Source organism: Gadus chalcogrammus, chromosome 7, assembly GCF_026213295.1.
Source record: "Gadus chalcogrammus isolate NIFS_2021 chromosome 7, NIFS_Gcha_1.0, whole genome shotgun sequence".
NCBI lineage: Eukaryota > Metazoa > Chordata > Actinopteri > Gadiformes > Gadidae > Gadus > Gadus chalcogrammus.
The window spans coordinates 15,330,536-15,473,295 of record NC_079418.1 but is presented as its reverse complement, the minus strand read 5'-3'; the positions used below and the strand labels follow the sequence as shown (position 1 = coordinate 15,473,295).

Here is a 142,760-nt window from a genome sequence, read left to right as displayed (position 1 = left end):
CAGAAGCTAGAATTCAATGCTTTGCATGAAAAGCAATAGCTTAGCCATCTCTTCCATACTTGCATAGTTATAACAAAAAATTAAGATTGTTGCAAGTTAGATTAATAATTATATTTATTTGATTAATCTAACATAAAAAACAATTAAACCGATTTGGGAAAAGTATTGAGTTGAGAATTCCAGCTAATCCAATAAGAACCCATCAAATCATCCTTGACTTGATATAACAGAGGAACGATCCTATACTTTCCCTTCCTTCCAGGGCCCAAGCTACGAAATAAACATAAAACACACAGTGTGCCCTAAAGAATGTTCTCTTCCTCTTTGAATTAACACCCACAGCCTTGGCATGAACTGCATAACCTCCTCACAGTCAGGGCGACACCTTCTCGGCAGGACAAGGTCTCCTCTGGTGCTCTATCCGTGCACATTTCAAACGCTGGGAGCCAAAATCCCCAAAGCTCTATCTATCCCCACTAATCAAACACTTTCATTAAATGCATCCATTCCAATACCGTCTGGCTGCTTACATTAATGTATCAATATAAAAGGGTATACATCTAAAATGATGGTTTGTTTAAAGAAAGCAGATAACTTTAAATACTCACACAAGAAAAAACGCTAGCCTTTCAAGCCTTGAAAACCTTTTTCTTAATAACCTACTTTATGCGTGACCTTTGTTGTTCAATTAAAAATAAACAGCAACACCTAAACATTGCTAATTTAGCATTATTTTTCGGGAAGTCCGACCCGTTTAACAGTAAAGGCTTCATTTTGTTCGTTTACAATAAAATACTGAATTCTAACTTTCAAATCTAAATTTCAAACAGCTGAGAATTCTTTCCATCACATTCCCATTTCAATTTTTTAAATAAGGCCATGTTTTTTTTTTTTACCATGTTTTGTTGTCTGTATTCATGACTATGATTGAAATGATAGCAAATACGAATCACAATTTTGCAAAATATTAAAATGCCTTGTTTGAACAAGACATAAGTATCGAGTAATTTCAGCCTCAGGTGATAATATAAGAAAAGAACACAAGGCGTGTGAAATATGCACTCAACATTCACATAATGAATGAAATCGTTCCTACCAGGAGCCTAACCAGGGCCTCCATTGTAATATTATTCTGAACCATCATTAGTAGTGGACCTAATTAAATATACAAACGCAAACCCCATTCGTGCAAGTATGGCCCACCTTTATTACCTACATATTAATTGAGAATGTAATATCAGCCAGATGCTTATGGTCTGACACACATGGCTGCATTAAAGATGATTACTGTGGTTTCGTTTTTTTAATGCTGCTCTCCACATGCTGCCCTCTATAAAAGCAGCGTTCAGGTTTGTGTTGAAAGCGGCACTAGGAATAGAAAAGACATCTGCAATGGATTTTATTTGCGGATCAAAGGGAAGCAATTTGTGCCGCCGTTCATCACCCTGTGAGGGGCTTCAAGGCGATTTCCAATACTAACGGAAAACATTCAAGACAGCTCCTACTTCGTCCAGTAACAAGCGCTGGCAAGCCTTGGAAACTCAAAAAACATCTACTTATAGGGATCTTTAGACCATTACACTGTTCTCAACAGCAGTTCAAAACACAACTATGACAAAAATAAACATTGCTGATGGCCTATATTTGTTTGGTATTGTCAAACACCTTTCCTATTACTGCATCCCTTGTTATTGCACCATTACTCTACTCTCAAGTACAAGTCATCTTGTCCTCTTATTTCAAGTGGCTTAATTCATGGAAATGCATGTTAACAAATGTGTAAACCAAATTCAAGACTCAACGTTTCTCTGAGACATGATTGGACGTTGCACAAACAAACGTCCAATCATGGACAGTGGAATACCGATAAACACTGGAGAGCGGAATAGCAACCAACGCCATGTGTTGTGTACTTTCAACAACTTCTAGTCAGGGAAAATGATCTAGCCAATGAGGGTTAGTGTGTGTACCAGCATATTCTAGAGGCCACTCTAAAGCCATCTGTTTCGGAGTCAAATCTCGTCAGAAAATGGGTCAAGTGGCCAGACAGAGATGCCGAGCACACCCGCAAAATCTACAACTCAATACGTTTAAAAATGAACCGTGGATTTTTGGATGGAGCCCGTCAAATCCCAGACGCCATTTGAGATAATGTGGTTTGTCTTTCAACAGTGCAGCAAATAAACAAATGCCTTCAAGCTTCTAGAAACTGAAGTGGTGTCTCAAGTAGCAGACCACAGCTCTGCCATGCTTACTTGATGCTTTGGATAAAGTTTCAGCTAAATTACTTCATGTAAATTATGTGAGGTAAACACATTTATTCAGTTATTAAAGGTTGTTCAAAAGCTACCGTTTGCTACCATTACTTTGTTCATACACATATTAAAGACGATTTAGTTGCATCACGTGTCCAGAGCAATAAAAACGTATTTAAACAAAAGTGTACCAATAGTTCCGCCTTCATTCAGAAGAGCATTAGGCTAACACCAACCCAAAGGTATTTAAGGTTTATGCTTCCATTTATTATTTTATTCTTCATATCTGGTTTATTACCATCAGTATTGTCATCAGAGCAAAAAACGAAAAAAAGAAAAGCAAAAAACGGTTTCAATTACATCAGTGAAATATGTACATGGGCCAGAGTGATGTAAATGGACTGTACCTGTCATGCATTGCAATAGGCATCGTCTCCCCTCTTTGTCCAGGGTTCTCCATACCCTCTCCAAGACCACGCCTGAAACAAAACGCACAGAACAAACTTCCACTTCTGACCGACATAGCATTTCACACAAAAACAAATAGAACTGAATACCAAAACCAAAACTTCAGAAAAAAAGAAAGATGAATGAAGGTTGATAAAACAGCAAGTTACCATCAACGGGCCATATCCATACAAATAAACGTCGAACTGCCTTTATTGTCTCACTGTCATTATTGGTTTGTTTATATTCTAAATATATCACAAAGCAATGAGGCTCAGCATCTATTTATCATCTTATGAGATGATACTGCATGTGATTTGTCAACAATCAATATTGCATGAGTGTGAATGAATTTCTAAATAAATGGAACAGGTCGTTTTGGCGAAATAATTCCTTACCTTTGGCTATCTAAAGTAGCTACAGGCAATTTAGATATTTAACATAATAAATTACTACGTTACAGTAACATCAAATCCCTCATCTTTATTAAGTATAGGAATCAAATTAGCTCTACCAAGAGTAACCTGTTGCATTGGACAAAGTACAAATGTTTATTTTCACCACCTGCCTTTGTCCCAACAAGATGTTTTAGTCCCATTATTAAAGGATGAATTCGTCCTACTTTGAAACCCCCCCTAAAGGCAAATCCCTGTAGTCAACTCACATGAATCCACAGTGGCCAACAACAAAAGTTTGAGTCGTTTGCCATTATGCACGCCATTCAATGCATAAGTTATGTCATGAAACAACTAATACACCACCCACATGCCTCCACCCAATCAGCTGCTGCATTCGCCTCCAAATTCAACAACTATGTCGTTTGAACTAATTGTGCACGTAAAAAGTAGAAGGGTAAAAATATCAACATGACTAATAGTCCACTAGCTTATTTGCTAGCTAACTCGGCTAACAACAAACCAATCAGCCGGTGACATGATGCCGCTAGTGAGCGAAACCTTACGAGTGTAATAAGATGTAGCGCTGTTAGGGCATGACATGGTGCATATTTGGCCGTGTTGATCACCCTGTAGGGCCACCGGTGACATCTGGTCCACTGGGTATAGCTAGCGAAGGGCTCTCTTCTGACATTAGCCAACTTAAATTAACTCTGTGAGCACTAGTGGACACTGTCAACAGCCCGTTCCATACGGACACCTCTTCTCATTGGGTTTGTTACCCATTTCCCGAAAGAAATCATCTTTGTGTTTCATTAAAAATAGTATGTTATCGTGAACAAATAGTTAACATGATAGTAACTATTCTGGGTGGTCGGTTTGCTATCAATCTGACCTGAAAGATTCGGACTAGCTGGTAACAGTATGCTAACCAAGTTGAAATGAGTCTGTATGACTGTTTGAAAGCATCGTAAATAAAATGTGGCAACTTTTAAACAATGAAAATCGTACCTTCGACAACAAGATGACCAGCGTCCTTGTTTTCCTCGCAAACCCCAAATCCACTTAGACGTGAGGAAGGACCTGCTCGCAGTGTCCAATAGAATCAGGGTTTATTGGAAATGCTGCAGCATCCGCACTTTTAAATGGCTTAGCAGTATGGCAATCTCCTATCATTGGTTGAAAACTTCCGTTACTAAATAAAGTGTTATAAATAAAAAAGTATCGAGTGCTCTTAAGTAGTACTACACCCATGCCGTGTAAAGCAGGCTACGTTTGAGGAATGCATAATGTTTATGAATACATTTCAGGGTTACTCAAATTAAATCGTAAAAGTAGCACAGAAAGGCTATGCTCTTGCTTCTTTCACCGAAAGCTTTATTCAATTTTTGAATAAAGGATGTTGATACATATTCTGATAATAAATAAGTGACAAGTAATATACATTATATGTATTAAATAGAAATATGTAGAAGTATAATTTGTGAGGAGGCCAGCATGCATCCAATATTAAAAGTATAACGTTATTGTCTATAATGGGTTGCTGGAATCACCTATTGATGGCATAAAGTTCTAGAGGTCTCAAACTCCTAGGGAAGCATTATGTTTTTTCTAGCAGCCAACACAGAACTCATATGACCAAGTCTTCTCTGGATAATTTAACCTATATGAGATTGTTCCACCAAGGGGGATGCTCTTAGAGAGTGGGCCAAAATCATCAAACACATATTAAAGAAGTCTGGCTATCAAGGCTGTCATTGCTCTAACAATTGAACTGCATTTGATGACTGGGAAGTAAAAGCTGTGATTTGCTTCCATCTATAGACTATAAGGTCAGTTAATAATAAATTATTATGTATTCAATAGGATTTATTTTTTACATAATGTGACTTATGCATTCTCAAATTATGAGAGATAATTATTAATTTCTCAGCCTACAGATATGTGAATAAATCCACTTTCAACCTGAATCTATATCTCAATTGTGTGTGATTATCTGAACTGATCTCACATCCTACTGAGAGTAGGATCTGAACCTATCTGAACCCACATTTCCTGTACTCTGACTGTATATAGATACAGACAGGCTTAGTAACGCCCACATCAAGTCAGTTGTAGAAGGCCATTAACCATTAGTTCCTGGACAGTATATGTTTGTCAATTAAAATATTATTGGACTGCATGTTAATTTAGTATGAAGCCCTTTATGCATAGCCATAACCTTCTACTGAACCATTTGACCTGCTTCGGGATCCACCAAATGCTGTATATACATTGTCAGGAGAGTGGTCCCCATGAGGACAGGACACATTAATCAGAAAGTTGAGCAAAAAACTACAGCTGTGGAGAACGATAACGACAGCAGCATGAAAAATCAAAACATATGAATGTGAGCTGTCACTTAAACAAAAAGCTGACGACTTGATAGATAGATTGATAAGCACTTAAGGCACGCAGCTAAAGATAGCTGATGATGCTCAGCTGATCTTCACTGCAGTGCTGTGAAGATCACAGACCCCTTTCCCTTCAGTCAAGCTGGCGGTCAGGTGGTTTCGTAGTTCACAACAGCTTGTTTGTTCCTCATACACTTAGCAAATGATTAGTCTTGCACTAGTCAAGGAACTTAATATCCCTGGATAGTCACCATAGGCCGCTCCGTTTCCTGTTCCAATTGTAATAACAGAGCTAAAAAAATAACTCTTTGCTACCGAATAATGTGGAAATATCTTTTTTATCTGTTTCTAATTTGAGCTGCAACCAGGCATCTCCTTTAAGCCCTAGGATAGCAACATCTAGAGTATCTCTCTAAATTCTAAAATGGTTTACATAATTGACTTGAAAAGGATATTATTAAGCTATTCATTTGCTAAGTGTATTATGAGGAACAAACAAGCTTTTGTGAACTACGAAACCACCTGACCGCCAGCTTGACTGAAGGGAAAGGGGTCTGTGATCTTCACAGCATGTGCAGTGAAGATCAGCTGAGCATCATCAGCTATCTTTAGCTGCGTGCCTTAAGTGTTTATCAATCTATCTATCAAGTCGTCAGCTTTTTGTTTAAGTGACAGCTCACATTCATATGTTTTGATTTTTCATGCTGCTGTCGTTATCGTTCTCCACAGCTGTAGTTTTTTGCTCAACTTTCTGATTAATGTGTCCTGTCCTCATGGGGACCGCTCTCCTGACAATGTATATACAGCATTTGGTGGATCCCGAAGCAGGTCAAATGGTTCAGTAAAGGTTATGGCTATGCATAAAGGGCTTCATACTAAATTAACACATCCACAAATATAGATCATTTTTGTTATTGTTTATGTCTGGGACAGTACTCACTAAATATATCCAAAATCCAATGTTTCCTATTTAGTCTTGTTTAGACACATACAATACTGGGAGTCACTTTCAGCTTCAACACATATTTCCACAACTTGTATTTCACAATTTCAATAAATAGGCTATATCTGACAAGGGAATAATGAAGAAGTAAACTGTACATCTTTAATTCCCATCATTTTCGAAAAATCTAAAACTTCCTAAATGAGCCAGAGGACGGCAGTAATGCAACAAATATTAAACATGTACAGGCCAGAAGAAGAGGTTTACCCCGCCCTTTGGACGCCCATCGTAACGGACACCATTTATGTTATTGGATTGCTTTTAGGTGTATCGTCATTTAGATGGTAGCTAAATTAGCTCGTAGATAGCTATCCCCATGTCTTTATATATATTCCCTGGTTTGGCAGGTCTAATCGATTGAAGAAACCGGGTCGGATTGATGATCGACTCCTAAAGCACTAGGTGTTGGCTAAAGTGACAACATATCCATAGCGTTATGTGTTGACGTTTATGGGTAAGAAGAGGTGGTTCCGTGACGCCTAGCCTCCGTGAATAGGGCTTTTTGGTCGTCCCTATTTCGCATTTGGCGTGCTTCTATCGAAGAACCGATCGCATGAATTTACTTTTTTGCAATAGAAAGTTAGCCAGTTAGCTCACGGCCAAAGCTAATTACACTTAGCATGGCGTCAGACACAAGTGACACAGAGGAGTTCTACGATGCCCCGGAGGACGTCCATTTCTCCCCATCTCCAAAAGTGTAAGCAAACATCTTTTAATGTGTGCCTAGTTTTATTAGGACTGTTTGAGAGGACGATGGACTACCCCAGCTCCTAACCAAACAGTCACGCGTGTGACCAGGGCTGAATATTACCACGAAATACAGGTTGAAAAGACCTGATTAAACAGGTTGTAATGTAATGCCTACACTTGAGTTGTAAGCACTCGTCTGCACTGTCTCTCCTTGTTCCGCTGAGAGCGGGGACGTGTTTACCCGGTAGACAGGGGGAGTCGGGTGGACAGGTCAGATGTTTTTGTGTAGTGAAAGTCCAACCTTACACCTCAGTCACATGTTCTCCCTGTGATCAGGGGACATGTAACACCATGGCAAGAACGGCTACCCTGCACTTTGGTCTGCTTGGATCGAAGGATGGAATCAAGTTTACACCAAATGCAGTGTAAAGATTTAAATACTGTGAATTCAGAGTCCAGTGTGCATTATAAATCAAGTTTAGGCCTTCTGTTCGAGTTATCTCCATTGCAGTGTTTGTCTACTTCGACATGCCCCAGTTGTTTGCTTAAAATCCATTTGCCTTTTGGTCTGGTTCTTGCATAAAAACAAACTAGGCCCCACTTCACAAGCCTATATTGTTTCTTTTATATACATCATTAGATATTTAGATTACACGTTACACATTACACTCTCATACGAAATTGTGTTAACATGTTGCTTGTTTTTTCAGGTCACCTGCCAAGTTTTTCGGGCCTTTGCCTCAGGTATGTTTGACAATAAACACAGTCTAGATTAAATGGTTTCCACTGGCACTGTGTGTGATACGCTAGCATCAGAAATGTTCCCTTTAGCTTGATTGAAACAATTGCTGCATTGACAAGCTTTCTTGACTTTGTGCTGTAAGTTATCAGATAAGATCAGAATAGTTCTTACAACTCTACAGATTTCATGTATAGACGCACAACATTTATTACGTTTCTGGGTGACAGAAACAAGCTAACAATTAAAATAACTTGAATAAGCGATTATTCTACAGGAAATTCGAATGTATCTATTGGGGGGCTACGTTTTCATCTTCAACCCACCGTCATGTTGAATCCAAACGGAACCATTATTTCTAGTATGACGCACTCGTATCGAGGTCAAGGACAACAGTTTGGGTTTGAACCACTCTTGCAGGAGTCTGTGGTCCCCACCCAGGAAGAGACTAGCAGATCATCGCCGTCAGAACCCCAAGATGATTCCCTTCAGGTAGAAGAACTCTCTCAAAATACAAGCTCTCCGTTATGGATGACGTGTTTTACCACAATTGTTGTTGTTAATTAATTAATTCTGTTTTTAACAAAATGTTATCGTCCATGTGCGGAACTGTATGGTTTCGATATTAAAAATAGATTAAAATAAATAAATAGAATTGAGTCTTTGAGATAGGGTTATAGTGTAATATCATGCTTTTAGTCCATTATGGAAGCAATGTTTCACAACTCTTCCATATTTGGTAAATCATATCCACTTACCCAGGGAACTAGCAATATATCATGTTTAGTGTGGAACTAAAGCTTTGGCAATGGGGGTCTCTTGTCAAATGTAATTGTGGTGGTTAAGTGGATATTAAGCCAATTATGTGATGTAGGTGAATTGTGGCTTTAATAGGGCTCATAAAAGAGGCATTCCAGCCTTGTTTTGCTAATGCTGAACACGAATATAGCTGGTTTGGCTTCTGGCTAACGTCCAAAGCTTTAGAAATTTCGAGAAGCAGCTCATGTGTCTTAGAGACGTTGATTGAACAACCAAGCTTTCCTCCAACACTTGCTTCTTTTGTAACATATCTAACATATTTGTATGCCATTTCACTGAGTCAATGTTTTGATCCAAAGTACATCTTTCAAGACGCACAATGTCCCTGATAAGCTGGTAGGGTTGGAACTCGGGACCCTTCGGTTGGGAGTCACACGCCCTAGCCGGTATACTAAAATAAATAAATAAACCGCAGTAAATAGTTGGGGGCAAATCTCTATTGTGTTTAAGGTCTAGGTTAGTCACTGTGTGTCCTCGTGGTTTCAGTCATACATGTATTACAATGCGTGTGTCTCTGCCACCGCCCACCAGATAATCGACAGCATCATAGAGGAGAGCCAGAAAGGGAGTGCCGGGGAGGTGGACCAGCTGTTGGAGCGGCTCCACGTGGATGTGAGGCCCGCGCCGGAGGTCCCAGATGAGGGGGTCTCAACGGTGGAGGTGGACGGGCCGGTGGCGGACCCCGAGCCCAGGGGACTCCCGGACGAGGCGCAGGTGTCTGACGGGGTCGGGCTGGTGTTTGGCTTCCCCTCCCCCCTCCTGGCCTCCGACCTCCCAGACATCCCCCTCCTCCCCCAGGAACACAGCCAGGGCCCGGACGTCACGCGCACCCTGGAGCGCCACGCACCCCTCCCCCCGCTCCCCACCTCTGTGGGAGGGGGCGAGCGGGTGCACCGACCGGCGGACATTTTGGACCAGGTGCCTCTCTCTGACCAGGCGTACTCGGACTCCTCGGTTCCCTCCAAACCGCCGCGGCAGTTGGCCGCGGAGCCAGACATTGTGGCGAGCACCAAGAAGCCCCCTCCCTCGAGACCCCCTCCTCCCGGCTCCTTCCCGCCCCCCAGACCCCCGCCCCCGTCCTGGCAGACCCTGACGCTCGGCAAGCGCAGCCAGGAGGCCCGGCCCAGCGGATTGGAAGGTAAACCACATCTGGAGTGCTCTCAGTACTTGACCCTGACCAAAGTGCTTGATCACGTTCAACCTCAAGTTCTACCGATTGCCCACCGTAAATATGTTTAAAGGGCTTCTGTCAATGCTGGGCTGGTTTTAGGCTGCTTACCAAAGTTAAGGGACCTGATCCATGAAAATATATAATATTATTCTCACCATGTTGACTCACCGTGTGGACGAATATTGTATGTCATATACTCAGTATTGTTTTAAATGTATCTTTCTGATTATTGTTATAATGAAGATTGCCTTATGTTTTGTTGAACCCTACCCTAAGCATTGTTTCTTGGTACTGTTACCCTTGTTAGCCCTGAGCCATGTTCGTTTTATGGTATCTTTACATGTTAATTCCACCTCTGTGTGTTATGATGTCGTTTCCTACACTAACCCTCACCGTGTATTTATATATTGTCATTTAGTACATTATCATTGCCCGATGCCCATGTTAACATAAGCCCTGTGTATTATGGTCTGGTTGCCTATCTTAACCCTGCGTGTTTGGATGTGGTTGCCCATGTTAACCTGAGCCCTGTGTCTTCTGGTCCGCTGTGTGTGTCAGCAGGGCTCCCCCCACCCGTGGACTCTCTGGAGTCGTCTGGCCTGCTGTCTCCCAGCAGCACGGTGCGGGGCATCACCCGGGAGCTGCAGCACTCCCTGGACCTCGCCAGCGCCACCAGCGGGGAGAAGGTGGTGACGGCCCGGGTAAGACTGGAGACACAACCGCCCCCGTTAACCTTTAGCTTCCAGAACCCTGCCAGGGTAAGCCTGGAGGCCGTACCTTTTTAAATTATTAAACTGGAGCTTTCTGAACCCTAGGCTGAGCGCATGCTCCCTAAACGTCTACCCCTGGTGCTATTTCCATTTGGAGTCTCTCACAGTTTTATTGTTGCTGTTGGCGCGCCCGTTTGTTGACCAGGTTACTGTCTCATTTAATAAATTAAACATTAGACATCCGTTTGTTATAGAGGTTTCTGTCAAATGTTTAATTTGACGTTTGTTTGTTGGGGATGTTACTGTCAAATAATAGAAATTACAGTAAACGTTGCAATTTCTGATTCCGACTTGTTGTGTGTCTGTTTTTCTCAAACCAACAAGGTGGTTGTAGGTTTTCTGTATCTACGTGTGTCTTTACAGCAACATGGTGGTTGTGGTTTACCTAGCTAGCCTTGCATGGCAGTCTCTCTGTGATTAATGTAACATGGTAGTTGTGGTTTAAGCAAGATGGCTTATTTTGTCAGTGTCTCAATCTAATGTAACATGTGGTTTTGGATTACACTAGCTAGTGTAGTGTGTCAGAAGTATCTCTGTGATGAATGTTAGAAGGTGGTTGTGGTTTACGTTATCGTAGTTTCACAGTATCTCTGTGATTAATGTAACAAGGTAGTTGTGGTTTGCGTTGGCGTAGTTTGTCAGTATCGTTGCGATTAATCGTCGTGCGTCAGTGCCGCTATGGGTTTTGAATGTAACCTTGTGGTCGTGTCCTTTTCAACAGGAGAACGAGGGGGAGCAGGCCTCAACACCCAGCGGCGAACACACCCCCGGACCCCAGCGGCCACGCTCCAACTCTGGCCGAGAGCTGACCGATGACGTAGGATGAGCTCCTCAACTCTCCCTTTTATTTTCCCCTCTCAACAGATCATTTTAGTTCTCTGTTCAATAGTAAAGTAAAAAGTAAGCTGTGTCTGCCCAGTGTGTTTGCCATCATATGATGGAAGAGGAAAAAAACAAGCGTGTCTGGGAGGGACCCAGATTGTTGATTTTAATTTCATGGATATCTAAAATATACTTCCTCGTCTGCCCTGAGTTGACTCCTATGGTGTTGGACCATGTGACCCTGCTCTGTGGCAGGAGATCCTGGCCAGCGTGATGATCAAGAACCTGGACACGGGGGAGGAGATCCCTCTGATCCAGGCGGAGGAGAAGCTCCCGGCGGCCATCAACCCCCTCACCCTCCACATCATGAGGAGGACCAAGGAGTACATAACGTACGGAGCCGGCCCTGAAGTCTGAAGTCGCTAACCCTTTTACTCAAAGTGTAATCCCGGCGAAAATTGAACCCAGGGCCTTTGTTGTTGGCAAGTATACCCATCAAATAAGCCCTCCAGATACTTTTTTCATTGAAAGTCGAGGATAGAGTTTGCCCGTTTGGCTTCCATGTTATTGGTTAGGGGCAGCGCGAACGCTTCTAATTCTGCACTTTTTAACCGCTAATACAATCATGCTACTGCAGGGGTTTGGTGCTATTTTGAGCAATATTAGTGGTTAAAAAGTGTGGTTTCTAAGTAATTTAGAAGCGTTCGCACCGCGGTGCCCCTAACCAATAACATGGCGGTAAACATTGTGCCGGGCAAACTCTATACTCGATTTTCAATGAAAAAAGGAATCTGGAGGGCTTATTAGATGGGTATACATGCCAAAACAAAGACTCTGGGTTCAATTTTTGCCGGTATTACATTTTAATTAAGGCTCTTAACCCGTAAGCTTTGGCCTAATTAGGGCCTGTTGCTCCTACCAATCCCCCTTTCTTCATCAGGGCCCTAAACTCTTTACCTTTTACCCGTTTCTTCATGTTTCTCATGTGGATTGATGTTTGTTGTGTTTTTTGTTGTCGTTGTCAGTAACGACGCAGCGCAGTCGGATGACGACGACAAGGCTTCGGCCGCCATGTCGGACACAGACGGCGGGAAACTCAAACAGAAGACGTAAGATTCACCTCCTTATTCCTTCGGCTCCCCTGCTTCGTCCCCTTTCAAACCTTGTTAAGTTATCTGTATATATTTTACATTATTTTCTATATGCGTGTAATTTTCTGTGTTTCAAAATGCTTAATTACTCTGGAATTAATGATGCATTCTGGGATTTACTACTTTGATTCAATCGGAATCTGATGGACTAACTGACCTATTCCCTCATCCAGGACGCAGCTGAAGAAGTTCCTGGGCAAGTCTGTGAAGAGAGCCAAGCATCTGGCAGAGGAGTACGGAGAGAAGGCGGTGAACAAAGTGAAGAGCGTCCGCGACGAAGGTAGGCCATTGGGAGAGGAGGGGGAATCTAAAGCAGGCCATCCCCGCTCCAAGGACAAAGCGTGGACCTTGGGCTCAATTTTCTTTCCCTTGGACTCCTAGACTCCCAAGTATGAAGATAAACTTAGAATACGGATTGGCATTGTCCTAAAAAAGATCTGAGGCAATGTTTGCAAACCAATGTTAAAAACGTAGATCAGCCCACATTTAAACAGGATTCTAAAAAGTATTTACTATTTCTCTTGTGTCCTTAATGTGGATATATTATCAAAGAATAAATTGAACTGATGTGGGGAAGTTATTTCATCCTCTAACATTAATTTCACAATCTGTCAGTACGATATGTCTGACGCTCACCCCTAACGCCGCCAAATCCTCCCGCGCTTTTATTGTGACAGTATTCCACACGGACCCTGATGACCCTTCCTCCAGCGACGACGAGGGCATGCCCTACACGCGGCCCGCCAAATTCAAGGCGGCGCACAGTTTCAAGGGACCCTTCGACTTCGATCAGATAAAGGTCGTCCAGGACCTCAGTGGGGAACACACGGTAGGCGTGCCTGTGTGTGTGTGTGTGTGTGTGTGTTTGACCCAATTTGTGCGTTGGAAGAACCTGCGACCCACATGTGTCAGTTATATCCCAGTGGACTGATGCTTAGTGCAACAACACAAGTTAATGGTAGTTCGGCCGTAGGTACTGATCGTTAGGCAGTCGGATATATACACAGAGCCTTTACGAGACCTTTCGAACCCTTTCGGCCTATCGCCATTTTTTGATACAGAAATAAAGAAGTATACACCACACTACAATTCCTTGCACGCTTACTCGACAGTAACACTGATTCTGATGAAATACAAATTGCAGTAAGAAAGCTAATTCCAACCCATTTAGCAGATTGTTGTTGGACTGATGAAGCGTTGTTTTTCTGTTTGGCAGTCCTTGCTAAGCGTAGTGCGTTTTGCTTGCTCTACCTTCTACGCTTGAGGATTTGCGGGGAGTCTGGGTCTTTGACGGTGCGAAAATTAAATAAGCTAGCTATGGCATAGCGGACTGTAGCGGCCCTAACTGGCTGTAGCAGAGTTAGCATTGTTGTAGTGCATTTGTAGCTTTAAAGTTTAGACTGTTGATGGATCAGCCTACCAGCCCACCAAGTGTACTGATGACTGATCTAGCCAACATACATTTTGAGCTGGACTCTCCCGTTTGTGATGTCAATGTAGGGTCGATTTTGAACTAGCTTATCAACCTTGGTGGTACAGTATTTTAAAATAAGCATTTAGTATTTGTTTGTATCCATGGTATCTGACCACCGCGTAGGGCAGGGTATCCCATCTGATATCCCGAATCGATTCGATCCAGTTCACAGTTTCAACCACCAGTTCGGTGTAGAGACCAAGGTTTGATTCCCACCTTTGTTCCTTTGCTACACGTAATTCGCTCTCTCCTTAAACGTCCCTGTCTCGCATCACTGTCCATAAATGTACAAAAAAGCCTCCTATTTTTTTTTAGGATCAGTATTCAATATGTTACATATTTCTTAAAATAAATAAATCTCATTTCATTCAAAAAAATATGGATTTTAACTGAAAGAGCTGTGTATTGATTCTTGCGCTGTGTGTCGTGGCATCAGGGGGCGGTCTGGACCATGAAGTTCTCCCACTGCGGCCGGCTGCTGGCCACCGCGGGCCAGGACAACGTGGTGCGCATCTGGGTTTTGAAAAACGCCTTTGACTACTTCAACAACATGAGGATCAAGTACAACACTGAAGGTGCGTGAGCTCTATAGCGCATTGCAGTAAGACGAAGGAAAGAGGAGGTTACATTTGGGGATTTATCAGCAAGTGACACAAGTGAGCAATCAAAGTATTCCAATAAGAATGTGGGTGGTCTGGCATGACCCAAGTTTAAAAACCACTGGACAGAGTGCAACTGTAGGAAATAGAAAGAATTGGGTGCATATGGATGGATTGTTTGTATGCATGTATTATATATGTGTGTGTATATATTCAGTTATATCATTTTGTCTCCCACAGGCCGCGTGTCGCCGTCCCCTTCTCAGGAAAGCATGTGCTCGTCTAAATCGGACACGGACCCTGGGGTGAGTCGCCGGACACGCCCTTTAAGGAGCTCTTTAAGCAGTGGTCTGGAAAACCTCCTGCGCACACTGGAATCGATGCTGACGCACAGCAGACTACAAGTCTCGTTTTAGCACGTTAATTTAATCAGCAAGGCACTGTTGGTTTCCCGAAAGTCGATCATAAAGGTCGGATCGAGACAACTTGGGTGATATTTAAGGAGACAAGCTGTCTGTCTGTCTGTCTGTCTGTCTGTCTGTCTGTCTGTCTGTCTGTCTGTCTGTCTGTCTGTCTGTCTGTCTGTCTGTCTGTCTGTCTGTCTGTCTGTCTGTCTGTCTGTCTGTCTGTCTGTCTGTCTGTCTGTCTGTCTGTCTGTCTGTCTGTCTGTCTGTCTGTCTGTCTGTCTGTCTGTCTGTCTGTCTGTCTGTCTGTCTGTCTGTCTGTCTGTCTGTCTGTCTGTCTGTCTGTCTGTCTGTCTGTCTGTCTGTCTGTCTGTCTGTCTGTCTGTCTGTCTGTCTGTCTGTCTGTCTGTCTGTCTGTCTGTCTGTCTGTCTGTCTGTCTGTCTGTCTGTCTGTCTGTCTGTCTGTCTGTCTGTCTGTCTGTCTGTCTGTCTGTCTGTCTGTCTGTCTGTCTGTCTGTCTGTCTGTCTGTCTGTCTGTCTGTCTGTCTGTCTGTCTGTCTGTCTGTCTGTCTGTCTGTCTGTCTGTCTGTCTGTCTGTCTGTCTGTCTGTCTGTCTGTCTGTCTGTCTGTCTGTCTGTCTGTCTGTCTGTCTGTCTGTCTGTCTGTCTGTCTGTCTGTCTGTCTGTCTGTCTGTCTGTCTGTCTGTCTGTCTGTCTGTCTGTCTGTCTGTCTGTCTGTCTGTCTGTCTGTCTGTCTGTCTGTCTGTCTGTCTGTCTGTCTGTCTGTCTGTCTGTCTGTCTGTCTGTCTGTCTGTCTGTCTGTCTGTCTGTCTGTCTGTCTGTCTGTCTGTCTGTCTGTCTGTCTGTCTGTCTGTCTGTCTGTCTGTCTGTCTGTCTGTCTGTCTGTCTGTCTGTCTGTCTGTCTGTCTGTCTGTCTGTCTGTCTGTCTGTCTGTCTGTCTGTCTGTCTGTCTGTCTGTCTGTCTGTCTGTCTGTCTGTCTGTCTGTCTGTCTGTCTGTCTGTCTGTCTGTCTGTCTGTCTGTCTGTCTGTCTGTCTGTCTGTCTGTCTGTCTGTCTGTCTGTCTGTCTGTCTGTCTGTCTGTCTGTCTGTCTGTCTGTCTGTCTGTCTGTCTGTCTGTCTGTCTGTCTGTCTGTCTGTCTGTCTGTCTGTCTGTCTGTCTGTCTGTCTGTCTGTCTGTCTGTCTGTCTTTCTCTCCGTCACAATTACATTAAAAGGGCTTCATTGGCATGGGTAAACATTACATTTCCATTCCAAAAAAAGATATTGCATGAAACAAAAAATAACTACAATAAAAAATAACTACAATAGGTAACAACAAATGTCCCTCCCTGCCCCAGGCCAACGGGGGTCCTGAAGACCCCGACTCGGAGGACCGTAACGCCCCATTCCGCCAGATCCCCTTCTGCAAGTACAAGGGCCACACCGCTGACCTGCTGGACCTCTCCTGGTCCAAAGTAAGCCCTCCTACGTTCACTTATCAGCACTCAGAAATATATTGAAATCAACACAAACGTACATTATGGCAAGGCCAAATATAGAACGCATTTTTATGTATTTAAAATAATGTATACAATAACCCATATTGTGGTGATAAATACATATTTTCAGTTCTTGCACACTCAACTATGCAGGTCAGATTTTAGAGCGATCACTCATAAATGTATTAATTTATTTATTTTAAATTCTCATGGGAATCATTGAGGGGAGCCTCACTTAAAATGACGCCCAGATTACACAGTACAACAAAACAGAGACATTGTAACACACGGTTCAAACAATTACAGGCAGATGCATGACGGTCATTAAGTACGTTCCTAAATCGTCCCAAAGGGTAAAGTGTATTGATCGTTAGGTGACACTGCATTCGAGTGAGTCTCCTGCACTAAACACTAAGGTCCTTCCAAGAGCAGTTCTGCACCAGGGCCTGAAGCAGCAGCCATCACAAGCCAGCCATCGGAGCCAGTTTATGTGCACCAAAGGTCCAATGCAACATGGATGTTATATAAGACGGCAGTATTCCGTCATCAGCTTTATAAATAAAAAAAAGCAATTATTAATGCGTCCCTCCAACTGACCTTTTCATGTACGATACACTGATGAGTATTTTAAATAATAATAACTCATAATAAGAGTGATGAGCCTAAGGGCGGAGTGGTTGACAGAATCTCAGGGGCTGAGTGTAAAGGCAGCAGCGCGTCTATAAATGTCATCGTCATAATCCAAAACTGATAGGAAAACTGGTTCCTACGTCTTAAAGGCTGGTTCTCTTTCTGTTAAAACACATAAAAAAAGATTGTCCCAATTTAGTGATAAGGTTGTCAATGTGAACCCCCCCCCCCCCCCCTCGTCTGACTACAGTATCCTGTATTGTTTAAGGTGCCAGTAGGTAGTGGCCTTTTTTTTTTATTATCGCTATCCGTTATAAAAATATATAGATCATTCATCTCGATAGCAGTAGGCGCTACAAGCCAATGATTACTTGCACTGTTGTAAATTAAAATGTACTATATATATATATATATATATATATATATATATACATATATAAAATAAAGGTTAATATATTTATAACATGACAGTTATTGCAACAGTTGAGGTTTTTATACCAGAATTTTATTGGTCCTACACAACGACGGTACGAAAAAAATATCAAAAATTGGTCGTCGCAATGGGGATACCACGCCCCCACCATCCTAAGACACATTTTATTTTAAAGGCGTTCCCTCTAGAGCCGTTTATCCACTCTGGGCTACTGCAGAAAAATAGCACACGCCCAATCCATATAGAGATATTATGGGCTAATTTTAAAGGTACCAAGACACCACATTTCTTAACTTCATGCAATGGTACATTCATTGAAACACACTTGTTATGTTCACTATCTGACCCCTCCGTTCCACTAGATGTCACCAAATTCAAGGACCTTGTGTCACCTTGAACTTTCACAGTAGTATATCTTAGAGTTTTTTTGTCTTCATAGAGTTATTGTGATCTCCATCTTGAGAACAGCATACATTTTGTTTCATTTTAATTAAGTTTCAATTCAAGCGTATTATTACGAGCATCTTTCAGCGCATTAACGGAAAGGCTGTTTGGCTTTTGGAAACAATAAGAATTATAGTAAAAAATATTACCCTCAGCATAAAGATGAATTATGCAAAGTTCATCAAAAACAGGTAAAGTAGCTCTATGAGTATTAATAGCAAGAGGCCCAACACATACCTGCTGATAATTGCATGCATCTAAATGTGACCCTTTGGATAACACCGTCTGCTAAATGACAATAGAAACATCCACCATCATGTCAAACACTGTTTCTCTCCCCTATGTCTGCAGAACTTCTTCCTGCTCTCGTCGTCGATGGACAAGACAGTCCGCCTGTGGCACATCTCCAGGAGAGAGTGTCTGTGCTGCTTCCAGCACATCGACTTCGTCACGGCCATCGCCTTCCACCCCAGAGTAAGTGGTCAGCACCCCCCCCCCCCCCCACACCCCCCCCCCCACTCAACCCAACCGCAATGTTCCCGAGCACGGAGCCCTTTAGAGCGATGAAATATTCATTAGTTCTCTCCGTGACACACTTTGTCCTCTATAGTTTGTGGTCGCTTGGACATAAAACCTTATAGTGCAATTATCCGGCTGGCGCCCCCCGGCCCTGTTGGGAGAAGGCTTTGGCACCTCTTCGGTCTCCTGGCTGGACGCTGTTATTGCAAATCCTAGTTTATTGGTTTGCATGTCGCATCGCAAACACGGGTCCATCTGTAATTCTATGCAAAAAAAAATTATGATACCGATTTTTCTAGCAGCTTGGTGGCTCACCCTGTAGAAAAAAAACGGGAAAAACACCTTGTAGCATCCCTGGAATGATTCCAACATGTCCTCCCCTTCCCTTGCTCTCAAGCCACTCCCTGGTCCATTTTTCTCCTATCCATAAAGACAAAGATTCACTTAAGCTGCATACGTTCCCCATACATGTCTCTTGTGGGCGCCAACCGGCACTTTACTCTTTTCAAGCACTACAGGAAGTGCGAGGGAGACTGACTTCCTGTTTCTCCCCAGGACGACCGGTACTTCCTGAGCGGCTCGCTGGACGGGAAGCTGAGGCTGTGGAACATTCCAGACAAGAAGGTGGCGCTGTGGAACGAGGTGGACGGGCAGACGCGACTCATCACCGCCGCCAACTTCTGCCAGAACGGGAAGTACGCCGTGATCGGGACGTACGACGGACGCTGCATCTTCTACGACACCGAGGTAGCGCTTCTGTCCTAAGACGTACTCAGCCCTTGACTTATCCATCCATTATCAGTGGTGAAGTTACCCTCTAACCCAAAACGTTATAGAGAAGACACTTGGGTACAAGTAATGTTTTATAAAAATCATGTTCATGAAAACTGTAACTTTATGTGTAAAAAATAATGTCAACATTTTTAAAATAGATTTAAAAATTTTAAAATAGAAGATTTGATTAATGAATCCATAAAAGAGCACTAAATCCTATATGTTGTGTATTATATTGTAAGGGACTAGCTCTCATCCGATGTCAGTAATACCGACTCAACTCAACAGAGTTTCATGGAGCACACAGACCTCTGTTGGCCACCGCTGGTCGGTGCTGTGTTAAAACGTGTTGACCCTGAGGGCTGTTGTTTGTTGTACCCGCCAGCGTCTGAAGTACCACACCCAGATCCACGTCCGCTCCACCAGGGGAAGGAACAGGGTGGGCCGCAAGATCACCGGCATCGAGCCCCTGCCCGGAGAGAACAAGGTGAGCCCTGGTTCAAACAGGGAACGCCGACGCTAGGAGTCCCTCCACTGGAAGCCGAGTGTAGTCTGGATGACCTGTGAATGTATACTGAATTGTAATTTTTGAAAAAATATCATGTGTAAAGGACACGCATTATTTGCAGAATTGCATATGGATTTATTGTTTATATTTATTGATCAAATTGATTCCTATTTTTTTCAATTGTTAACAAATATTTCAAATGTGGGCATTATTTGCCATCTTAAATTCTCATTAATGTTAAATGACAAGATGAATGAACACTGTAAATCAATAATTCCACCTCTGCTTTGCTTGCTCTGGAAGGCGTCCCCATAGTTATTGGTGACTGAATGTATGTATTCCATGTGTCTCCGATGTCCGACTGATGACACGAGTCATGTCTGCTCTCTGTCTCTGATTGGTTCATCTAGATCCTGGTGACGTCCAACGACTCGCGCGTCCGCCTGTACGACCTGCGGGACCTATCCTTGTCCATGAAGTACAAGGGCTACGTCAACAGCAGCAGCCAGATCAAGGCCAGCTTCAGGTTAGCCTTCTCACCTTGAGAGATATATAATAGATATATATATATATATAGTAGGGGTGTAACGGTACACGTATTTGTACCGAACCGTCACGGTACAGGCACTTCGGTGCGGTTACAGAGGTGTACCGCGGTTCGTAAATGTGGCGTACATAGCGTTAATATGGAGAATGTAAAGGCTTGTTTTGCAATACGGAATTTAAAACCTGAAGTCGGAGTTCCACCCGGACCGTTTAGCCAAAGTAATGTAGCGACCCTGGGACAGTTAAATAGTTTGTGTGTTATGTGTTGCATTGTATTTCGTTGTCCGTTATGCCAGTTGTTCTATGTGCATGTAATGTTCTTCTTGTCAATCAGCGTGGGGGCGAATCATTAGGTCAGCTGGGGGAGGGCCTTGGAAGAACAGAAGGGTGGGGGCCTGCACGCGAGTGAGACCGTGTTGGGGGTTGCCGGGGTAACCGGGGTTTGTTTTGGGTCGGTTTTCTGCCGTTGGTTATGACGTTACGGGTTTCAGTGACCTGGTTTTGGTTCATTAAAACTACCTTCAACTACTAATGACTCGACATCATTATGTCACCGGCGAGGTCACTACATTGGTGTCAGAAGTTAAACTATTATTATTTATTTTTTCTCGGTCCTGCTGTGCTCGGCGAGTCGGCAACTCAGACTCCGTAATCCATTCAGCAGCTCTCCGTCGGGATCGCCCGATCTATCTTATACAGTATGTATGTTACAAACCATTTTAAGCAGTGTTGTAAATACACTTCCAAAGCTTTTCAAATCTTATTTGGTGTTTTATTGGTCCTGTGCCCTATACCACGAAACTCGCTGAACATACCCAGGCTTTCTTGGGAAAACCTGGCTCGACAGAGCCGCAACTCGCAATCAGAGTTAAATGGTACCACGAAGCTCACTTTAGATTCAATTAGTTGAACCAGGTTTTCCGCTTTAGGTTCAGTGCGCGTTCACGTGAAAGGGGCGTTTTTTGCGTAATTTTTCTCACCTTTACGATAGATCAAGCAGTCTATATGAGTATAAGTGAAAAGATTCTGCATATTGTCTGTAAAATAACTATGCCAAATGCAGAATTGTTCGCCATTAATCCAAATAGAATGATGATGATTTAAAAATGCATAAGCAACGTCCATCCTGCCTTATTCTATCATTTAGGGAATTCACTTTAAATACACCCTATTTAAGAAATGTATCGCATGTTTTCAACCGCTGAGAGGTAGCGGCTGTAGCGTAGTGGATTAGTATAAGACCCAAACGCCAGCGACCGGGGTTCAAATTCGCCGGTCTATCATCATGCATTTTACCCCCATAGATGTGGTGCCAGCACGGCCTTGAAAATATGGGTTGAAGTTCGAAATAAGCACAAAAATATAATTCCATAAGCTTTAGTGAATAAGTATTCCATATGCATGAGAATTAGGACTTTTTAAGCTTCACATAAATTCGCGTCACTTGGGAGTCGAACCCCCCGCGCAGAAATTCAAGACTGACGCGCTACCTCCACTCTAGCACTGAGACACAATGCGCAAAAGTAATCATTGTCTACATAAGGTCCAAAAGGACGATCAAATAACGAACACCCTCTGATGAGAATCTGTATCTCTCATGAAGAACCCCAATTTCGTTGTTTGCACAATGACAATAAAGTCTGAAATCTGAATATCGTCAGACAATGCCAAGGGATCGGTTCTGTCCCGTAAAACCCTTGTCTCCGGAGAAGTGCCCCGGGGTCCACGGGAACACCCACAAATGGTGACGCCATTGTCAGAGGAGGGGCTAGGAAGCTGCGCACGCCGATTTAAGTAGCCGATCTCCGGCTAGACTAAGCCGAAAAACTGCTCCCGACCAGGTTTGGTTGCGAGCATAAGTCACCATGGTGATACAGCGACGCTAAAAGAGATCGACTTTCGTGGTACAACTAACCCAGGCTTGGAGCTCAACATACCTCGCTAACCCTCTAAGCGAGCTTCGTGGTACAGGGCCCTGGTGCAAAGTAAACAATGTACAAAGTAATTAAGGTACAAAGTCAAACCGAAGAAGTGATTCAGGAAATGATTTTGTTAGAGGACCAATCACAGCCCTTGCCGTCTCCGTTGCGTCGACCAATAGGTCAATGGTTTCGACGCATAGTTAAAAATATTGGATGTGCACGTAAGCTACGGAGAGGGTCTCCGACAGGCTGTCCGGCTATGGATAGGGCTCCCTGTGTCTACTTACAGCACTTTAACATGCACACGCATTTGAAAAGGCGCCATCCAGGTGTTACTATCACCGTTGCTGTGAAAAAAAAAAGCGAGCTGTACAAACCCAGCTCACTGGGAATTCAGAAACTGAAATGCCATAACAAAGTTTATTGGTGTTTTCATTGCTGCTTTTTTTTTTTTTTCCTTAACTATTAACCGTACCGTATCGTACCGTACCGTGACTTAAAAACCGAGGTACGTACCGAACCGTGACTTTTGTGTACCGTTACACCCCTAATATATAGTCATATGAAACATCATTTAATGATCAATGACATGTTGTTGTGTTCCAGCCACGACTACTCCTTCATCGTCAGCGGCTCGGAGGACAAGTACGTTTATATCTGGAGCACGTACCACGACCTGAGCAGGTTCACCCCCGTTCGGCGCGACCGCAATGACTTCTGGGAAGGGATTAAAGGTAGGCTGTAGCATTGCAATACGGGCAACCTCCCAATCACAAATCTATTGATGACACGTTGTTGGTGTGAATATAGGATTGCATTGATTGCACAGTTGGTTTACCCCTGTTGGCAATGCCCACCTTACGCGTTGTGCAAATGGGAGTCCTTGAAGTTCTTTGATCTTTAACGTGGAGTTCTTATGATTTAACTCATCTTTATTGGACTTATTTATCAATATTTTACTCAGTCTTCTTATTGTGCTAACCCGGAAACTTGACTCCTTGATAGGTACAGTATCTCCTGTCTCACTTTTCTTGTTGATTCTGGAGCTGGAACTATTCTAAAACCAGAAAGTGAACCTCTCGGTTCACTTTCTATTTCCAACCGCCTCTGGTTCAAAGGAACCATTTCCATAGTTGTGGTTTAACTCCCACTCGTCCCTGAACCGACTGAACCGTGTTCCCACAGCGCACAACGCCGTGGTGACCTCGGCCGTGTTCGCTCCCCACCCCGCCCTCATCGTCCCCCCGGAGACCCCCACGGAGACGCCTGAGGCAGAGAGCCAGGAACTGGACGACACACACTCTGAGACTATTCCCTCAGGTGCACACACACACACACTAAGACTATTCCCTCAGGTGTAGACACACTCTGAGACTATTCCCTCAAGTACACACACACACACACACACACACACACACACACACACACACACACACACACACACACACACACACACACACACACACACACACACACACACACACACACTCTGAGACTATTCCCTCAAGTACACGCACACACACACACTCTGAGACTATTCCCTCAGCTACAGCTACAAACACACGCACGTGCGCGTACACACACTGAGACTATTCCCTCAAGCACACACACACACACTCTTAGACTATTCCCTCAGACAGACAGAGCCACAAACACACACACTGTTCCCTCAGGTGTACACACAGTGAAACTATTCCCTCAAGTACACACACACACACAGACAGAGACCCCCCCCCCCCCCCCCCCTCTAACCGTGTCTCCCTGGGTTCCTTCACCCCAGGGGCTCTGAAGACGGACCACACCGAGGTCCTGGTCTCGGCCGACTTCACGGGCGCCATCAAGGTCTTCGTCAACGTGAAGAAGTACTGAGCTCCGGGGCTTGGCGGTCCTCCTCACCCCCCTCACCCCCCTCCCCCCCCCACCACCACCACCACCACCACCACGGCGGCTCCTGGTGTCCAGTCCCACAGATGAAGAGCAGACCGGCCCTCAGGGGGGCCCACACCTAACGGCCGCCCCCCCGGCCAACGCTCTGACGTGGGCAACTGGCCCAGACCGGCCCCTTGGGAGGAAAAGCCCCCAGACTCCCACCGATGGAGAGGTCTGGCCCAGGTGGAGAGATGTGGACTCTAAAACATAGAAGATACGAGTGATTCCCTCTTTTCACGTTTCTATATATATATATATATATATATATATATATTTTATTTCTTTCCTCTCCTCTGTCTCTCTCTCTCTCTCTGCTCTCTCTGCTCTCTCTTTTCAGTACCAAACAACTGTGAACTATGTTCAGCGTCGAAAGTGTGCACTGTACCCGAGTTGGTGACGAACGGATGTGCATACAGCCATAGGTTTTCAGTGTGTTTCTTCTAGTTGCATTGCTTTAAGCCCGCCGCGATGGCTAACTGGGTGCAGCAGCTTTTCAAAGCAGACCACGGGGCACTCTGACCGGTAGACACCAGGAACCCCCCCCCCCCCACCGCACACACAGCCCCAGGCCGGCACTTAAGTATTTAAAGTACAGATCTTAATGTCTTTGTGGAAGAGATATTGTGTTAAGTTGTCTTATCTGGAACGGTTGGTCACTTTAACTGTATTATTGTTATTATTTACAAGATCGTATTGTGCCTGCAAAACAAATGTTTTAAGATTTTGGTCGGTTGGTTTATTGGGTCCCCGAGCCAGTTTAACTGGCGGGAGAAGAGAAGGTAAACTTGTATTTTGCGGTTACTAATGACTAGGGCTCGGTATCTCAAGTGTTTTGATGCCTTTCTTTGAATTAAAGCACATTTCACTATATGGTAATTTATTTACATTTGCACATACTGTCCGCTTTTTTAAATAGAAAATCAGGACCTGCTCTACTTTCCTCTATCAAAAATTAAATAAAGATTTTATTGTAAAACACTTATTTCTGCGCTTTGATTTCTCATATTCCCCCACAGCGGAGGAATTGTGAAATGGAGATGATGTTGGACTATCAGCCAACCACATGTCCTGGGTTTACCTGAGGAATGTCCTTTTTCTGTCATTTTTTCAAAATTGCTTTGTCAAATTCATCAAGAAGTCCATATTTATTCAAGTCGTTTTTTCCTGGTCCTGTTCTTATTTACCGGGGACTGTTAACTCGGCTCACAGTAACAAATTGTGCTGCGATTGACTGGGATGTCAATTATTGCACACTCTGCCACTAACCTTTCCATCCATGAGCCAGAGGCGCTAACCCCTACCTGCTCCTCGACGAGATCTGAATTCACTAACTCACTGGGTAGAAATGTGAGCTAAATGACTATCAAACATTGTTGGTGGGCCTAAAGGCACGCTGGTTAGAGATTGAACTGATCAGTTTTTGGTTAGGTTCAGGATAATGATCCTGCCGGTAATCGATGTGTCATGGGAAATTAACAGTTAAAGCTTATTAAGCCCTCCGTGCACATTGACATGGATAAACAGCAGTTTTTGCCAATTGCTTCGTCACGTCATTATATATATTGGCTGCCATGTTGGAGTAGCTGCAGTGTTTCTTGTTAAAAGCACTGACAGTCATTTATTAACTGATTCCAATGAGTTATTTATATTCCAGGGTGTATGATATATGTGGATAAAAGGATTTTAACGAATCTAAAAACGACTAAACCATAGTGCTTTCTATCCAGAAACACTGCATCGCCATCAAATGCTTTAATCTGTTAACAGGCCAGTCTTGACCTCTCCAATATGGCGGCAACGTTGGCGTGAGACCCTAATGCCAACGGAGCTTCTAAGTATACATGTCCATGATGCTGAATACCATCCACTTGTAAACCAATCAGGACGCAGCATGCAAACTCATTGCCAATGGTGATTTTTATTTTCTTAAACCTCACAGACGGGCAGAGACATTCCGGAATCCACTTTAAAAAAACGAAAACAAAAACAATATTTATAACTTCATCGCAGTGTTCGATCTCCTCCTTACAAAAGTGTGCTCTTCCGTTGAGAACTTGAAGGGCAGAAGGTGAAAGTGGGGGAAGGGGGGGGGGGGCAGGCAGTCAGCGGGGCACACCGGCCCATAGAGGAAGGACCAGGTCAAAGGTCGAGGAGGAGGGGGGGCGGGGGTAGACATTAGCGTTTGCTCTTCTTGCTCTTTTTGTGAGAGCGGTGGGGCGATCGGGACTTGGATCTCCTCGCCCGCCGGTCTGCGGATGGAGATCTGGACAGCTTGGCCCGCCGCGGAGATCTCCCTCTGGGGACATCAGGCACATTTGAAATGAATAATCAAGGGAACAGTTTAAGAAAACTCCCGCCCTGCTAAATTGAAGCTCCTCTATTGAATGGTTCTCGGACAGAAAGGTAACCACCAATGACGTCGCTGCGTTGTGAGCTGCTGAGCGTGGGGCTTTTCTTTAACGGTGACGTGTACACACTCTGATACGCCACAAGTTTGGATGTCTGAGTCCTCAAAAGTCCAATTGCAACTGCTAATCCACATCAGACAAGGTGGTACAACAGGTGCCCTTTAGGCATGAAATCAGCAGTACCACAGCATAGCAAATAAGACAGAACTCAAGGTAACAGAATGACTATATACATCATTTCAAAGGCTTGCCTGGAAGGAGAGACACTTCTGTGTGTCTGAGCTGCGTCGTCTGAGTCCGAGCTCCTCCCCCTCCCTCCGCGGTGGTCGCTCCTCTTGCTCTTCTCCTTGTCTCTCCTCTCCTCCCGCGGCCGGTTGGACTTGGAAGAGGACGAGGACTCACTCTGCTCCTCCTCGTTGTCAAACTCCTGAAACAAAGGCCTCAGGATTACAACGGGGTTCCTTGTTACAAGGATTTGTTGAATACTTGTTTCTGACTGGTCCAGCACGGCATTCAGTGTTTTTTTCTTATTTGTATGGCGGACCGCCGCTACCCTTGTTTGTTATATTTTGTCTCATTATTGATTTTAGTTAACTGTCATGTTTTATGCAGGCTAGTGTTGCAGTGAGTAGGTCATTATTGTGAAATAAAGCAATTGTTCATAAATTTCAATTATATAAAAAAAACTAACCCTAACACCTTCGATAAAAGCGTCTCCTAAACCACAAAAAAAGTGAAACATGCTAATCAGAACACCAGATCCTGTAAGGTTGACAGGATGTGATGTCAGCGCCTCACCTTCTGCAGCAGCTTCCTCCTGTAGTGTCCCACCTGCTGCTGGAGGCTCATCCCCGACCTCCGGGAGCGCTGGCCCGACTCCAGCTCGTCCTGCACCCTCATGACCTTCACCTGCACCGGAGCACACCGCCGGGGTCAGGGCGATGGACACACGTGACTCTGACCCTCTTAAAGCACTTCGCTACGTTTAGCTTTCCTCCGGTGGGGTGAATTCCTTTTTTGGATGCAGTTCACCTTTCAACTATATCTTTGTGATTCTGATGGTATTCGCAGCATTTGATTAAAAAATATATAAAAATCCTTTTATATTGGTCTTGTCCGTTTTTCAATCAAAAACATGTAATTGTGTAATCGGTATAGCTTTCAAGTGCGTGACCTCCCATGCCCAATATGAATTTCAGACAACCCAAAGTGGGTTCCCGACCCGCAGGTTGGAGAACACTGAGCTACCGGCTTAGCTCAGATTAACGGCTTAACATCTTATCTATTCATTACTCTCTACAAAATGCTAAATTGACTTCTTGCCTCGATTTCCCTCAGCCTTTTCCTCTTCCCCTCAGACATCTGGAAGGTTCTCAGGGAGTTCTCGAAGTCGGCGCTGTCGTATTTAGACGGACTCGAGCCGTCGCTGGACTCGCTCTCCGAGTGGCCGCCTTTCTCCAGGCGGCTGGACCTGCAGCCCGGGAGAAAGAGAGCGCTGTTGGTGGTGGGACTCCCAGGTAGCATGCACTGTTTCCTGTCGCCGTCTCCTCATACAGTATGTGTTAGCATGCTAGCCCATTCGCAAGCTAACCCATGCTAGCACGGACCAGCACGTATGCAAGTGTCAGGGGGTCAGCTGAGCCATCAGTTAGCTCGATTACCTGCTTTAACTATTGATTACTACTATCCGATTTTTTGCATGTTAGCGGGCTAATCTCAGAGACCGCACCCTCTAGATCTAGTTCAAGTCTTGTTCGCGATATAATGGATGTCTCTCAGCAGCCACTGAAGGGGACCGGTTCACCAGAGCCTCACCTCACAGCCAGGTCCTCTTCGTCCCCGGCGGGCCCCACCACTGCATCCCATTTAGACTCTGTCTTGACTAAAAGGAAAAGCACAACATCTCATCTGGTCAAAGACGGCAACACTGGACATGACCAGGGTTCTGTGGGGGTCAGTTGGCGGTTGGCGCTGATGTGTCGGAGGGGGGGTGGTCCACACTACCTTGCTGGAACTCCTCTGAGAGACTCCTCTGCTCCCATTTGGACCTGGCAACCCCAGGGAAAGGACCACTGCCATCGTCCACTATGGAATAAAAAGTCACTTCTTAGAACGGGCTTCGATGCTTTGCTATTGCGTCATTTAGCACTGCAGATTGGTGTTGACTCTGATTCAGCAGACAAACGTATCCAAAAGCAGCATGGAGTGACTTGAGAACATTAAGGTCATTGAGGAACTGGTTGTTATGATGGAATTAGTATCGATTAGCACTGATGAAATCGGTCCGGTTGATTCAACTGTTCATACTCGTCACACAAACGCTCATATTGTGTTGATCCCAGGAAGAGGGTACCTACGCGGCATCCCGTCGATGTCGTCCATGGCGGCGGCGGCGGCGGCGGCAGCGGTAGCGGGGACGACCCCAAGCGGGACCCCGTCGATGTCGTCCACGGGGACCCCGTCCAGGGGGTCCCAGACCAGGGGGGCCCCGTCCAGCTCGTCCAGCACCTCGCCGTCCAACAACGGGCCCTCCAGAGGGGCCCCGTCCAGGTCTGGAGGAGAGCCCTGCGGCCCGGAGACAGGCCATGTGAGTGGGTGAAGGAGAGGGAGACTGATAGACTGGGTAGCCCCGCCCATTCTGCCGGCGGTTTGAGTTCGCCCTGCAGAAGGGTCGGGAGACCCTTCTGCAGGGCGAACTCAAACCGCCGGAAGCAATACATTTCTTTCTGCTTCCGATACGTTTTTGCGGGAGCCAATCACCAAGCTGGCTTTTCCCCCTGGCGCGCTATTAGCTTGTTAAACACAATGACGGCAGGGAAGCGACGGCCAGCAGCCAATTGCGTACTGAGTCAGTTGAACTAGGCCCGTTGATCACGCCTCTTGTGCTGAAGAAAAGGACGGCAGCTTCCCCAGACCAACGTGCAATCTACGATGGAGCTTGGTCTGGTTATAGCCAGGCTAGGTGAGTGATTGAGAATTTTTCACAATATAACATGCAAAAATCTGATTTCAATTTGACAGAAATTATAGGCTACTATAGCCTAATGTACTATAATAATATCCATCAAAGCGTGGCTGGTCTCTGTGGCAACGGAGAGCTCCTACTTGTCTGATTACGCACGGTACTCATATCCTATCAGGACAAAGCCCCCATCGATAAAGAGAATGTAGAAGTGTTTAACGGATTACTAACTTTAAAGACGGATGCAAATCATTGCATTTCAGTGTATAGAACAAATCAGGGAGCATTTAGAACAGCGACAATGTACCACAGCGCACTGACTGAAAATAATGCTCACCAGCCATACCACCAAGTGTTATGCTGAAGACACAGTTTGTGTTCTTAAAAAGAAAAAGAGTTCACACACAATGCTCCCTGCAGAACGAGTCCACTACTAAAGACCTCCAATCTTTCTATGGAAGATCGGAGGTCACCCCTCATATAGATCGTCAGGGCTCACCTCTGCCTTGTCGGCCGTCTCCTCCGCTGCCTTGGTGAAGCCCAGGAAGACGTTCTGGAGGTGGAGGAGGTAGGCCTCAGGGTAGATCGCCCAGTCCTCCCACGCTCGGAAACACCCCATCACCTTTTGCTGAGGGGACAGCGTTTAAGTTTACATTTTGTGGATATTGCTGGCGCTTTTGTCCAAAGCGACTTACAACCATTCACACACATTGGCACACCGCCGGCGGAGCCAACCACACAGGGCGACAGCCAGCTCGTCAGGAGCGGTCAGGGTTAAGGGTCTTGCTCGGGGTCACCTTAACACTCGGATCCCCCTGCTAGGAGGAGCAGGGGATCGAACTAGCGACCTTCCAGGTACCAGTCAACCAGCTCTACCCCCTGAGCTACAGTCGCCCCTCGATAGCGATGCATTAGTGTGTAGAGCCTGCCTGAAAATAAAACTTCTATTGCACTTTTTGATTTTAACTGAAGCAACTTAAAGTTACATTAAAATATAATTGCAATGACTGTTGACTTTGGGATTCAAATCCAGAACCTCTCGGCTATGAGTCAAACACCCGAGACTGCAATGTCCTGCACCATCAATATATGCCATCAGGGGAAAACTCCTCTACAGTCTCACTCAAGTGTCTATATATCTGAGCATGGGTTGGCCCAGTGGGAATCAAACCCCTAACCCTGCCGGTGTCCAGCCCCTTACCTTGAACTGTTCGGCTTGCAGTCGGCCTTGGATGTTCTTGTATGCAGCGTGGAGGTCCCCGAATATCTGGAGCAGCTTTGATTCAAAGCTGCAGAGACACAGACACCCTTAGAGCAATAACGATGACAAAAGGGCCCAGATCGTACCGTAAATATCCTGCTAAGTGGCTGGTGCGCGGGGAAGGCTTTCTTACTATTTACGGAAGTAAGATGCACCGGCCACTTTGGCACACGAGTTGTACAAGATGTCCGACACAAGATATAGCCTCGAGATCTTTGGGGCAGAAAGACAGAATAAAAGATCAGACACACTTTATTCTAATAAGAATGATTTCACTTGGGATCGAACAATCTGTACAATCTGTACATAAATACATTGTTTTAAATTGCCAATAGATTAAGTAAGGGATAATGTATAGAACGCCGGTCATTATCGGGAACATAAGGCGAAAAGGACACCGACGCAAAGCGGACGTGTCTTGCTTCTCCCTGAAGGGGCTTATTTTCGATACTGACCAGTGACGTTCTATACATTATCCCACTTATTACACGGCTACTTGCCAAAACGAAAAGATTACCTCAAACGGTGTGTCTTTTTACAGTTTATTTTGTTACCAGCATTCGTAGTGTTGATCAGCAGAGAAATTGTCAGACAAAGACGTTGCTTAGAATGTCGATGTCGCTTAGAAACCGAGTACGCTGGGGTTCTTGCGGAGTGATACGATAGATGGCAAAAAATCCACTTTCCTTGACAGTGGTCAATTATACTTAGCAACGGTGAATTATCAAACAAATTCACAGCCGGAAGTTGTGACAGGCCCATGCAAGTGAACGGAGCGTTCCATGGCATTGAGAGGAGCTGTGTAATAACTGGTTTTATTTGTCCCTTTAAAGAAATGAGACCTTCCTCAACTCTTTAGTAAACAGCCTGTAGGGTGATTTCTATTATATTTGGAACAGGCCGGTTTTGCCAGGGGAAAAGGAAGGAAGTGACTAAGCCTGGATATATCCAAATGTTTATTTAGAACATTAGTTTATGATTGTCACAGTTGGGCTTCCCATTTTCAAACATGGTTGGCTTAGCTTGCAATTAACCTTTTTGTTGCCATAAACTACTGTGGTCTACAGTGGTTAAGAGCATTGTACTGCATTTGGTCTGATCCAGCCGGATGATAACATAGCTAGCTATCCTAGCATACAGTCCATGCTGTATGTTAATGTTTTTTACCCCTGCCATTATTATTTTAGTCCCCTCAATGCTTCTAAACACAAAAGTAGTTCCCCAAGCGTGCAACCACAACATTAAAACGTGTGTGTGGGTGTGTGTGTGTGTGTTATGTGCTCATGTATGCGTCATTGCGTGCGTGCGTACCTTCTTCTGCAGCGGCGTGTGCAGCATGGACAGCGACTCGCTGATGAGCAGCACCACCTCCTCGGCCGCCTCGGCGCGCTCCACACAGAAGGCCATGGCCTCGGCCACCTCGCCCCGCCGCGGGCCCAGCTCCCGCAGCAGCCCCTCCAGGCGCCGCCGGTGTCTGGGGCAGGGGGACCAGGAGGAAGCCTTGGTTGGTTTGGTGCTATTATCTTTTTGCCAACCTGCCCCACTTTTTGGTGACATTGAAACTTTCTATCAGCGATAATTCAATTTTTTTTTGCATTTGAAGGAATTCCGAAGGAAAAATGCACTGGTTGGAAATGAAACCTTTTCTCTTCTGGGAAACCTTGCATCTTCCAAGGGGTCAAAGTTCACGTGCTTCCACAGGGATTAACCTTAGTCCCTCTCCGTGGAAAACAAAACAAACCGCAAACTCACTCGGCTTTCAGCTGCCCCTTCTTGCCCTCCTCCTCCTCCTCCTCTTGGGGGGTCCCGGGGTCGTAGCCGGCCCGGGCCGTGTCCCGGCTGCTGTATGCGTTCAGGGCCGGCGGACGCCATATCGACCCGCCCTGGAACATCCGGAACTCTCTGGTCCGCCACTCGCTCAGCGACTCGCCCTGCCGCAGCGCGGGGAACAGCGTCGCTGGTTAGTTCACCCACCATAACCGGGGGAATATTAGTTAGTAGCCCAACAAACTAACGGACTCACCAACCTTTTTCCACCAAAAAACGAACCAAGCAACCAACCAACTAACGTGTAACTAGTAACCCGCTACATTGTTGAGTGGTTAGCTATCCATCAAAAACATTACTATTTAGTCGATGCTTATTCATGGCAAAAACCTAGCTTTTACGATTTCATCGAAAATAATAATATTTCACATAATGTTACTGATACTGAACAGTCAGGCACATCTTAAAACATCCACGATTTAGCAAAATGTCAGGATAATCTGGAAATGGATTGTGGATCCAAAAGTTCAATATGTCCCAGATTCCAAAGTGAGTGTGCGTGACAGGAGGGCGCTCAACCTGGAGGATGCAGAAGAGTCTCCAGCGGTAGTACACATGGTCCTGGCTTTTGTTGTCAAACAGGAACCTGTCACCAGCCAGAGGAACAAGGAAGTTATTACAGTAGGAAGGTGCGTTTCCCCTTCACAAAGTCAGTTGAAGTGGAGACGAGGTGACGTCCTCACCTGAAGTCTGGGTTGTTCTTCTCCTTGCTCATGATGATGGCTTCAAACATGGGCCCCTCCCTCACAACAAACTCTACCATCCTGTGGATGAGCACCAGCAGGATCCTGTAGGGGGGAGGTTAGTGGGGTCAGAGGTCAGACCAGGCGTCCCATCAGATTAGGAACACACTTGTTGCTGTGTTGGGAGGGGGGAAGTTAGGGTGGGGAAGTTTGGAGTGCTGATGGAGGACGTGGTGAATAGGGTGGTGGCGATAGTGGCGATAGTAGTGTTGGTGATGGTGCGGATTGTGGTGATTGAGGTAGTAACGGTAGTGACTGTACATCCATACCTTTCGGTGGGGATGACCACCTTGACAACAGCTTCGGACAGAGTCTGTTGGTGGTCAAATCATACGGTAAAGAGAAGCAGAGTGAGAACAGCAGTACACTGCAGGATACACAGAACACAGGGAACAACCAAGACAAGGGTTATCAATACATCACGCCATCCAAATCCTGTCATTTATTTGTTTATTTATTTGCATACAGAGAAAGACACGCAGACGTACAGAGACATAGAGACTGCCTACAAGTGAGCAGAGAGAGGGGAAGCAAGATGGAGAGACAGAGAACAAGATAGCAGGAAAGACAAAGAATGAGAGAGGGACAGAGAACAAGAGCGAGGAACAGAGATTGAGCGATAAACAGACAAAGACGCAGACCTTGTGGAAGAGAGACACGGCGAGATAGAGAGACATAGAGGAAGAGACCTTGTCCAACAGACGGGTAGAAAGATAAACAGATAACAGAGAGACAGACAAGGAGATGGACAGATAAACAGACGTAGACGTAGAGATGAAGACCTTGTCGAACTCAGACTTGGAGCGGCCCAGGGGCTTGGTGAAGTCGTTGCGGAGGCGGTCGCGGGGCTGGGCGTTGAAGGGCAGACCGGAGGGGGGCGGCGGGGCCAACCTCATCCCCGTGGGCGTGTAGAGCGGCTGGGGAGGGATCCGGGCCGGCTTGCCCCAGCCCAGCTTCATCTCAAAGCCCATCACCGTTTTACCTGGGGGGCAGGAGACACCAAATCGTTCACAGGATCGTCGTCTGCTTGTCCAGGCACTGCCCTTTTTAAAGCTCTGTTTAAGAGCTGCGCTGCTTTTACCCTCAAACACTTGAGACACAAATGGAGCTGTTGGGGTGTTGGGAAACAACGGACACCAAGGGTACATGATGAAGTATTAATTAAAATCAGTTAATGCAGCAACAACCATTAAAGGACTATTGGTCCCGTCATCATTTACTAACGGTGTTCTTGTTAACTAGTGGTTATAGCGTTAACTACGGTAATTGTGCTGATATCAAGGTTCTAATTGATACGTTATTTAATAGTATTAGGGTTAGCCCTGACCCCTACGCGAACTCTATATAATAATGCTCATTACTGCATTAACTAATGGTAATTAATGGTTGATTAATGTTAAAATCCTGCATTACGCAGTAAGATGTTAGAAGTTATCTTGCACCATGAGCTAAACGATGGAGTGTGATGGACCCTAACCCTAACCCTAACCCTCCCCTGACCAGCTGGTGAACCAGGCTCTAAACAGAGACGCCCACCGTACCGTCCAGAGAGGCCAGGGCTCTCTCGGCGTCCCGGCGGGTCATGTAGGCCACGAAGGCCCTGTTGGTGGTCCGGCAGCGCTCCTCGTCCGTCCGGGGCCACATGATCTTCACACTGGCCAGGGGCCCGTACTTCCCAAACTCCTTGCAGAGCATCTCCTCATTCATCTGTCAATCAAATCAATCAATACAACTTTATCGATAAGGGTGCGTTTTTCGTGCCCTGGTCCGAAAACGAGGACATGGAGGACAGCGACCCTGAGGGGCTCTGGATAGAGGATATGTCAAAGGCATAGGATGCCACTGCTGTGGAAGTTACCTTTGGACTGATGCAGCTGATGTAGAGGTTGGTGGTGATGGGCAACACAGTGTCGTCATAGAAACCTGTAGGTTTTGGGAAAGCCATACAGGAGTCAAGCAGTGAGGGAAAGGCTGATTTACTCTAAGAATAAACACATGTAATTCATTGATAGAGAGCTAGTCTTTACTTGATGTAGCATTTTCAACCCTTATTAGAATTTGTGCAGCTGTCATACTCATACCTAATGTTGGGCTTAATATTTCCGCTATTGAAGGAATATGTGTTAATGTAACATGAGGATAATTATTACTTGATCGCCTTGACAACGGTGTGTCCAGGTCTCCATAGGCTCCGCCTCCTCCTCCTCCTCCGGGGTCATTTTTCTTCCTCTTGTGCCGCTCCTCCCGCTCTTCCTGTATGCTGTTGACCACCGATGACAGGTCATCAGTTACCAAGGTGACGACAGGTTATCAGTTACTACTGCAACGACAGGTTATCAGTTAGCATGGCGATGACAGGTAATCAATTACCATGGGGATTGCAGGTTTTCAGTTACCATGACGTTATGGCGTTAGTGTCTATGTATGACTATGTAGTATGCGTAAAACCTCGGTCCTCTATAAACGACTAAACTCAAAGACACCAAGTAGAAAAAAACTTCTTTTTTTTTCTTGAAAGTTATATGCCCCAAGACACATACTGAAAGATTAAAAGTGTAAGACAGAAGAATTATTCTTTGCAGACTCACAGTTTGAGCTCTTCTTTAAATAGTTCGAGGTTGCTCCTCTTCTTTCCTTCTACCTTCTTCTTGAATATCTGCCAATCAAATAGGCAGCCATTTAGAGTGAAACGTGATCCCGGGCTGGACTAACCTATTTTTGGCAGGAAGGAGCTAAATCCAACAGGAAGAGGAGATAACTCACAGGCTTTTTGGCATCAGGAGAATGTGCTAGCGATACAGGGGGGGGTGTGGAGTTGAACTTGGCGGCTGGTCGATAGAGCTTGTTTCTGGAAGCGTCTGCTGCTTCCTCTTCTTCAAAGACAACATGAAGTAAAAAATGACTTTAAAACTAACAGTACCAGGCAATGTATTCACAAACAAATGTTTCATATTTGGGATTGATTGGAAAAAAAGTAACCATTTAAATTTGTGGATATAAATATATGTTTTGCTTAAGTGTAACGTGCAGGGATGCAACAATTAATTGAAGGCAACGGTGTTGTGAACAATACCATTGAACAATTTAAATGACCTAGCAAAGAATGCAATACTGATAGCCTTTTCCACCTGTCCAGTCAATGATATAAATATATGTTTTTATGTAAGTGTCTTACAATAATACAGTTGGGTGCAAACATTCCCATTTGAAGCTCAACGCGTACAAGCATCACATTCACGCATTAACACATTCACATGCATCCCCAGCGGGGATCGATGCCCTAACCCCGGCAGTGTTAATCCCAAGGCCCACGTGCTAGCGATGGGATATCCATAATCCATGACATCCCGGGGGTCCTCACCTTTAGTTACATTCACGATGCCTCCTCGCACAAACGTCTTCACCCCGCTCTTGGTGCTGCCTTCGAACGAAGCTAGGAACTCCTCAAACACCTCCGCTGCCTTCTCTTGCTCCTAGAACAGAGCAGCAACATCTGATCAACGTACACATATCCCATTCAGCACACTGTGGATGAGGACTTAACCATTTCGGTCAGCTAGCAGACGCTTTGCATCCAGAGCACATTAAAGGCTGTTCGTATGACAGCAGGGCTCTCACCTTCTTCTTGAGCTCCTCCTGTTCCCTCTTCGACAGGGATTTTATTGCACTGGCAGGTTTTCCCTTTCTTTCCGCCATGTTTACACTGCAATCTAAGAACAGACAAACTGTCAATCGCTGAAAATGTCGGCCAATCACATTGATTCAAATAAATAACATTCTCGTTAGCAGAGATGTTCAGATCTTGAACCTAAAAAAATCGAGTTGGTTGTGATAGCCTAGACATTTTGGAATTATCTCAGTTTCCATGTTATCTAAAACCACCAGATCATATTGAATATCAACCACTCACCTCTTAAGGCTGATGAATAAGCTGGATTTGCTAGTTGTAGCTAGAATCCATCGCAGGCACCACCACAAGCATTAAGGTCTTCAGTTGTAACATCCCTCCACCCAGATATTCACAGCACAATGTGAGAAGTCTGCAAATCAATTTAGTTTATAATGAGGGATATGTTTGTAAAAACACGATGTATTTGTAAAAACACTGCTTTATTCCTGACATCATTATTTTAGCGTTTGGATTTGTTACTTATGACTACTAACAAAGATGTGGACATGCTTCAAAACAGAAAGAAGCTTACCTGGCACTAAAATGGTTAATAAAGATGCATCTACACTAGCTTTTCAGGTGGAGGTTTCCATCATGGCCTATATCTAGTCATGATCAACAGGACAACTTATAACTTATAATAATGCATTGATTCAACTCGTAATTGGCATCACTAGGCCTAAGCCGCACTCGCCTCTGCTGGTACCCCATTGGAGTCCATAAGAGAGCCAAGACACAACTGACACCTGCATGCAAATTCGCGCAGGCATCGGATTATAACTCAGTGGAAGCATGAATAGGGGCTACTTCATTCACACAGAGATAAATCCACTCCCACAGGTGCTCGCTGCAGCATCTTTGTAAACCAACTGTGTGTGTGTGTGTGTGTGTGTGTGTGTGTGTGTGTGTGTGTGTGTGTGTGTGTGTGTGTGTGTGTGTGTGTGTGTGTGTGTGTGTGTATGTGTGTGTGTGTGTGTGTGTGTGTGTGCGTGTTTACATGGACAAAATATGCAGAAACGTTGCCAGGGAGCAACGCGGGAGTAGGCTTCTAGACAGAAAAAGGTTTTTTATAGACCTTGAACATTGCAAAACAGGGCACCTTGTAATACACAAGCACGAACACACTCGTACCCAAATGAGACTGATCCAACAAAGCTATCCGTGATCACAGAACGACGGATAAACCAGTGTTGTCAAGCAGATAGATCATGCATTTAGCTCCGATATGCAAGCCATTGTAACCGATCTATCTTGACAACGATCTCTTCAATCAGAGGGACATTCAAAGACTACCACAGCTAGCGAGACAAACGATGGTTAAAGGCCTGCACCTCATAATAGTTAGCCAACAGTCCTATGTGTCCCGTATTAAAGCAATTGATAGACAGATGTAAAGCTAATGCTAAGTTATAGATGCGATGCTTTAATAAAATGTTAAATAAATAACGTCAAATCCCAACAGGGTTCAAAGGGGGGTGACTCCTACTGTTAGCATCTGCTAACCTGGCTGTCCTGACTGTTGTGCTACTAAACAGCAGACATTTTAACGATATATCATCCTATTTTCCTATTAAAAATCAATCCTGTTATAGTCAACTCGTTGAAGCTGTCCCGACATAAACTCACAGTGTCTGTCATGTTGTTGCATTTCCATTTTCGCCAGTACGCCGAAAATGGATCTCCACCATAACAAGCTAGCCTGCTGAAGCAGAGGGGGCGTGGCCCGGTACTATAATGAGCACCATTCGTCATCCGTTGGCTCATTAATATTCATGTTAAATCATACATATTTAAATTGACGCAAAGGTTGATCAATGTTTACAAAACACGATGCATAATTACCGGTAGGATAGGGTCTTACATAAGTATTAATGTCCCTCTCATCTTCAGGGCAATAGTTTCTACATGGATCTTTCAAAAAGTCCGTTTTGCAACGTGTTTTTTTTCCCCAGCCATTGGATCAGCCATTAGGCCATCATTAGTATACAAAAAAGGTTGAATCTACTATTTACACTCATATTTTACTTCCGTGTAAAATATTACGTTTTATCTGCATCTTTATCCAAAAACAAGACCAAATACGTGTCTGAAATAGGCTACGTCTTATTCTCAAATAGTGAGAGAGAATAGTGAGACAAATTTGTAAGGTGGATGTATTTTGTTACTTTGTCATATGCAAATCTTTTTCCTTTTGCTGTATATTAAATATAAAATAAGTAGTAATTTAAATGTGTCAATAACTTAACAATTATCTCAGCTTTCATTTGTTGTTGAGCTGTCTTGTCATGTAAACTGTGTGTCTGTCCGAGATTATTGTCTGCTGCTCCCAAACCGAGGATCAGAATACCCATAATGTCTTTATCTTATCCTGAGTCTGTCATCATTCATTCTTTATTAAAAATATCTTAAATAACATCCATCCTATTCATTTTTATTAAAGAAGCCATGGCGAGCCAGCCAACGCCATGCCGCCATACAGTCTGACAGTTTGGTATGGATCCTTGAAACGTAGAACTACACAAAAATATTTGACCTCACTGTCTGAGGAGCAGAAAGTCTGGAGCTCTGAAGAAACACGACAACATGCTATTTGCTTGGACAATGTCATGGTGGTAGACGATCGTCCCACATCTTACTGGCCCTGGAGTTCCCCGCCATACCGACATTTAGGCTGATGACTTAGGGTAGAACAAGATGAGACATTGATGAACATCATTCCCTTATGATTCAGGTGCAATACATGAATCAGTAAAATGTGTGTAAGCTGTTTTTGTTAAATTGGTAAATACAATACTTGGATTTCAGTTGATATTGAAGTTGTCAACCCTTTCTTCCTCCACTATGAGATGCCAAACGCACCTCAGTGGACTTGTCTGTGTCAGTGTCTTATAAAGACCTATAGCACATACATAAACTAAGGACCTTAAGGTGCTAACCGGCACCTTAGTTGACACACCATGTAACTAAAGTCTGTGAATTAGACCTAGGCCAATGCCTTTATGTCTCTATAGTCAGTGAACTCAGTCTGTAGTAAGTCAAGGGCATCATGCCTTGCCTAAATGCTGATGTCCTGGCCTATTGGCTTTGCAGCCAGCCCAGGCAGTAGACCAACCAATCAATCAGTTAATAAAACAATTGTCCTCTTGGCATGAGAAATGTTGCAGGTGTTTGAGGATTGATAGTCTAAAATGGCCACCGTAGCCAAATCAGACCTAGCCCATCCCCAGCCACGCTCCCCCAGCCCACACCCCCTAGCGCCGTGGGATCCTGCCCTAAATGCGCATGGGCGGGGATCTCTTATTATTGTAAGCGTACATTTCTCTTGCAAAAAATGGCGTCTAGTCAGGGAGGTGTGAGCGCCGTAACGGCTCCACAAAGCCAACACATCTCTAACGGAGCTCAATGGAACAACATGGGAGTCAGCCAGCACCAGCACCAGCACCACACCGCCCGGAGCCTGGACCGGGCTCTGGACGATGCCGTGTGCTCCGGGATATTGAATCTCAGCGGCAGGAAGCTGAGAGAGTACCCAGGAGTGAGCTATGATCTTACGGATACGACACAAGCAGGTGAGCACGTTATACTACGGCTTCGGGTTGTTCGGAAGGAGCAGTACCGGTTCTGCTGTTAACACTACGAGAACCATCTAAACACGTGTTGTGGTGTGAGGTATTTTGAATACGAATGTACAGCTGGATCGGGCATTCCCAGTCAATGCACGTTTTTAATTGTGCAATTCACGGCATTGTGGGTCTTAATGGCTAACAATCGCCAATACTTTTGGGAAATTTCCTTTTTCAGGACCTGATAACTCAAATGGTCTTGTACCGCCCGTTAACATTCTGCTTGCATTCTTCTGATAGGTATTAATATTCATAGCCTGCGTGTGTATTTAATCGCTGCAGCACTGGTTTGGTGCACATGTTCTGTTGTGTGGTGGTTTTAGTGGACACCCGATAGCTTCTGATTGCCACCTTGAGACTTGTAGCTTTGAGCATGAATGAAGATGGTAGGCGCACCCCAAGACAGGCGCGCTGCAGAGGAGCGGCCGCCCGTCAGCCTGTCATGATTTGGAAGAGGGCAGCTGGAGCAGAATATCAATGCATGAAAGAGTTGAGCCACGAGATACACATCGAGGAGTAGGTTTCATTAAGCATTCGGTGGACGGATTATTTTATCGTTGGCAAAGGGAGAGACAAAAGATGCTGGGGTGTTGGTGCGAGTTTCAGCTCTAGCGTGCGCTTGTCCGCATGGCATGCTCTGGGTATGAGCGCGTGGACGGGAAAGACGAAATTAATAGATTGATAAGGAGGACTTATATCGCGCTTGCATTACGTGTTCCCAGCGGGGTGTTGCACGATTACAGAGTCTGTAATGCTCAACAATGATTCCACTCCTCTGAGGTATTCTGCAGGCCCGTTTCTGCAAGCAGGCACTGATGGGGTAGCCAAAATCAGGGTTTATATCAAGACACATTAATGGGTCCTGCTCTTGGTACTCTAAACGGATCTTCTGAAGTGCCTTTATTGCCCTTGGCTTTCTATTATAACGTTTCTGGTTGAGTTTGTTTAGGATGTTAATACACAGTCAGATATATTGTGGACCATAATATGCCAGTTTTTGCCTCGACAGGAAAACCACATGAAGGTTTAACCTCCACTGAATTGACAGATGTTGTCAATGGACATTGCAATGTATTGCAATGTCAAGTCAGTTTGGTAATGTTCTGCTTTTCCTTAATCAGAGGTATTTGTTTCATTTCAGAAATGTAAAACTGGGTTATATTTCCCTAGCACTAAACCAGGTTAACCTCCTGCAACACATCAACATTATGGATACTAATTCTTATTGAATGTATGGTACAATTGAAATATAATGTTTTATTTCTTGATGCTATATCTTTGTCTTAGGTCCGAAAGGCAGAAATAAAGTTTTTTATGTTTTGGGTATTGGTTATTGTAGTGCTCAGGGAATTCTATCATTCAATTCTTATCTTACGTTGTCCTCTCATCGAGAAGATATCCGACACCGGTTCTTGTCTGGTTCTAAGTGGTCAGATTCCTGTCTAGCTCAACTGGTAGAGCAAGGCATTAACACTGCACGGGTTAGACATCCATTCCCAGTGGGGCGACCCATGCTAAGAATGTGCATTCACAGTATTATATATATATACAAGCATCTGCCAAATGGATATATTTGATAAGTCCCTTTTGTGTACATCCAACCGCAAATGCATCTTTTCATTGAAATTTTAATTGCCCTTTTATTCGAATATCTTAGAACAGTTAATCATATTACAAAACTTTGTTTCATAAACCAAATCTTTAATTCATTACAGACACAAAGGATGTTTCCATTGCAATGCAGTATAATGTACAACAATCTGATGGTATGCAGATAGATGTATCTGAAAGTAATGAACTAACTGTTAGTCTTGTTGATAATTATTGGGTTGTTTGGCATTAGCAACCCTATTGTATTCCCATGGGGCTGGGGACCCTATCAATCTCACAGACACACACACACACACACACACACACACACACACACACACACACACACACACACACACACACACACACACACACACACACACACACACACACACACACACACACACACACACACACACACACACACACACACACACACACACACACAACAAAAAAATGTCAGGCCTGGCCCACTTGCTAACAGTTTACACAACTGAGGTGTTAAAAGCCAGCAGAAACAGGAAGTGTTCTGTTTCTTGCAGCTCTATGGCTTAGCCTTTTTGACCAGCCTGGACTATGTGGCCACAACAAGCCTGTTCCCCTCCGTTTAGGTTTTCCGTTGAATATGTGCTGCGTGCCATACTATATTGGTCTTTCTCAAGACACTTGAGTAGTAGTTGAAAAAATACCTGGTGGAAAGTGTTTTGAAATCAGGCAGACTATAAAAAAATTGTAGTCCCGACTCCTAATAATAAGTCATTATAACTCTGATTACTTTTAAAAGTGATAGCAATTATATTCTTCAGAAATCGTTGAATATTGGTACAAATCATTTTTGATAAGAACTCTAAAATGAAAACAATTCACTAATGCATCAACATATATATCACCTGCATGCTCTAACTTCAGTGAGAATATGAGACCTCAGTTGTTAAATGGTAGTTAAATAGATAACTAGAGGGCATTTACCCTCCACAACCAAAGTCTGAATGTCAAGTATTGTATGATTGATAAAAATGTAATGGATCAGGACTTGCGCACGGATGCGTGAGTGTGTGTGCTTTGTGCATTTAAAAGCACGTGCTTGTATACGGTGAGACTTTGACAGTTCAAAACCAGGGAAACAAGCTTCCCACATCAAGGGCAAGGTGCACGTACATATGCATGTGCACATGTGCATGTTCGCACGTATATATGCACGTGTGCAGTAGGGGTGGGTATTGCCAAAGAAGTCACGATTCGATTCGTATCACGATTCACATGCCACGATGCGATTTTATCACGATGCATCGCGATACTTGAATTATTGCGATGCATTGCGATGCATTGCGAATTTTCACTGAACACTGTTAAAAAAATTAAGCCATTACCAGTGGCTGACTGGCTGTGTATGATCTGGATAGTGTGTTCAATTGATAACTCAAAGCAACTCAATTCATGCATAGCTGTATTTAATGAAACGACTATTACTGGATACACTGACAAGAAGTGCTAAGGATCTATAAAACTTAAAATAACAAAATAAGGATAATCAGTGCCGTTTACATGGCCTCAGTGGTCCTTTAAACCAATGAAATGAAAACATTCAAACATTTCCCCTTTTGGAAGTAGCTGCCATTATAACAACAATATCACTTCATAAACATAAGAGGACAAACTGATGCCACAAAAAGTGAATAGGCTTTATAAAACTATATAAAAAAAAAAAAAAAAAATTTTTTTTTTTTTTTAAATTATTCATTTTTTTTAATTTATAATCGATTCTTGGCGTCAACAATCGATGCAGTAGATCGTGAAAATTAGAATCGCGATGCATCGTCATGACGATTATTTGGCACACCCCTAGTGTGCAGGTACATCTGTACACGTACGTTTGAACGTGTGATGGTGCATATGTGCATGTACATGTGCACGTGTGCAGGAACATGTGTGCACGTACATGTGCACGTGTGAAGGTACAACTGTGCACGTACATGTGCACGTGTGCAGGAACATGTGTGCAGGTGCATGTGCACGTGTGCAGGTACATGTGTGCCCAATATGTGCACGCGTGCACCTACATGTGCACGGTGCCCTGCTCAGTGTTTGTCTTCAATCACTGTGTTCCCGTGGGAACAAGTGTTGTGGCCACGGCCTGACGGCCTGACCTTGGAGAGCCGCTCAATGACCAGAATATCAACCTGGCCTTATGTTCTCTACCATGTCCCAGAATGCATCTGCCGTGACCTCCATTAGAAGAGGGGCTACCAGACTTATCCCCCAGACTTACCCTATAGTGGCGTCGCCATAGAAACCATAGTTTTGCATATATGGGTCCTGTCCCCAATGACCCCCTATCCCTCTCCATCCATCCAAAGCACCCCTGGCTAGTGGCTACCAGATGATCCCCAGGAGGTTATAATTATGTCATTCGTCTTTAGTCAGAGGTTTGTTTTATAGTGGTCTTAATGCGGAAACGGGGGTGAATTGAGTTTAAATATAATGGACAGTCAGGGACTGGAGAGTGTTTGTTAGAAATAGAATGTTGACTCACAGCCTATGTGCATGTATCTAAACTTTAAGTAACTCACTTTGGGTAAAAGTTGTCTGCTGAAGTCAACACCAAAAGAATGTTGTTTTTGGAAGGTTTTCTGTCTTATAAACCAAATACTGTTGCCATAACACACAAGCACACAGACACACAGACACACACACACACACACACACACACACACACACACACACACACACACACACACACACACACACACACACACACACACACACACACACACACACACACACACACACACACACACTGACAATTTTAGAAGAAAAAAGATGCAAATCAACCTCTAACAACAGAATAATCCGCAATATCGGTTTGTGTGGGTGTGAGTCTGTGGTGTGTGTACTTTCCGAGTATAAACAAACAGAATCTCACATTCATACATTATTTTGTTTTTGTTTATGCTATTCCTCCCGGGAAGTGCTCTGCGGGGCTTCAACGCGTCCAGACAGGAAATGATACCTGCTGTCAGCGGAAAAAGTGTGGACGTTAAAAGCTACGCTTTAGAAGGGCAATAAGCAACGTCTGTACATTTAGTCACTGATGCGGATTATAGCTAACCTATTATCACGTAGTATCAACTGAACCATCAGGATGTTTCTTACTGTTGCGTGGATTAAAAAAGTGAAAGCAGTGAAAAGTTTGTCTTTACATTGCACAAATGGAGAATCCCAGTTATTATTACACAATTATTTTTTATTATTAATAATATAATTATTGTTTTTGTATTATCGCTTGAATATAACCCGAATAGAATGAACAGAGCGCTCATTCAAAGGGAAGTTTACAGACTGCGTCTATTTTTGCTAATATTTAATGAGTCCCGTCCTTCAGTCAGATGTCAGAAAACCGACTGTTAGAGCTGCATTTAGCATCCTCGCTAGCCATTAGCCACATTAGTTCACCAAAACTTGTGCCATGGACAGACTAATATGGGTGTGTATCGATCGCATGGATCAATGAAATACTGAGGTTTGAACATAGAAGACGGTAGTCATTTAAAACCCAGTCCGTTTTCCAGTAATATTGTAATTAACGAGGTGACTCCCAACCTTACAGACGGATTACTTCCTCTACGGAATTAATAATAACGAGACCATGTTTTTCACCACATTCAGCAAGCAGCAATAAACCAGTGGTGGTCGTAAACAAGGAGAAGCTCATTCCAAAACTCATATTTGTGAAGCTCTGCTGACATGCCTTATTGGCTTTTCAGTGTTTCTTAATTAGACGGGGGATCTCTTTTAAGTATCATGAATCTGACCGCGGGGACGTTGCCGTGGTGATTAATGAAGGCAGCTGCGTGATTGCTTTGTGATTGGCTGGCAGGTTCCTTCTGGATGAATGTGTCCTATAGGAGTGAGCAGCAGGAAAACACCCACTGGGGGGGGTGTTGGTTTTGGGGGGGTCACAGATGGTGTTTCATATGGGGGGATAGAGAGGGAGACAGAGATGGACCGACTCCATGAAGGGTCCAGCCAAAACCCCTCCCCAGCGGCCCCCAGTCCCGCCCCCCCCAGGACCAGATGATCCCTCCTCAGCCCCAGGAGGGGCCCCGGTGACGGGCCCCATGCTCGGGGTTGGAGTTGAGGTTTGCCAGGGGCCTCCCCGGACCCAGCTGTGGCCCCCATCCGGAGCCAAGCCCAGGGGGGGATCGGCCTGGATCAGCCTCTTAATGGAAAATGTCTTCAACCTGTGACCTTGTGTGTTTACTCTAGTATATTGTGAAAGCCTGTGTGTGTGTGTGTGTGTGTGTTTGTGTTTCTCTTAGAATCTGGTTTACACAGACACACACACACACACACACACACACACACACACACACACACACACACACACACACACACACACACACACACACACACACACACACACACACACACACACACACACACACACACACACACACACACACACACACACACTCTAAGGGAATCACAATGTAGTCCACTTCTCCTTTGTTATTCTGATGGTGATCTTGGTCTGATCCCATCTTAGAGCATGTCTTGTGTGGTCTGCTGCTACTGCTGATCGTTGATCCATGTTTTAGAGGAAAGTTTGGAGATGGGGCGAGTAAAAGCATCGGTACAGCTAGAGTCTCTCTCTGTCTCTCTGTCTCTCTGTCTCTCTGTCTCTCTGTCTCTCTGTCTCGACTGAGTCAACTGCCTCCTATTTCAGGAGGATATTCATGGGATTTTTCTCAAGTGATGCAGGTCTAGTATGAGGAAGTGAATACTTCCTTGTGCTATGAGTGTTCAACTATGCAGAACACGTTGGAAACTAAATGCTCTGTAAACCAAGCTCCGTACACAGACACTCATATCGTTGGTTATTACCATATCAGAAATGTACACACACAACGTTTCTTTTAAAGCCTTTTTATCGTTGCCATTACAGATAAGTAATATTGACTCAGCACCTGGTGGGCGGGCGTGTGATATGTTAAACGGTAGCCAACATAGTAACACATATTAAGGCCTCCTGCCGGGAGACGACACACTGCTCCACAGCGTCACAGCTCTGGGGCCCTGGCCAATCGTAGTAGGCCCGCCGACTACTACCGTTGGCAGTAGCAGTAGTTGAATACAAAAGTGTGTCACTTCAATATGTGAGGGTTTTAGAATGAAGCAATAGGATTTGTCGGTTCTATATATGATAAAATTAATCTAATTTTACGCTATCTATTTTCCCCTTTCGAACTTTTAACACAATGTTATTCATGTGAACAAACAGGGTGTGAGTTTGGCGTTATCATGCGCCCCTATGGGTCGTCTGGTGACTGAAAGAAACCTTCTGTATCTAGGCAGACCCTGCTACAGAGAACCGGTCTGTCCGGCTGCCCTTCCTCGTGGCTATGAGCCCTCCTCTTCCCAGGAGGAGTGCTGCTTCCTGGGCAGAGGAGGGGCCGAGGAGTGGGTTGGAGGGGAGGACGACTATCCTCCTTGTTGGCAGGAGGCGAGAATATGCTGTGTGTGTGTGTGTGTGTGTGTGTGTGTGTGTGTGTGTGTGTGTGTGTGTGTGTGTGTGTGTGTGTGTGTGTGTGTGTGTGTGTGTGTGTGTGTGTGTGTGTGTGTGTGTGTGTGTGTGTGGTACAAAGATTGATTCTGTGTGTGTGGGTGTTCCAGTGTGTGCATGTGTGTGTGGGCCTATTTGTGTTCCTGTATGAGCATATTTGTGTGTGTATGTGTGTGTTTGCACGTCGTGCACGCCACTTTGTGAGTGTGTGTGTGTGTGAGTGCGTGTGTGTGTATGTCTGTGTTTGCACGTGCATGCCTCTGTGTGTGTGTGTGTGTGTGTGTGTGTGTGTGTGTGTGTGTGTGTCCTCCACATAATGGGCTGTAAAGTAGGGGATGACAGCCTCTAATATGATTTCTCTACAAGTGGATTAACTGTCAACGGCGAGGGTTCACTCCTTAAGGGACCTGATTTAGAGAACATAAAAACAGTGTGTGTGTGTGTGTGTGTGTGTGTGTGTGTGTGTGTGTGTGTGTGTGTGTGTGTGTGTGTGTGTGTGTGTGTGTGTGTGTGTGTGTGTGTGTGTGTGTGTGTGTGTGTGTGAGAGAGCGATGAGTTTATACATAGATGGACTTGAGTGCATGGTTTGTCAGATGTCTGTCTGTGTATCCTCCTACTACATGGTTTTCTAATCCCTGGCCCATAAACGACATAGATGACAGATGCTATATGGGTCATGCTCACAGGTTATTCATTTGATGCATTTCCATTTTATATGCATAAGCTATTGTACATATTGTATCATAACACTATATTGGGGCTAACAAGATGAATATCCCCCTGACCCATCCCTTTCCAATGACTGCGGTGGCCTGTATTGTGTACGGTGCCAGTAGGTACTCACTAATGATTTCAAAGTCTACATCAGCCAGTCAGATGATGAGGTCACTTGATCGATTTAGAAATAGTATAAATATGTTGGTTACTCTGTAAATGTATAGGACCAGGTCATAGTTTACAAGTAAAGGTCTTTTACAATGACTGCGATTGTTACAGTAATTGGGATTTTTCTCCCACGTCAGCAAAATAATCTTTATACTTATGGACTTTACACATAGCAGTGATTTCCGTTTTTTGAGAAAGAGACATTAATTTCAATCACATCAAGGTCCATTTGGGATTGCCTCAGCCTGCAAATAAACCAGTTTAACCAATCACATGAATGGGTTGAAGAGAATCTTTGTCCTGCTCACCCTCATCGTTGTAGGACATGGCGGAGGCAACAGCCTGTTATGTTTCTCAACGCATTGTCCTCTTATCCAGAGGGATAAACTACTGTACTCTAATCACCATCTGTTATGTGTACTGATCATTTATCTCGATAGCAGTCGGCGCTTCAAATCAATCTTTACTCACACTTTTTATACCCTATTTCTGTCGGTTTTCTAAATCAATCTTAACTTGTTTATGTTGACCAGCCATTGTTTAATCCACTCATTGATTCCATTGAGTTATTTTATTGACATTTAGTTCAAGGTTTGATAACTTTAAGCACTAAGCTTAATATTGCTTAAATTACACGCATTAATTACATATATTCTGTTTATTAGATTATTTAACACTTTGGGTGCTTTAAATAACAATCACCAATCACATCTACCAATTCTCACATCTTCTATTTTATAATCCCTCTATTTTTTTTTATATCATTAATAATACAACTATTTTTATTTCTCCATTTGAATACGTGTATTTATTTTAAATGAAGTCATATTATCCTGAGAGGTGTAACTTACTATAGGAGAACCTTGCATTTGAATCCCATCAAAGTTCTTTCCATTGTGTTCCTATGTGTCGCTGCGCGTTGTGTTGCGACGGAGTCAACTCGCTCCCTTGGATGCACACAGAACTAGGCCACTTGTGCCTGAGCAATTCTTCTGCACTGTTCCCTCTCTCTCCCAGGATCTCTCCCTCTGTCTCGCACGTCCTTTACCCCTCACTACTGAATCAGCTCTCTTCTGAATATTTCATCGGCCGCAGCAGCAGCAGGCGCTTTGTAAAATAGAAGAGCTTATCTCGGAGCTCTTTGAATCTCTGAATGTAGAATCAGCAAATCTTGAATCAGCTCCCCTGATGTATGACTCCGGTGTGGGCGGGAGGTATCTCAGTCTCACGTCATGGCTTCCTCTCGCACAATAGAGCCATTCTTCCCTGGTGTCTATCTGCTGTTGGTTTACATTACGTGTCCCACCGAGAGACACTGGATGCACGCTCCTCCGTCTAATCCTCGAGGCTAGAGCCGTCATTATTACGCCACGGCTCCTCTGTTGGATCGATAGGCGAGGGAAAGCGCTGAGGTCATGCGTTGGCGAAGGCGTGTGATGTCAGCCCTGGGATGGGGCTGAGCAGCCACAGAGAGGCACGTCACCCCTCAGTCGATGGGCTCCTCAGACGGATCGATGGGACGGGACTTTCTGGGCCCGCTGCAGAACTCCTTGTTTGGACCCTGTCCTGTCAGACCTGCCATGTACTGTTGGATAAATATTGTAATGGGTATACGTGGTAGAGCATTTCAGAGGCACAACTCAGACATGCCACACAGTCTTTCGTGTCTTGCCTGAACGTTTATGACAGTGTCTAGCTTGGTAGACAAATCAAAATCAAAAATTTGTATTGACTTGGAGTTCAGAAATCCAAAAAACAATTATCTTCTTTTGTCCAAAAGGCAAAACTGAAACAAACGAATCAACTAAGCGCTGAGTAGAAAGAGATTAAAAAGAATAGCTAAATATACAATAACTAAACTACGATTCCATTTCTTATGTTTAAAAAAAAAGGGAATCCTAAGAGCTTTGTTGCAATCCAGGATTCAGCAGATCCTTCAGAAGACGGTTAAATATGAATGGAAGCAGTGCTGATGAACGTGGACGATAACGCTGTAAGCTCCTGGGCTATTAGAGGCCATGGGAACGGAGGCACTGGAGCACTTACACCTCATCATCGCCTACGCGTGCCATTAGACTGCGGGATGGAAGTGTGTGTTCTGCTTTCAGATCGTCAAAGTGCCCCCGGTTTATCACATACTTGACTCGTGTGTTTGTGGTTCACGCCGACAATATGTATCCGTGTGTGCTGTTTCTCATCAGCGTTCATACATCATTTCCCTTCATGTCGCGTGTGGGTTCGTCCCTGGGGTCTTGCAGCCTGTCCTTTGTCGCCAAGAGTCTGGTGCCACATGACTTGATTCTCAATGCACACGATGCACTCAGAAATAATTGACATACTACCCAACCCTCCCTCTTCACAACCTAAAGCACCTTGGTGGGGAAGGCAGCGGGAGGGACGTATATTGTGAGGCATTATATAGTATGTACTGATATAAAATAGCTACTAGCCAAGGGCTGAATAGTGTAGCGGTTACTGTTATATAGTGTGTAGCCTTATATAGTATGTACTGATTTAATATTTATTAGTGTAAGTTGGTCATTGTAGTGTAGTGGAAAGGGTGTATGATTCCCAGCTGAGAGGCACTGGGTCCGATCCCCATTGTCCTCTGTCTACCTGCAGTGAGTAAGATGCCCTTACCTTCACTTAATGTCTGAATTCATTCAAGTTGCTTACGATATAAGAGTCTCCTGTTCAAATAATTAAAATAGTAGTCTTGGTAATATAGTACCTATTATAGTAGAATAATATTATTGAGGGGTTTGTGTAATGTGTGCTGTATGCAGGTGCGAAGGGCAACTTTCTACCCGGTGGTCGTCAGGACATTGTAGGGCTGTTCTGTTACTTTCATGTCTATTTATACAACAGTGTCTATGTATTGGCCATACTGTGTGTACCAGTGCACTTGCCCATGAATGTTAATCCTTTTGGTTGCTGGCGGTCCTTCTTGCAGACCTCTCCAAGAACCGCCTGACGGAGGTCCCGGCGGAGGTGTGTCTGTTTGCTCCGCTGGAGTCGCTCCACCTCTACCACAACTGCATCAAGTGTGTCCCCGAAGCCATCATCAACCTGCAGATGCTCACCTACCTGGACATCAGGTGAGCTATCACACACACACACACACACACACACACACACACACACACACACACACACACACACACACACACACACACACACACACACACACACACACACACACACACACACACACACACACACACACACACACACACACACACACACACAAATGCATAAAGACACAGACACACACACACACACAGACACAGACACACACACACACACACACACACACACACACACACAAATGCATAAAGACACACACACACACAAATGCATAAAGACACACACACATACACACAAGGTTATGTAGGCCCAAACACACACTCACTCACTCATTCACTCGCTCACTCACACTCCATGCATGGTTCTATGCGAACACACACGTTCTGGCATTCCTTCAGATCAGAAAACACATATCCCTATTAATCCACTATAATAATTGGGTGTTACAACAGTGCATATATTGACAGAAAGACTGAACAACATTTAATGAGGGTAAAAAATGTGATAGCACCAGTGAATATATAAATATGTTTGCACGAAATAAATCAAATTCAAGAATACATTTCAGCATTGAGAGATGGGCATGTTTTGGCGGTCGCTAGCGTTTCAAGCGTTTTCCCCCTGAGCCGAGCCACCCGCTCCCAGCAGCCGTCGGCCTGCCACTGCTCTCCTCTGGGCTCAGGCTCACCCTCTCGTGTGTTCCCCCCGCCAGTCGGAACCTGCTGTCGGTGCTGCCCCAGTACCTGTTCGGCCTGCCCCTCAAGGTGCTGCTGGTGAGCAACAACAAGCTGGCCTGCCTGCCCGATCACATCGGCAACGCCAAGGGGCTGATGGAGCTGGTGAGAGCCGCTGGTGTGGCCAGGTGTTTGTGTGTGTGTGTGTGTGTTAGTGGGGGGGGGGTCAGAGCTTTGTGTGTTATGTAGGTACATGAAGGTTGATGGAGCGTCGCAGACACCATGCAGTGTTTCCCACAGCACTGTAGGGTTAAGGCCTTAACAACAATAGGGCCCCGCCCCGATCTTTATTTTTTATTATTATCATGCATTAACAAAGTAGGAATGTCTCGTAGGGAAAGAAAACAAACTTCCATCAGGTATAAAAAATAAAGATAAATAAAGCATAAGTAATACTGTTCACAACAATGGTCCTGCCATAAAGCTTTTTGATCGGATTGAAACACCCCCCCCCCCCCCCCCCCCCACTCAATGACCACCTTGAGATTTTTTCTGGGGGAAACACTGGCATGAAATAAAGAACAAACCAACAACTTATTGGTGGCTTTCCGAGATGGTGGGAATGAGTTTGTAGGGTAGTTATTCTTTAAACCATAGGATTATTATAACAGAAACTACACACAATTGAAGATATTATTTTTGTTCATTATTAGTGTTATTTCCAACGCAATATAGCGCTATATATTGCTCATAAATAAAATACATAGCTCTGCATATGTCCCCCCCACCCCGGAAACAATAGATTAGGAAGATTTCCTTATGAGGGTAACACCAGCGATGGTCTGACCAATGAGAACTTAGTGGAACAAGGTCATTTTGACCAACCACTCGACCAACTGAGCAGAACTGCCCTAGAGGTGTGTGTGTGTGTGTGTGTGTGTGTGTGTGTGTGTGTGTGTGTGTGTGTGTGTGTGTGTGTGTGTGTGTGTGTGTGTGTGTGTGTGTGTGTGTGTGTGTGTGTGTGTGTGTGTGTGTGTGTGTGTGTGTGTTTGTGATGAGGGCATCAGGATGTGTGTGTGTGTGTGTGTGTGTGGGGAGGGAGGGAGGGAAAGAGAGGAGCCAGGGGGAGGGGGATGGGGGGGGGGCTAGGGTAGGCTGGTCAGGGATGTGTGTATATGGGTCAGAGGTGTGTATGGGGCTGCATCCTGTGCCGACGCTGCAAATGTCTACATTATTGCTCGTGTTGAGAGCATCATTACGAGCGCTCTCCCTCTCCCCCCCAGGACATCAGCTGTAATGAGATCCAGGTGCTGCCCGCCCAGGTGGGCCAGCTCCACGCGCTGCGGGAGCTCAACATCAGGAAGAACTGTCTACACATGCTGCCAGAGGGTTAGCACACACTTCATCCACACACACACACACACACACACACACACACACACACACACACACACACACACACACACACACACACACACACACACACACACACACACACACACACACACACACACACACACACACACACATGAATTGACTGCCTTTGGTTGCATTATAACATGTTGTGCTTTGTGTCTCTGTATCAGAGTTGTCTGACCTGCCGCTGATCCGACTAGACTTCTCCTGTAACAAGATCACAGAGATCCCGATAGCCTATAGGAAGCTCCGACAGCTACAGCACATCGTCCTCGACAACAACCCCATGCAATCCCCCCCTGCACAGGTGTTTGTCCATGATTTAATGTGTGTGTGTGTGTGTGTGTGTGTGTGTGTGTGTGTGTGTGTGTGTGTGTGTGTGTGTGTGTGTGTGTGTGTGTGTGTGTGTGTGTGTGTGTGTGTGTGTGTGTGTGTGTGTGTGTGTGTGTGCATGACATGAATGTGCTTTTGTATGTGTTAGCATTATAAAAAAAATAGTCTTTCAATATCATCACTGGTCATCATGCCTTTCACAGTTGAAAACTTTGGAGCAGTTGCATCATCTAGTGGACAATGATGGTATTGTTGAATATCGTTGATATAAGAAGTTGACACCTGTTCACTGTGTGTGCTTTTGTGTTTTTCAGATCTGCCTGAAGGGCAAAGTGCACATCTTCAAATACCTGAACATCCAGGCATGTCGGACAGACAAGAAGCCTGATTCCCTTGAACTGCCGTCTCTAGGGAAACGCTGCCTTCCTCAGGCGCTGACAGACAGGTAACATTCACGACTAGCTCAGTGTACGCTCGTCAACTGAAAATATACACTAGGTAACACTGTATTAACTAGCTTACTTTACGCTCAATGCTTCTACATAATACTTGCTGACTGCATATAAATACATTTGCAGAATATACAAGCTTAAACTAGCTAACTTTACATCAACTAGATAAACGGCAGCAAACAGTGACAGAGTGCAAATTGAAGAGGAAAGGATAAAAATGGACTAGCCGTTGTATGTTTAAAATAATCCAGGATAGGCAAGTTTACTGTACATTGCTTATTTTACATTAACTAGCTTCCTTTCCATCCACCATCATGTTCAGCTTTAATGAGCCTAGTTTACCTTTAGTATTCAATTTGGTATTTGTTTAAATTTCCAGCATGGAGGATTTCTACCCCAATAAGAACCACGGGCCCGACTCTGGCATCGGGAGTGACAACGGGGAGAAGAGGCTTTCCACGACAGAGGTGACACACCAACACAGATTCCCTCATACTATATCCATCATGAAACCATGAAGCCTGCTGGCCAACCTTTGAGATCTGCCTTTTTTAAACAAGACGCCCCACCCTGGTCAGCTCCTTGTTGGGTTCAGACTACACGACTCTCAGATATTCCTCCACCATTTAACATGTCACACTGCGATCACAGAGCCAGGAAATCGGGCCTTGTCTCGTCGGAAGACTGGCCACACTACAAGATACGAGGGTGCGATGCTTTAGGATCTTTAGGCCCTGTCCACACTAAACCCGGGTAAATATAAAAACGCACGTTCGCAATGAAAACGATCTCCGTCCTGACTATCGTTTTCATATTGTTTTCGGAATGTTTTGCATCCACTTTCCACACTGAAGCGATTTTGATAAACAGTTGTTCTCATGGTTACGTGACTCCCACCACGCCTCTCTGTTTATATTACAGGCGCTTGATCAGCTGTGAGAGTTGCGCTTGATCAGCTGGCTAATCATTTTCACTCACAAGCTAAAATATGTCTCAAGCCAAAAGTACAAAGGCGAGTTTTCTTTGTATCGTTCACGATACACGCTGCATCAACGCAGCAACAAAGTGTAAATAACAATGGATCCCGAGTTCCTATACAGGTCATAATGATGCCGGTCCTCTGCGTAGTGCAGTAGTTAGTAGCTTTGCAAGGATGAGCTGTAATGTCATCCCCATTTTAAGTTGCGTGTTCCACGTCCCGACAAAAGCCTGTCGGCTCGCTAAAATGTCCAACCACTATGAAATGTCCCCTGCTGTCAGCGAACATAGCCAACATGTTCTTATTATAGCCCGATCATTAACTAAAAGCCACGTAGAAAGAATAAAGCATCCAGCATATGATTTCAACCATGTGTGTTGGCATACGCAGCAGGGATGATCGCACAGTGGAAAACTTATAAGCTAACTATAATAACTTTTAAGCTTATGGAAAACCAGCGGACGAGTGCTGGGCGGTGATTTCAGAGGCAGGGAGATTATAGAAAAATATGTCAGATTTATCAGTTTGCCGTTTGTCTAGTCGATATGTTTACCTACTTATTATATATTTATTTATTTCAACCACGACCCGCCTGGATAGGTCATGTGATTCCCCCAAATTTCCGGCATGCCAAACTTTCGACGTGGCGTTTTCGAACGTCACAGACCAAAAAAATCGCAGATCTAAACCATGCCACATTACAAGACCTCGTGTGCGACTTGCAAACAAACGAATCAGGGCCAAATCGGGCTGAAATTGTGTAGTCTGAACCAGCCAAGAAACATTTGATTTGAAACCATACAGAGTTTTAATCCAGACTGAATTATGAAGCGAATCGACATGGACTTTCAGGACAACTATCAGGGATAACTGAGTTTACTGCCTCTGCTACCACTCATCCTCCCATCGCTCCTCCTCCTCCTCCTCCTCCTCCTCCTCCTCCTCCTCCTCCTCCTCCTCCAGCCCTCGGATGACGACACGATGAGTCTCCATTCTCAGGTCTCGGAGACGGCCCGGGCCGACGCCCTCCTGCTACTCTCCAAGATGGACTCCTGCAAAGGTTACCCGAAAACAAACACAATCACCACTACCATCACCATCACCCCTATAACCCCATCAAGATCATTATCACTACCATCACCATCCCCCCAAAACCCCATCAAGATCATCACCACTACCATCACCATCACCCCTATAACCCCATCAAGATCATTATCACTACCATCACCATCACCCCTATAACCCCATCAAGATCATTATCACTACCATCACCATCACCCCTATAACCCCATCAAGATCACCGTCACTACCATCAACATCACCATGAGTACCAAAACCACCTCTCAAACACTCCCATTCCCACCATCACTCCCACCTCCAACCACACCAGCACCATCACCAGCACCATCACCAGCACCAACACCACATCCTTGATCATTTTGGGCAAATGTCCTAAAAGCCGCGCAATGTCATGTTTGTAGCCACATTTTGGGTCACGTGATTTTTGTCATTTGACAACGCAAACAGTTGAACACCAACAGGTAACACGTTTATGCATGTACCATTTCGAGTCACAAAGCACCCCATCTCGAGACACATGAGTATATTTCACATCAGGCTCATTGACTCGGGAGTAGACGTTCAACAGGAGGTATGAAGCGCTGTTGCCTCTGGGTGTTTCCCCTGTGATGTCCCGGCGTCTTCCTGTGGTGAACATGTCGTTCCTCTGTCAGATCAGGACCTCTATGACTTCGTAGAGCCCAACCAGGAGGAGGAGTCGGCGCTGTCGGAGGGGGAGGGCCAGCACATGTCCTGCATCAAGGTGGGCGCTCCGAGGGGGAAGGTGGGGGGCGGTCCGAGGGGGAAGGTGGGGGGCGGTCCGAGGGGGAGGGGGTCGTGGTTGGTCCCACGTCACACTGGTCGACGGTGACACAAGCTCCTCTGAAGGATGTAACGGCCAACGTGCCTCTATACGGTACCCGCTAGAGACATCAAGAGGGGGAATGTCTAACCAGGTGCGGCCGGGATAGCTATATCAGTGTGGCAGTCGACTTCCACATCCATGTGTGCGAGAAGGGCTCACTCACTGACATGTCAGAGCTCTCCCTTTCAGTGTGCGCACACACACACACACACACACACACACACACACACACACACACACACACACACACACACACACACACACACACACACACACACACACACACACACACACACACACACACACACACACACACACACACACACACACACACACACACACAATGATTTGACCAGTTTGTGCAGTACACTGGTAGGCTGTCTAGCGTACATCTGGGGGGAACACTCCTACCTGTGATGTCACTACAGGGTGGATTCTGAAATGGCTTGTAATGACCTGTCAACATCACACTTGGTGGTAAAATAGGGTCCCTTTAAGAGAGGTATCACGTCGAGGTGGGTGTGAGGCGCATGTCGTATGTCCGCCACACACTTTGTGACACCGGGTTGAAGAAGAAGATCACATGATCACATGCGTCCAATCAGAAGAGTTCTTTCTGGTTGATACAGGAACTGGAGAAGGTCCTCAACATGTCCCAGCAGAGCAAAGACAAGGACAGCTGGAAGGAGGAGTCGGGGTCAGTATCGTCCACCGACCTTTGACCTCCGACCAATAGCATGTAGCTTTATTTCTGAGGCCCTGATAGTGTGCACTTTAGTAGTGGTTCAGTAACGGAGATGTCTGTGACCCTTGACCTTCCTCAGCTCAGATAAGGAGCCGTTGGCGGAGGAAGACGAGGATGAGCTCAAGGAGGTGCTGGACCTGAGGAAGATCGCCGTCCAGCTCCTCCAGCAGGAGCAGCAGAATAGGTGTGTGTGTGTTGGAGCTCGCTCTCGCTGTCTGTTGTGCACACGCAGTCTCTCTCTCTCTCTCTCTCTCTCTCTCTCTCTCTCTCTCTCTCTCTCTCTCTCTCTCTCTCTCTCTCTCTCTCTCTCTCTCTCTCTCTCTCTCTCTCTCTCTCTCTCTCTCTCTCTCTCTCTCTCTCTCTCTCTCTCTCTCTCTCTCTCTCTCTCTCTCTCTCTCTCTCTCTCTCTCTCTCTCTCCCCCCCCCTCCCTCTCTGACTTTTATTTCTTCGTCTTCCGCAATCACCCAATCCCCTCTGAGGAGGAAACAGGAGTAGAGTATTAGTATTTGAAGTGAAGGCAGAAACTCCCTCTTGTATTCCTGTATTGAAAATACAGGAATACATACAATGTCAGTACAACCCTGCACTCCTTTGCCTTTACACTAATCAATGTCTCTGTCGCTCTGCTTCACCTTTTCTTCTCTTGCTCGGTCTCTCCCTGTCTCTGTCTCTAACTCTTGTCTGCTTTTGTCTGTCTGCAATCTCGCTCCCTCCTCCTCTCCCTGTCCGCCATGGTCTCTGATGGGTGGTGCCCCCGCTGCGTGGGCGGGTGGTCCCCGCTAGGCGTCGCTCTCTCATCTGTCGGGCGGAGAGTCTGATCCACCGGCGGAGGGTGACGGGCCGGGCGCACAGGTAGAGCCAGCAGCCGCTGCGTCTCCCACGGTTACAAATGCGTTGCCATAGCAGCGGGGAGGCTGAACGTTTGAGTTGTGTGTGTGTGTGTGCTTGTGTGTGTGTGTGTGTGTCTGTCTTTGTGTGTTTGTGTGTGTGTATGTGTGTGTGTGTCTTTTTGTGTGTGTCTTTGTGTGTGTGTGTGTGTCTTTGTGTGTGTGTGTGCGTGTGTGTGTGGGGGGGACCCCAGGCTATGAATGTTCTTTGCAGTAAACTAAGCCAAACGTTAAAAGACCACACATGCAGCTGGTTATAGGTAACACCTACGCACACCTTTTTATTGTGGCCATCCCACACCCACTTTGGCTGCCTCCCAAATGGGGGTGACGACTCTCTGGCGGACAACAAAGTATGTATCAGCCAGCAGTCTTAGGGTGTGTCCTCGCTGGCTTTCTTTCATCTCAAAGCATCTCCAGCGTTCCACTGGACTAGCTTCTTTGTTATCTCGCAGACGTGCCAGGACAACTACACAAATTAGTCTAGACACATCCATATGTGTTTTTAAATGAGGTCTCTTTTTAAGGTGGACAGCATTGCTCTTATATTTTTACCATACATTCTTAAACATCAATAAGGCAGGATGTAGGTTAGGTTCTTCTATATATGGCGTTGCATGTATATCATCAACATAATCGTGATATTGTTGACGTTGCATGGAAACTTTATCCACAGTGCTGTGTATGATACTATCCGTGACAAAGTGTTGGAGCTATACGTTGTCGATGCTGACGGGTGTTCTGTCTCTTCTGCAGGTTCTTAAGTCACTCTGGGAGCTGCAGCAGTAAGCCAAGACCTCCGCCCCAGGCCACACGCAGGTATGAACAACCCCCACCAGCCAAAGGTTCACCCCCGTTAGACACGATCACAACACGTCACCATGGAGGTCTTGGAGAGTGCTGGATGCATCGCTGAGTTTTAACAGGCTGCCACTCACCATTATTTTTAATGTTACAATAACAAGTTGCCTCATGGGTTTGCTTGGCTTGACAACAAAAAAGAAAGGAGAAAAACTGCTTTATTAATAGAATCTCATTTGATACTCTCTGAAATACCTTCATACAGATGCAAACTTGTTTTTATTCAGGCAACTTATTGAGTTAATGACAGCCATTGCTAATTTTGCTGCTAAATTTTATTAGGTACAATACAAAAAAGACTGTAGAAATCTTAACGGAACATACACAAATTGTATGGAATAAACCAATATATATTTATGTCTGTTATTTATTTATTATTTGGGATCTATTTCTAATTCTCCGCGGCCCCGGGGCCAATAGTCCAGGGCCAGTAGCTCTCTCTCTCTCAGCAGCTCCGTGTCAGCCATGCAGAGCGATGTTGGCTGTGTGGGGTTAACAGGGTTGCCTATTATCTGCCGGCAGAGACATGCTGCTGGCAGATAATTGGTTAAAATCCCTGTGTTGAAAGAGATGGTATACTAACATCCTGATGGGTTGGATTAAAACTGCATTACGATGTAGAGTAAAAGGTCATCTGAGAAACAGAATACGACAGTGCCTGATGACTAACGTATTTGTTACCGGCACGTGATGACTAATGTGTCTGATACCAGCTTGTGCATGTGGACTGAGAGCAGCGTTGTAAACATGTTGTGAGTTGTGTACACGGTGATGACGGCCTCTCCTGTCTCCCCCCACCCCCATCCCCGGCAGTGCTTCCCTGGACGAGGGCACCAGCGGGGTGTCGGAGCCCAGCGGACAGGTACCTAGCTGGGAGGCCATCCTCCCTCCGCCTGCCTCCCTTCCCTCTTTCCCCACATGCATCCTGACCACACCCGGCCATTCAAAGTTCCACCGCTGCATCAAGAAAAACATCCATTGATACATGTCTTTAGAGACGAGTGACAAAGAAAAAAGGTCCTCAAACGTATCTGTGTGTAAAGGCTTAGGATCCTCCTGTTTCCTCCACCTCAGCCCTCCTCCTCCTGCTCCTTCGACGGGGGCTTGAAGTCTGAGCCCTGTGACGCAAAATGGTCAGAGATTCCCCCGCTGCTCAACCAGAACGAGGAGCGAAGGAGGAACAAATATCTGAGGAAGGACTACCTTAAGGTAACCGTGGCAACGAGATGGAGGGATGGATAGATGGGAAAATTGATTAGGATTAAAGGGACTTAAATGCGAACAAAAAAGTATTGTCAGGAACATAATCATCCTACCATCTTAATCTTTCCCAGAATGGAAATATAGGCGTGCCACAGTAGAAGGACAGAGGTTGTGTGTGTTTGTTTCTGTGTGTGCGTGACACAGATTTATCTGTTTCCCCAGTATGTTTGTCAGAGCACACGCAAATCGTCCTCTGGCGGCAGCGACGACTGTGAGGTGAGCGTTGTTCCCTCCCAGACTAACACACAGACACGCTAACGTGGCACGCTAGCGTGGAAGAAATGACTCTCTCTCTCTCTCTCTCTCTCTCTCTCTCTCTCTCTCTCTCTCTCTCTCTGTCTCTCTGTCTCTCTGTCTCTCTGTGTGTGTGTGTCTCCCTTACTCTGTGTGTCTGTCCGTGTTGTTACAGGATGGCTTGAGACACGCAGATTTCAGCACGGCGCTCACGGTGTTTGGGCTGAAGCCTCGTTCAGGTAAAACACTTTGTCCGTGTCTCCAGTCGGTGGCGCAGGCTAGGGCCGCTGTGGGACAGAATGGGGTAGGAAAGGGGTACCAGACATCCCTGTCTTCTTGGGACATTACCCGTCTCCGGGGGTCAGTGCCCATATTCTGGGGACAGTGCCCTGGGGACAGTTCCCGTCTTCTGGGGACAGTTCCCGTCTTCTGGGGACAGTTCCCGTCTTCTGGGGACAGTGTCCGTCTTCTGGGGACAGTTCCCGTCTTCTGGGGACAGTTCCCGTCTTCTGGGGACAGTGTCCGTCTTCGGTGGCCTGACCCCGGCTTGAGAGGGTCTGTAGGAAATGGCATTTTCAAAGATTCATGAATTGCTTTTGTAATGGCAATGGGTCTAGCTTGCGATTGAATATACATTTCTAGACAGTTGGTAATGAGTCTTGTGTCTATTTGAGGCTGTGATGTGTCCTCGCTAAGCATGAATCATAACTTGGACCAATTCCATATTCATCAAGCCTACGGTTGGGCTGACTACATCATCATCATAGTAAACCATTCGGGTTGCGACTTGGTCTGACGTACCCAGACCAAGTCGCAAATAAGCATTAGTCTGGAACCTCAGTTTGTTTTAGATTTCCAAGGGGAGATAATAGGACTACAAGCGATCACAGCAACAAAACCAATCAGCGTCACACATCAGAGGCAGCCATCTTGGTTGTTTATGAAAAAATAAATAAATGTGGTCACACTTAAGTTTTTTCAAACCACGTAGTAGATGAATGTGTCTGTTGTGTGCGTCACAAACCGACACAATCATTCATGTAGCAGTGTTCAGTCACTAGATTGTTCCAATGAATTTCAGAGATTCCACAAGAACATTATATAAGACGCTGCAATACCATATACAACTTTGAGTTATCTTATGCATGTATGTGTAACTCCGCTTACACCCCAGTTACCAACAAGGATCAGATATAACTACAACGTTAAGATCATGTAGGGACTCCATATTCTCCCCCATTTTTTTTGAATTATGAATAAATGAAAAGGAGATTTGTGAGATCCTAGGCACTAGGCACTACTTTCCTTGCCAAGGCCAGCAGTATCCTGGCAACACGAGCACGCTGCAGTCAACATCGGCCTGCACGTGAGTTCAGAGAGGGCACTCAATCCCAACCACACAATAATGTTAATGTTTTTTGTGTTCAAGCCCCTCCTTCTTCCGAATTCTCTGGAATAAGGGTTGGAGAAGGATATAATGGTTCTTCCGTTTGATTCTACTTGCCAAATGACACATGCGTTTCTGTTGAAGTTTCCCTGGAATTGCGCTCTTGCCTAGAGTGTAATGAAAGAGCAACAGCCACTCTCTGCACATGTTGTTGACTTTAAACTCAGGGTTGGTTTAAGTCTGTTTAGGACAATGTTCTAATTTCTAAGAAGGGCTATTTATGGCAGTTTATATAATGAGTTTTTGTATTCATAGCTTGCGTTCACATTCTAAGTACAGTTCACACCTCCTAAAGTATTGGAATGGCAAGGCCAATTTCTTTGTTTTTGTTGTTCAATATAGACATTTGATTTTAAGATCAAAAGATGAGCATGGGACAAGAGTTCTGAATTTCTGCTTTTATTTGCTGGTATTTACATTTAGATGTATTAAACGACAACAAGGATATATCACCGTTTGTATTAGACCACAGCATTTTTAGGTGAGCAAAAGTAAAGGAACATGTGACTGACAGGTGTTTCTTGTTGCCCAGGTGTTGCCTTTGAGGTTGATTCATCAAAGATTAAATAGCTCTGCATGACTAGTCTAAGTTTTCTGCCTTTTTTAAACCTGTAAAGCGTCCATTTCTTGTTAAAGACGGTAAACCAACATGAAGACCAGAGAGCTGTCTATGGAAGAAAAGGAAGCTGTTTTGAAGCTGAGAAAATAAGGAAAATCAATCAGAGCCATTGGACAAGCATTAGGCATTGCAACCAGAACAATTTGGAATGTCCTGAAAAAGAAAGAAACTACTGGTGACCTGAGCAACAGACACTGTATAGGTCGGCCAAGGAAAACAACAGTAGTTGATGACAGAAAAATTGTGAGGGCTGTGAAGAAAACACCAAAAACATCAGCAAGTGACATCACAAACGACCTCCAGAGTGCTGGGGTGAAGGACAATGAGCCAAAGCACACGGCCAACAAGAAGAATGAGACCGTTTGATGATGTCCAAGGGTCGCAGGCTTGAGGCAGTTATTGCAAGCAAGGGTTATCCCACCAAATATTGATGTTATTTACCTTAAGATTTTTTGTTCCTTTACTTTTGCTCACCTAAAAATGCTGTGGTCTAATACAAACAGTGATATATCCTTAGTTGTTTAATACATCTAAATGTAAATACCAGTAAATAAAAGCTGACTGGACTCATGTCTCATACTCATCTTTTGATCTTAAACCCAAATGTCTTTAGTGAACACCAATAACAAAGAAATGTGCCTTGCCGTTCTCGATACTTTTGGAGGGGAATGTACAACTGGACATAAGGGCCGTACAATGTCATGTGAATCGGTAGGACCTTTTGTCGTCTTAAGGTTGAGATGTACCATAAGCTGTGAAGCTCTCCACGCCATTGTTCGCATCTCCGTCTTGGCCGAGATGTTTGGATGGTGACCAACAGCGACCGTTGTTTTCCAGCATTCACACGCAGCTCCCGGCAGGAGGTGACCTCCAACGACCCCAGCTTCACCATGAGGAGGAAGATGGAGCACCTGAGGGAGGAGCTGGAGCAGATTGGCCTCCTCCGTCAGGTCAGTGTGACCACCGCACACACAGACACGCACGCACGCGCAAACAAACACAACTAGTTATGTGTTTGGGTTCTCTTCTTCGTTACTCCTTGTATTTCTCCTTTTTTGTAAAAAGTTTGACCATGCACTTTAGAGAGATCTATCAGGAAAAAATTAAGAATAAAACAAATTAATGGATTTCATAGGATCTCATATAAGAATACTAACCAATGAACCATGGTTCCTACCTTTCGTTGGACCCCGTATTAATTAAATGCCTATAGTGCTTTTCAAGACACTCAAGGTGCTTTCGATAGTGAGTGTGTCTGCATGTGGGAGGGATACGACGTCTCATTCCCTGCGATCTCCATGGAAGACCAGAGCAGGCGGTCACTCTGGTTCAGTCCCAGAGTCCCTCGAGTCCATAGGAACAAGAGGGGTGTGGACATTACCAAGAACCATCCAAAAAGCAGTGGGTGGCTATAGGAGGTGACCACGAGGCTGCGCACGTGTGTTTGCAGAACATCGAGTCCAGACTGAAGGTGTTCCTCCCGGACGACGTGGGCGCGGCTCTCATGGACGGCGTGGTGCTCAGCCACCTGGCCAATCACATCAGCCCACGCTCCGTCCCCAGCATCCACATGCCCTCCCCCGCCGTGGTGAGACGGCAGCACCGCGATGTACCCGCACGCGGGCTCTATCAAGTATTATCTTAGAACGGCTGAATGCCAAGAATGCATGACATATACATGTGCATACACAGTGTAAAGGGGATCACATAAAGACGTTTAAGAATGTTTCTCTAGAATGTGATTTAAGGGGCTCTCTTTGTCCAATGATTATATAAGTAAGAAGCTTGTTCTTTTTGTGATGTAAGAATAAATAATGTGTCAAGAATCGAAGACAAAAGAATGCTAATAGTTTGCTAATATAATTTTTTATCAAACAAAGGTGCAAAATATTGATTTTGAATGTGAATAACAGATCTTTTCCGGTTGCCAACAATGTCGTTGATGTCTCCTATGTGTACTGAGTGCTAACACTGTGCTCTGGTGGTCAGCCCAAGCTTAGCATGGCCAAGTGCCGCCGGAACGTGGAGAACTTCCTGGACGCGTGTAAGAAGCTTGGCGTCACGCAGGTAAGAACAGGAGGCAGATCTCAGCACCTTCCAAACGTCCACCGATGTCCGTCACTGTTATTCACTGTAACATGAACTCTGATATGTACACGCAAAAAAAATCATGCAAATCAGCATACAAGGGAATGAGGAGGTGAGTTGATTACCTGGGAAGAGACGCGTGAGTTCTGTGGAACATTGTGCAGCTCTCTGTAATAAGATAATTGCATTGTTTATTGACCCACAATCAGCTCTCTCGTACACAGACGAGTGCTGTTCTTCCTGAGGGCAAAAATGTCAGTAATTATTCAGACCTGAAAGACTAATAAATGAACCACAGAGGGAAGAGGACTCACGGGACGGCGATGTTTGATGATTATGTTGGCTCTCAACACTCAAAGGATGAAAGAGAGCGTCAGACCCTCTGGCTCAATAGACATTTTTCTTTGAGTTCTTTTCTTTTGTTTTGAACACATCTGTTTCACCCAAACCTGATCCCTCCTTTTGGTAACTTCAGAAGGTTTCCGCCGTGTGTGGTTTAGGAGACTTCCTAACCCTGAGTTCTGAGGGCCCAGGGTTAGAGGGTCAGTGTAGTGTGAGGCTGGGGGCCTCTTTAAGACTCACTGAGGGGTTAGGGGGACAGTGTATTTGAGGCTGGGGGCCTCTTTAAGACTCACTGAGGGGTTAGGGGGTCATTGTGGTGTAAGGCTGGGGGCCTCTTTAAGACTCACTGAGGGGTTAGGGGGACAGTGTAGTGTGAGGCTGGGGGCCTCTTTAAGACTCACTGAGGGGTTAGGGGGTCATTGTGGTGTAAGGCTGGGGGCCTCTTTAAGACTCACTGAGGGGTTAGGGGGACAGTGTAGTGTGAGGCTGGGGGCCTCTTTAAGACTCACTGAGGGGTTAGGGGGACAGTGTATTTGAGGCTGGGGGCCTCTTTAAGACTCACTGAGGGGTTAGGGGGACAGTGTATTTGAGGATGTGGTTGCTCATATTAAGCACTACAAACATCCCAATTTATTTGTGCATATTTTGATTGATTGTAGTTTAAGAGATACTGGCCAACAATGAGTTTCCACTCAACAACTCCCTTCATCTGTATAAATCCAAGAATGCAGGAATGTAAGAAATATATCAATTACACGAGGCACACGGAATAGTTTGATTTTTTAAAAGTAAAATATCTATATTCAAATAAGAGATGTTTGTAATATGCAAGCCATGTTTCCATTTGACAGAACTTTATTATCCTTGCCCAATTCAGCATGTACCCGGAATTGCAAAATGGTAGCTTTCTGTGTAGCGCAGCGGGCATCCGCAGTAGGCAGCATACTATATATAACGGCTCCATCTTGTGTGTGTGTGTGTGTGTGTGTGTGTGTGTGTGTGTGTGTGTGTGTGTGTGTGTGTGTGTGTGTGTGTGTGTGTGTGTGTGTGTGTGTGTGTGTGTGTGTGCGTGTGCATGTGTGTTCCCCAGGACCAGCTGTGCCTGCCCCACCACATCCTGGAGGAGCGTGGCCTGGTGAAGGTGGGCATGACAGTGCAGGCTCTCCTGGACCTCCCCGCCTCAAAGACCCCCCAGCTGGAGGCTGATGATTGACCCACCACACCAGGTGGGGGGGGGGGAGGGGCGTGGTCCGGCTCTAGCCACACACCCAGACCCCCTGCCTCCAGCCCCAGCCCCCATCCCTGGAGGGGAGAGGTGGGGTGACCGTGGAGTGATGCCAGGGGGTCCAGGGAACCTTCCTTTAGGAGGTGAGGACCTGGTTGTCATGGAGAGGACCCCGGGTGGGGGAGGGATTGGGGGGACTTACCAGCTGACTGAGTTGGAGGACAGGAGGGGGAGACTACACCCTCCAGTCTTCTCGTGTGAAGACAGCTGGCAGCAGCCAACTCCTGTTTTTATTTCCCTGTCGTGTGTGTGTGTGTGTGTGTGTGTGTGTGTGTGTGTGTGTGTGTGTGTGTGTGTGTGTGTGTGTGTGTGTGTGTGTGTGTGTGTGTGTGTGTGTGTGTGTGTGTGTGTGTGTGTGTGTGTGTGTGTGTGTGCTAAAGTGGGATAGACACTTGCCTAGGTTGACGCAAAGGCCTAAACTGTGGACAATGAGTCCATAATAACTGCGTGTGCGTGCGCGTTATATCTATTGCTGTCATCTCATACGTCAGCAGTAGGTTGTTGTACAGGTGAGCAATCAGAGCTTTGAATTAGACAAGAAATTGTTGTTATTTTTTATCTTCATTTAATTTATTGCACATTATGAGGCTCAATGTATGTTTCTTTTTCTTCTTATTTTTGTTATTTATTTACCCTGTGTTGCCAAGGGAGACAGAATAAATGGGGTGTGTTTGCTGGAGACACACAAACCTGGAGTAGCTTCAGTTTGTCAACTCTATCTTATTTCTCGGGTAGTCTGTAAATCATGCCTACAATTAGTAATAAATTCAGGGTTAAAGTAAATAAACCACAAAAAATAACTGCTGTTTCACACGATAATACAACTATATATTCTGCTTTTTTGTGTTTCAAAATGTTGTTGAGTTTCTTTTTATTTGATTGTCTTTCAAGCATCTTTTGAGCTTCAGGTAATTTCCCAAACTCTCAACAGTGCAGGGCATATTGCTTTTTAGGGTATTGACATGTTAAGCTCAGGTTATCCCAGAGCACTTATCTGTTACACACCTGTAAGTCAATTTTACTCAGTTTCACATCATGTGTCTTTTTCAAATATGTAAAAAAAAAAAAAAAAAGTTTATGATAAAATCTCCTCATCTGAATAATGTTATTTGAATGTTTTCCTGACAAGCAAAACATGCCCATCTCACAATATCAAAATGAAGAACGCAAACCTCAATAATCTCAGCCCAAACTAGCAAAGAGTTGAACACCTTAGGATCAACAGATAGTCCTTTTCCATTGGCCCTTTTGGCAACAGTGAGTCAAGCAATGGTGCGTTGATTTTCATTTCCATTAGACCTCCCAGTTTAAAACGTGATGAGTCAGGCCCAAGATGAACCATCTCCGGAGTCGGGCCAAAGAGCACATTGTGTTCTTGTGTCTTGAGACGCGTCGTCATGTAAGCTGAGTATGGCTCATGGTTCGGGACTGCTTGATATGTTGTTATTTCTGTTGCTATTACTGTGACAGCCTAATTGATGCACATTATGACGTTCAATTATGTATTTAATAATAATAATAGGTTGGGTGTTTTGTGAGTGTACCCAAAAAAGGAGTAGCTCGAATTTGCCAACCCTTATCTTACTCCATATTATGGACTCGTTGTTTCCCACGACTCTTGCCTTCCACATTCCTTCCAAAATGAATTAGCAACAGGATTGCATATTCAGGGGGGTTAGGGCATTTTGTTCAATGATGCCTATAGATGTAATGTAGCGGCCTAATCTAAGGGGTTCATGATGATAAAGATACTAGCACACAGCAGTGATTTCTGTTTGACCATATCCACCTATCCTTCAAACTAAATTTCTCATCGCCGATTGAATTGTGTGTGATGCTTCGCTCTGAAACAAACCTAATATACATTCTATTAAATTCAATGATAAATGGCCTAAATGCCCATTTAAATGTCAATGTCTCGATAACAAATTGATCACAATTGAAATCAGGTTATGATATAAAACTAAATACAATAAGTTAGTGTTGTGGCATCAACTCAAAACAAGCGCCTCGTCAGTTAAAGCACACCTTCAAGCCCTGTTGTAATGGAGATGCAAACGGGCCACAAGGGTTTCCTTGTGTTTTTTCCCTACCTTGTTTGTTAGTTGTTTTGTTCCCTAGCAGCCCTGTCAGAACAATGCAAACCAGAAATGATTCCCTGAAATCAAATATTATATTGTAGTGACCTAAGCGCAAGAATGGAAAATAGTGAAGGAAGAGGCTGAGGTTGATGTCTGCTTTCCAAAATCAAATCAAGCATGCTGGGGTAACACTGACGTCTCCGACAACAAAGCCACCGTTGTCCTCGGGATTTTCCATAATTTTAAATTTTATTTTGGCCTGTGTATTATGACAGTTTAATTATCAATTTATTATAAGCAAGCAAACAAACAGATGGATAAACAGAGGTTTTTCTTTATTCTACCCAACCTAAAAGCCTTGTCCTCTATGACCACTCCATGAATAAAGTCCTGCTAAAACAGAATAGCATTTGAAAGATGAAGACAGCTTAGAGCACTGTAGGATTTCAAGATGGATGTTAAATCAGCTGGCTTATTATTTGCAAACAATACATCCATTGCAAACGTATACATGAGCTGATCCACAAAGTGTCAGACTCGTCGTTGCTTGCCATGCCTCCTCCACCTGCCATCCCGCTCATGTTTCCAGCCTTGGTATAGGCGGGGGCGGGCAGACAAGGCCCTATCCAATATTTAAATTTAAACTGCAGTACCGCTTTTCAATGCTCACTGTCATCGCTACGAATTGTACCAAAATTCAACCAAAATGTTGCCAAAATTATGCTAATTGTACGATCTTTGCATTGTAGTTGAATGGGTATAACAAAGCCAGCCCCGTAAAACCTGCCAATGTAGCCTACCCGATAGGCTACCCCCCAGTGCAATCCTTGGTTTTTCTATTCTGTGGGTTGATATAAGAGGACACTCGGGAAACAGCTCCCCAGGCCAACTTGTGTGTCAGGACTGCTCGGCTTTACTTGGCATTTTATTATCATTAATTTACATCTATCTTAATTTACGACAGATGTGTGTGTACTAACTTTACTCCGACTGACCTGCTCGATCTTGCACTCTATATGCTTACTCTTAGTGCTTTTTGACCAAAAGTGAAAAAGTACATTTGGATGCGTTTCATCAGCAGGTATACAGGTTACAAAGCCTCTTACCTAAGGATACAATGGATTTGGGGATCGAACCCAGACCCTTTTGACTGGGAGCGGGACACTAAATAGCAATGGCACTATCCTGTTACCACTTTGAAATGCAATCACCTTAAAGCTTGTGTGGTCAATTTATTTTAGAAGCATCTTTTGTTATAATTGTTGACATTTTCTTTGCATCCCAACAGCAATCAATAAATTCGATGCTCTGACAAAAACAGAACATAAGCCAGTATCTGTGGCGGCTGCAGGCCTGGACTGAGCATGTCTAATCATTCAGTTTGGCTAGAATGACATGACTGAATAGCCTACCTGTCTACCTACCTACCTAACCTACCTACCAACATAGCTACCTGCCTACCTGAACACACTCTGCCCGTGCACTCATTACGCAGGACCAGGGTCCACCACAAGGAGGCAGACCTATTGCTAAAGCTTTTGAGCTAGCCGCACACAAATCCAGGTGTGGCTTTCGAGGGTGGCCTGGCCTGTAGGGAGGTGTGGGATTTGACGGTTGGACAAAATCTTCTCTGGCTGTTTGCTCCAAAGTTGCCTGCCCCATCTTTAACTGAAAATCCGGGAAATCGCATTCTGTTCTCTTGACTCAGCAGAAAAACCTCAGTATTTTGCTGATTCAAGAGATTATTATCATACTTCAGCTTTGTGAAACCATTACACCGCATCAAAAACATGTAAAATTGTGACTATGACTGTTAATTTACTGTTATTTTGTTTCACTATCAGCTTAGCATCCATTTATTCAAATAATAGGCTTAGTTATTTAATGGGCCAAAAAAAGATAACATGAATTGATAATTGGTCAAATCTTTGTGAGCGTGAACATTTATCTGTTCCATCAATAATAACCATAATGCAAATAATGTGTTCTAAAAATGCTGCACCAGAGAGACAAAGATAAATGATCAAACCGCAGATTGTAGCCTTTTCAGTTGTAGGAAGCCTAGTGTTATTCAACATTGAGTCGAACACGGGTATTTGTAGCCTAATCTTTCAAATCGAATGTTATTTTAAAAATAAAATGTCATGTTTTATTTGGCAGGCTACAACCTTTTGGCAATCCTTTGGGAACATGTTAATGACCAAACTGTCATTTTTACAATGTAGTCAGAAATTAGTTTGAACTGTTTCTTGCATGGAATGGTAAGACACTTTAGATTGGGTATGGTTCAACAAAACATGGAATTGTACAACAAAACAAAAGATTTGACCACTGGGAGAACAATAGAGAGAGCCCGGTGTCGCTATCTTTACGGTGGACAAACATGGGACCTAATTTTGGAAAAAAATATGTACGTAACGTTAGTCAACGGCAAAAGATTGTCTTTCATGATCCCCTTTGATTTGTGCCACAAACGGCACGTAGAAACGTACACGTAAGGCAATACAAACATATGTAATTAGAAAGACTACACACCCAGATCCTAGCCCCTAGCCACTGGGAGTGACGTGAACGTGATAAGCAAGTGGTTCGTCACAAGAGCGCTAGCTCTTTAGCTTCTCGTCCGATAAAAGGACCTGGAAGCGCTGAATAAAACTTATCCGAAAAGAAACATGTTGGTGTTGTCGTAGGCTATATTGTGTGAGACGAGTAAAGAAGTGCACTGCGAATTCATATGTGGCTGGGGAGCGGATAATGTGGTTGGCAGTGTCCGACAGGGTAAAGCATGTCGGATATTTTAAGCTTTAGTGCCGCCTATATTCTAGAAAGTCTCAGTGACCAGATTTCAAGTATAAACAGGGCGGTCACACACTTAAAATTGTCCGTGCTTTTGCCATACTGCTTCACTGGCTGTGCCTATTTTTGTAAATAAAAAAGACAACAGAACCGAAGAGTGAAGGTGTATGCATTTTTTCATTAAATGACAAATTGAAATGCATGAAAAAATACAAAAACCTGTCAACCTCTGTAAATACTATCTGTATAAATTTGAAAGGTTTCTTAAAAAAAATAAACAAACAAGGTCAACAAAATTAATTTCTTTGCCATCCATATCTATTATTTTAATTTCAGTTCAGTATTCTGCTTCATTCACTTTTATTTTTACGTTCACTGATATTGTTGTTTATTTAATTACCTATTAATTGTATTGTATATCAACCAACAATAATGTTAAAAAGGTAACTCTTTATCGCATTTTAACAGACAGTAGGCTACCAACATCCTTTTTAAAAAAAAAATTTGATAAGATTTGAAAATATGCAAAAGTGGAACCATGGAGAGCGAGAGAGAGAGAGAGAGAGCGAGAGAAAGAGAGCGAGAGAGAGAGAGACCTGAATGGGTGTGTTCTATAGGCTGCTTTTAGAGAAAGGGAGCGACCCGTCTCTCATTACAGAAGTATCTTTCACCCGTCTTATTTGTGCACAATATTTAGAATTGTGTTCAGTTGGTTTGTTTCCACCTCAACGTGATGGAGCGATACACGTGGTCGTCACTGCTACTGCTTTTCTTTCAACTACAGTCCAGCTCCAGTTTGGTATACAACACGCACACATGTAAGTTACCTTTACATTCATCGTTTAATTAGGCCTATGTGAAGGGAATATTGATGTGTGTCTAATTTTTTTAACTTTTAATTATATTTGGTTTTCTATATAAATATGAAATATTGTATAGCCTAGGTAACGTGGGGTGGAATAGGGAAAAGGAAAAAACTAAAAAAAAAAAATATTGGCTATTATATGCCTTTTCGATTTCAATTTGTAGCTTCTTTTTTTACACGTGTGAAACCTCGTTCCACGTTGTTTTCACTTTGCCCATCTTCAGTGGAAGCTCCCCATGACTTGGACATAACGGATCCGGGTTACCTGGGGCTCCTCCTCGTCAAGTGGAGCGCTCCGTACGGAGCCCTCATGGACCCCGCATGCAGAGTCCGCTTCTACCTCACTTACTTCAACACCTACCTCAACCGGTGGTCTGTAAGTGGGCTATTCTCTACGAACCCATCACCCAAATCCACTGTTCATATCATATCGTTATCAGCAATATGGAAAATAAGTTCATTAAAACAACTGAAATGTCTGATTGAATAGCTTTTTAATTTAGGCTAAGTGTGTAAGTATTTTTCAAATGTAATTTCGCGGATTCGGTTTGGAATTAATTAATCGACTTAGTTACATTTTAGAAAGCATGCGTCAGGCCTAAAGGGCATACATTCATTTTGTCTAAACGAAGAAGAATGCAAGTCTCAGTCTGTCATCAATTACTAATGATTACTCATCAATCCGCGTTTTTTGAAAAAGTCCAGATAGACCTACTCACACATTATTGCTTCACCATTATTTTCTGGAAAACTTTAAGTTAAAAGCAATGAAGTAATTTCAAGTCTTAAAATCGTTAATGACTTTTTACTTTTACAAGAATAACGTTTTTTTGGTGGCAATTCTACTACTACTTGAGGACAGCTTTCTTAAAGTAACAGTACATCTGCTTGACAGTACTGTTTCCATTTCAACGATTATCGACATTATTGAACGTGTCTTTGTTGTGTCCCTTGCAAGGTTATCCGAACCCCCAGCACCAGTCATCGCATCCAGGTCGACCTGTCAAAAGAACTTAAAGTCAGAGTGCACTCCTTGTTGAACGGTCCATGCACCAAGTACACGGAAGTCAAGAGCACGCGTTACGCAGAAGTGGTCAGATCACCTGGTAATGTAGACCTTTTCCAGCAAAGAGGGAAGCCTGAAGGGATGGGTTGGCATTTTTCCCCATTAAAGTTGCCTACCCCAGCTTTAAGGAAACTTTATGTTAAAAGGCTGTTCATAGAGTTGAAAGGTAGTATTCAACTAGTATATCTGAATTATGGTTCATATTAGTAGGTCAGCATTTATCCCGGTCCGTTAACAGTATATGCATCAGTTTTCAATTAAATATGGTGTTCCCATAAATAACAATTGATATGATAGTTAATTTCTATTGTTACATTTCTGCCCCATTCTGCACCAATTGACTCTGGAAGGGGGTATCCTCGAACAAGAAAAGCTAGAAGCTTATTTAACATCAAAAGATTGGCTTGTAATACCCTTCACTAGCCTTTTCTTATGGGACTGTTGCTATGTTGTTATTTCGTTTAGCAGATGCTATCATCCAAAGTGTTGGTATTTCAGATACATCATATATGTAAGGGATAATGTAAATGTATGAACCTAAGCCCCGAAAGGGCGAACCGGACACCGACGCAAAGCGGAGGTGTCTTGCTTCGCCCTGAAAGGGCATATTTTCGATAATGACCGGCAACGTTCTATACATTATCCCGCTTATTACACGGCTACTTGCCAAAACCAAAAAATAACTTCACACGGTGTGTCTTTTTACAATTTGTTTCCAGCATTCGTAGTGTTGATCAGCAGAGAAATAGTCAGCCAAAGACGTTGACGTCGCTTAGCAACCGTGTACGCTTGTAGGGCCATATGAAATCCGTTTTATTTTTTTCCAAATTCCATTTTTTCCGTTTTAATTTTCATTAATTCCGTTTTTACACTTAAAATCATCAGAACGAGTGTCAAATAAGTGCGAACGAATACAATTTAATCAGATAGAAGACTACATTTATTAAAACATCACAACATTGCACTGTTTTTAGTGCTTCAAATAAAAACATGACATAAATATTAAAGTGCTTATAAACTCTTTTTTTATAAACTCAAATTGTTGTTTGAAGGGGCGTGCCCTGGCTACGGCGTTCATTGTTTTTCATATGGATTTTGGACTTCAAGTGGTCATCGCACGTATCTTTGCGTTTCCAATCGATAGTATGTTGACATATTCTACAAAACACCTGAGTGATAGAAGTGTTTTGGATATTGTTCGGCTCTGAATTTGGGGTTAGAACCGAATTACGGGCGCTTCAACTTCTTCTTCGGCTTCTTGTTTCCCGGAGCGGGACCTATTGTTTGCACGGTGGACCGGGGATTTTTTTTTAACATTGTTGTGCGAGTGACTGCTAAACATTCTGTGACGTTAATGTCACCTGTGTTGTTTCCCTTTTCCCTCGAAACTGAATTTCACCAAAATAATGGCGAATTCCGCTGCATTCCGCTGCATATTGTAAATGTGACGTCTGATGTGCCTTGTCCCTGTTGCATGTTATATGTGCTGAAGAACAGGAACCTGCTGGAAATCAGTTATTTTACTAAGACAGGCCCGTTTTAAATTTTAACTTTGTTACTTTTAATACTTTCCTGCTTAATAAAAAAAAAAAAAAAAAAAAAAAAAAATTATCAGTTGATTCCGTTTTTAATGTCCAATTCCGTGATTCCGTCCGGGTTTCCGTTATCGCTGATTTCATAGGGCCCTACGCTTGGGTTGATAAGTCGCCGGACTACTTGCGGAGTGATACGAAAGACGCGGTCAATTATACTGAGCAATGGGGAATTATCAAATATAATTGACTGGGCCATATGATGACTGGTGGCATTGAGAAGAGCCGTGTCATAAACGTAATTAATAACTTTTATGCTAGGACTCTAACTCCCTAACCACCACATCATGCTGCCACCTAGGGTTACGTGTAATAATGAGCGGTCATTTATGTGACTGGGCTGCTGTTTGTTCATTGTTTATTTGTCTCCCGCTGCAGGTCGGGGTAGTGCTGTGGTGCAGCGGCTGGGCTGTGTGTTCCACAGGATGGAGTACACTGAGTGTACGTGGGAACAAGCCAACCACACCTCACTGCACCGCCTCTACTACTGGTACGCCCTTATACTCATATCGACGATAGATACTTATCCTACTTATCCTTATTCTCTGTATTCTCCGCTACATAAATACTCTCTATTTTACTCTACTCCACTGCTACAGTACTCTGACACATAACATATACATACTCATGTACTCTCCGACAACATAGCTATACTGTACCATACTCTATACCACTTGTCTAGACTCAGGACCCACATGAGTCATTGGTCATGAAGTCACGACCCGAACGTACAACATTCATTTACCAATATTGTAGTAACCAACAATGTGCTTCATGTACTGTTAAAACGTTGAGCAAACAAAAAGCTACAACAATTGGGGGTTATCTCAATGAAATAGTAAGCCATTAAAAAAGGAAATAACATTGAGACATTATTTAATTCATTGACTATTTTCGAAAAATTAAGATTTGGCATATGCTCTGCGACTCACTCAGAAGTAGGCGGTACAATTTTTCGCCCCCGGTACAATTCTGGTGTGACACCGCCACCAACTTATGAACCGCAACCCACCACGGGAGAATCACTGCTCTATACTCTACTCTACTATACATAACTATACTGTGTACCCTACGATACTCTGCTGTACATTACTATACATAACTATACATAACTGTACTCTACTACACTTTACGTTATATTACCATACTCTACTATACGTACGCTTTTACGACTAACACGATTCAACACTACACCTCACACAACTCTGCAGTACACCTATCTCTTCTCACGGGTTAATTCCACCATTCTATTTATTTCTATATTTGAAAAATAATTTAATGCATAAATAATTTCCTTAACTTCTTGGTAATAGTTAAGGTCATTGTTTATTTGTAATCCCCAAGGTACGTTGACTCTGGGGCCACCCAGGAATGTCCCGAATACATCTTCCATGACGACGTCCGCAGAGGATGCAGGTTCACTAGGGGCCAGCTCCCCGTGTCTTCACTTGTCAGCATCTGCGTCAACAGTTCTTCTCCCACCAGGGCATCCGAACCGGCGTATCTATATCTCAAAATCCATAACCATGGTAGGTTTGGTATACTCCCCTTTCCTTTGGTACTCAATGTACCATATCAAACATTCGTCACACTTCATGATGTTTATGCAGCCAGTACACTTCCTCAACCCTGATATGACTCATGGATGTCTCCTTTCATGTGCAGTGAAGCCTGCGGCCACAGAAGAACTCAGCCTCAAAGTTGTGGTGCGTGTAATCGATGAATCCATCCTGATTCTTGGATCTTCATGATATTTTTCCCTTCTAATTGCTTCTTATATATTTTTATCCTATAGTTACTTAAATTGTTTTTTTGCTATTTTTTTGATCCTATCTTAAACAAACTTCATGTTTAAAAGTTTGCAAAAGAAGTGTCTGTTTCTAAAAAGCTGTTCTATTTAAAAAGGCTGTATTTGTTTCAACTCACCCCCTTCCACCGGCTAACCCTTTAAGGAGCAGGTGGCCTCCCTCAAATCCTGCTTGTTGACTTCTATCATATGTTCAAATATACATGCGTGTGTATGTATGTGTCTGTATGTGTTCATATGTGGCCCTACAGAGCGATGTGGAGCCCCGGTTGCAGCTTGAGTGGACACAACCAGTTGGGAGGGTACCCGGTCACTGTCTGCAATGGGAGGTGGAGCATAGCTCAGATAGATCCAACGGCAGCCAACCGAGGGTAGGCAACCTTCTCCCCTTGAACACAAGCTCTGGTCCACTCCGCTGTTGTCATGGATACCCTTGAGGGAGTGGGTATATGTCATGTAAGAAGCATGTGCGGTGGGTTGGTGCATCTTGCTCTCTGGGATCACCACACAGGTTTGGCTGCAGGCTAACCTCTCTGGGGATCAAACCCAGTAACGGCTGTGAGACAAACACCCTAGAGCCGGTACACTAGCCCAGTAGTAGCTTGTATTTTATTCATAAATAATAATAAATTAATAAAGTATAAACAAGGTATTACTAGGTTACTGTTATGGAAGTTGAGAGCCCAAAAATCTGTTAGATGTGATCGCAGGAGGAGGATGACACTGACTCCATTTGTCCCCGGCAGACAAAGGGGACCGTAACCACGGAAACAAGCCTGAGGATGCCGCTCCCATCTGATGCAGAGAGGTTTTGCTACAGGATTCGCTCGAAACTCGCTGACTGCTGTGCCAAACATGGAATTTGGAGTGACTGGAGTCACTGGGAATGTTACTTTCCTGCCAAACGATGATTAGTTCATGCAGGAATGGCTATCTTATACGTTGTTCATATATAACTTATACTTACTTATAGCTGGACATTTTGAAATGCACACATGCGGAGGAAAATCCTTGTGTGTGCATGTTTTTGTGTGTGTATGTCTGTGTGTGTGCGTGAGCGTTTAATTAACCACCTGCGTTGAAACAACGGCGCTGTGGCGCCATCTAATGGTTAGAGGCCAACAGGCCTCTCTCTCTCTCTATTGAGCGCCGATTGCACACATTTAATCCTGGCAATTTATCCTACGGTAGCCCATTTTATCGTGTACATTCGTACTGATCCTGGGCTTATTAAATAACTGTTTGTTTCCTTGGACAGAAACAGATTTAAATGTTGTTTTAGGAAAGCTTTCTGTCCCAGGGCATTTGAACCTGCAAACAAATATTATTGATCCGAAAAGAGAGCGAGACACTTTGAAATGGAATCAGATGTGCCGCTGACGATAACAATTGAGACAGATTAACAAAAAAAAATGGAAGACTTTTGTACAATTCATTAAAACATTTTTGATCAATAAATAATCACGCCTCTGAATACAAACATTCATAATTTGTGTGTTGTGTAATTTGTATATATGTAGCCTATAGACCTACATTTTCTGTGAGAGGTTCAAGTCACCGTGCATGCAAATCAACCCTTGTTATGATGTTTGCATGCCAACAAATACCCCTTCCGATCAACGATGCAATGAATGTAAATCCACTGAAAATAAATCCACTAGTCCGACAGTATTAACCAGTGACATCCACACCTAATGCAATGCTCAGCACTTTACATATTTGCACTACTATTTTAAGGCATACTATTTTTAGGCATACAATGGCACTAAGTTAACGGTATAGTGTATGACGACATGAATGTAGTGAGTGAACGAAATGTTGAATGTATTTTCTTTATTTATTATGTTACCTTCCTTTTTTTAATGAGACCAGTACGTGAGTGCACTGAATTTCATGTGACCAGACATTAAAATGACCAACGTGGTACAAATAGGCATACAAAGAAAATCTTGACTCTTTTTAGCGTCATCACTGATCTCGTACTACTCTCTGAATTCCCAGAGACGAAGACAAAAAGGGGGCGTGCCTCCGAGAAGTGCCTCAAGAAAGCTGGGAGATTTTCTGCCTACTGACTCGGAAGGGCATCCGAGGGTTCAGGAACACACCATTAACACCCATTCTAACATTTGCATTTATATTATAGATTACAATTATAAACATCACCTGATCAATTCTCGCTCATGTTCAACCATTGCAAGCAGTTGTAATACCCAATTAAACTGATTAAGCAAAGAAGCGCAACCCTCCGAGCTGTTTTGAAGGCGGCATAACCCCCTAGGCGAGAAGGGAGTATCTGCGGGCACACCCACATAATTACATAACACACCCCTTTCACTAAGCGATACACCCCCCAAAATAACCAGTAGGCCTACCTACGGGATGGCGTGTTATTGGCCGTAATTACGGCAAGAATACTTAACCACATCTAAAATACCTAAACCAACCATAATCCAAATCCTATATTGAACAATCTCTAAACAAATACCTAAACGTAACCCTATTTAAAAATACCACAACTAATCCGAACCCAAACATAAACTTAACCATCTCTGACCTACGTACCTTATACCTAAACATAACTCTAACTTAACAACCAAATGTAACTCTCTCTAGAATAACAGCTCCATTTAAGCATTTTACCCGCTAATAATACACAAAACTACAGGACACTCCCACTACATGACACATCCACATGGCAGAGCCCCTATGTCCAATAGTATATTCCTGCCCGGAGGTGGCAGGACAGCGCTCATAGACCTACCTGCACTAGGCTGAGAGAGGAGCCTGTATTGCAGTGTTATACCGGTCTACCGCAACGCAATTTCCGGTGTTTTACTTCCTATAAGTAATGTACGCCTCTTAACATACTCCGGGGCGATAACAGTAAAAGCATGATATAAAATAATAGCAACAATGACAATGAGAATTAATGTGAATTTTGACGAAAATTGGACAAAGCAATAACCGAAACATGTAACGGAAGCGGATATCCCTCTATGGAAAGTCCCGCCCTCTCTCTGCCCTCTCCGCTAAAAAACTGTTTAACTGAACGTCCCGCCCCCTCTCTCTCGGCAATAACGCTGATTTAGAGTATCCCGTCCTAGGCGTTCTGTCGAGAGACGAGGACGCCTGCGAACGAGGTTACTGCCCTACAGAATGTAGCTTCCAGCACACCGCACACGCAACTGATAGGACCCTTGCTCTGTGCTCTCAATCCCCGCGATTACCCGTTTACCGCCGACTGCCTGCTAACCCAGGCATGGCTGATGGTTGTAGGCAATTATGGCTTTGCGACATTATACCCTTGACTTCAAGCTCTCTGCCCCAGGTAAGAAACAACGAGTACCGGATCTGTTGTGCGACATGCCGGTAACGGGCACTGCAGCAGAACACATTATGCTAGCTAGCTAGCCCGCATTAATGGGCTAGGTTGCATGTTAAAAGATTATTGTAATGGAAACACGGGCTTCGGGATGAAACGAGTCCTAAAATGTGGCGTCTTTACTTTGTGACAAACCCGCTTCTGTGGTTCATCGTAAGCGCGATAGTTTATTTCAGAAAACACATCCAGCTCATTTGAAACGGCGCCGATAATGACAGTCAAACCCTGATGTCTTTAGGTTACTTTCAGTCTGTCAATAATGTGCTTAGCATGTAGCATTATTAGCTGTCCGCTAAAATTCACGTTTCTGCCGACACGAGTTCGCGTCTGCATCATCACGCACATTTTTACTTCTCCAAATTATTTTAATGACAGCGGAGGTGTCATAAAGTAGGATTGGCACGCAGTTGTTGGTGTGTGTTTTTTTTTTTTTTTTAATTCTTTTAAAATAAATTGCACAGTATATAAACTTATTTCCCCCTGGTATTTTCAAGGTAATTCGATACGACTCGCAATATAGGGAGAAACTTGATCAGGAATACTCGCAACGTTACTGCTGTTGATTAGTGCTAGACGAACACCTGTCTATTCAACTTAAAGTTAGGGTACAAAAGGGTACATCCTAACAAGGAATGTAATGTAATGTGGTGTCTTTATGGGCAGAGAGAGGGTGATCGATTGGCCGCATGATTGGTTGGCTGATTGATTGGTTACTGGACCATATTGTTACTGGTGACCCAGCATTGCTGGGACGTGTAATAAGCATGTTGGTTGCACTGGGTCGTTATTTTGCATGCAGCATGGCATTTTGCGCACCGCACAGATGGGAAGTAAACCACTAGGTTGTGTTTAAAAATAAAATAAAAAAAAAGAGCCAAATACAGTTCCCAATCTTTTGCAACACACGATAATTGGGGATTTGAATATTAAACGATAATAATTTCGTTTATCAGTGTCCTGGCTTTATGTTCGAGACTTTCACGTTTCACTGCACTTGGCCGATGTCGTTGTAGCCAATCAAATATGCTCTCTCATTCTAGGTCACAGGCCGACCTAGAATATAAACTTGCTCGCAGGCGATCTCTGCTAGAATGACAAGTGTATTATTTTGCATTAAAACAATAACATAGTTGCAGACGTGTTTATTAAGGTATGCTGTTTTATAACCAATCTGCAAAATAAAAAGTTAAATCATTAACCTTTTGTTATATGGTCTAAACACGACTAAAACAACCAAACAAACTTTATATGTTGCTCACATTTTGATGAGATTAAATGAGCAATGTGTTACCATGAAAGAGGGATTTTTTTTTAAATAAATAATATAATAATACAATAATATACATTTGGTGTTTATATTATAAACTATCCCGTAAGACCCCCATGTTTATAAATGTTAATTCAAGTATCTTTATTTGCATGTTTGCACGAGGATTCCAATGGTTGTTTGGAAAATAAGTTCCTGATTCATTGATTTGTGTGAATTTAAACAGTTTTAAAGGGATACTTCACCGGGGGAGATATGAAGGTTATATGAAGTAAATAATTCTATGTATTATAAATGCGTTTTTTTTTTCATCCTAGCCTGAGAAAACGCAGAAAGTGTCTCTCTGGCTCAAAAGTAAGAAACCCTACCACAGTGCATTGCGCCCGCCCGCCTGTTTCCTTTTGGAGGGGGTATGACCCATGGTCCTTGCGCGAGTGGTAGCACGAGCAAACTTTGTGCAAACATATCCCCGTGATACGTTGACTAGTTAAGGTTTCTGCCCTCGTTTAAAAAAACATAAAAACATTTGCTAATTACAGTAGCTCAGCATATCAAGTATTTGTACTCAACCTTTTCTCCCCAGTTGAAATAAGTGTTTATCTTATACAGTAGGCCTACTTTAGTATAACAGCACTTGGGTTAGTAAACAAATCACAACAACCAACATGAATTTGAAGTTTTATTCATGAAAAAATTTGAACTATTTACAAAAATAAAACGTGTAGGGTGCGTTTGCTAGAGTCAAAATAGTCACAGCTCATCTTGAGCATCTACGGCAGGGGTGCCCAACCTTTTTTGACCCAAGATCTACTTTTCAAGTAGCCAAACCTCCCGAGATCTACCAGCCTAATGTCAACATTGCAAACCTACCTTCAAGCGGGGGGGGGGGGGGGGTTTCTGGAATGAGTATTTGAATATTCGCTTGGAAAAACCAACGAGTATCCGAAGCCAGAAAAATGGCATTCGGGCCAGCCCTAATGGTAATTAAACATTAAAACACCTGCGGCTTATAGTCCAGTGCGGCTTATATATGTACACATCATTCAATTTAGCTGCTGCGGCTTATAGGCTACTCCGGTGCGCCTTTATAGTGCGGAGAATACGGTAATGTTTTAAGACTTAGTTTACACGCTTATTTTGTGAAGTGCAGCTCGGTAATCCGTAACTCTGTCATCAGCTAGTCAGCTTGCAAGGAAGTCCCACAAGAGGTTTTTTTTCTCGCTCACCCTCTACTGGTGCATTTCAAACATGGCAGAGAGCGGCAGTGAGATTGTTAATGCACCAGCAAACTTGAAATCCAAAGTGTGGAAGCATTTTGGCTTCGCAAAGAATAATGGTAAAATTGACAAGGGGTGTCACATTATTGCATGTTTATTTCACGGATATAGAATTTTGGTTCAAAGTTACTGAATCGAATCGTGGTTTACAGAATCGAATCGAATCGTTCCAAAAAAAAAAAATTGTCCTTGAATCGAATCGCCAGCTACTGAATCGTTAATCGAATCGAATCGTCTGAGGCCAAAGATTCACACCCCTATATATATATATATATATATATATATATATATATATATATATATATATATATATATATGTGTGTTGATTAAATAAAATGCTTTTTAAATTTAAAAAAATTGTGGGATGTATCGAACCGTGGGTCAAAAATTGTGATACAAACCGAATCGTGAGTTTGTATCGTTACAGCCCTAGTGAATACTGTATGTTGCAGGAAGACTGACTGCTCCTCATTGGATGTGTCAATGTCTGCTGTCCAAGACCTGCATTCCTTCCTGTAGCAGGGGTTGTTGTGGAAACACTTGAACTTTACCAAGGAAAGAGATCTGGGAACCACTGACCAAAGTTTAAAGGCGGCATATTATGGTGTTTTCCCAACAAGTAAACATAGTATTTGAGTTCCAGAAAACATGTTTTTGAAGCCGTTTGCTGGAAATAGCTTTTTACCCTCTGTTTCAGTCCCTTCAGAATGCACTGTTTCTGGTGTCTGTAGCCTTAATGCAAATGAGCTGCTGCCCATTGACCAATGAGCTGTCTGACTGAACCACAGCATGGAGGAGAAGGGATTGTTGCAATTTACGGACTCCGGGAGCTCTATAATATTATATAATATTTTATAATAATAATAATATTATTTATGGGTATTTATATAATATTATATCTATTATCACGGCCAAAAAGCTATGTGCCCCTCAGATGATATTATGAATCATAAAGACTGCGTCTGACGTCTCTGGTACTTCCACAACAAGTAAAGACCCGTAGTGGGGGATATCTCGGCCATGGTTGAGAAGAATTGGGGGAAAGGGACGTTGGCCGTGACTCTCTGAAGTCCATTAACCGCGACATGGATGAGAAAGGTATTGTACTCCGGGAGCTGAGCTTCTGGACTTCCGCCGAGCTCCCCGCCGAGCTAACTGCCACCGAAGTTTCGGTGGCAGTCCGGCAGCTCCGGCGGTGTACTCCGGGAGCTGAACTGCCGCCAAAGCTTTCCGGCAGCATTCTGGCGGGGGTAGCTCGACGGCAGTCCGGCAACTAAGCTCTGGGAGTACAATCCCTTTCTCCATGTTTAAAAAATAAAATGCTTTGGGCCTGTTTTTCAGAGTGTAAAAAGTTTTGACACAGAATGCCTCTTATTAACAAGAGACTGACCGATTTTATATAGCTCCAAGAGAACCACATTACTGTAAATGGTAAATGGACTGCATTTATTTATATATATATATATATATATATATATATATATATATTAGAGCTGTCAAGCGATACAAATATTTAATCGCATTAATGTCATAGTTAACTCAAGATTAATCGCGATTAATCGCAAATAATTTTTCTATGCTAAATATCCCTTGATTTTTTTGTCCCATAATTCTTCTCATTTTAATTATTTTATCAACATGGTGAAGTGCATCGGCTTGCCTTGTGCAAATGCTTTTTTTATTGATAACAACATTGGCATATACTGATCAAAACAGGACGATACAAAAAAGAGCCTATAGTGCAATTAAACGACTGCTTTGAACAAATGTCATTTGAACATAGCAGTCAGGCTACTGCTTCTTTGTTTTGAGCCAAAGAAAAAAAAAGTTATTATTTTTTTTATAAAATAATTGCGTTAATCGCGCGATACATTTTTTAACGCCGTTAAATTTGGTTTGCGTTAACGCCGTTAATAACGCGTTTAACTGACAGCTCTAATATATATATATATATATATATATATATATATATATATATATATATATATATATACTTACTCATTCATTAATTTCGGGACAGCAGTTAGGGTAAGGTGACTTGCTCAGGGACACCTCGACACTCAGCTAGGAGGAGCCGCTCTACTTCCTGAGCTACTGCATGCTAACACGAGGAAGCTTCGGTTTGACTGAACTTTATTGTGTTGAACGACATGCTCAAATATTGGTTTTTGGAGACAAAGTTGAGAATTGTGTCATCTACGAACTTTGAAAGTTCTTTATGGATAATGGTACCAGGAAGGTACAGCATTTGTGGGAATAAATAAATGTCAACATTACTGAAAATTGCTGCTGGGATCGCAGTTTCAAAACACTGGGTTTAGCCAGTTATATAAATGTATACCGCCATTGATTTATTTTTGCAAATTGTAAGCACGGCATTTTAGTATAATAAATGTCTGCTTGTCGTTTTTTTGACCCTGTGCTTTGGTTTCTCTCCAGCTGACTGTACTTCGACAGTCCATGGTCTACAGTCCATATTTCAGGAGCAGGAAATGACAGAGACTGTCCACGACACAGAGGGACACGGCCACCTGGCTACCTTCGTAGGCAAAAAGGGAAGGTCAGTTGAATTTTGACTATCAAAGTCGTTTTGGTGAACTCATGCGCACACACTTCCGCAGTTGCATTCGGACGACGACATCAAAGGGTGGCTGCCAAGTCCTTGGCCGGGGGTTACCTCTGGCCAGTGGAGTCCTCTCCAGGGAGGAGAGGATGGATGGAGGAAGATCCTCCTTAACATTGTTGAGAATAAAAAATGTAGCTTGCCCAGACTACTGTAATGAATTAATGCCCTTAAATATGACTACTTTAATGCATTTGTATATGTAATGTTCGTTTCCCTGGGTAAAGGGACATTTGCACCCCCGCCCTATCGCCTATTGACGACTCCCATTCATTTCCCCGAAAGTGTTGGTGGCCGGTGAATAACATGGGGTTCAATGGGAGAGAGGAGGAAAGTCCTCCTCTGAGTGGGTGTGACTAGCTAAGGGATCTGGATCCCGCCTACGTCTATTCACGAATAGGCTGGAGCCCTGGCTCCGCTATGAACCAATAAGAAGGAGCCCTCGCTGCGCTTTGAACCAATAAGCAGGAGTCCTGGCTGTGGAACAGCCCGGAGGGAAGAGTTATCCCCTCCAGTCTAGACTACGAGAACCAACGAAGAGAACCAACGCTCAGTCATATGCCTTGTTTCCACCGAGCGGTGCGCTACTGTTCGTTGCGGTACAGTGCGGCTCTGTTCGCTTATATTGGCGTTTCCGTAGCGCGTGGCCGGGCTGCTAGCGCGGCCGGGCTGCGGAGCCTGCGGCCGGGCTGCCCACGGCCGAGCTGCAGAGCCCGCGAGGAGAATTGACTTGATCTATAAATGAAGTCCCTCAATCTTAATTGGCCTAACACCATGACGAACATTCTGAAACATCCATTAACATCCACATTTGCCTCAAACAATGTTAGGCTTACAGCCCATGTAAATAGTTGTGAATTAATGTTCTTGTTGTTCTTTTAATTGTTTGTTACTCTGAATGATTCAGAGCATGATGCATTTTAAATGTAGCTGAAAATAAACAAAGCAAAATTACAACCAATAGCTTCAGTCATTGAGGGCAAAAATAGGCCCAATGATAGGCCCAGAGTTTAGCCTTACAAATCAAGATTAGGTTTGATTTCACTAATTGGCTTTGCACCCTTTCCTTCTGCCCTTGTAGTCCAAATCAGGCTGCCAACAAGCTTTCAAAGTATATTGCTGGCACTGGTGGATTTGTATGTTTGTAGTTCACCAAAACACCCTGAAACATCTTGAGTCTCACATACTTATGCCACCATAGGCCACTGACAGTGCAAGCAGGCCAATGTCAACCAAGCGCGCAGTCCTTCCTCCCTCACTTTAAAATCCAGCAGCCCCTACTGCCTAGGGCTGATATTGAGCCAGAGGCTACTGGTTTGCGTTTCAGAGCATAGGCGATCACAATGGATATATGGGAGCAACATCTCTGTACCCTATGTATTATCTGTCAGTGAAATCAGATTTTTTTTTTTTCTTTTCATCAAGTTGAAGTCCGCTGATATTGCTCTGGGTCCAGACTCCAGCCTATCCGTGGGCGTGTGCCGCTGGGATTCCATTGGAAATGAATGTTTGCTAGTCGTTGGGTCACTGTCTGTAGTCAGCGGTGCAAACTGACCTTGATCAAACATGATTCCCTCTCAACACAAAGCTGTTGGATGGTCTGACGGCTGGGCTACATTCCAAGCCTTCTCAGCACTCCTTTGTAATCTGTACGTGTGATGGCTCCTGGCCAAACCTGTAGCCAGGGAGGAGCCGTTTTGAAGGGCATATTGTATTTCAGGTTTTAAGTTACACCCCCCCCCCCCCCCCCCCCCCCCAAACCCCTCTAAAGTAAAACACATAAGAGGGATGCCTCCTTGCAGGGATAGATGGTACAATAATTAATAGACATAACAGTGGCATAAAACCAAGCTGAAATAACGGTTTCATAGTGCCTTTTTTGTTTCTACCATATCATTTCTCTTTTGGACGCCACTGTACGTAAAAAAATAAATAAAAATGAGGCATCTACTTTTCTGTTTGGTTCACAACATTCTACACACCAAACAAAATGGCCTCTCTAAATCGTTTCACTTGTCATTATCTTCTTTCTCACCAGATTTGTCGTTCTGCGTGTGCACACGCACGGGCTGGTCACTGTTGATCTCCAGTGTTACGAAGGCGACGACAGCGCTCAAGTAGACAATGTAGGTGCTCAGATAATTGACAATTTTATGTATTCATCGTAATTTGAATCGACTTGACGTGACGACCTATTGCTTGCCTGTCAAGGCGAAATGTTATTGTGCACAGTGTTGTAAAGTTCAAATGTTAAAGGGGCTCTTTTTTTGTCCCACAGCTTTTAAATGCACTGGAAACAAAGTTAGAGAACCTTCTACGAGGCATTATTACCAGAGTCAAAAGGTGGGTGGTCAAAAGAAAATCTGTAACATGTTGAAGTATTTCGTTTTCAAGTGTTGATTAAAGAGTTTATTATAATAAAGGGTAAAGAGTATCAAATCAGGGAAAAGTCCTTGAGGCACAGCTGGAGATCTCCGCCAAGCCAAGCCATCTCAGCCAAGGTTGTCTCCGCTCCCCTCAAGGGCTATACGCGTTACCAGAGTTAATAACTAAGGGGGCGCAGTGTCTTAGTGACTTGTGAACAAAACGTCGTATGGAAACGCCCAATATACCGGCAGCCGGTGTTCATCCTGAACTCTGATATACTCTGAGAAATGGCCAGGCGCACATTGGCACTGAATGCTTTTCAACCACTGTATTGAAATATGGAAATGCCACGCTCAAAATGTACCTGGCAAATGCAAACATCTCCTTACTCCGTAGAGAGGAAACTGCCTGAAACGATTCCCTCCCTATAATAAAACAAATGTGTGTGTGTGTTATCATTGCGAAGCAGATGGGCAAGGGCGATTCGGTTAGAGGTGGAACATGTAGTTGGGCCTGTAGCTCTGGTTTACGACACGCTCCAACACGATGGTGTCAATACACATACGCACTGTCCGTGCGAGGTTGAAGCAATCCAGAGAATGATATAATTAAAAGATATGACGGAACTGGGCACGGGAAAGCAAGTAGCGTCACACAAAACGGTTGTGCCATCCTAGCACACAGCGCCAGTGCCAGCAATGATATCATAACAATAAAAAAAAGCTAAACTGTTGACTAACCATGGGTGTAAGCAACATGCCTGTGGGAAATGCACCACAAAAACAATCAAAACGGTCTAAGCGTTGCAAATTCAGTCCAATCAAGGGTGTTCTCCTTGGGAATCCGAAAAGATCTAACGACTCTTCTAAAGATCTTTTCCCCTCAGGTTTTGTACTGCTTACTTTCACTCACATTTGACCGGCAGTCCACATTTCTAGCGTTGAATTGAAGACCTTGAATAAAAATGCTTTGGATTAAAGTGTCTGCTGAATGACTGGATAGTACATGAGATGAGAGATGATGAGATTCAACTTTATTGTCATTTAGCAAAGTACAGGTACAGAGCAAATGTAATTGACATCCCACCAGAAATGCACAAGAAGCATTAAATACAACGCAGGTGGAGTACAGTATTCTGGGCGGTTCTGTACACAATAGATGAGTTATGTTCAACATTGTATAGTTATTTAAGGTTTTCCAGATGACATGTCTACAGGGACAGATAATAAGTCTAGAGGGTTCTGTACAGACGGTAATCCTACCTATGTGTGGTCAGACTCCCAGCTATCAGCCGCGGGGCCTCCGTGGACCGCTACTGGCCCACTGCGGACGGGCGGCTGGTGGAGTATGACATCGACCACGTGCTGTACGACAAGGACTCGGCCTATCAGAACATCAAGATACTACACTCGCAGCAGTTTGGGAACATGTTGGTCCTCAATGGGGACGTCAGTAAGTACAGTCAGAGTGGGACCGTTCTGTGTTTTTCTGGTGACTTGGTTTCTTTATGGGATGTTTGTTTGGTGTGAGGTGATGGCGGTTTTTTTTGGTAAAATGTGGTATTATGATGTACTGTTGATGGTTTTTTTTTTTTTTTTTGGGTGTTATGGTAATTGGTTAGAGTTTGTTTGCTGCTACGGTGATGGTTTGGTTTTATGGTGAATATGTTGTCTTTCTGGTGTGAAAGTTGGTGTGATGATGTTGGTTTGGTGTGTGTGTGTGTCGTAGTTTGTTGTTATGGTGATTGTTTGGTGTGAAGGTGTTTTTCTTTCCATTCCTTTCTCAAATACGTTATACTTGTATTTTCATTTAGTTCTCAGCCTTCCCCCTGATCCACTTTTTTATTCTCTCTGGAATTAATATTAACGACCTTGTTTACCAGAAGGATTCTGGCAAACAATGATAATGTAATAATTAGAGTTGTCTTTGGCATGCCAACTGGCATTGTGTAGCTTTATTAATAACGGCGTGAGCGGTGCCAAGGGGAAGGGCATAGCATAGTGCTAGGCTGAATGCCAAGATGCTCAATTCTGTCATGGAGAGTGATCCTCTGTGAGTTCCATTTGAAATGCCCTTCAGGGTACACTGTCCGACGTGTCTAGACCAGGACGGCCTTTTTGCACATATTAATCAATTGCAGCAGACACAATTGTTCAGAATTGACCAGAATCACCATAGCAGAGACTCTGGCGGCAGTTACCCCCTGTGGTCAGACACAATAGTGTCTGCTGTCCTCAGAGCACAGGTGCTAAATTCACAACGCCTTACCTCATGTGTTTTCTTCCGTTCCAGACATGGCAGACAGCGACCTGGCCTACACCCAGGCCATCATGGGCGGCGGGCGGGAGAGCTACGAGGGGAAGGAGGTCCTGATCCTGGGTGGCGGAGATGGAGGGATCCTGGCCGAGACGGTCAAACTGAAGCCAAAGATGATCACCATGTTGGAGATATCCTTCTGTGTTATGTCTTGAGATGAAGTCACACTGGGGACAATTTCAGTTTTTTATTTTTTTACTTGGGAGCTGTGTAATCCATTTTACCATCCCCCCCCCCCCATGGTCAGGCCGTCCGATGGTCTGCTCGGATGGTGCCGTTTGGTTGGCGTTGGGCACGTCCTATGTGGGTACCATTTGTCGAAAGTGAAACATTTTGTAGTGCAAACAAATGATTCCAAGAAAAACAATACGGCTTGAAGGTTTTAAGAATGGCCACAACAGTTTACCTAACCCCGCCCCAAGGTGCCCCACACATCCAGACACACCTCGCCTCCTGTGTCCCTTGGTCGGGACGTCGAGGAGTATATTAAAAGGCTATTTGAGGTCATGGAGAGATAGCCACCTGCTTTCAGGGCAGAGCGAACCGCTCACGAGCCGTTTGGCAGAGACCGCTATCTCAAGAATCCAATAAGTGGTGTTGCCACATTCAAAACAAAACAAGATTTTTGGTTTTGGTTTCAAAGCCCATGGTCGAGCCCTTCAGGCCTTAGTGGTTGAGCAATTCAACCCTTAGTGGTCGTCGTTGACATTCCTCCATGGTCCAGTGAACCTTAACACCACCTTCACATCGACGAGGCGGTTATCGATGGCTGCCGACAGCACATGAGGAAGACGTGCGGAGACATCTTGGACAGCCTCACCGGAGATTGTTATCAGGTGAGCTGGGCTATGACCGTGTAGCGCTGCATGCATTCTGAGTCGTCCTCCCTGGCAATTCAGCTCATTGGTGCTATGTCTGTTACATGTTCGATAGGTAGCCTGTTTGGATTTACAGGTGACATATTATACCACCAGGTGTGAGTGTGATTAGCCATTTGCTTCAGTCCACTTGGTAGGCTGATAGACTCACCTATCCAGCACACATCTAGGTGGACACGCCCATTAGTGATGTCAGAAGATGCAGCTTTTGTAACTGCTTGTAACTGCTAATCACACTCCTGGTGGTATAATATGACTCCTTTTAAGTGTCGTGTGTGTGTGTTTAACCCATGGCTTTGTTCCAGTGTGTATTGTGTTAAAGGTCACTGTGTGTTTGTGTGTGTCGTCCAGGTGCTGGTGGAGGACTGCGTTCCTGTGCTCAAGAAATACGTGGAGGAGGGGCGGACCTTCGACTATGTCATCAATGACCTCACGGCGGTCCCCATATCGACGTTGCCTGAAGAAGGTGTGTTTGGCACGCGTGTCAGTATTTTTCTTAATTGCTTTGTTCCAGCTCAACCAGATCCACAACTCGCTTCAAAGCAAAAGGAAACAAATATATGCCTGCTTGTTGTATGTTGTGAAGCAATGCCAGAGGGCTTTCTCTGGCAAATACGTGAGTCAATGGTTGTTATGCAAATCCCCTAAATTACAGCTGTCTGTTTGTCAGAATAAATGTTAATAAGATTAATAACCGAAACAAACACTAGTTTAAAGTATCATTTCAGGCATTTTATACAGTCTGACCTTGGCAAAGGGAGGCCACATTTGACTTAATTAGTCTGATCCCATTTGAGGTTGTGTTAAGAGCTTCTTTGCGCTACTCTTTATCCTAGATTCAACGTGGGAGTTCCTGCGTCTCATTTTAGACCTGTCCATCAAGGTGTTGCGCCCCAGTGGAAAGTATTTCACACAGGTAGGCTCTCTTTCTGTCTGTGTGTGTGAGTGGTTGGGTGGGCATTGTCATAATGGGTTCTGCATAATCTTATTATAGCCACAATACTTGACTATGGTGATAATCAATAATCATTCTAATCACATTATGGGGATGATAATTGACTATGGGGACATGGTTGCTTTGGTGGTGCTGATGAGGATGTGGCGCTGTGTGGTTGCCAGGGTAACTGTGCGAACCTGACGGAGGCGTTGGATCTGTACGAAGAGCAGCTGCAGAAGCTGTCCTGTCCTGTGGACTTCAGCAAGGAGGTGGTGTGTGTGCCCTCTTACATGGAGCTGTATCCTTCTCTCGCCCTGAACACACACTCAACACTCACTGTATATACAAACACACGCTGTACACGCGGACCAACACACATGCGCTAGACTGTAACTTACTGTCGCCACCGTCAATGTGTCCCACGGTATGGGCCGATAATCAATGAGTAGTTAACAATAAATGCATAGAAATCCAACTCTAAAGCACAAATGGTTGATCGGTGAAATCAGAAATCAGATCAGAAATCTTGGCGGAGGATTAAGGCATCGAGGAGCTGTGAGGTGCTTCTCCGTCGAGCTACTGCTGTTTCCGTCTTCGCAGACGCATCGGGGGGGAAAAAACATGTTCAGCGTGATAATGAACCCCCAGGCGGTGGGGTGTGCAGTTATGTTGAAGCTGTCACTCCTCTCTATGTATTCTTTCCTTAACAAGGCTAACAGCTGGGTTTTCTACTCCGTGTGGAAGAAGTGAGTCACTTCTTCAGTGGGAGCTCCAACAGAATGTGAAGAACCCCCTCCCCCTGTCCCCAAGCTGCTCTAGTTCCTCCCTAGTGAGAGAGATGGCACTGTTTTACCAAGCTCCCCTCAAATGTTAGTCCCACCCCAAGAACAACTACAACAGTGATTGTTTGGTTTTTACCATTTTATGTTAACGGTTCTTCATTTACTCTGTGCTTCCTGCACTTCTACCTTCGTTGATTTGCATGTGTTCCGGCCGTACGAGCATAACTCGACGCGCACCTCGATAAGAGTGGTATCGGTATGACGGTACCAAAAACATGTTCCTCCCAATACTACTACGACCCACTGTACACTGTACCAGTAGCGGACCCACTCTGCCCCAGCCACGGTCCCCTCGGGGTTCCCCCAGTGAGTGCCCGTGAGACTGTGACACCTTCAGCCTCACGCGCCCGGCGGCGGCATCAGCGTATGGGCGGGGGTTCCCCGTTGGGTTAGGTTCCTCGGGGACCTGAGGCTTGAGTCGAGTATTAAGTCCTCAGGATGTCCCTGTCCCGCCGCCGCCGCCGCCGCCACCGCAGCCCAAGAGACAAAAGCGTTTGATTATTTTTGTTAAAGGGAAATGGATGGTTGTTGGAGAATATACTTTTGTGCTTGCGTTGGTTTTTATTGAATGTTCTTTGTTACTTGGCACCTTTTGTTCCTCCTGCTGGATTCCATTTGTTTTCTGCTTAAATCTTTTTATTTTTTTTCTTTGAATTTGACAGAGGTGGATTTAGCTTGCTTTTACCATGGGGTCCATTGTTATATTTATTTATTCAACAACAAATATGGTTTTATACAGTTTGTTGAACAGTGGCCGACTTCACCTGAAGTAGAGAAGGGTGTTGACTGCTTTTGTCCAAAGTAATATGAAAATAAATGCCTGCAGTACCAGTGTGTCTGAAGTGTCATCAGATTCATATACCGCCACACCAGTACTCCATGAATTAAATATTATGTATAGCATTTTTTTTTTAAATATATAGATCTATGTCTTTAGAATCAACACAAATACTAACACAAAGAAATGTCATTGTGCTCTTCGACAATAGAGGGTATCACGAGCCAAGAAGAAATACCAGTAGAGATTGTTCACCTTGATCGTGAATGTATCAACGATGATGGTTATTTGGCGTGCAATCAGAGACATGGGAAATATTTCCCAGGGTAAATTCCCCCCTTATCTAAAATGTATAGGGTATATATTGTCTTTTTCTGCATCCATACGACAGGCTTCAAGCTCCACAACCGTAACCACAAAAACAAGTTGGAGGTGACGTCCTGAAGTCTGTTTGTTATGACGACGGGCTCCGGACTGCAGCCGTGTTCAGAGGTTGTGTTGGTGGTCCGTCCCGTTGAGGATCACGTCTGAATTGAGTGCCTCGTCTGCTGTGATCTCTCGGTCAGTGAGTCGACTTTCTGCAACCAAAAATACAATTTAGGTTCCTCAAAATACAGTGGCCTTTATTCTTCTTTAAATAGAGACGTATGGGCTTGCCTGTCTTTTAAGTGGCCAAATGGCTTAGTTTCACTGTAGTGCTAAATGCCATGTGACCTGGAGCTTCGGTTTAGATCTTCAAATAGCTGAATGTAGCAGTAGGTCTACACAAGAACACCAGTAGGCCACCCCAAGAGACATGTTCCCCCCCACAGCTGAAAAAAAGATTAGACACTTTGCCCAAATGTCATATCTATATATATATATATATATATATATATATATATATATATATATAGAGAAATGTGCACACTTGAGTTGTAAGTGGATTCCATTGACATTGCTGTTAAAATCAAGTACCTTTCCTTAATGGAACTCTTAATCAGCCTCAAAGCGCTTCACAAGCCACATTTTATGGCCCTCTCCTTACCCTAATCTCTGAAGGACAAGGAAAATATCCAGCAGAAAGGTGCTGTGTTTGATCCCCAATGTCCTACACTTGTACCAGTAAAGCATCCTTTAGGAAGATACCCTCACCTTACATTAATGACCTGTCTCTAAATCCACAGTGAGTGGCGTTGGATAAAAGCAGTGCCGCCGCTCCCATAACGCGCACTACGCGCTGCGCGTAGGGCCCCAAGTCCTGAGGGGGCCCCCAAAAAAAAAAAAAAATTAAATTAAATTCTTACTTCTGGTTTTAAGTTTGTATTTACGGATAGGGGGGGGGCCAAGGCAGAGGGGGGGCCCATGTCAACAATGGTTTGCTACCTACCACCCACCCCCCCCCCCCCCCCCCCCCCCCCCCCCCGGTCAATAATTCAGCACAGGGGGCTGGTAGGGGGAATTCGGGGGGGGGGGGGGCATAAAGGAGTTATGCTTGGGGCCCCAAAATAGCTAGCAGCGGCACTGGATAAAAGCATCTCCTAAACGACCAAATACTAAATTGGCCTAGAATAGCAGGGCAGGTACTGCCAAGAGGGTTATAGGTCTCAGGCATAAAGGTACTTGGTTTGACGCCCTTTACCCCCCCGACCAGCTTCTTTATGACATTTTTCTGCATTCACTGCAAGATTTGGATAACGGTTATAACTGGGTGATAATAAGTGACTAAATAGTGGTTTATTAGACCCCGGGGGCAGGAGCCCAGCATGGGGTGACCAGGCCGGGCATGGCTGGTGAAGTGGTGGTGGTGGTGGTGGGCTAGGGCTCACCGATGCCGTTGGGTAGCTCGGGGGAGTCTCTGGCCAGGAAGGAGGAACTGTTGGACTCCGAGGAGCTCAGAGAGGTCACTCCACTCACAGACGATTTCTTCTTCGTCTTCTGCGTGGCCGTTCGACTCCAATCTGAAGAAAGGAAATTAATGAAGTCAACCCACTGCAGTCGAATATACAGGTAGCGCCTATTGAACAGTTGTTTATGGCTATTGGGCCCAAGGTCCAACGGCTGATTTATTAGACCAAATGTGTAATGTCAGTGGTCAATGGTGAGAAGAAAACTTAAAATGTAGCAGCTTATGAAAATTGCCTCACCAGAGTTCTCGGCCAGTCTTAGTTTTCCGCAGCAGAGGGAGGTTCTCCACTGACGGCGCACGTTCTCCTTCACCATACAGTGGAACAGGAAGATGAAGAAGCCTGGGGAGGACGGAGGAAGCAGACATTGATAATCAAGTGAATTTATTTAGTCAACTTAATTCATCTATTAATCCAAACCATGCATACTGTATGTGGGCCTACGTTTTCACTCATCAGTTTTTTGTTCAAGATTATTTGAAAATAACGTCCAAATAAGAGTGGTCTTAAGACCAAGGCTGACGTAAACCCAACAGTGAACAGCCTACGTGTGGCACCAATGGCGTCGCCCACCTTGGAGTGTGTTGAAGATGGTGAAGAGGTACATGAAGGCCAGGTTGACGGGCCCCCAGGAGAAGAAGGCGAAGCCCCAGGTGAGGCCCAGGAGCACGGTGACGCCAGCCACGCGGCGCGCGTCCTGCAGTGCGCTACGGTGCTGCTCGCTGTGCGGGTTCTGCCGCAGGATGCGGGCCAGTTGCACCATGACCACCACGAACATGATGGAGTTGAAGAGGAAGATGACGCAGAAGTAGGCCACCACCGCCACGTAGAACACGATGTTGTTACGCAGCCAGCAGCTGTGGAGGGCGGAGAGAGGGAGCAGACAGTTGGCCTCGGTGTGGACCAGAGCTCTGCAAGCTATTGAACTACTAGTGTTGTTAATAATAGGGATCCAACGATGGATGCGCCACTGATAATCATTGGAGTTGTACTCGTAGACCAAAATGGACGTCATATCAGTCTAATTAGATATTCCCTAATAAAAAGGATGCTATCCCATGCTGATGTGTGTGTGACTACTGAAAATCGCCTTCTGCTAATGATGCCCGTAGCCAGCTATGAGGCCACCAAGTTCCGGACCTCTGTCAAAAATCCAAAAATAAAATCTGAAACTAAATTCTAAAACTGTAAAAAATGATATCTGCGTTGAGAACTTCTACGAGGTGAGTGCACGTCTGATTCAGTTTACACTTGTTACTTTGTGTCCGCCATGTGGGATTTCCCCCACCCACCCCTATCAAAACTGCACCCCTGCAACTAAACCCCAGCCCCAGAACGCACTATTTGTCAAACCCTGGCTACGGCCCTGCTGTTAACGACAGGATGACATCACAGGTGAAACAATCCTCAGTGGTGGTATCCTTGCATCCGTCATCACTACACACGTTGGGCTTCGAGCACTCACAAGTCGTCCGACGTGCCGTCGTGGAACTTGGCGTAAGTCACCAGACCGTAGTTCTCCGAATCCACAGCGATCACGATGACCACCACCACCATGGGCACGCCCCAGCCCACCAGCGAGAACTTGAGCATGCAGTGCGACATGTAGGTGTTGAACACCTTGACCAGCGCCAGGTACATGTGCACCGCCTCCAGGCCCATCCAGGTGAAGGAGGCCAGCAGGAAGTAGTGCAGGAACCAGGCGGTGGAGACGCAGAGGCCGGGGACAGAGGGGTACAGCGACAGCCAGGAGTCCAACAGGAACACCAGGTTGAGCAGGAGCAGCGCCAGGCACAGCTGGATCAGGATCTTGGATGGCATGTCCTTACGCAGCTTCCTGTTGTGTTCCAGAGAAGTCATGCGGTGGGGAAGGAAGTGGTGAGAATGAAGAGAGATGAGATGAGATTTAACAAATATAGGACTTCAGGGACGATTGGCAGGAAACAGGCTTTGTGAAACTAGCTTTTTTTTACCTTTTTAAAAAGGACTCTGGGAAACAACAGGTTATATTACAGACACTAGGGATCAAACATCGTATTTTGCAGGTTTTTGCACAGCCACGCCACAAAAGCTACCGTGCGCCCCCTAACCCTGGTTTGCAAATCCTACTGAGCGTTTCAAAATAAAGATCTTCAGGGGAAAGACGACAATTTCAAATGCCTCATGCTCAAGGGTACCTACCGGTGAGGCTGCAGACATTGGAGGATTGAACGCCCTCGCCACCAACATATACCTTTATATACATACCCCCTGCACTATATATACTCTTGTACCATATCGTCACTTCCTACAGCAATTGGCGCTCATGTACATAGTTCATAACTCTCCCCTGTATATGTCTGAACATATGCATCACCACTGTCCCACTGACAATACTGTTCTCACTGCATATAGCTTATTTATTATATGACCCACTATGCATGTCTACATACTCATGCACTGAACTGCTTTTATGTGCATTTGGTGTGGGTCTGGTGAGTGGTTGAGTTGAGTGACTCACTCGAATGCCAGGTAGGTGAGGAGGGTAAGGGAGAGGAAGATTGCGGACAGGCCACAGCCAATGTATGTGATGAAGGTCAGGATGTTGGCCTGGAGGCGGTCCATGATCGGTTCCCTGTCGAGATCCTACAAACCAACAGAGAATCCCATACACGTCAACACACCGGGTCTACTGCACCAGGGGTTCACCACACATCTCATGCTGGGACCTTATATAACATTTCATCGGCTAAGTCAGGGGTTTTCAAAGTGTGAGAGAGTGAGCCCCCCCTCAGAGAACAAAATTCAGCTGAGCCCCCCCCCCACATCTTTGTGCGTTTTTAAACACATTTATAAACACAAACACAATTAAACAACTTAACTGTTAAACACAATTTAACAACTTTATATACTTTTAAACTTTAAACTTTTAAACATTAAATACATTTGAACATCTTAATCGTAAACTGCCAGTTTAGTCTCCTTTTAAGCTTAGTGGGAGCAATGAGTTTGCGTCTTTGACGCGCACAGGCGGCTGATGCGGGGCTGCACTGTAGAGAGGAATAAACGAAGGTCATCCTCTACCCGCAGCCTTGACCGGTACTTGTTTTTAATCGTGGTTAACGCGGAAAAACCGCACTCACACAGGTATGTGGATGTGAAGGGGAGGAGAACCTGCATCGCTTTTTTGGAGAGGTGTGGGAACTCAGTCTTCACAGACAGCCAAAAGTGTGCAAGTGACACTTCAGTCATCTTTTGTTTCAAGTCCATATTAGAGTTGAGCTCAACAAGGGCTTCTTCCTCTTGCATGGTCAGTCTATCACAGGGTGACACTGGGAAAGAGAATGGATTTCTCACCCACTGATTTGCTAAGATCTCTTCTCCAAAATACTCTCCAAACTGCTCACGCAGCCCCTCCAAATGCGCAATGACCACCTGTTGTACAGTTCCCAGTTGGAGCTCTGCCTTCTCCACGACATCTTCCAAGGTCGGGAACATTTCCACCGAGCCCCGTTTAACACGAGCACACCACAGGTCCAACTTTTTCCTGAATCCAGAGACTCGATCGTGTGCCAAAAATACATTGCATTCTTTGCCCTGCAGAGAGGTGTTCAGTGCGTTTATCCGTTCAAAGATATCAGAAAGATATGCTAACTTTGCAACCCAGTTCATGTCCTCCATATGCTGCAGCAGTGGAGAGCTGATTTCTGAAAGAAATAGGCGCACTTCCTCGCGCAAATCACACAAGCGGGTGAGGACCTTTCCCCGAGACAGCCAACGGACCTCGGAGTGGAACAGCAGCTGTTAGTGAGCGCCCATTTCATTGCAGAGGACGGAGAAAAGACGAGAATTCATGGCGCGTGATTTAATTAGGTTGACAATTTTTACTGCCTCATCCAGGACTGCGCGCAGCTCTTTTGGCATCTTCTTGGTCGCCAAGGCCTGGCGATGGATAATACAGTGCTTCCAAACAGCGGCCGGGGCAACCGCTTGCACTTTCTTCACCAGGCCGCTGTGTCGGCCTGTCATTGCCCTTGCCCCATCCGTAGGGCCTACATATTCCAGAACAACGGCTCCAATCAATACGACTCTCCTGCATGAATTCATTCAAAGCCTTGAATATTTCTTCTGCTGTAGTGCGAGTTGGCAGAGGATGACAAAACAAAAACTCATCCTGGACACTGAGCTCTTCAACATAGCGCACATACACCATTAATTGCGCACAGTTAGCCACGTCGGTAGATTCATCAAGCTGAATCGAGAAGAACGGGCTCTCACGAACACCGTTCAGCACCTGTTCTTTCACGTCAGATGCCATGTCTGAGATGCGGCGCTGGACGGTGTTGTCAGATAGCGGGATGGCATTTAGCTTGGCGGCAGCAGCCTCTCCCAGCATCATGGAACACATATCTTTGGCAGCAGGTAAGATTAATGTTTCTCCGATGTTGTGGGGTTTACCTGCCTTAGCTATGCGTAACGCCACATGATATGACGCTTCAGTTGCCTTGTCATTTACATTGCTAAATGTCTGGATTACTTTCTTCTGTGACCGCAGTTCATTTAGCTTCCTATCAAAAAACTCTCGGGGCTTGGTCACCAGACTTGGGTGCTTGGTCTCAATATGACGCCGGAGTCGACATGGTCTCATACCGTCATTAGCTAGCACCTCTTTGCAAACCACACACACTGTGGCAGTGGAGCATCTTCAGCTCCAGTCCATGAAAATCCCAAGTTTAAATATTCATTGTCATACTTCCTTCTTTTTTTGCTTGCCCCACACTCTGTCTCCTTACTCACTGTAGCTTTAGGTACTAAAAACCGATCAATTTAACTAAAGTTAGCCAGCAATATTATTTTCCGACTCTGAACTTTCTGAGTCGAATCAGATCTGCCTTTTCAGTCCTGAGATTCGACTATTTGGCGGGGTTTGTTTACTGGCGCTGCTATGGTGACAACGATGCCGGTTTGAAACTAAAACTGTGATTCTGAAAAAAGTATAAATGCTATCAAAATTTCGTTTAGATAGAATTGAAGATACAAGTGTGTAGATTTGTTTAATAGTTTGAACGATGGTAAACGGTTGAAAAATGAATGAGTAACGATGTCTAGAAGTAGGTGTATCAGAATGGGCAGACGTCTTCAATGAAAACAGCTGAAAACGAAGCGGTATGAAACTAAAACTGTGATTCTGAAGAAATTTTAAATTATATCGAAATTCTGTTTAGGTATTATTGAAGATACAAGTGTGTAGATTTGTTAAATGGTTTGCACGAAGATAAACGGTTGTAAATTGATTTAGTTATGTTACTTCTACAGTTGAAGTACGACTTTCGGGTTTTTCTTCGTTTTCTTTTCTCACGTCGCGCCCCCCCTGAAGAACTCTGGCGCCCCCCAGGGGGGGCGCGCCCCACAGTTTGAAAACCACTGGGCTAAGTGACACCCTTGCAGAGGTACTTTCGGCGCAGGTCCCACTGCATACTTTGTGCAGTAAAACCAGAAAGGAAAGTGAGATCCTTCCCATTGCTCTGTGAATATTCCTCATAATTAAAGGGGTCATATATCGCCATCAGGTGAGTTTGTTTAGCAATTACAGTCTACCGGCATCCCTAGTGGCAAATGCTGCTTATCACTAAGGCACAGGAAAAGTCTGATTTTCCAACCCCTTGTAATGGCTAATCACATTCACACCGGTTGGCCTAATATCACCCCTTTAAGGCAGAGAAATGCGGGCAGGAACGGAACAGACATTTCTTTCGTTATTTTGTTTCAAAAACCTCTCCTGCTTTCTCTCTCTTAGAAAGAGACTTTGCGGTACTCACCAGCAGTATGGCAAAACTGGTGAGATGGTTGCAGCTGCAGATGGTCTCGCTGTCTGTGCTGTTCTGAAGGAAACATCCATCTGAGTTCCAGCCTCCAGTTCCATCTGGCAGCAGAACATGAGAGCAGACAGGGTCAACCTTTACCTCAATGGGAGTTATCTGAGAGCGTCTGTGTGTAGTTCTGATGGACGGAGGAATGGAAACTCACTGTTCATGGCAATGTCCCAGAAAACACAGATTGCAGAGTAGTTCTCCTAGAGTTAAGAATATCAAACGACAGATTAGGTTGGTATACATAACATTTATCAAGTGTGTGATCCGAGATTCTCCCCACACATTTGAATTACATACAAATATGTGTATTCATGCTTTTTTATAGTTCAGTGCTTTATCCATTGAGTTTTGTGAAATGTCTTTTGTGCCTTTTAATCACACAGCCACAGTATACCCCGCTAGAATCTAACTCAACCTACAGTAGCTATATTGGAGAATGTGACTCACCGGAACAGGCTCTGTGTTCCTGAGGTTCACCGTGACGTTCTCTTCCAGACCGTGGATGGACAGGTTGGCCACGCTGGCCCCCAGGATGCCACTGATCACCCTCCGGGTTCCCAGGTGAGGGTCCTGAAACAGAGAGGGACACTGCTGAAAAAGGAAGGGACACTACTGAAACAGGAAGAGACACTACTGATACAGGGACACTACTGAAACAGGAAGAGACACTACTGAAACAGGGACACTACTGAAACAGGAAGAGACACTACTGAAACAGGGACACTACTGAAACAGGAGGAGACACTACTGAAACAGGGACACTACTGAAACAGGAAGAGACACTACTGAAACAGGGACACTACTGAAACAGGAAGAGACACTACTGAAACAGGGACACTACTGAAACAGGAAGAGACACTACTGATACAGGGACACTACTGAAACAGGAAGAGACACTATTGAAACAGGGACACTACTGAAACAGGAAGAGACACTACTGAAACAGGGACACTACTGAAACAGGAAGAGACACTACTGATACAGGGACACTACTGAAACAGGAAGAGACACTATTGAAACAGGGACACTACTGAAACGGGAAGAGACACTACTGAAACAGGAAGGGACACTACTGAAACAGGGACACTACTGAAACAGGGACACTACTGAAACAGGGAGGGACACGACTGAAACAGGTAGAGACACTACTGAAACAGGGACACTACTGAAACAGGAAGAGACACTACTGAAACAGGAAGAGACACTACTGAAACAGGAAGAGACACTACTGAAACAGGAAGAGACACTACTGAAACAGGGACACTACTGAAACAGGAAGAGACACTACTGAAACAGGGACACTACTGAAACAGGAAGAGACACTTCTAAAACAGGGACACTACTGAAACAGGAAGAGACACTACTGAAACAGGGACACTACTGAAACAGGGGCACTACTGAAACAGGGACACTACTGAAACAGGAAGAGACACTACTGAAACAGGGACACTACTGAAACAGGGGCACTACTGAAACAGGGACAATACTGAAACAGAAAGGGACACTAATGAAACAGAAAGGGACACTTCTGAAACAGAGAGGGACACTACTGGAACAGGAAGGGACATGTCTGAAACAGGAAGGGACACTACGGAAACAGGAAGAGACACTTCTAAAACAGGAAGGAACACTACTGGAACAGGAAGGGACACTACTGAAACAGGAAGGGACACTTATAAAACAGGAAGGAACACGACTGAAACAGGAAGGGACACTACTGAAACAGAGAGGGACACTACTGAAACAGGAAGGGACACTACTGAAACAGGAAGGGACACTACTGAAACAGGAAGAGACATGTCTGAAACAGGAAGCCGGTAAAGAGGTTACTGACCTGAAAGAGGAATAGAACTAGCTGAACCCAGAAGCAGGGAGAGATCCTACCTGAAACACAGTGCCTTTCTGGTAGAAGTTGAACTGGACCCTGGAGGCCTGGCTCTGCTGCTCTGAGGTCAGAGCCTGGGTCAAGCTGGGGGGCAGCCGGATGGACCCCTGGGGGACCGCGGCCCTCACACTCCTTCGGCTCCGCGAGCCGTCTCGCACCTGCAGAGCGAAAAATTTACAATCAGTCGCACAGAACAACACACATACACCGATACTTTAAGAATGCACACTAGGAACATCATACTATACTGAATAAAGTTGTATCTAGTATTTACAGCACACCTGTTCACCTGTTAGATGCCTGTATTACATTATACCTGTACACTGTTAGTTACCTGTAGTAATATTATTGCTGTACACTGTTATTTGTAGTAATATTACATCTGTACACTAGTAGTTAACCTGTATTATATGGTATACCGGTTCACTGTTCAAACCTATCAGGTAACTAACAGTTTGATTCTATCAGTATGAAACCATACCTGTACTCTGTTTGATACCTGAATTAAACCATACCTGTACATGCTTGCTGCCTGTATCAAACCATACCTACATGCTTGATACCTGTATGTATTTCTTACCAGTACGTTTTGTGGGTCTGCGATTGAGAAGGTGGTCTCCCTGAAGTTGGCTCCGTCGACGGCTTTGATGGACAGAGCGAGGGAGTCCGACAGCAGCTCCTCCACATCTGTATCGAACACCAGCTTCAGCCCCACCGCATCCACAATCCTCACGATCCTGAGAGCAACATCGCCTATCATTACCATTCATATCATTGCTCATTTTACTTTACAGTTATCTCTTAAACTGATTTGTACACTTTGTTTTTGTTCTGTTTTCATCCCTTAACATCCATCTTCTGGAACACGTTTGGTTGAGATGTACCACTTAGATCTATAAAACATTTCTCCATCTGCTATATGACTGAATGTAATAATGTAAAGGAATGTATGTACGGTTATTCTAGAATGTTCCCCAGTGGAGTGGTCATTGTACACACATTTGTCAGGGAAATCAATCAACTCCCAGCTAGGATGGTACATGTATAAGTACATGTATATAATGTATAGATTTCACAGGTCTACATTAAGGCGGGTACTTCACTGTAAAGAAAAATGCTTCTATGGTAAAGCATGGAATAAAGCCGTAAGCCAATCATGGCTGTGCTAGCAGGAGAGACGTGACAACTTTGAGTCGGCTCCATGTAGTGCTTATTTGTCAAATGTGAGTTCTTGCTTCCCCATGGCAATTTTTAAAATAAATAATGCAAAATGTGTGAGCGTAGCATCTGACAGTGTAGCAGCGTACTGGTTGGAGGAGGAGGCCAGTGTGCTCTCGGATGCGCCCAGCAGGTTGCTCACGATGTGGACAGAGATGTTCCCCAGAGCCACGCTGATCCGGGGCCCCGCCACCAGGCCCTCCAGCTCAGACACCAGCTGCTCCACCTGGCTGGAGTTTAGGCGGGACACGTCTCCGGTCTGCTGAAGCAGGAGTCCGGCCGCGGCCTCGTTGCTCATGGCTGAGGAGATGGGCTCGGGGATCACTTGAGATTGCTAACTCTGACAGCTCTCATTTACATTTTGCCCTAATTAAATTAAATTTAATTTCATGAATCTATTATTTTTGTAGGCTTGTTGTCTGCAACAGTGCGGAGGAGGAGGGCTTAAGGTTACACTTAACTTTGACAGCATTCATGTGTTTTTTATATTCAAATTTCAGTTAAATTGAATTGAGTTAAGTTAACATTAACATTTTCCCCGAATACAAATTGAATATACATGTGCCTGTAGTTCCTGTAATTAAAGGCCATTATGTTGCCCTGGAAAATAAAGTTTGTGAGGTGGGTGTGTGTTGAGGACAGGGGAAAAGCCCTCAATAGAACAGACAGACACAAGCTGTTTTGGCATAACGGGATAGTAACAATAATTGCCATGATACTCATAGTCGAAAACATGTAGACAAACCTGTTGTGGGAAGCTCTGTCGGGGAACCGGTACCTGCTATGGCGGTGGTTAGTGTCCCATTGGTGGTTGGTGTACTTTTGGTGTACATTGTGGTGGAGGTCAGGGACGCATTCGGCTGTGCTGTCACTGGGATGTTGGGGCCGAGGTTAGAGGTCGTGTTCAGGGGGCCAGAGGTCGTGTTAGATGGGCTAGAGGTCGAGTTCACGGGGCTAGAGGTCGAGGTTGTGTTGATGGGCAGGATGGTCGTGCTAGCTTGGCTAGAGGTCGTCTTCACAGGGTAAGAGGTCGTGCTCACAGGGTTAGAGGTCGTCTTCGCAGGGTAAGAGGTCGTGCTCACAGGGTTAGGGGTCGTCTTCACAGGGTAAGAGGTCGTGCTCACAGGGTTAGAGGTCATGTTCAGGGGGTTAGAGGTCATGTTCATGGGGTTAGAGGTTGTGTTCACTGGGTTAGAGGTCATGTTCAGGGGGTTAGATGTCATGTTCATGGGGTTAGAGGTTGTGTTCACTGGGTTAGAGGTCATGTTCACAGGGTTAGAGGTCATGTTCACAGGGTTAGAGGTCGTGTTCATGGGGTTAGAGGTCATGTTCAGGGGGGTAGAGGTCGTGTTTGCGGGGTTAGAGGTCAAGGTTGTGTTCATGGGAGGGATGGTGGTGGTGGCGTTGGGGCTGGACGTACATGGCTCCCCCAGGAGCATACAGATATTAGATCCTTGTTGACTAGAAAAGGAGCGGGGGAACAAGGTAGCAGATTAATTCAAGGAAACAACTTCAACAGAATCATCCAAATTGCATCCATTTGGATGACGTACTTAAGAGAATACAATTGAAACAAAAATTATACGAACCAGAGGAATTCAGGTATGTAATACTGGCAGAAAATGGTGGAACTCAACTGGGTTAATAATTCAACCCAGGTACAGCTGGAGTTTATTGGATTGTCCTGGTAACTTCTGTTCCCACATAGTCCTGGGTCATACAGCCACACAAACAAACAACAAACAAATATAACCTCAACACAATTCATTTTTGTACAGCATGTTATATTTACATACAGCATTATGTGTAGGTGACAGCAATATGTCAAGAAATGCTTTGATTGCCTTTTTACCTTTTTTATCTTAAATTAAAGAATAAATACAATGAAATAATAACAACTAAATACAGAATAAAAATATGTAATAGATTACAAATAAATAAATGCATTATGTGAAAATGTATGCAAGATGTGCAGCAAAGGCCTATTTTTTTCATGGTTATCTATAGACTAGCGTTCCCCAGACAATAAGTGAAGACAGTTGATGCCGTAATATATTTATATGGTTGTGGATTTGCTGTTCACCTAGTCTGCTCAGCTGTCCATTGTAACTGATGCCCTCCTCGGAACTGAATGCCATCTCCAAGGATGCGGAGATGGCACAAGTAGGAAGCTTTTGGGAGAAACTGATGGTCACATTGCACTGCTCAAGCCTAGGATAAAATATAAGAAAACAGCAAGCTTTCACAAATACATTTTAGTGCATTATGTTATGAAAAAGCATTATCGCCAGTTCAGTCTCTTCATTTGGTGAGAGGGTTTAGGGCCGGAGGGGTTGGGATGTTGGCAGATAATGGACTGTTACTGTGATTAGGGGAATTTTTTGATTTTAAAATACTTTTAAGTTGTATTCTCCCTCCCGCTCCGCCACAACTGTAAAGTTGAAACACTCAATCAGCCAATGAAAAACCTCAAAAGCCCTAAACCCAATGGAAACAGGAAGAACGGTACGAATAAAGGATCCCTTCTTCAACACTATTCTAGAACACAAGGAAGTGTCCGATGTGCAGTGAATGAACAATGACATGACGATGAAACCATTATGGGTAATTTGGTAAACAAAGGTGTTATCATACAATATCTCACCTCGTAGTTGTTTGTCCACAGTCAACTTTATTATCCTGGGGAAAATGTATCACAGAGTCATAAATTTGCTTGAACAATGATGTAAAAGTATGGATTAAAACTGATTAGGTTGATGATGCTGACGGCACCGGGCTGAGCATGGCTAAAATGATTAGATTGGAAAAGGCCCCCTGTAAAACAACCAGGATTTTTTCTCTTTCCCGTTTCTCATTGAGATAAATAAACTATTTTAGACAGACTTATGCTTGAGCATTTAGTTAAATGAATAGCCTTGTTTATATGTGGGAAGTTGAAGGTTTAAACCTGGGAATTCTTTAGAACGCTGCATTTGTTTAGAACTCTGAAACTGCTCAGAACTTTGAATCATTCTAGTACTATGAATCAGCTCAGAAGTCTTCATCCCTTTAGAACTCTGCATAATTGTAGTACTCTTAAACTGCTTAGAACACTGCATCCATTAAGAACTGCATAGCTTTAGAATGCTGCATCCGTCTCTGAAACATTTAAGAACCAGTTGGGAACTCTGCCTTCAACAAGGCATTCTGTAGGAAAACTGATGGTCAATTTCAGCTAACAGCTGCAAACATGAATCATGAATATGAAAGTCCTTTTGGATCGTATTTACCTTGTACGAGGTTCTGATGTCGGGCAGGCATGTTGAGCTGTAAGAGAACATTGGCAGTAATTATGTGTTGTTTTATGAACATATGATCCTGTGGGCATGCCTTGAAGTATTACAGAACCTACCCAGAGTCGTGGGTGCAAAGGGAACGAGTCCCCAGCTGAGAGATCTTGAGAACATGAAGAGATGTGGTGCACATTATAAAAGCATTCATTTACTACATTAGAAACACAACAGAGGATAAGCATGGACATATAATATAGAAATAACACACACACACACACACACACACACACACACACACACAGACACACACACACACACACACACACACACACACACACACACACACACACACACACACACACACACACACACACACACACACACACACACACACATGCACACACACACACACACACACACACACATACACACACACACTCACCAGATTAGAGATGTAGGACACGTTTAGTGTTCTGTCCGTGATTGAAATTCTAAAAGCATAGTATGCATCTATAAACCATGAAAAAGGAAACATATGTTAAAACACATGTTAAAAAAAATCACAAAACACCAGCACTATAACGGGTAATGGTGTTGGTGTTAAATAAAGAATTATTTACCAATTTCTCTTCCAGTGCAGAACCCAGAGCAGATACAGGCTGTTGCTATAACTCCGACAAGGAGAAAGGGAAATGTTGATGGAACCAATGGAACTGTACAGAATATCGGTGAACACTGCTAGTAAGAGGAGTTATTATAACAGGTTTTGGTAACAGTTGGTGTGATGGTAGTTCACCTTGTTCCTCTGTTGGACATGTGGTGTTGAGGTCAGTCAAAGGGCTGAACACAGTAGAGGGGTCTCTACTGTTCAAAAAGAGAGCAAAGAACCAAAACTAGTATTAGATTTACCTTTCAGTTCAATTCAATAGTTATTTTGCTACCTATTCCATCAAAACTTTTATACTTTTATTAATATTCTCAATTGTCTTTCCTATTCTTATACTACCTATTATATTCTACCAATTCTCATTCCATTCTAGATCTACTTAAATGTGCCTTTCTCTATTATTGTAGGCTATACTAACTATTCTACTCTATACCACCTTTGTTGTTCTGTTCTATGTTATATTACCTATTTACTCTATTCTATACCAACTTTATAATAATATTCTATGTTAAAATATTACTATATTATAGGTTAAACTATTCTATGCTTAACTGGTTGGGTCTATGTTAAAGTATTATACTTATTCAATTTATTTGGATATTCTATTGCATCATATTCTACTACATTCTATTCTCCTCTCAGTGTCTGAGAGCAGAGAGTTCTACACACCATGTTGCGTTGTGAGGAGGAGTAGCCATGCAGGATTCTGGGTAAGGCTTGGAGACACTGCTACACTCTGAGCTGCTATTGGCTGGCTTCAGTATCCCTGCACACAGACACACACACACACACACACACACACACACACGCACACACACACACACACACACACACACACACACACACACACACGTATACACACAAACACCTGTTAGAATAGCATCTTGCTTAGCATACCAGTGACTTAGGATGGGTTACAGGACATATGGGGGACTCAAGTCCCTTATATTCATATCGATGTGACAGTGAATTCAGATCCACTCCTTCAAAGGAGCGTCGTAGATCCTTTACGTAGAAGGGAGTCACCTATCCTGTCCACTGTGTGTGCGGCTGCGCTGATGTTGTGGGAGTTGCTCCCTGCCCGGCAGAGAGTCTGGAGGAGGCAGCACGGTTGGACTGCGTGCCAGAATTCCAACCGGACGGCACATGACGTCTTCCTGGGGAACAAACTGGGCATTGTCACCACGATCCCACCCCGTCCCGCCGGCATCCCACACACAACCTGTTGTTTATGATGTGTTACCTCCTTAGTCAGTTATGTGTCTCCACCTGTGTTGATTATACTCATACTGTTTACCTAGGTTCACCCATCTTCCTTATCGTTTGAAAAGAAATACCGTCTGGGTGTTTGAATCAACACAACTGTCTCTCCCGGCTTCATTAAAACGTCGGTTACGAAAACATACGGGCAAGATTCCTTCATTGTGGCGATTTTGCCCAAAGCATTTTCTGTGAAAGCGCCTGCCACCACGAATGTCACACACCTAGACCGCGGAGATGGGTTGAGCTGAACAAAAAACATGACTGATTTTCATCTCGACATAGACCATAGCAAAAATGAACCTGGGGTCAAAAAAAGAGCTTCCGTAATCTCCTTGCATAACTTTTCTCTCAAATTGAAACCAAGCATCTCAAGTTGACCCCCCGCAATTTGAACATTGGGGCTTCCCGACATCAAGAACTTCTGAAAAATGTAAAGTAAAATAAGTGATAGAATCTACCCTATAACATCTTCTATACATTAGATAAAATGATTATTTAAAATGTTGACAATAATACAAAAAGAGGCTGAAATGGAAGCTTTGGGGCCCCCCCCCCATAATGAAAAGAACGACCAGGAGAATATATATGAAATTTGACAGAGAACTAACAAGCAATATCCAAACCATGTCATGGAAATGGATAGCCTTCGAAAGTCCCGCCCTCTCTCTGGCCTCTCGCCACCTAGTCTCGCAAAGCCATACCAAACTACAGCAAGTAGAATGGTCTGGAGCCACGCTACCTCGAGCCGTCTATCCGTGGGGAAACTGGGCGGGCCTGTTTTTATTTCTTTAAACCAATCACAATCGTCTAGGGCGGGGCTAAGCCTGGGAAGCAGCAGCGGTGTCCATGCAAAATAGAACATCTTTCTTCCTCAGCCAATGCTGCAAGCAAATCTTTTGCAGTTCTTTGCAATTTTCGACGGAAAGAGCCAAACATGCCAACTTTACAGCGCCGTCAAAGTCCTCTTCAAAACTCGCCATACTGCCTAGCCCCGAGTTTGAGGGGGAGCAACCGGAAGGGGAGGAGTCGCGGCCAAATCCGACGCTAGGCAAAAGACACTGTCCACTTCCGTTCAGCCAGACTACTCGCCACCTAACCCCTGTTACTGAAAGTCCCGCCCTCTCTCTGGCCTCTCACCACCTAACCCCCTGTTACTGAAAGTCCCGCCCTCTCTCTGGCCTCTCACCACCTAACCCCTGTTACTGAAAGTCCCGCCCTCTCTCTGGCCTCTCGCCACCTAACCCCTGTTACTGAAAGTCCCGCCCTCTCTCTGGCCTCTCGCCACCTAACCCCTGTTACTGAAAGTCCCGCCCTCTCTCTGGCCTCTCGCCACCTAACCCCTGTTACTGAAAGTCCCGCCCTCCCTCTCGCTTGCCAAAAACACTAATTTGGAGCATCTTGTTCCAGGTGTTGTGTTGTGAGATAAGAGCGCCTGGGAACGGGACGAGCTAGGAGGGCGTTGTGGAGGGGTGAAGGTTATTAGGGGTGGGGTTCACTTCACTGACCTTATTCCCGTTTTCTCATCGCAGGAAATGTCCAAACTCTGTTGGAAAAATGCGTGATGTTTATTTTAGTTGATCTGGAGTTTGTAAAAAACACACTCTCACAAACGAATTCAAGACAACTACACATAGACACACAAACACAGACAGACACACAAACCGACACACACACACACGCACACACGCACGCACGCACGCACGCACGCACGCACGCACGCACGCACGCACGCACGCACGCACGCACGCACGCACACACACACACACACACACACACACACACACACACACACACACACACACACACACACACACACACACACACACACACACACACACACACACACACACACACACACACACGCACACACACGTACACAAGTATTAAAGTGTTACCTACCTTGAATATGTTGATTGGGATAGCTTTTGTGAAACTGCAACAAACAAAACACGATCAAATAACGTACAAAAAAAAAAATTAAACATCTAAATGTAGGTTTGTTTTGTCATTCATTTCATTCATATGGGTAGAGCATGGTATCATGTCACATGCTTGGGCGTAACAGACTTTCAACAAAGCACGGCTGTTTGCAAATGGCTTACTAATGGCTTTGCAAATGTGTTTGATCTGTTATGGTTGTCATGGCAACTTTGTGAGTTGTATTATAGTTACGTTTATGGGTTAAACCTGCATTATCTAACTTTCCCACTGCAACAATTGACCCCATAAAAAAATATCGATCTAATCTCTAAGCCGGAACGTGCCTCAAGAATACAATCATTGGTCCACTGATGCACACCACCTTGGTGTACTTAGAGCATGACATGAGCCTTGAAGTCTTTCAGAAGCATAAAAACGGGAACTGTCATCCAAATATTATATAGCTATAACCGTATCTACAACTCAAGCCACTAAAGGCTGTTAATGTGAAAATGTAAATAGTGCTGGTTTAAGTTTGTCATGGCGTCATTGTAAAAGAATGTATTGTAGTTGTGTCATACTTTGTCATCGCTGTTGTCATCGCTGTTGTCAAACAGCCATCTGAGTGATCATCAAAGAGCTCCTGAAGCTGTAAGAGGTCATGTGATGTTCAGTACAACATCAACCACACATATTAGTTATATTATTATCAGTCAACTATCTGTGTTGAGTCAGAGGATTCATTTTCATACCCATAAACGGACGTCATGTTCATTGTTATTTTCTCCAGAAACGCTGACATTGATCTGCATCAGGTAACTAACTGTAGATAGGATTAACAATAACAGAGGATCCAGTTTAGACAAAGGGAGGTACTGGATATGTAATCGATCAGTACAAGGCTGGGAAGAACTGAACCTTTATCAGCCCTGGGTTAACAATACAATGGACTATGAAGTAACATTGGTTTTAAGATCATCATTATTATTGGTTTAAAAATGACATCTCAAAATGGTTAGATTAAATGCAGCATATTAATAGTTCAAATTTGAGCTTAAAAATGTAGGTTATGCAAGCTTATCTATCTTATCTTAGTTTAGCTAGAATTTCTAGTATATCTTCTCTCAGTTTCGGTTAAAACAAACAAATATATTTTATATATATATATATTTTTTTTACCTGTTGGTTTACTGCAGTTGCTTGACAAATTCCAAGCAGGAATGAATAGAGTCAAAGGGTCCGCACTGTGTGGAATGAATATAATGTAACTGGTAAGTTTACTTCATTTATAAAGTACTTTAAAGACCTGTGGCCATTTAAAGTGCTTCCCAATGATTACCTCACATTCACCCATTCATACACACATTCACTCACCGACCGACCATGCAATGCAACGGCAAGGTCGTCGTGAACAGTTATGGTGAGGAGTCTTGCCCAGGGTCACCTTGACACTTGGCCGGGAATCTTACCAGCAACCTTCGGGTTGCAAAAAAAAAACCTCTATCTCCTGAACCACTGCCGTCTCTCAATGCGGTTGTTTCATGTTCTGGTAAGAGGTGTGCTGCTGTTACACCTTCATTCACCGCCAAGTATAAATGAACTGCATACAAAGTAATCTCACATAAACTGAACAATTGAATCTTGTATAATCAAATCTATTCAAATTGTATTTAATCTAATCGAATCCAATGTTATATAATACAATATAATCTCATCTCATCTCATCTCATCTCATCTCATCTCATCTCGTCTAATCCTATTCAACCTAATTTCATCTAAAGTCATTTAAATCTGTTTGGGTGGTCGCCAGCCCTGCCGCTCCTCTGGGGGCTAAGCAGGGCTGATCCTGCTCCGTTCTTTGATGGGAAACCGGTCGGGGCTGGTAGAGGTTTTAGCCCTGCGCAGGCCCTCCGGCCCGTATCATATCTACAACTATATAAATGCAAATGATAATGATAATGCCTTCAATTCACACATATTACTGTCGGTGGCTATCTGCAATTCAGTAATGTAGGTTGTTTCTAAAATCGAATGCCAGAACTCACCAGGTTTTGCTCGGAGGCGAAACAGCATTGCAGCCCTTAACTGCGGGGACGACACTGCAGTCTGAGGTGCTATTGGGTTGTGGCAGTCTCTCTGCAGGTGGGGGTTGGACAGTGAACACAGAGACAGGTCATTAAGGAGCAGGTAGGGTTAGACCGTGAATACAGAGACAGGTCATTAAGGAGCAGGTAGGGTTAGACAGTGAACACAGAGACAGGTCATTAAGGAGCAGGTAGGTTAGACAGTGAACACAGAGACAGGTCATTAAGGAGCAGGTAGGGTTAGACAGTGAACACAGAGACAGGTCATTAAGGAGCAGGTAGGTTAGACAGTGAACACAGAGACAGGTCATTAAGGAGCAGGTAGGGTTGGACAGTGAACACAGAGACAGGTCATTAAGGAGCCAGTAGGGGTTAGACAGTGAGTACAGAGACAGGTCATTAAGGAGCAGGTTGGGGTTAGACAGTGAACACAGAGACAGGCCATTAAGGAGCAGGTTGGGGTTAGACAGTGAACACAGAGACAGGCCATTAAGGAGCAGGTAGGGGTTAGACAGTGAATACAGAGACAGGTCATTAAGGAGCAGGTAGGGGTTAGACAGTGAACACAGAGACAGGCCATTAAGGAGCAGGTAGGGGTTAGACAGTGAACACAGAGACAGGTCATTAAGGAGCAAGTATGGGTTAGACAGTGAACACAGAGACAGGCCATTAAGGAGCAGGTAGGGTTGGACAGTGAACACAGAGACAAGTCATTAAGGAGCCAGTAGGGGTTAGACAGTGAGTACAGAGACAGGTCATTAAGGAGCAGGTTGGGGTTAGACAGTGGGTACAGAGACAGGTCATTAAGGAGCAAGTATGGGTTAGACAGTGAACACAGAGACAGGCCATTAAGGAGCAGGTAGGGTTAGACAGTGAACACAGAGACAGGTCATTAAGGAGCAGGTTGGGGTTAGACAGTGAACACAGAGACAGGTCATTAAGGAGCAGGTAAGGGTTAGACAGTGAATACAGAGACAGGCCATTAAGGAGCAGGTAGGGGTTAGACAGTGAACACAGAGAGGGTAAAGGGCAGGTAGGGGTGAGGCAGCTAGACAGTGTTTCAACTGGTCATGACGCCGAAGGCTAAGCTTGTGACGTCAGGGGTGCGACCCAGTAGCTCTGGACTGGGAGCCGTTCCCCTATCCCGCCCCGCCCTACTCACTCATCCTCTCCACCGTGTGTGCGGTGCCACTGATGCTTTGGGAGGGGTTCCCTGCCTGGCACAGAGTCCGGAGGAGGCAGCAGGGAGGCACCGTGGGGCTCACCCCCACTATGACGAAGCACGTGGCCCTCCTGGGGGGGGGGGGACAAGCTGGAGTCTTTTATTCTAATTGTACCACAGTTACCAGCAATGATTAAAAGCTATTTTCATATTGGATGTTATCGATTCATTTCAACGTATTTAGCTGGAATTAAAATATTCTTCCTCAGAACTTTTGCGTTTTTCCTTTTTTCACCACCTTGGAACACTGCTGACCAATCAGGATCAAGTATATAACAATGTTGTGGCATGATGTTGTTTTTCCCCACCTTATTCCAGTTGTCTTTGGGCATGTCACCTGGAGGCCCTGGGAGAACACAATGTTAGTATTGATGAATCTATTGGCCTGTGCTCTCCCCTTTTGTACTGTTACAGACATTGACAGGTTCACAAGATGCGGCTTACCTGGAGAAGGTGAACACCACTTCGGTCCATTTCACTGCAATAATAAATATTCAATATGAAAATAGTGAAAAAGTCCTGTCTTGGAGTGCATGATATTTAAATTGTTGTGTTTTTAATTCCGATTTTTAGTTTATAAAAATATGAATAGAAAATTGTTGGTTGGTGTAGTATTGAAACTAAATTCATCTCATAATTAGTTATTAATCAATTAATTTATTAATTTATTAATTCATGCATGTTTTTGTAACATTGCATGCTTCATCTATTGGTTTGTTAATCTATTGGTTCATCTGTTTGTCTGTTCATTCACTCATTCAAGCTCTATTGTGTTTTAATGTTACCATTCCCTCATCATATAGCATTGTAGCTGTATTTGTGCTTTGGTTGTTGCTGAAGTTGTGTGCTAACAGTGTACCTGGGCACTTCTGTTCTCGGGGGGTCATTGGAAGGACTGCTGGGCGTGCTGCCAGAGGGCACACAGCTGCCCAAGTGATCTTTAAACAGCTGAAAAAGCTAGGTAAAAAAAGCATGACGCATCAAACATTGGGTTGATGGCAGGGGTCAAAAGAGATTTTTTTAACTCAACAGGCTCTCCTGGGAAAAAAACAAAACAAAACACATTACACTGTCACTCACCCACTGATGATGTCATTCACCCTCTCACACACGCCGATTACACATTACTCTAATAGTAGGACAGTAATGTTGCAGTACATACCCAGGATCTGATCTCTGATACATTTTTTGTCTGTCCAGATATGTCCACGGAGACTTCCATGTAGTAATATATTCCTGTGAGAAGTAACCATCATGATATCAACAATAGTCTGTAGTGGAAGCTAATTTAATTGAATTCCTGTTTTTTTTCTGTTACAATGAACTTTGAATACATCCATTTAGCATTCAGTTTCATCGCTGTTACAAAACAAAAAAAACACGAATAAAAACAGAATATTTTGCATCTACCATACATATGTTTTTACACACACCTGTATCGTTTAAGTTTGAGGTGGGGGTGTTGATGGGTGAGGTGGTGGTTGTGTTGGTGGGTGAGGTGGTGGTGGTGTTGGTGGGTGAGGTGGTGGTTGTGTTGGTGGGTGAGGTGGTGGTTGTGTTGGTGGGTGAGGTGGTGCTGTTGGTGGGTGAGGTGGTGGTTGTGTTGGTGGGTGAGGTGGTGGTGTTGGTGGGTGAGGTGGTGGTTGTGTTGGTGGGTGAGGTGGTGTCGGTGTTGGTGGGTGAGGTGGTGGTTGTGTTGGTGGGTGAGGTGGTGGTGTTGGTGGGTGAGGTGGTGGTTGTGTTGGTGGGTGAGGTGGTGGTGGTTTTGGTGGGTGAGGTGGTGGTGGTGTTGGTGGGTGAGGTGGTGGTGGTGTTGGTGGGTGAGGTGGTGGTGGTGTTGGTGGGTGAGGTGGTGGTGGTGTTGGTGGCTGAGGTGGTGGTGGTGTTGGCGGGTGAGGTGGTGGTGCTGTTGGTGGGTGAGGTGGTGGTGCTGTTGGTGGGTGAGGTGGTGGTTGTGTTGGTGGGTGAGGTGGTGTCGGTGTTGGTGGGTGAGGTGGTGGTGGTGGTGGTGGTGTTGGTGGGTGAGGTGGTGGTGGTGGTGTTGGCAGGTGAGGTGGTGTCGGTGTTGGTGGGTGAGGTGGTGGTGGTGTTGGTGGCTGAGGTGGTGGTGGTGGTGTTGGTGGGTGAGGTGGTGGTGACGTTGGTGGGTGAGCTGGTGGTGATGGTGTTGATGGGTGAGGTGTTGGTGGCGTTGTTGGGTGTTGTTTTGGTGTTGATAGGTGCGGTGGTGGTTGTGCTGGTGGGTGATGTGGTGATGGTGTTGGTGGGTGAGGTGGTGGTGCTGTTGGTGGGTGAGGTGATGGTGCTGTTGGCAGGTGAGGTGTTGGTGGCGTTGTTGGGTGTTGTTGTGGTGTTGGTTGGTGAGATGGTGCTGGTGTTGCTGGGTGATGCTGTGGGGTTTGTGGGTGAGTTGGTGGTGCTGTTGGTGGCTGAGGTGGTGGTGGTGTTTGTGGGTGAGTTGATGGGGCCAACAGAGTGTTGTGAAGTGTTGCTGGGTGGGCTGGTGGTGGTGTTGGTGGGTGAGGTGGTGGTGGTGTTTGTGGCTGAGTGGATGGGGCCGACAGAGTGTTGTGTAGAGTTGCTGAGTGGGGTGGTGGAGGTGATAGATGAGGTGGGGAAAGTGGTGGTGGGTTGAGTGGTTGGGGTGAGAGAGGGTTGGGTGCTGTTGGTGGTGGAGGTCTTTGTATGTGAGGTGGTCTTAGTGGTTGGGGGGATGTTGGTAGTCTTAGTGGTTGGGGGGATGATGCTAGTCTTAGTGGTTGGGGGGATGATGCTAGTCTTAGTGGTTGGGGGGATGATGGTAGTCTCAGTGGTTGGGGGGATGATGCTAGTCTTAGTGGTTGGGGGGATGATGCTAGTCTTAGTGGACGGGGCAGGAATGGTGATTGGGGTATTGGTGGTTGGGGGGATGATGGTAGTCTCAGTGGTTGGGGGGATGATGCTAGTCTTTTTTGGGGGGATGATGGTAGTCTCAGTGGTTGGGGGGATGATGCTACTCTTAGTGGTTGGGGGGATGATGCTACTCTTAGTGGTTGGGGGGATGATGCTAGTCTTAGTGGTTGGGGGGATGATGCTACTCTTAGTGGTTGGGGGGATGATGCTACTCTTAGTGGTTGGGGGGATGATGCTACTCTTAGTGGTTGGGGGGATGATGCTACTCTTAGTGGTTGGGGGGATGATGCTAGTCTTAGTGGTTGGGGGGATGATGCTAGTCTTAGTGGTTGGGGGGATGATGCTAGTCTTAGTGGACGGGGCGGGGGTGGTGATTGGGGTATTGGTGGTTGGGGTGGTGGTGGTGGTGGAGCCCTTGGGGGTTGAGGTTGTTGTCGTGGGTGGGTTGGAGATGGTCGTCTCAGTGGGGGGGGCGGGGTTGTTGGTGGTTGTGGAGTCTATGGGCGGAGACGGAGGTGTTTCAGTTGGAGCGGCAGACATAGAACTTGTAAGACTTCCTGAAGAGAGAAGTAAATATATAAATGATTGATTTAAACAGTAAAGATTCACAGGAAAAAAACTAAATAGTATAACTAAATTCAAATAATAATTTCAGAAGAACTTGTGGTTGGCAGCTTGCTAGGGTGTTACATGTCACTTTTGGGGTGTTTTGGACAGTAGCTAGGATGTTCTGGATGGTTTCTAGGGTATTATTGTCGGTAATGTGTACACATGAATACAGTGGTCTCGTGGGTCTCATTTCTGTTTTTGCATTGTGTACTGACGTTCACTGAACTGAAGTTCATTGTATGTGTGAATATACCAGGCCAACGATATGATTCTTATTTGATTATTACATTAGATTCAACTTTGATGCTAAATTTGTTTCCATGTATTCCATACATTGCATACGTGTAAATTGTTTGGAATTATTATTGTCTAAATAACAAAGTGGAAAAAAGTTGATATGATCATGCTCTCTGGGCTGCCAAGAGTGCTTTAACAAACTTGATATTGGGCACAACCGCTGTTGGTTCTATAGCACTGCTTGAAAAATCATGGCGACTGGCAGTGAACAGCCAGCACTGGTTTATTTTAGTGCTGTCAAGCGATTCAAATATTTAATCGCGATTAATCACATTAATGTCATAGGTCACTATTTTTTTTATATGCAAATTATCCCTTGATTTCTTTGTCCCATTAATTTTTCTAATTTTAATGCTCTTATCAACATGGAGAAGTGCATCGGCTTGCCTTGTGCAAATGTTTTTTTATTGATAATAACATTGGCATTTACTGATCAAAACAGGACGATACAAAAAAAAAGCCTACAGTGCAATTAAATGATGAACATACAAACATACTGCCTTGAACATAGCAGTCAGGTTCTTTGTTTTGAGCCAAAGAAAAAAAAGAAACTTTTTTTTTTTTTTTTTTTTTTTTAAATGCAATTGCGTTAACCGTGCGATTAAAAAATGAACGCCGTTAAAATTGGTTTACGTCAACGCGTTAATAACGCGTTTAACTGACAGCACTAGTTTAATTTAATCCTAAAACTTCGTAAAAAGTGTGGACTTGATTCCTGATTTCATATTTAGATGCAATGCTTAGGTACCTGGTTTGGGAGTGATGGTGTTAGTGGCGTCTACGGATGATTGGAGAATTGGCGAATTTGTTTCCGGGATAGTTGTTTGACTTGATGCATTTCCTGAATAAGGATACAAATTAAAGAATAAAGCGTAAAGCATAGCTGTTCCTATAATTACATATAGGCATGATGTTTTATGTAATTGTTCACATACTTTTAACATATAGCATTAACCATAAACAAATATAGAGTTGCTTTTGTCCTTATTTAGCCTGATAGAGTGATAACGTTCATTACCTGCTCCCAAGAATTAATGGTAAAAAAAGTGAAAATACAAGAAAGAACTGAATTCAGGTTGATAGTTTCAAAATAGGAGTCCGCTTCTAAGGACAAAGTATTATAACAAACCTACAGCTACTGTATTCATAGACCTTGTAAAGCTTTCTATTATTTTCATTATTTTTTTAAAGCTAGCATGACTCAAACGAGTCAAGCAGGTTGGCTATATTTAGGGAGCATTTTGTTCATGGTGCGGGCTACATAAAGCGGACTGTATGTCTGACATGTGCCATTGGCATACATCACAACTCATAGATCTCAAGTTCATGCTATGTGAATCAACATAGAGATTTACATTTAGGGCACGCTTTTATCCAAAGTGACTTACAATAAGTGCATTTGTCAGAAGAAAGAGTAACACTATATCGCTGGAGGTAAAATAGGGATGTTCATAGAACATCCCCTTCCCTTTATACAACAAAGCCAGGGAATGAATCTGTGTGTCGTAGGGTATTTTCAAAGGGTTGACATTATATTATACACAAGCTGATATCACCTTACCTGCCATAAACAGGACCAATAACAGTGTCTGGACCCACAACGGGATCCTGGCACATGGTTCTGCATTGATGATACCCCTCCTGTAATAGGCAAAACACACAAAGCAAACCTTTTGACCACATCGTGACTGCTTGTCATGTATAAGCTTCCTCACCTTAAAGGCCCACTATGCAACTTTTTTAGCCAAAATAACATTAATTATGCTGGTTGAGAGTTATTCTGATGGTTCTGCAACCATTTCTGGGTCGTTTGGTGGGTGTGTCATTGCCCCATGTCACCTCTCCAAGGAAAAAGCGCATATGCAACTTGCTCTGTTCGGACCGACACAATCCCGATGTGACGCAGCGGAAGTATCCAATCGCGCCTCGAAAATGTAGTCAGATTGTAGTTTCGAAAATGCTTTACGGCACAGACACACACCCAAACATGGCACCGGCTAGATATAAACAGCCAGTTGCGAGGCTATTGTTGCATTCATCATGGATCAATCGACTGATAAGGGACCCAAGAGGCGACTGTCGGTGGAACAAAAGAAGAATGGACCAGAAAAGAGATCAGACACGAGTGAAAGGGGAACTATGCAACTTTTTTGGCTTGATTTACCTTAATATAACAGGCTAAGGGTCATTGCGATGGTTCTATCACACATTTTTGTTCGATTGTTCGTTGTTTCGACTCCCCCTTGCGCATCTTGGCGGAGAAAAGGAATGTTTCTGCCGGCGACCCGCCGCCCACTCTCGCGGGAGTCTCGGGTCTCGCGAAGTAACGAATTGCTTTACGGCACAGACCCCCAAACACCGAACCGGCTTGATATAAACACAATTAACTAAGGGATTGTTACTTTCATCATAGATCAGCCGACTAAAAAGAGACAGAGAAACCCAATGTCGGAGGAACAGAAGAAGAGAAAAGGGAGACTGACCGACAGAGAGGCCAGACACGAGTAAACGTTGGGTAAGCTTTTCAGGAATAGCGTGAACTGAAAGAAAAAGAAGACTGCAAATCAGACGCCGACTTGGCCGTGTTGCTTTTGAAATTGAAAGTACCCTTGGGTTAACTTTGTCTTCGTGGTATTCTTGATGTTGATAGTCTCTGTACAAATGTGTTTGCTCAACCATTTTGTTGTGAGCCCTGTAAAAATTGTTTTCTCGACCGTTTTGTTGTGAGCCCTGTATGTTTCTAGCTTGCTTGGTTGCAATCATATAAACACCTTTGTGTCCATGGGTGTTTTGCTGTTCGTCTGTCTCGTCCCCCAGATACAGACTGAATCCCCGAATCCAGGTTCTTGTTTATTTAGATTATTATGTTGGCCAACACTCTTACACTGATTGTTCTAGAAGATAAAACAATTATAATCTAGGATATAAATTCTCCCCGTCAACTATAAAAAAGGATGGATTTATGTTTATTGCAATACAAATACACCATTTAAAAAATGTATAACCTTGCCTACACTTTATGAACATCTACTTCGGACATGGCTCCACGCATTCGCCGGCTTCTTTGAAAACAAATGCACATGGCTCGCGTAGAAGTGCATGGGGAAGGGTCGTCAACGAGTTGTTACGACCGTGTTGTAAAATATCTACGAAGCTGTGGGGGCGCTGTGTAGAGAAATGTGCGTGCCAAAACCAAGATAACAGCGAAGAAATGCCCGAAGTTGCATAGTGGGCCTTTAAAGGGGTAATCATTTTGGGGTTAATAATTGCATAATAATAATAATTGCTCTCTGTGTCATACACTCCTCCTTTCCCAAACCCTCCTCCTGACACCACGGGTCTTATATCCACCTCTTCATCTTCTACTCACTCCTTTACTCTCTCCTAATGAGGTTCTATCCCCGATCCCCTCTCCCCTTCTTCAGTCTATTGCTCCCGACCGCCGACCTTTCCTCACCCATCCAACCCATCTAATACGGCATAAAACAAACTGACTAAAGCGGAGGGAAAAGTCGAAAAAGCATAATATCACCCCTTTAACTGTAATTCAATGTTTTAATGTGACTGTTTAGTGATATTTTACTATTTCTTTGCCTTGTAATATATAGCCATTGGTCTATGAGAGCGGTACATAAAATTAAATATATTATTTATTTATTTTTATTATGAATTTGTTTTTTACAATGTTCAATATCTTATACATACAAATGTAATACAAGCATAAGGGCACCACTCTAATGGCTTGTCGTGCAAAATAAATCATTGTGCAAACATCCTAATGGACCACAATCACGACACACCTTACAGAGAAATTCGAGTTCTCACGGTAATGAGTTAGTCATGAATTCAGTATCTTTATCATACAGCTTTGGAAAAATATAAACAGGATTGTTGTACCGGAGTCTCCCCCCCCCCCCCCCCCCACACACACACACACAACACAAACATAAATTCATGTGAAAAATCTAATCTGTAAATATAGTCTATTTTTCTTTAGTTATTTGTTTCTTTTTGTCTGTCTAACAAATGTAATAACTCAATCTGCCCCTCTGTCAGTCCAGAACTCAGAAGCTTTTAATCTTTTCCACTCATGACCCAAAACATCGTATTAAATGACTTCAGTGTTAATATTAGTAAGCTGGGAGCTGGAAGGACGTATGGGAAGGGAGGGTTACCTGGTGAAGCTGGAAGGACATGTGTTAAGGGATCAGAAGGAAGGGTTACCTGGTGAAGCTGGAAGGACGTATGGGAAGGGAGGGTTACCTGGTGAAGCTGGAAGGACGTATGGGAAGGGATCAGAAGGGAGGGTTACCTGGTGAAGCTGGAAGGACGTATGGGAAGTGAGGGTTACCTGGTGAAGCTGGAAGGACGTGTGTTAAGGGTTGGGAAGGGAGGGTTACCTGGTGAAGCTGGAAGGACGTATGGGAAGGGAGGGTTACCTGGTGAAGCTGGAAGGACGTATGGGAAGGGAGGGTTACCTGGTGAAGCTGGAAGGACGTATGGGAAGGGAGGGTTACCTGGTGAAGCTGGAAGGACGTATGGGAAGGGAGGGTTACCTGGTGAAGCTGGAAGGACGTGTGTTAAGGGATCAGAAGGAAGGGTTACCTGGTGAAGCTGGAAGGACGTGTGTTAAGGGATCAGAAGGAAGGGTTACCTGGTGAAGCTGGAAGGACGTGTGTTAAGGGATCAGAAGGGAGGGTTACCTGGTGAAGCTGGAAGCCTGGGGACGGGATGTTCGGCGGCTGCAGCTCATGTCTGAATCCCTCACATCCTGCTCAGCATCCCCTGGGCCACAGGACATAGGTTTCACACCAGCAACGCACAAATCCAGACTTTGTCTCAAAGGCAGCGTTTGTCCCGAAGCCAACCGACGTGTGAACCGATCCACAAACTATCCACCTGTTTCGTGTGTTAGATATCAAGGTTTGTTTGACACCTGTGCAATTCCAGCAGCCAAGCTTCGAAGCACAAAACTGATTTTGGCAGCGTGGGACAGAAACCTGTATCGTCTTACGTAAGAGAAGTTGACAGACTTCCCTCAGCGTCGGTGGCACGCCCCTACCGCGTCAAACTCATTCTTTCACAGGCCAGTGACAAAACACACACACTCATTCTTTCATGTCAAACAAACATTACTTTGCCATTGTTCACACTGGCGGTGGACAGAAGCGATTCACAGTACATAACTCAAAAGGAGACAAGGTTGATATGGGCCCTGTTTCAAATGATCACAGCATTTTTTGTGTTTCTGGACAGTTGTGAGTCTGGACAGTAGTCTGTCGTTGAAGGGTCAAAGCTGTGGCCACAGGCTATAGTGAAGGAGTGGTAGACAACAAGAACAAAGAACAACATAGCGAAGAATGCAATGCACCTGCCCTAATTATTAGAACATTTAGGTGTCATTCCTAAGGTGCAGCACGCCCCAGCATGTGAAAGGACAGGAGTCACAGAGCGCTACACCTGGGCAGCACGGTTCGACGTGGTCGGCCAATGTACTGCTTTCAAAATAACCAATTACCAGAGTTGCAGCTTCAATATTGGCCATAAAAGTAGTTCTGTTGATGTGAAAAACGGTTTTGATTTATTTTGGATTCATCATACAATGAATGACTATAATGAATGAATAGTATGAAGGTCTGATGGTGCCTTTGGACCATGTTGGTCATGGTTTTTAAGTTTGTGATTCAGTATTCTCACCATGATGATGCATAGAATGACACATTTTTACACATTAATTCAAGGAAATGTATACATTCAAAAATACGTTTTACCATTTTTCCACAGGCAAATGCAATGTTTAACTACAAAACAATATATACTTAAAAAAAAAATCAGTTTTGTCTGATACAAAGAACAGACACACGCACATCCAAAACACACAAAATGATATTGTAGCTCATCGTATATTGCCCACCGCAAAAAAGGAAGAAAAGTACAATAATATTTTTGAGAATGCCAAGAAGGAGTCACTGCCCGATGTCATTCGTGTTTCCACTTTGTGTCCAACATCAGCACTATTTCAAGTACAGTCATACGGTGCATCCATCTCTAAAATCCCCTGTCGTCCAAGCCCTATGTGTACATACTCCAGTAGATGACGTTGAACAGCAGGTAGGACATGGGGAATATGACCCGGGAGTAGGAGTCTATCATATGGCTGTTGCTCATAACATACTGGAGCTTTCGCACGACAGGGTTTTTGCGGCGCAGTCTGGTGCCCTCTCCGGGGGCGGAGTCTGCGACAGAGTCCCGAGAGTGGGCGGTCCTCTCAGTGTTGGTCGTGCTTGCCGCTTCGCCGAACGAGGCCAGGTCGATGTCGTTGTCGTGGTAACAGCCGTCGAAGGCCATGGCCTGCGTAGTGGAATTGAAGGAGGGAGGGACCTGCTGGGGCGCAGAACGAGGAAAACTGGCATTTAAAAAGAGTACTTAGCATTGTGTAGCATCTTATCCTAGCTAGCTTTGTTGTGTATGGGGAATGGGTTAACCTAGCAATTGTAAGTGCTTGACACTTGTTTCTGTGAAAATCCTTACTCTACTGACAGGCAGCCATATATTGTTGTTTCTCTTTCTTCTGACAAATGTACTTATTGGAAGTCGCTTTGGATAAAATCGCCTGCCAAATGCCCTAAATGTAAATTGGTGCATAGTAGAGTATCAACATTGTATAAATATGAAATACCTTTAACAAGATACAAAATGTCTCTCATAGTAACGCAATGAACAGTGTTAGTTTAACATTATGGATGCTTCGATGAGAGCATAGGGTTTGAAGCTTGAACCCTTTGCTGTTCTTCGATCAAGATATATTTTGACGCCGTCCAACTTTATGACCTTAACCCTGAATGTACGTCATAACCTCTTGGTGGATCTTCTTGGGTATAAATCCATCAATCATGTTGTTCTGCATTTTCCATGTAACATATACTGAATGCATATCGAGGGATATCTCAACATCTCTTCACTCTACTGCCCGCCAGGGCCTCTTAGGGAATTCTTCTAGGAAGAAGACATCCTCCTATCGAACATCCTCAAAGATTGCCACAGACATCCTCTCTACTTCATCCAATTCCCTGAATTCTTTCTTTCCCCATCCTCCTGCTGACATCGCCGGTCTTACATCAACCTCCTCATCTTCTACTTAATTAACTCTCTCCGAATGAGGTTCTATCACTGGTCCCTTCCTAGGGCCACCCGTCCTCTAGACCCGATCCCCTCTCCCCTTCTTCAGTCTATTACTCCCCACCGCCTTCCTTTCCTCACCCCTCCAATCTTCACCTCTTTGAGGACTTTGACGAAAGGGGCAAGGGTCAAAATAAACCCACACTTAATGCATCTGATGTCAACAAATACAGACCTGTCTCCCTCACCAGTCTAGAGTCAAGGCAGGCAGCTCACCAGAGACTGTCCTCCTGGCATCCACACAATGAGAACAGCCTGCACACAGCCTGCAAATTTTTCGTCATTTTGCCTGATCTTTCAACAGCCTTTGACACAGAACCACCAGATCCTCCTCTCTACCCTCCAATAATTGGGAGTCTCAGGCTCTGCACTCCCCCTGTTCCTTACTCACGAACCAGACCTACAGGGTAACCTGAAAATAAAGTGTCTTGAGTCTCATTCCTGGGTTCCCTCAGGGTTCTTTTCTGGGTCCCATGCTCTTCTCCCCGTAAAGCTAGGCACTGGGTCCTGTCATTCAGCGGGCGGTTTTCCTTCTACAACAGACGACGCATAACTTATTGTTTCATTTTCACGGCCTTAAACTAATGCAAATCTCTGCGTGTCCAGCCGACGTCCCTCAGTGCTTGGATGTCGGAGCTCACCCTAAATCTGGACAAGAATGATCTCCTCCTTCCAGGAAAGGCATCTCCTATCCACAACCTCTCCATCAATATTGAGAACTCGGCATGGATGGAAAGGGAGCTGGGTGTGAGACTGTAGGGCTGTCCTTCACAGCCAACATCGCTGCAAAAACGCGCTCCTGCAGAATCATGCTCCACAATATCAGGGGGATAAGGTCCTCAGCCAGAAGACCAGGGAGGTTTTGGGCCAGGCACTTGTCACCTCTCAGCTAGACTACTGCAACTCCCTTCTGGTTGTTCTGCCTGCATGTGCCATTCCACCTCTGCACCTCATCCAGGTTGCAGCAGCCTGGCCGGTCATCAACCCATCCACATTCTCCCACGTTATACTACAGCCTGCAGCCTGCACTGGCTACGGCGGCTGCTGCTACGCAACGTACGTCAATGGTACATTCCTACCATGCTGCAAATGGCCCAGGCCCACCCTACATCCAGGACAGGGCCAGACCTTATACCCCAGCCCATCCAAGCTCTGCACTGAATGTAATCCATATCCTCGACAACCGTGACCAGCAGGCAGGTTTGAAGACGTATTACACACCTTGGCCCGCCTGAGCTTCTTCATCTCCTCCATGGTTGTGAAGTAGTTGACGGCTGCGTATTCAATGACGGACAGGAAGACGAAGAGGAAGCTGGACCACAGGTAGATGTCCACAGCCTTGACATAGGACACCTGGGGCATAGACGCCGACACACCTGTGATGATGGTGGACATCGTCAACACTGTAGTGATGCCTGCGTGAGGAAGAAAATAAACAGGAGTCACTACATTGACCAATCCTACAATACGATGAATTGTTTAAAGATTAGAATCAAAATGAGATATTTTTGCTCCTTGTCACATGCACACATCTTGCGTCAAAGATCCAGAGGTATAAAGAAGAAAGACACACATTTTGATCGTATGCTTTGATTGTTGTTACTTGAAAGATCAAAGCTACCGGTACTTACATTTTTTTTACTGATTGTTGAATTAAAAGGTATAATCTGCTACAAATGTTCTGTACTAAATCATGAATTTACCATGATATCGCATTAGGGATTAAGCAAACAAGTTAAGTCGAAATACTGGCTTCTCCGGCAACAATGCTACAGCCAGTATGTTCTTTGAAATGTGCGTTCCGGATCAGAATATATGTTTTTGTTTTGGCCTGTGTGTAACAAAGTGGCACACAAACACAACATGCTGCAGCCATTGAAGCAATCAGACAAACTGGATGAATTTAAATTGCATTAATGATGAATTTAAATTGCAGTAGATTCTATTCAACCTCAAAAGCCTTGTCTCCTTTACAACTTCCTACCGACTAGAGCCGTGCTAAAACATAGGAGGCACATTTGAAAGAAGGAGACATCCAGGCGCCCAGTAAGGAATGAGAGCCACATGAGCTGGTTTATAATTTTGCAAACAACAGACACATTGTAAAGGTATCCTCGCTTGTGCTCATTGTTTCTCAGTGGCCTCAACCTGGCAATCCGCAAGAGGTTCGGGTCTGGGGACGAGGGGTCGGGCAGAGACTACACTCTCAAAAATAGTGAATTTGGAACACCGTTCCCATTTTTTATGCTCAGGTTCAATGTGACATACAGTACCTTTATTGTAAAATGTAAATACTGATTAAAGGGATTATAATATGACGTCCATAATGTCACAGTGGGTGCCGGCAGGACGGGGGTGTTGTGCTGTACTGAACCGAGAGAGACGCGTGCGGGCACGGCGCGGCGGTCGATCCAGAAGGACACCCAGGACAGCATGACCATCAGCATGGTGGGGAAGTACGTCTGCAGCATGAAGAAGAAGATGTGCCTCCTCAGGATGAAGTTAATGTACAGCCGGTTGTACCAGCCTGAGGGAGAGAGAGACACAGAGAAAGAGAGCGAGGGAGGGAGAGAGAGAGGAGAGGGAGAGAGAGAGAGGGAGAGAGAGAGGAGAGAGAGAGGAGAGAGAGAGAGAGAGAGAGAGAGAGAGAGAGAGAGAGAGAGAGAGAGAAGAGATGAGAGGACAGAGAGGATAGGGAGAGAGGATAGGGAGAGAGGGAGGGAGAGAGAGAGATACAGAGAGAGGGAGAGAGGGGGGGAGACAGGGTGGGAAAGAGAGACAAAGAGACAGAGAGAGACAGAGACAGAGAGAGAGGGAGGGAGATAGAGAGACAAAGAGACAGAGAGACAGATAGAGAGGAAATGGGGAGAGAGAGAGAGAGATGAGAGAGAGAGAGAGAGGAGAGAGAGAAGAGAGAGAGAGAGAGAGAGGAGACAAAGAAAGGGCGATACACATTAGCACATGAAGACACGGACACATTAATCTCAACATACAGAAATGCACACATAAACGTACACACACAAAACACACATATATATATATACTGTATATAGTTACTTCCAAACCAAAATGTATAATAACCGAATGCAGCCCGAATACGGGACAACAACTCTTTGGTATATTACAACCAACTAAAAATGTAGTGCTGCAGTTCACACACCAGTGCTGCTGTAGAAGGCCAGACCGTAGGAGGGGTGGAAGGATTCAATGAAGAAATGGGACAGCACAATCTCATCGGTCCTCAGCGAGTCGTTCCCATTCTTCCAGTACAGCATGAGGTCATTCTCATTATAGGCATCTTCAATAGAGGAGAGGGGAGGAGAGGAGGGGAGAGGAGAGGAGAGGAGAGGAGAGGAGAGGAGAGGAGAGGAGAGGAGAGGATAGGAGGGGAGGGGAGAGGAGAGGAGAGGAGGGGAGAGGAGAGAAGAGGAGAGGAGAGGAGAGGGGAGGGGAGGAGAGGGGAGGGGAGGAGAGGAGAGGAGAGGAGAGGAGGGGAGAGGAGGGGAGAGGAGAGGAGATGAAGAACAGCAGAGGAGAAGAGAGGAGAGAGAAGGGGAGAGGAGAGAAAAGCAATGGAGAGGAAGGGAGGGGAGAGGAAAAGCGAGGATCGGAGAGAAAAGGAGATGAGAAGAGAGGAGAGGAGAGAAGAGGAGATGTGAAGAGGAGGGTACACGAGAGCCGACCGATGAGGAGGACAATAAAGAGGAGAGGAAAGGGGAGAGGAGAGGAGGGGAGGGGAGCAGAGGAGAGGTGATGTTTAGAGGAGAGTTTAAGAGGAGGGTGCAGGAGGAGAGAGAGAGATGAGGAGGAGATTAAAGAGGAGAGGAGAGGAGGAGAGAGGAGATGAGTGGAGAAGAGGAGAAAGAAAAAGAAGAGACAAGAGGAGAGAAGATCAGAAGAGATTATAATCGTAATATATTCAATACAAACGGAGCTCTATGAACTAAAGTAAAGGAGAAAGACCACTCATGTAACTCTCCACCTGCCTACCCAATAACCTCCTTCAAAACGTCCCTCTTGGACATCTCACCCCCTCCCTCTCTGTCCTGAACCATCTGTTAGCTCAGGGAGTAGACAAGGAGACCGCAAGATGTTCTGCCAGAGTGGCGCGCCACAATACAAACACGTTCTTCATCCCCCAATTACCTGCTGATCACATTATCCTCATCAGCAAACAAACGCAGCTGTCGATTGCGTGCCTGTGTAATCTTGAAAATCTTTGCAGGGAACAAGTACAAAGTTGTTTCCCTCGATTTAAAATAAAGAATATAACATTTTGTCGCAAAAAGAGGAGATGTATCGGCTTAGGATGACACGTTTGCAGGTCCGACGCTGTGCTTGTGTATGTGTTTGCGTGCTTGCGTGTTTTACAGAGCAACACAGTACAGCCTTAAGTGTGCGTGGGCTGAGAGCGTCTGTTTGTGTCTGTTTGTGTACGTACACACACAGCTTAGATACTGGGTGTACATACACACAGTATATAACAACCAGCTTATGCCTAAGACCTTTATAAATCAGATGCATATGATCCTGTCCCACTTCTTCTGACAAATAAACTAGGCCAAAGCTATTTTATAAGTCTGACTTGCACAGCATAGCTTTACATTATTTTGGTCGGTCGGATAAAAAGTCATTATATAACTTACTGACTGTGGAGCAAAGCAGGGTAACAACGTTTCATTAATCCGCTGTAGAGCCTGAATCTTATATAAAGATGTTTTAATGGTCAGCAATGACCTCAATTGGATTAGTCTTTACATGCCATCTGACCACACAGCACCTGCCATACTCTATGCTTTGCAATTGAGTTAATATGTGTAGAAGCTGTGCATCTGCTGGTGAAATACATTAGAGCACAAATACCGAGATTAAGCTGAGTCAGAGTGAAATGCAATCTGTGGAAAATATCAGCACCATCTTGTAGTGTCGTCGAATGTGCGTGTGGGTTTGTAACCGTCCTGCACCAACCCCCATCACGTCCTGTTTTTTTTCTTTTTGCCCCAGTTTGTCGGTTCCTTGTTTGTTTCTGTCAAAAGCATCCTTCCACACCTACCCTGTGCCTGATCTCTGGGTCTGTGCTCAACTCCCTGAACGAGCAGTGACAGAAGGTACTGACCAGCAGAATAAAGCCACCAAAGTCTTTCCAATAAACACCTTCCTGGCAGCCATCTTTGAGCGCTAGGAACGCCTCATTTGTTTTTATCCTGGAGATGATTGTGACCAGTAACCAGCCTCACTCCAAAGCTACCAAGCCTCACTCCACAGATACTCAGCCTCACAGTTACTCAGCCTCACTCCACAGTTACTCAGCCTCACTCCACAGTTACTCAGCCTCACTCCACAGTTACTCAGCCTCACTCCACAGTTACTCAGCCTCACTCCACAGTTACTCAGCCTCACTCCACAGCTATCTAGCCTCAATCCAAAGTTACCCAGCCATGCTCCCCATCCGGACCTGCCTAGCTATGTTGCTGACCTGCCTAGGCCTGTCCACATGTCTGAGGGGCCTTGATAATGAGAATAAACATCTCAAAGCTATAGGAGGATATACTCTGGTGCACACCCCTTAGTGGGAAGCTACACATTTTAGAACAACTGGTATAGTCCATTCTATACTGCACTGGACTGTGTTATACTACTGTGTGTGTATACTCACAGCTCTCCAGCTCCAGGGTGCAGTTCTGAGTGTCGAGGGGGAAGCTGCTGAAGTCCATGGAGCAGAGAGCTGTCACCGTGATCCTGAAACAACAGTTCAGTTTAAACCAACAGGAAACCAACAGTCTTCATAACAAATGGATTGCATTATTAGGAACGCAAGTTTATTTGTACGGGATTTAATAACATTTAGATTCTCAAAGATGCTTAGCAAGTTTATTTGATAAAGATTTGATGACAAGTACATTTTCAAAGAGGTTTATCAAATACATGAACATATCATTGAACAACTTACCTCCCCTATTAAGATCCATATTGTCCCACTCACTCTTTGTCTAAGACATGTATTTATAACATCCTTTTCCATCTAATTTTGATTATTTTGATTATTTGTGTACTTTGTCTCCTTATTTTCTAAAGTTTATTTGTTAGCCTAATAAATATGATTTGATTGTGATGATTGATAGGGGTGGAACTCTTGCACAAGCCCATTGGGCTTCGTTCCCTCCTAGCACCATTTATGTTAATGTGTGCTAAATAAATTAACTAAACTAAGCTAGACAACAATTTCATTTTTAAAGACGGTCAAAGTGACACAGAAGTCGTCCCAACAGTCTCACACTCCTGTAGACAGCCTCTGCGCAGCCTATCACAAGGCCTCCCAGAGCAAGATGTCCTCCTGAGCCCTGCCTGCTCCTGAGGAGCCTTCACCTGAGCCCTACCTGCTCCTGATGAAGAGCCTTCACCTGAGGCCTACCTGCTCCTGATGAAGAGCCTTCACCTGAGGCCTACCTGCTCCTGATGAAGAGCCTTCACCTGAGCCCTACCTGCTCCTGATGAAGAGCCTTCACCTGAGCCCTACCTGCTCCTGGTGAAGAGCCTTCACCTGAGCCCTACCTGCTCCTGATGAAGAGCCTTCACCTGAGCCCTACCTGCTCCTGATGAAGAGCCTTCACCTGAGCCCTACCTGCTCCTGGTGAAGAGCCTTCACCTGAGCCCTGCCTGCTCCTGATGAAGAGCCTTCACCTGAGCCATACCTGCTCCTGATGAAGAGCCTTCACCTGAGCCCTGCCTGCTTCTGATGAAGAGCCTTCACCTGAGGCCTACCTGCTCCTGATGAAGAGCCTTCACCTGAGGCCTACCTGCTCCTGATGAAGAGCCTTCACCTGAGCCCTACCTGCTCCTGATGAAGAGCCTTCACCTGAGCCCTACCTGCTCCTGATGAAGAGCCTTCACCTGAGCCATACCTGCTCCTGATGAAGAGCCTTCACCTGAGCCCTACCTGCTCCTGATGAAGAGCCTTCACCTGAGCCCTACCTGCTCCTGATGAAGAGCCTTCACCTGAGCCCTACCTGCTCCTGGTGAAGAGCCTTCACCTGAGCCCTGCCTGCTCCTGATGAAGAGCCTTCACCTGAGCCATACCTGCTCCTGATGAAGAGCCTTCACCTGAGCCCTGCCTGCTTCTGATGAAGAGCCTTCACCTGAGCCATACCTGCTCCTGATGAAGAGCCTTCACCTGAGCCCTACCTGCTCCTGATGAGCCTTCACCTGAACCCTACCTGCTCCTGATGAAGAGCCTTCACCTGAGCCATACCTGCTCCTGATGAAGAGCCTTCACCTGAGCCATACCTGCTCCTGGTTAAGGGGCCCTAACCCTTTCAGTTTATCCACCATTCTTCCCATCTGAACCCCCGTCTGCTCTCCCCTTTGCCCCGCACCTGACGCTGAACAGGATGTTCCCGTCGGGGTACACGCGCAGCATGATGTTCTCCATGGTGGTGTCGTGGATGAAGGAGCGCTTGGAGTGGACGAAGAACACGTCGGGGACCCATATCTTCTTCACCAGCCGAGCGTCGAAGGTGCGGCTCTTGTTGCTGCCGGAAGGGAAGGCCAGGCGGACGTCCTGCCAGTAGTGTCTCAGGTACAGGGTCATGGTGAAGTCCTGCAGGGGGACACAAGCACGCACACACACGCACGCACACGCACGCATGCATGCACACACGGTAAGGTATTCATCCCTGAGGCGAGAATGAAGGCGTAACAGCAGCATGCATTAAAAGAACACAATGGCAGTTATTAAGTAACTGACAATATAATAAGAAGCAGCATCCAAAATGCTGATACAAAAGCCAACCTAAAATGTAAACTAAAAGCCAGAGGAGTGCCAAATACATTTAAAAGTGTATAATGTGCAGTTGGATACAAAAGATCAGTCAGTGTGCATGCTATGTGTGCAGAAGCCCGTACCATGTTGACTTCAGAGATGCTGTCGATGCTCTCCACCTGAACATCGATGCCTACGGGGATGGCTGAGCCTGAGGGAGCAGAGGGGTTACAGATACAGCTTAGGCTCGCTCTTCTTTTGCAGTAAATGCATAGGGAGGCCGAAGGTTAAATATGGACGTTTCTCCACTGGATTAAGTACATAGGGCCACCAATCCGATTAATATAATGTAGAGTACATTATATTGATTCTACTGTACATTATATTAACAAGTATTGCTACTAGAATATTGTGTTGGAGATGATTGTCGTGTAACTGTAAGACATGGGGACATGACCTATATTAGCTGCTAGCCCTGGTCATTTCTAAAATTGTGTTTTTAATCATTCAAGCAAACCGGACAAACCAAAATCGTGTTTGGAAATCAAGCATCATGAATTTCGACGACCTTCTAAACCTTATCGCAAGCGACGCAAAGAACACAAACTCTGAAATTGACAGTTACTCATTTACCCTGTTAACATGATGACATGTTTTTTTGGAATATCCTTTAATATTCCTCTCTTCTCTCTGTTTCGGGATTTGAGTTCAGGACCAGATTACCGTCAGAGAACAAGTGGGTAATACAGAGCTAGCCGTTGTTTTCCGGCTCTGCAGACAATCTGGGTCAGAGAGGGTTTGATTTGCTTGGTGGGGCGGTACTGTAACCAATATTAAGCCTCCTGGGGACCGAGACACAAAACCAACGACGCTGGTGTTTATAACAAGGAGAATTATAGTCATAAATAGGAATTATAAGTAAGAAGAAGTTAAAATAAATAAAATAAAATATAAATGATTGATAATGGATAACTATTGATAAAAAATAACTAAAATAATGAATATTGTTTTAATGTACTATATGTACTATTATTTAATATACAATTGTTTTATAAGGTGGTGGTTAGTAGTAGGAAGTCATCTCGGATTAGGAAGATTAAGAAGAACATGTGATCCATGAGAACGCTATAGATCGTCATTAGTCCGTGTCCTAGTCCTCACCTCCGAAGCCGGGGCGCATGGCGAAGTCGTGGTCCTCGATACGAAGTAGCTGCTCCGACTTGATGAGCAGAGACTTGGTGCTGTCCTGCTTCTTCAGACGGAAGTCCACCCGCCTGGAAACACACAGAACCACGTTACAACCACATCAGTATCACACAGACGCACACAAAACATCGTCAGAAACACACAGAACCACGTTACAACCACATCAGTATCACACAGACGCACACAAAACATCGTCAGAAACACACAGAACCAGGTTACAACCACATCAGTATCACACAGACGCACACAAAACATCGTCAGAAACACACAGAACCACGTTACAACCACATCAGTATCACACAGACGCACACAAAACATAGTCAGAAACACACAGAACCACGTTACAACCACATCAGTATCACACAGACACACACAAAACATCGTCAGAAACACACAGAACCAGATCAGAACGACAGCAGAAGCACAGAATAACCACACAGAAACAAACAGAACCAGAAAGACCCAGATCAGAACAACACAGAACCAGATCAGAACCACACAGAACCAGATCTGAACCACACAGAACCAGATCTGAACCTCACAGAACCAGATCTGAACCTCACAGAACCAGATCAGAACCAAATCAGAACTTTAAAAGATGATCACATTGAGACCAGACAGAAAACAAACATCAAATCGATCTCCCTTCCAAGTAAATCCAAGGTTTTTATGGCTTGTAATAAAAAATAAAATAAAAATGCATAACATTTACAAGAGTTGTCAGTGAAATAGTACTCAACGATTGTCAACATTGGAATGATCCCCCCCCCCCTCCTCTCTCTCTCTCTCTCTCTCTCTCTCTCTCTCTCTCTCTCTCTCTCTCTCTCTCTCTCTCTCTCTCTCTCTCTCTCTCTCCCTCTCTCATTCTCTCATTATCTCTCTCTCTCTCTCTCTCTAAACTACATGTAGAGTCAGTGACATCTGGTGTGGTGAATGAGCTGATTGATGTATTAACAGTGAGTCTAAACTCAAAGTTTAACACAAGCAAGGGGCTGTCTTTCTAATCGCCCCGCCATAGTTCTCTTGATCAACCGCTTGGAGAGGAACAAGCTGATGCTGATGTTTGTTCTTGTTGTTGACCGGAATAGAAACATACTGTTTAAACGTTAAGGTTTGTTGCTTTACATGTAATATCCCTGCATTGCTTTTCATTGAATCAATAGTTCCGGTACTCAATACTTGGATGCATTAGCTAACTCAGTAACTGTGTCAGTATGTGGTTACATGTATCTATGTATCTATTTATATGTCTGTCTATCTACCAACGCTGTGTGCTGATTTTTATAGCTCAGTTGTGTATAAGAATCTATGGCGATGCCGAACGCAAACTGTTAAACGGTAAAGCTTAAGCCATGATAACACCATGAATCAGCATCTCACCAATCAAGGCCTTAATAAATGTCGGCCACGTGGCCACATATTTAGCAGACCCTCCCCTGGTTGATCCTCGGTTCTTAATGATTACACAAGCCGCTTTTACCTTGATCAAACACGACCTGATGACGGCACAGGCCAACACACCCAGGCAACCCGGCATCCACATATTAATACAACACTGAAGCAGCACTCATTACAAACAAACATAAATTAAACCTTCAACGTGTACATTTAAATGTTCTAGACAAATGACTGTTTAAGCCCTTCCCCAAGCCAAACTAAACCGGTTCCTACTGAAGCTTCTCATCAGTGTTAGAACTCTCAATTATGCTAATACCACAAGTCATACTGGGATTAGTTAGTAGTGGTTGAGGTGCATGAATCAAAGATTACCCAGTATATATACCCAGGATGATCTACTACAACCTAACCACAAAATAATAACCAACAAAAAACAACAACGAATGTATACAAAATTGAAAGGTGCAGGACAAATCTGGGAGGTAGTTATAGTGAGTGGTAGTGGTAGTGAGTGTCACCGAGTGACACTGTGACAGTAAGTGGACAGTAAGTGGTAGTGATATCGAGTGGTAGTGATATCGAGTGGTAGTGATATCGAGTGGTAGTGATATCGAGTGGTAGTGATATCGAGTGGTAGTGATATCGAGTGGTAGTGATATCGAGTGGTAGTGATAGTGAGTTGAAGTGATAGTGAGTGGTAGTGATATCGAGTGGTAGTGATATCGAGTGGTAGTGATATCGAGTGGTAGTGATAGTGAGTTGAAGTGATAGTGAGTGGTAGTGGGGGTGAGTGGTAGTGGGGGTGAGTGTCAGTGATACTGAGAGGTAGTGGTAGTGGGTGTCAGTGATATTGAGTAGCAGTGATAGTAAGTGGTAGTGATATCAAGTGGTAGTGATAGTGAGTGTCAGTGATACTGAGAGGTAGTGGTAGTGAGTGGTAGTGGTAGTGAGTTCCAGTGATAGTGAGTGGCAGTGGTAGTGAGTGGTGGTGATAGTGAGTGGTGGTGATAGTGAGTGGTAAGGATAGTGAGTGGTAGTGATTGGTGGTGGTAGTGATGGCGGGTGGTAGTGATAGTGAGTGGTAGTTATGGTCGGTGGTAGTGATAGTGAGTGGTAGTTATAGTGGGTGGTAGTGATAGTGAGTGGTAGTTATGGTCGGTGGTAGTGATAGTGAGTGGTAGTTATAGTGGGTGGTAGTGATAGTGAGTGGTAGTTATAGTGCATGGTGGTGTTACTGGGTGGTATTGCTACTGAGTCGTAGTGATAGTGAGTGGTACTGATAGTGATTGGTACTGATAGTGAGTGTCAGTGATAGTGGGTGGTAGTGATAGTGCGTAGTGGTGATAGTGAGTGGTAGTGATATTGAGTCGTAGTGATAGTGAGTGGTAGTGGTAGTGATTGGTGGTGGTAGTTAGTGGTAGTGGTAGTGATTGGTGGTGATAGTTAGTGGTACTGATAGTGAGTGGCACTGATAGTGAGTAGTAGTGATAGTGTGTGTCAGTGATAGTGAGTGGCAGTGATAGTTACTGGTAGGGATAGTGAGTAGTATTGATGGGTAGTGATAGTGAGTGGTAGTGGTAGTGAGTGGTGGTGATAGTTAGTGGTACTGATAGTGAGTGGTACTGATGGTGAGTGGTAGTGAGTGTCAGTTATAGTGATGGTGAGTGTCAGTGATAGTGAGTTATACTGATTGTGAGTGGTACTGATAGTGAGTAGTAGTGCTGGTGAGTGTCAGTGATAGTGAGTTGTACTGATAGTGAGTAGAGGTGATAGTGAGTTATAGTGTCAGTGATAGTGAGTGGCAGTGATAGTTAGTGGTAGTGATAGTGAGTAGAGATGATAGTGAGTAGAGATGATAGTGAGTAGTAGTGCTCGTGAGTGGTACTGATAGTCAGTGGTAGTGATAGGTAGTGATAGTGAGTGGTAGTGGTAGTGAGTGGTGGTGATAGTTAGTGGTACTGTTAGTTAGTGGTACTGATGGTGAGTGTCAGTGATAGTGAGTGGTAGTGAGTGTCAGTGATAGTGAGTGGTAGTGAGTGTCAGTGATAGTGAGTGATACTGATAGTGAGTAGTAGTGATAGGTAGTGATAGTGAGTGGTAGTGGTAGTGAGTGGTGGTGATAGTTAGTGGTACTGTTAGTTGGTGGTACTGATAGTGAGTGTCAGTGATAGTGAGTGGTAGTGATAGTGAGTGGTAGTGATAGTGAGTGGTAGTGAGTGTCAGTGATAGTGAGTGGTAGTGATAGTGAGTGTCAGTGATAGTGATAGCTAGTGGTAGTGAGAGTGCACGGTGGTGATAGCTAGTGGTAGTGATAAGTTGGGTCTGCTGTCTCACCCTCCAGGTTTATTGCGTGTCTCCTCGCCCAGGTACACCTCCTTATGTCTCCTCTTGCTGGGGCTGTGGCCCCCAGTGAGGCGTGCCAGGGGCCACAGCCCGGCCAGACACAGCAGTCTGAGGGCCAACGGGGCTGCTCTCATCGTCGGGTCACCTATTGCGTCTCCTCCTCACCGAGCAGTCCTCCTCCACCAGGGAGCATCAACGGCGATGGAGACCCAGGGATGTCCTTTCTTTCCTGGACCTCATTCCCTCTGCCAGTAGGCACCATCACCATGTTACATCACCTAATAAGTCATTCAGCAGACTCCTTCACCAGCAGTGACCTACAAGTGGGGCTGAAATATTAAATCAAAGCAAGCGCTCAAAAATGAGAGTCATCAGAGAAAAGGGTTACGCTGGAAAAAAAAGTGTCCAGAGGTGCCATACGAATCAAAAACATAAAGTGAGCCCTACATTCCTCTCTTCTGACCGAACATGGAGCTAAGACCGAGGCTTTCAACGTTTACGCTGAGATCCAACGCCAGTGTATTCCCTCCTAGGTTTAGACCACTCATGTCTCTCTCTCTCTCTGCCACCACCAACACCCCGGTCAGTTTGTCCCTCTCTCTCTGTCTCAACTCCCACCCAAGCCCCACCCAAGCCCACTCATTCCCCCCCTCCCTTCCTCCTTCCCTCCCTCCCCATTTAAAACCAAATATCAATTTATTCCTATAATGACAAAGGAATTCTGTTAATTCCTCCCTAATCTTCTTACGTTGTGTGCTCGCTGAAATCTTTCGCTAACCTACAAACGGAGGCGGGCTGGGATAGTGGCGGTAAAGGCGGTTTCATCATCGCTATGACGACGAGCAGCAGATCAGTAATAAAAAGGCTGTAGCCTACATCTGCCGCTTCCACTGGATTTACCCTGCAGTCGCTTACTGATGTTGGAGGCATAATGTGTGTGTGTATGTGTGTCTGTGTGTCTGTGTGTCTGTGTGTTCGTGTGTGTCTGTGTGTGTCTGTGGTGTGTGTCTGTGGTGTGTATGTGTGTGTGGTGTGTGTGGTGTTTGTGTATGTGTCTGTGGTGGAGGAATAGGGGTTATACAATTTAAAACCAAAGCAAAGAAATCATGATATCTCTTGTTTCTATACTACAGCACTTGAAGCATCAAGTGCTGTATCATTCATCATCATAATAAAGCACTGTAGGATAGTTAAAGGAAAAAGAAAATAACAATTATTATACAATTCCTTATCTGTTGCATTTTATCTCCGTGTTGAATCAAAGTAATGTAGGAAAGCACAGAAAATGTGGTGAAAACATTGAGTCAGATGCAAGAGTAAACTGTCAGTAACGCACATGGGGTGAAACCTCGCGGCACCAGTTATAAACCGCAGCAGACGCGTCACGGGTGGCGCTCGGGCGAGGCAGGCTTCTTTAATCTGGGATTAACTTTTGATTGGGGCCAGCGATGGGTGATGCCATCTTTAAGAATCACGCACGTGGAGTTTAGTTTCCACTCACATGTCAATCGCTTCAACCGCGGAGGACAACCATGCGTCATACATTTGCACGATTACATGAACACACCCCGTTTGGTATAAATGTAGGGAGTGTGGTGCAGTGACTTCGTCTGTCCACTAGAGTTCACTATCTGTCAACAATCAATCATCTGGAACGTTTTAAACACATGAGAGGTATTATGGTTATTTTTTTTTTTTCGTTCAATGTCGAGTAAAGAGATTTTCCAAGAAACACACCCGGAACACATAACACCTCACACAAAATCAATACGACTTTACGAATACGTTCAGCTTCCAAAAAGAAAACAAGTTTATGACTGAAATAGTCACTATAACGATATACAATTATGAAATAGATGCTGGGCCTAAAATCTGAAATCTGCTCACAAGGAAGGCCTGTACAGCTAAACAAGGCCTACTGGTAGAGGAATAATAAAGGGCAGGTCTTTAGGTCTACTTATACAACTACTAATTCCTTTTCATTCCACCCCACACGCACTTCCACTCAGTTAAACACTGTTTCTACATATCTTTTTCTTGCTTCCACTCTAGTTAAAGGTTTACTTCCCGAGTTAATTAGTCAGTGTTTCTTGAGGTGTTAGGAAGGTTTTAACATGGAAATGTAACCATCTAGATGTGTAGGTCACAGTTCACTGCACACTGATGAACATTCACGCACACGCACGCCAACCTGTGAAGTCTCACCTCTAGCGCTGCCGGGCTCACACCTTTGCGGACAACTTTAAAAATGGCAGAAACACTTGGACTGCTGCTGGCATTTCTCACCTTGCTGGGGAATCTATCTGTCTTTCACTGTAAAGGTAGGACTATGTGTTGTTTTATCCTATAGGGATTGTTTAAATATGGGATGATTCTTGATAAGCTTGAGAAGAGAAAAAGACACATTTTAAATGAAGAACATTGGGACAAGTTTTGGAATGTAAATATTCCCAGCTCTGGACTCAATATTAATTAGAAAATTAAGATATGATTGCAATAAAAAAATACAAATCTATTTACTATTGGGCAACTCAAATATGCAATTGTTGAAAAAGGAACTACTGCATGTAAATTCATCTTTCTCTTTACTTGGCTAATCATTTGTATCACCAGAGGGAAAGAATACAGCCTTCTGTTGACATTATTGACAATCAAGATACAAGATATTTGTAATGATTAAATATTCATAAATGTACTATTGTCAAATGATGAGATTACTTCATGTGAGTTTAAATTATTTAAAAAAATGGTCATAGTGTAGGGCCTAGTTGCTAAGATGTTTGACTCTAAGCTATAGTGTTTTGGTTTCGAACCCACAGCGGTCGGTAACCCTAACCCTGACTTTTAACATGACAAGCCACTCAAAATAGAGAACTTTAAGTCACTTTGGATAAGTGTTAACTAAACAGTGAATATACTACACTGGAGTTGTTGTTATTAACGCATAGCAACTTAAATCACATCAACTCCATTGTGTGGTATATTTAATACAGGGGTTCTCATCCTTTTTTCAACTGTAACCCCATTTTTAGGTCTTACATTTATCACGGCCCCCATAAGTAGGCTACAAAATAATACTAAACATAATAATAAAAACAAACCCTTCCTTTATCTAAAATTCACGTTTCGGAGCCCGAAACCCAGTTGCCTCCCGGGCCCCGAAGGCCCGTCCTGGGTCATTGGGCTGCTCCCGGAACAGGTCCCCATCTCTGGGAGTGGTCCAAACCTTAACCCTCAAACCAAACCCTAACCCTATCAATAAAACCTAAGCATGACAACTAATCCTAAAACAAAACCCTAACCCTATGACCAAACCTAACCATGACACCTAACCCTAAAACTAGACCCTTACCCTATCACTAAAACCTAACCATGATAGCTAACCTAAAACCAAACCCTAACCCTATCACTAAACCATGACACCTAACC

At 44.5% G+C, this 142,760-nt stretch overlaps 8 protein-coding genes across 14 annotated transcripts in view; 4 read left to right on the top strand and 4 right to left on the bottom strand.

Moving 5' to 3' along the window:
• klhl13 (kelch-like family member 13) overlaps positions 1-4,192 on the bottom strand; it is a 30,417-nt gene extending 26,225 nt beyond the window's left edge. For 2 of the 4 annotated variants that reach the window (XM_056594177.1, XM_056594180.1), the window contains exons 1-2: positions 4,109-4,192; positions 2,663-2,734 (exon numbers count right to left, since the gene is read on the bottom strand). In XM_056594177.1, coding sequence (XP_056450152.1) covers positions 2,663-2,715 — 53 coding nt within the window. In that variant the 5' untranslated portion in view covers positions 2,716-2,734; positions 4,109-4,192. The other 2 variants (XM_056594176.1, XM_056594179.1) reach the window with 1 other exon arrangement.
• A 2,527-nt stretch (positions 4,193-6,719) lies between these two features.
• Positions 6,720-24,307, top strand: wdr44 (WD repeat domain 44). Of its 2 annotated transcripts, none has more exons than XM_056594076.1 (20): positions 6,720-7,190; positions 7,894-7,927; positions 8,343-8,414; positions 9,273-9,879; positions 10,474-10,613; positions 11,404-11,499; positions 11,760-11,896; positions 12,530-12,613; positions 12,829-12,935; positions 13,333-13,484; positions 14,566-14,704; positions 14,969-15,033; positions 16,491-16,607; positions 18,490-18,612; positions 19,213-19,404; positions 19,817-19,918; positions 20,350-20,465; positions 23,014-23,141; positions 23,593-23,727; positions 24,188-24,307. In XM_056594076.1, exons 1-20 carry the CDS (start codon positions 7,114-7,116, stop codon positions 24,274-24,276), a joined length of 2,712 nt encoding a protein of 903 aa, XP_056450051.1. In that variant the 5' UTR covers positions 6,720-7,113; the 3' UTR covers positions 24,277-24,307. The 2 variants fall into 2 exon arrangements, with proteins under 2 accessions (XP_056450051.1, XP_056450050.1); XM_056594075.1 differs by having other exon boundaries at positions 10,471-10,613.
• Positions 24,308-26,067: 1,760 nt separating this feature from the next.
• Positions 26,068-38,920, bottom strand: zgc:163098 (uncharacterized protein LOC100037380 homolog). Its single transcript, XM_056594074.1, has 25 exons — positions 38,834-38,920; positions 37,448-37,577; positions 37,156-37,247; positions 36,899-37,010; positions 36,301-36,410; positions 36,126-36,193; positions 35,688-35,797; positions 35,396-35,460; positions 35,079-35,244; positions 34,320-34,519; positions 33,807-33,850; positions 33,478-33,582; positions 33,314-33,380; positions 32,720-32,898; positions 32,279-32,441; positions 31,101-31,180; positions 30,908-30,995; positions 30,206-30,334; positions 29,102-29,309; positions 28,749-28,829; positions 28,560-28,626; positions 28,068-28,215; positions 27,543-27,653; positions 26,996-27,171; positions 26,068-26,632 (listed from the first exon to the last, which is right to left on the bottom strand). The coding sequence occupies exons 3-25, from the start codon at positions 37,231-37,233 to the stop codon at positions 26,512-26,514; spliced, it is 2,676 nt and encodes an 891-aa protein (XP_056450049.1). The 5' UTR covers positions 37,234-37,247; positions 37,448-37,577; positions 38,834-38,920; the 3' UTR covers positions 26,068-26,511.
• Positions 38,921-40,479: 1,559 nt separating this feature from the next.
• Positions 40,480-70,489, top strand: lrch2 (leucine-rich repeats and calponin homology (CH) domain containing 2). Of its 2 annotated transcripts, XM_056594982.1 has the most exons (21): positions 40,480-40,776; positions 51,822-51,966; positions 52,668-52,794; positions 53,913-54,018; positions 54,216-54,352; positions 54,693-54,823; positions 55,210-55,297; positions 56,773-56,869; positions 57,543-57,631; positions 58,363-58,430; positions 58,558-58,662; positions 59,263-59,331; positions 60,123-60,185; positions 61,041-61,089; positions 61,302-61,436; positions 61,653-61,706; positions 61,900-61,963; positions 64,628-64,740; positions 65,241-65,378; positions 65,780-65,857; positions 67,311-70,489. In XM_056594982.1, exons 1-21 carry the CDS (start codon positions 40,539-40,541, stop codon positions 67,431-67,433), a joined length of 2,217 nt encoding a protein of 738 aa, XP_056450957.1. In that variant the 5' UTR covers positions 40,480-40,538; the 3' UTR covers positions 67,434-70,489. The 2 variants fall into 2 exon arrangements, with proteins under 2 accessions (XP_056450957.1, XP_056450958.1); XM_056594983.1 differs by lacking the exon at positions 59,263-59,331 and having other exon boundaries at positions 40,488-40,776.
• Positions 70,490-73,048: 2,559 nt separating this feature from the next.
• On the top strand, positions 73,049-79,363 carry il13ra2 (interleukin 13 receptor, alpha 2). Of its 2 annotated transcripts, XM_056594646.1 has the most exons (8): positions 73,049-73,200; positions 73,472-73,623; positions 74,206-74,353; positions 76,284-76,395; positions 77,250-77,434; positions 77,571-77,611; positions 77,964-78,083; positions 78,459-79,363. In XM_056594646.1, exons 1-8 carry the CDS (start codon positions 73,116-73,118, stop codon positions 78,621-78,623), a joined length of 1,008 nt encoding a protein of 335 aa, XP_056450621.1. In that variant the 5' UTR covers positions 73,049-73,115; the 3' UTR covers positions 78,624-79,363. The 2 variants fall into 2 exon arrangements, with proteins under 2 accessions (XP_056450621.1, XP_056450622.1); XM_056594647.1 differs by lacking the exons at positions 73,049-73,200; positions 73,472-73,623 and adding an exon at positions 73,790-74,119.
• A 1,391-nt stretch (positions 79,364-80,754) lies between these two features.
• On the top strand, positions 80,755-95,025 carry sms (spermine synthase). Its single transcript, XM_056594324.1, has 11 exons — positions 80,755-81,040; positions 86,078-86,198; positions 88,300-88,387; positions 88,540-88,604; positions 89,905-90,080; positions 90,921-91,077; positions 91,693-91,780; positions 92,174-92,288; positions 92,659-92,738; positions 92,942-93,057; positions 93,479-95,025. The coding sequence occupies exons 1-11, from the start codon at positions 80,995-80,997 to the stop codon at positions 93,507-93,509; spliced, it is 1,083 nt and encodes a 360-aa protein (XP_056450299.1). The 5' UTR covers positions 80,755-80,994; the 3' UTR covers positions 93,510-95,025.
• Positions 94,104-124,460, bottom strand: LOC130385996 (uncharacterized). The gene is made up of 37 exons (XM_056594784.1): positions 124,150-124,460; positions 121,008-121,087; positions 120,195-120,287; positions 116,811-116,884; positions 116,508-116,605; positions 116,093-116,126; positions 115,957-115,994; positions 115,589-115,719; positions 114,388-114,478; positions 113,522-113,586; positions 113,095-113,165; positions 112,924-112,991; positions 112,322-112,355; positions 111,928-111,965; positions 110,186-110,316; positions 109,829-109,925; positions 109,289-109,356; positions 109,113-109,157; positions 108,935-109,002; positions 108,612-108,655; positions 108,490-108,526; positions 107,865-107,899; positions 107,304-107,431; positions 106,810-106,930; positions 105,966-106,681; positions 105,310-105,520; positions 104,583-104,739; positions 104,002-104,160; positions 102,565-102,687; positions 102,272-102,317; positions 102,064-102,167; positions 98,766-98,890; positions 97,731-98,102; positions 96,839-97,122; positions 96,506-96,607; positions 96,188-96,319; positions 94,104-94,957 (listed from the first exon to the last, which is right to left on the bottom strand). Exons 1-37 carry the CDS (start codon positions 124,245-124,247, stop codon positions 94,866-94,868), a joined length of 4,410 nt encoding a protein of 1,469 aa, XP_056450759.1. The 5' UTR covers positions 124,248-124,460; the 3' UTR covers positions 94,104-94,865.
• A 562-nt stretch (positions 124,461-125,022) lies between these two features.
• Positions 125,023-139,882, bottom strand: gabrr3a (gamma-aminobutyric acid type A receptor subunit rho3a). The gene is made up of 9 exons (XM_056594584.1): positions 139,323-139,882; positions 135,546-135,658; positions 134,528-134,595; positions 133,999-134,222; positions 132,282-132,364; positions 129,786-129,923; positions 129,000-129,152; positions 127,847-128,040; positions 125,023-125,827 (listed from the first exon to the last, which is right to left on the bottom strand). Exons 1-9 carry the CDS (start codon positions 139,463-139,465, stop codon positions 125,519-125,521), a joined length of 1,425 nt encoding a protein of 474 aa, XP_056450559.1. The 5' UTR covers positions 139,466-139,882; the 3' UTR covers positions 125,023-125,518.
• Between the last annotated feature and the right edge of the window lie 2,878 nt (positions 139,883-142,760).

Coding starts and splice junctions, on each gene's coding strand:
- wdr44 (XM_056594075.1), top strand. CDS start 7,114: ATGGCGTCAGACACAAGTGACACAGAGGAGTTCTACGATGCCCCGGAG. Junction 8,415..9,272: donor CCCAAGATGATTCCCTTCAG/GTAGAAGAACTC, acceptor ACCGCCCACCAG/ATAATCGACAGCATCATAGA. Junction 19,405..19,816: donor GCATCTTCTACGACACCGAG/GTAGCGCTTCTG, acceptor TGTACCCGCCAG/CGTCTGAAGTACCACACCCA.
- zgc:163098 (XM_056594074.1), bottom strand. CDS start 37,233: ATGGCGGAAAGAAAGGGAAAACCTGCCAGTGCAATAAAATCCCTGTCG. Junction 36,194..36,300: donor CTCCTGATGCCAAAAAGCCT/GTGAGTTATCTC, acceptor TTTGATTGGCAG/ATATTCAAGAAGAAGGTAGA. Junction 28,627..28,748: donor CTCAGAGGAGTTCCAGCAAG/GTAGTGTGGACC, acceptor TTTTCCTTTTAG/TCAAGACAGAGTCTAAATGG.
- lrch2 (XM_056594982.1), top strand. CDS start 40,539: ATGGCGTCTAGTCAGGGAGGTGTGAGCGCCGTAACGGCTCCACAAAGC. Junction 58,663..59,262: donor CAGCAGGAGCAGCAGAATAG/GTGTGTGTGTGT, acceptor GGTCCCCGCTAG/GCGTCGCTCTCTCATCTGTC. Junction 61,437..61,652: donor TGAGGAAGGACTACCTTAAG/GTAACCGTGGCA, acceptor CTGTTTCCCCAG/TATGTTTGTCAGAGCACACG.
- il13ra2 (XM_056594646.1), top strand. CDS start 73,116: ATGGAGCGATACACGTGGTCGTCACTGCTACTGCTTTTCTTTCAACTA. Junction 77,435..77,570: donor TCTCAAAATCCATAACCATG/GTAGGTTTGGTA, acceptor TTTCATGTGCAG/TGAAGCCTGCGGCCACAGAA. Junction 77,612..77,963: donor AACTCAGCCTCAAAGTTGTG/GTGCGTGTAATC, acceptor GTGGCCCTACAG/AGCGATGTGGAGCCCCGGTT.
- sms (XM_056594324.1), top strand. CDS start 80,995: ATGGCTTTGCGACATTATACCCTTGACTTCAAGCTCTCTGCCCCAG. Junction 91,078..91,692: donor ATGATCACCATGTTGGAGAT/ATCCTTCTGTGT, acceptor CCACCTTCACAT/CGACGAGGCGGTTATCGATG. Junction 92,739..92,941: donor GTGGAAAGTATTTCACACAG/GTAGGCTCTCTT, acceptor TGTGGTTGCCAG/GGTAACTGTGCGAACCTGAC.
- LOC130385996 (XM_056594784.1), bottom strand. CDS start 124,247: ATGTCCTGTGGCCCAGGGGATGCTGAGCAGGATGTGAGGGATTCAGAC. Junction 116,127..116,507: donor CCGAGAACAGAAGTGCCCAG/GTACACTGTTAG, acceptor TTATTATTGCAG/TGAAATGGACCGAAGTGGTG. Junction 109,926..110,185: donor ACACACAGTGGACAGGATAG/GTGACTCCCTTC, acceptor GTCTGTGTGCAG/GGATACTGAAGCCAGCCAAT.
- gabrr3a (XM_056594584.1), bottom strand. CDS start 139,465: ATGAGAGCAGCCCCGTTGGCCCTCAGACTGCTGTGTCTGGCCGGGCTG. Junction 132,365..133,998: donor AACATCCTGTTCAGCGTCAG/GTGCGGGGCAAA, acceptor CTGTTGTTTCAG/GATCACGGTGACAGCTCTCT. Junction 128,041..128,999: donor GCCCGCACGCGTCTCTCTCG/GTTCAGTACAGC, acceptor TTCCTCACGCAG/GCATCACTACAGTGTTGACG.